The 144,179-nt window shown below is 34.4% G+C and overlaps 2 protein-coding genes and 3 long non-coding RNA genes across 7 annotated transcripts; 2 read left to right on the forward strand and 3 right to left on the reverse strand.

The window, feature by feature from the left end:
• Positions 1-32,611: 32,611 nt before the first annotated feature.
• On the reverse strand, positions 32,612-35,243 carry LOC145801547 (uncharacterized). Its single transcript, XR_014343157.1, has 3 exons — positions 33,775-35,243; positions 33,532-33,586; positions 32,612-33,415 (listed from the first exon to the last, which is right to left on the reverse strand). It is a non-coding gene; the product is annotated as an uncharacterized LOC145801547 (long non-coding RNA).
• A 1,799-nt stretch (positions 35,244-37,042) lies between these two features.
• LOC114258274 (uncharacterized) lies at positions 37,043-100,351 on the forward strand. Of its 3 annotated transcripts, XM_082890734.1 has the most exons (5): positions 37,086-37,753; positions 37,932-38,111; positions 38,296-38,460; positions 39,137-39,755; positions 99,775-100,351. In XM_082890734.1, the coding sequence occupies exons 1-5, from the start codon at positions 37,427-37,429 to the stop codon at positions 99,858-99,860; spliced, it is 1,377 nt and encodes a 458-aa protein (XP_082746860.1). In that variant the 5' UTR covers positions 37,086-37,426; the 3' UTR covers positions 99,861-100,351. The 3 variants fall into 3 exon arrangements, with proteins under 3 accessions (XP_028053989.2, XP_082746860.1, XP_028053990.2); XM_028198188.2 differs by lacking the exon at positions 99,775-100,351 and having other exon boundaries at positions 37,043-37,753; positions 39,137-40,005; XM_028198189.2 differs by lacking the exons at positions 38,296-38,460; positions 99,775-100,351 and having other exon boundaries at positions 39,137-40,005.
• Positions 62,979-64,825, reverse strand: LOC145800937 (uncharacterized). Its single transcript, XR_014341529.1, has 3 exons — positions 64,707-64,825; positions 64,296-64,372; positions 62,979-63,279 (listed from the first exon to the last, which is right to left on the reverse strand). It is a non-coding gene; the product is annotated as an uncharacterized LOC145800937 (long non-coding RNA).
• On the reverse strand, positions 77,430-81,609 carry LOC114258272 (uncharacterized). Its single transcript, XR_003627883.2, has 2 exons — positions 81,320-81,609; positions 77,430-77,928 (listed from the first exon to the last, which is right to left on the reverse strand). It is a non-coding gene; the product is annotated as an uncharacterized LOC114258272 (long non-coding RNA).
• Positions 96,830-100,351, forward strand: LOC114258271 (thioredoxin-like 1-2, chloroplastic). The gene is made up of 5 exons (XM_082890735.1): positions 96,830-97,544; positions 97,747-97,926; positions 98,687-98,851; positions 99,282-99,414; positions 99,537-100,351. Exons 1-4 carry the CDS (start codon positions 97,188-97,190, stop codon positions 99,303-99,305), a joined length of 726 nt encoding a protein of 241 aa, XP_082746861.1. The 5' UTR covers positions 96,830-97,187; the 3' UTR covers positions 99,306-99,414; positions 99,537-100,351.
• Positions 100,352-144,179: the final 43,828 nt, after the last annotated feature.

Here is a 144,179-nt window from a genome sequence, read left to right on the forward strand (position 1 = left end):
TTGTCTCACCAGGTCTTCCAAATGTGCTTTCAGGGCTCTGCAACCCTGAGTTGTATGCCCATCTTCATTATGGTAGGCACAATGCCTTCTTCCCATGAACTCTCCTGGAGTCCTCTCTGGCGTTCTGAAATAGGGCTGGTTTCGAATTTGATCCAGGACTTTGTAAATCGGGATTCGGAACACAGTTGTTACTGCCTGTGTGGCCCTCAGTTTTGCTTCTTGTTTGCTCGATCCATTGTTACCTCGGTCTCGCTTCGGCGAGCCGTTTCCTTTCTCTTGTTTTATCTCCTTAGCCCCCGACACGTCTTCTTCGGCTCTGGCATACTTCTCGATTCTTGCCATGAGCTCTTCCATACTTTTTGGCAATGTCTTTGCCAAAGACTTTCGTAGTGGACAGTTGCCTCATATCTTTTTGCATAGACCCTAAGGCCTTCATCCTTGCTGATCTTCAGAGCCATCAATGCGTCCACCCTTAATGGCTGCAGCTTGTTTGTCACGAACCTGGCCACAAATATCTCGCCCAGGCCTTCCCAAGTCTTCACGCTTCCCTTCGGTAGTTTGCGGAACCAATCTGATGCAATCTCCCCGAAGGATGAGGGGAACACTTTACAGAGCAACGGCTCGTTCCCACTATATAATGCCATTGAGTTCAAATACAGTCCAACGTGAAAGTTGGGATTTGACTTACCATCGTATATTTGAAACCTCGACATACTGAATCTCTTCGGCGCCTCAAACTTGTCTAATTCCACCAAGAATGGTGTCCTCGGCTTATCTAGGGAGGTTACCTCGGCGTCGGTATTCTGTTGCTTCCTCTTGAGGTAATATCTTAAGTCTTCTTTGCTCCGCCCAGGAGCTCGGCTATCTTTCGACTTTAGTCTTTTCGGTATACTACTCTTGGCCTCGTGGTGAGCTCTTTTCGACCCTTCTCCATGAGTTGTGTCGAAGCATAGTGCTTGCCCCTGAACATGCCAATGTCCTTTGGGGTCTACCTCCTTTGTGCGATGCGTCTTCCGTGATTCTTCTCTTTTTGATTCTCTTCGTCCGACCTCCCTAGATGGTCGGTGAGAGTATCTTTTGCTCCTGTTGTGCTAAGGGGCTATGGGGATTGTTTTCTGCCCTCCCTTCTAGGTATTGGCCGCTGGAATCGGCGTGTCCTGCAGCGGGAATGGTGGCTGCATGACGTTATTTTGCATCATGAAATTGACGACTGTAGACGTCCCCGAACGCCCCGGGAGGAACGAGCTCCCGTTCTGTTCGATATTGGGCTCACTACAGTTCAGGACTCTAAAATTGTCACGGTTCTAAATCTGAACCAAAGAGTCCAATTCCGGCAAATCGTTTTGAGAAAAACAGATTTTTAAAAAAAGTGCCAAACATGGACTGCTTTGCCAGATACAGAGTCGCCACTTAAATATTTTATTTTGTGGGAAATTTAGGAAACCCTGACTCAGTGCCAAAGGCCACGTGTCCGTCATCACCAAAGTTGCCTCGGCTCGGGAACTTGGGTACGATTGGGGAAGGTCACTTCGTGAGCACCCCCGCTCGCCCGATCAAAGATCGGCCTCTACTAACCATGATATCTATTTTTGAAAACTTTGTGTATCCTTATTCCGGTTATTAGCCTAGGTTACTATGTGATGCACACAGCATATAAGTATAGACTGGGTCGCCCGAATTGGAACAAAACATTTCATGCTTGTTTATTTGAAAGATGGTTTGCTACTCGCAAGTAGGCTTAAAATGCAGATTTTGCCACCCGCAGGTGGGCTTAGAAAAGATGGTTTTGCTACTATCTAGTGGGCCTAAAACATTTGATGATTTATTCCAATTTTAAGTAACCCAACCTTCCCTCATAGGCATTCAGGCAGTTATATCACATAAGCATATAGCCTCATGGTAAGCATGCTATTCATGGCAGTCACTCACACGCATACAAGGGTGCTAAAGCATAAAACTCACCGAGTACTCCAAGCCAAAATAAAAACTCGTTAGAAATTATGCATGAATCCTAAGTATACAGAAATGCCTAATGCAACACATGCAAGATGCAACTATAGCAGGCTCGGCTATTCTAAACATGGCAAATGGAATGCTACAGCTAACATGTATTCAACTTGGAAATTGAAATACAAATGCAGTTAGTATGATGCGCCGAGCCCGGTGCATGCAAAACAGATGAATTATGCAAAACATGCTGTCATACTGTATGCTAATTGAAATATGCCTTAATCTAACCATCATAAGCAGGTAAATAAAAGGGAAGAAAGACGTGGGGTTGGAAGACATACATCACACTCACCCACACTTATTACAACATTGCCCTCGCGCAGAGGGTCCGAATAAATGATACAGTCCCAAATAAAAGAATAGTACAGTCCAAATAATGCAGTCCAAATAATATACAAATTCCTAATTAATTAATCAAATTAACTAAGAAAGCTGTAAAACTGGCGTGCAAGCCAGGGACTGCCTTGCTTCTGATGAATGATGAATGTTTGGGCTGCCTTGCGCGGAAATCCACTGGGATGCCCCAATTAGCCTCTGTTTACATCTTTTCTTAAAATGCGCGCTAAACTCCAAAAAGTTGCTGATTCTTCATTTTGCTGCAACAGAGAGCAGGAAAGGGGCATGGCAATGTATTTTCACAGATATATGTATGCCTCGATCCTCGTGCCACCAATCACGCATATCGATGCATGATGGCAGAGGAGTCGAAATGTGCAACTCAATATAGAATGAATGCACGTATAAACACAACAAGAACCTAACTCCATCATGGATGATCCGGAGTGTCGGTGACTAGGGAATTGAGACACGTTCCGTCACTCAGAGTACGAAACGCACCTCGTTTCCCGTGCCCGGGCTAACTCCTATCCCGAACACGATGCAATATGCATGATATGCATGAAATGCAACTAAGATACAGTCCTAACATACACAATGTTATGGAATGGCATACACGCTACACGAGGTAATACACGACCGAGCATACACAATGCTATGGATGAAATGGCATACGCAATGCAATAATGGGCTTACACCAACATGAGAGAGCCTCAGCCACACTCACATAAGAGGCCAATGGATGAAAATGAAGTGCCTCGAAACGCGTGCACACGGGCACGCAAATCGAGACAATGGCATATGCAATGCAATATGGCTAAAATGGCATATAGAATGCAACATGGACTTATCCTAACATGAGAGAGCCTCAGCCACACTCACATAAGAGGCCGATGGATGAAAATGAAGTGCCTCGAAACGCGTGCACACAGGCACGCAAATCGAGGCAATGGCATATGCAATGCAATAGCATGGAAAATGATATGCAAACATGCTAATGGAATTTCAGCACTGAAATGTGGGGGAAAACAGCCCCGAAATGAGGCGAAAGTGCACCCGATGCATGGAATAGTCCCGAAACATAAATTTTGGCACCCGAAATGGCCTATAGCTATACCAAATATGCACAATATGGACATGCAATGAATAGACAGTAGCAAGGCAGCCCCAAAATTAGTATTTTACCAGTACAAATCATGGCCAAACAGCAAGCAAAGATAGGGCAACAATGGCATGCAAAAATAGGGGCCAAGAGAGAGCAATGAAACAAGTGGTATATGTAAAATCCAAACTGAAAAATTCCCTTCTACAACACTGAAGAGGGACCAAAAATATGCACATTTACAGTTTATGGCAGCCCCAAAATCAGTATACAAACATGCTAGAAATGCAATGCAAAATGAGGCTCAAAAGTGGTTATAACATGAGGTATACAAAGCATTCACCAAACAGCAAAATATTCTTAATTAGACATGTCAAGGGGGTCAAAATATGACCCTTTAAGTTCGGACGAAAGCCAAAACCAAAAACAAAATGGGCTAAAAACTCATGCAAAAAAAAGGGGACCAAAGAGGGATATAACATGAAGTGTATAAAATATGCCTCAAACCATGAAAGGTCCTTAATGAAACATGAATAATGGGCCAAAATAAGACTATTTTTAGTTCTGTAAAATGACCAAAAATGGAAGCACAAGGGGCTTCCAAGGCATGCAAAAATGGGGACCAAAGAGGGATATAACATGAAGTGGAAGATGGAGGTCCCAAACAGTGATGAGCCCTTCTTCAATGTTGAAGAGGGGCTCAAAATAAGCCTATTTACAGTTTACATCATGCTCCAAAACAGATCACACACAAGCTAAAAATACTACGCAAGATAACGGTATTTAAGAAGGATATTGAAGCAAGTGCAATATGGGGGGCTCAAACAGTGTTGAGCCCTTAAGAAAAAGTGAAAAAGAGCTCAAAATAAGGCCACTTTCAGTTAGGGCCGGAGCTCAAAACAACAAGCATATATGGCTTATAAATAACACAAGATATGGACCAAAAGGAGGGAAAAGCTACTCACCCTTGAAGACAAGTCTTGGATGCTTCTTGGCTTGAGTTTGCAGCACCCTTAGGCCTAGGAGAACACCCTCAAACTGCTGGAGTGGAGTAGTGGTGGTGATGCTAGGTGGTGATGAAGAAAAGGTGGTAGAACTTGGTTGTTTTGCTTGAAAGAGAGAGATAGAGGGAGATATGAATGCAAAGCTTCAAAGCAATTTTTTCTAACCCCTAATACAAGAGATGGCAGCTGGTTATATGGACCAAAGAGAGGGACCAAAGAGAGGGAAAGAGTGGGGGAAAAAAAGACCAAGTTCTCCCCCAACAGCTGTACCCGGATTGAGATATTTTCTAGGGGAAACAGCTATACAGCTGTAAAGTGCACTTTGTGAGGATCATGACCGGCCAGCTTTTGGAGTTGCAGGTGGCCGGCCGGCTACCCCCCATGGCCGGCCGGCTAGGGGTCAAAAAGGTCAAGTTAATTTTCTGGCCGGCCACCACAAAAGGGTGTCCTCTCAGGTGCCCTCAACACAACCCTGTAGTTCAAAATTGGAAACTGTAAAAAATGAGAGAGAATGGGCCATTTTTAGGGGGGGTCAAAAGGGTCAAATGGAATTACTGGCCGGCCACCAACTTTTGCTGTCCTACCATGTGTGTACAACACAAATATGTGGTTCAAAGTTCAAGAAAATGGCCCCAGGTTGTTCAACATTAGCTCGGAAATGAAGAAAAACGGGCGTCGGAGGGCGCCGAAGGAATAAAATTGGTTTCTGAAACAATTGCTGGCCTCCCACCCTTCTACGGCCTTCCTGGTGATAAAATAGAGGTACCTGCCAAAAATGAACGAAAACCGATGCAAAACGAATGTTCGGGGGCCAAAATGCGCAGTTCGGGGCCCCGAAAATTGCCTATTAAGCACCGAAAGTGGCATTTCGGCCACGAAGTGGGTCTTTCAGACCTCAGTGTCCCTCAAAAGGGAGAAAATAAGATGTATGCCAAAAAAATCAGAGCAAATGGAGATAGTTAAGCGGTCCCGAACCGAGGCACACGGCCTGACGGCTCCGAAAACTGAGAACCGGGCTCCGAAATGGGCAAAATGGCCTACGACCACAAAGCGTAGCCTACGGCCACTGAGAGATGATCTACGAGACCTCTCCCTCCCTTCACGAAGAGAAAATAGAGAAAACCGAGCCTGGTTCGCAAACCGAGGCAAAGCATGAAAGGGTCCGGAAGTCCGGAGGCAAGGCTCGCAGCCGAGACTCTGAAACTTCTGAACGAGCACAATATGCAACATCACTAAGCGCTCAATCGGTGACGTCTGAGTCTTAAGATCGGTCAAAAATGGGGTGTCTACAATGACCGACTGTAGGTCTGCCAATTTGTTTGCCATATCTCTTACCTCTTCGTCCCTCCGCAGGCACCTATCCTTCTATACCTGGAGGTCGTCCTTGTTGTAGTACCCACTTTGATCTGGTTTCTTTGGTGCGTCGCCAGTCTGGCCGACATCTTTTACTCCGTGATTCTGGTCACAAGTTTCTGCGTTGCATTCGTCTCCTGTGATATCAAGGTCAATTGGTCTCCTACTCCCAGTAGGAGTGTCGTCTCCAACCTTTTCTTTCTGTCCGTTACTGGCCATCTATTCTCCTTTCTTTCCACAGACGACGCCAAATTGTGTGAGTGATTTTTCAATCACACTGCCCAACTCAGTATTCAGCTGGAGAACACTAGCAGAATAGATGACACCTGGCTAACCTGTAACAGAAAGAGAAGATTCCGGCGGTGGTTCATCCACCGGGGGGCACTCCGACGATCAAGTCAGTATATCTCTCAGAGATAATCAATAGTGCTTAACTCACTAGACAGAATATAAATTGCGTACCTTAGACCCATGGGAGTGCCTCTCTTTTATAGTTACCTCAATCCTAATCCCAATAGAAGCTTGACTTCTATGGATTCCTGTTCACTACTTACTTTGGACTCCTCAAGAGATAAAGATAAACTCCCTAAGAACTTTATCCTTATCTTGGCTAAGTCTCCTCTTTATTCTAAGACTCTTGTCCCTTATCTCTTATCCGCTTATCTCGGATTCCGATATCTCCGGAGATAATCTCGGCTTAACCGAGATGACCTCGGCATAACGACCAGGACACGTGGCACCTCAGGTGATACGTCGGCGTCACCTTGCCATGTGTTGGTATTCAAAAATATATCCCCACAGAAGATTCTCTACCTTTGGATTACATATACAATAAAACACCACACACTAATCAAATGATGAAAAATCTTCATGATGCATTTCATGATATTTTTTTCATGATACCTAGTATTATTCACCTGTTTTACCTGTTTGGTTGGTGAGATAATAATGCATAATATTTACAACCAATAGTTTGTTTCAATTTTGAGTTAAGGCTTTTTTTTGAATTGGTATAATATTTATCAGTCTATAAATCAATAGTTTTTATCAAAAAAAATTATGTCATTTTTGGTTGGTGAGATAGTAGAGGAAATAGTAAAGAAAGTGAAATTGGGGTGACTGCCATAAATATTTATTAGCGTCAAATCTTTATTTATTTATTTATTGGGTTTCTTTTAGCTAATCATTAATTTAGGGTATCATCTTTTTGTAATTTTGGAATTCTATCATTTTTTATTGTTATTGGATTAAATGAAATTAGTTTTTAGGCATATGTTCTTTAAGGTTGTTAATTTTTTAAGGTTGTTAAAAAAAACATATTCCGAATTCTCAAGATTTGGAAAAGATTTTTTTATGGTTGTTAATTAGTATTGCTAAATTTTTGTTTCTTGGTGTCTAAAATTATATAGTCAAACACTTTTAGGTTAAAGTACAACATTTATAGATAATATCACTATTTTTAGTCAAGTAAGTTTAGTTTTTTTTTTTTTTTTTTTTTTCATCATCATATAAATTTAAGTATCTCTCTTGTAATGTAAGGCCTTACCTTTTTTTTTCTTTTTTTTTTTTAACTTATCATATCTAATTTTCTTATAGGTCGATGGAGACTTGTACCGAACTATAATATCAGCTCCCCTTGCTAATTTTCTTATTTATGTGTATAAAGTTTTATTTATCACTCTAAAACTTTTGTATATATAGGTTTGATTTCTTCAGGAAAGAAATGTTGATGTTATTGTTCACGATGAGTATGACTTTAATACTATTCACATTCATGAGGTAAGCTCAAAAGTCACTTTAAACACTGGATATGCATTTTCTTATCATTTTAAAAATAATTTATAAATATATTCTACTTATTTTTCATAGACAAAGACAAAGGAAAAAGACAAGGCAATATTGAAAGAAACAGAAAAGGCTACTCCTTCTGGCAAAGGAAAGAAAGATGAATATCCCGTGGTATGGTTTCTCAATATTTTTTTAATTTTTCTTTTTCAATATTTTTTGAATATTTTTTAAAAGTATCATATACTCTTTTTTATGTACAATAATGAAAAAATGCATAGTGCATAATGAGTTTGAAGTTTTATTCAATTTTTTTGACTAATTGTGAAATGTTTTTCTGAAACATGTTAAAGTAAGTATTTGTATGAACATTAATCTGAATTTTTAATCTATTTATGAACACGTGTTGCATTTACAACATAGTATAAGTATTCTACTCTCTAAAGAAAACTCGGATTTTACTACAAACATTGTTTATCCTAAAATTTTGTTATAATGTTTCATGTAGATTAAATCATGTTTCATCAAAAGATAACCATTTGTTAATAAATTTATTTCTATTGATTATATAACTTTTTATAAAATTTCAATTTTATAATAATTGAAAATATGCACTTTTCTATGATTGGATTGAAAAATCTATGAATCTTAAAAGAATAAATACGAATATCTTGCTACGATAGGGATGTAATAAGATAATTTCAATCTCAAAGTGTTTTGATATGTATATTTTCAACAAATGTATTAATATATATTTTTTTGTTTTCACAAATTACCAGACTGTTGTGCATGTTCCTCATTAGAGATACATACAAGTTAATACAAAGATTTTTTGAAAAGTAATGACGAAAAAGTTTGAGCAAACACTTTTTTTTTTTTTTTAACAGAGCAAACACATGTTTGAAAATATGTTATTGACACATTTTTTGTAAAGCATACATATTTTGTAAAGCTTTAATCCACTTTTTGTGAAGCATACACATCTTTTTGCTTATGTGGATATAATTTGATTGGTAGCAGTAGCACTAGCTGGAGTGCATTTTAATTTTAATTTTTTTTTTAAATTGCAGAGCACTGATTGGTGTGCATTGTTTGGTATTTAATTTTTCTTATATTTGATTTGTTTGAAATTATAGAGTACATGCTGGTATGCATTGTTTGATGTTTAATTTTCAATTTAATTTGATGAGATTGCAGAGCACTTGCTGGTGTACTTTCTTTGGTGTTTAATTATTATTATTATTATAGAGCGTTAGCAAGTATACAATAGCTTTGATTTTTGTATTTTGTTTAGTGTTTATAATTTTTTGTAACTTGCTCTTATATTTGATTTGCAATATTGGTGAACATTATAAATCTTATAGGTTTGTTTTGAAAAACAAGTTGTTATTTCAACACATGGTACAATAAAAGTTGTTATTTTATTTGAGTTCTGTAAAACATGTGGCATAAGAAAAATTGTAATTGTTAAAGGTTCTTTAAGAAGAATAATATTTCTTTATATTTTTTCAATATCTTTATCAAAAAATGTTACAGACTTCACAAATTTTAACATGATACGTATAAATTACAATTGCATTTGATCCCAACATTATTTACACTATGCCTTTACGCATGAGCATACACTAGTAATTAAATAAGACAAAATGTGTTTAGTTATGTACATTGTACGGATCAAATTAATTTTTTTTATACTTTTTATTTTTTGGCTATCTTATTGATATCTTAATATTAATTTATATTTAATTTTTTATTTAACACGAAATTATTTATTATAAAATATTTATATTTAATTTAAATTTTATATACATATATGCAATATGTATGAATAATTTAAAAAATATATTAAAGAAAAAAAAATCAATACTTTACGTATTTAATTTATGTATATATTTTCTTCTTACTTCAATCACAACGTATTTATATTTAATCTTTTAAATAAATTTTATATAGTTCTATTTTTACATATTTTTATTTTCTAAATAAATATAAAAACAAATAATTATAAATAATTAGAATCACTTTTAGTTTTATATTATTAATTCTCTTTCTAATTTAAATGTTATTTTTAATATTAAAATGAGTATTTATTTTACTATCTTATAATTTAATATATATCATATAAAATCAATATATGATAATTACACTTTTATAGCACAATAGAACTAAGATTATCAAAATAAACAAATAATTTAACTGAATTTATTATATATAAGTATTCAAATAATACTTTTGTAGAACGATAAGGTTACAATAATTCCAAACCAAACCAAGCCTAAAATTCCATCAGATGGGGTCGAGTATATGAATCATTCTTCTCCACTCAACTTTATCAACGGCCATTTGGTTAGTCAAATTAAGGAGATTTATATCTCTATTTACTACACTCGCCTACGTCAATTTAACTCTACCTATTCCCCTAACACTTCTATCTGCCGTTACAGTATCACATATCTTCACTACTGCCTCTGTTGGTCTCCGTTGTATGTGACTGAACCATCTCAATCTATTGTCTCTCAACTTATCTTCTATCACACTCTTACCCATTCACGAATATATTCATTCACAATTCTGTCTTTTCTAATCTTACCACACATCTACCTTAGCATTCTCATCTCAGCAATACTTATCTTATCTACATGTTGTTTCTTAATTGTCTAACATTCTATCCCATACAACATCATTGGTCTAATAGGCGTTCTGTAGAACCTTCGTTTTAGTCTAGTGAGTACTCATTTATCACACAACACCCCAGATGCACTCCTCTACTTAAACCATTATGCCTTAATTCTATGGACCACATCAACTCCAATCTCTCCAACCGTTGTGATAAATTAGAATTAGAATAAAATTATTCTTTTGAAACACATATCATAGTATAAAATATCATTACATTAATTAAAGGTAACTCCATTGTGATTTTATGTTAGACATCATGTTTCTAGAAATGATTTACATATACGTGTAGCATCTAAATTGATATTGATTGATTAAAATAATAGAACTCAATACTCTTTTTTGTTAAATTTTTAGAAGATAAATTGACAAATGTCAAATGATAAATAGTGTAGAGTATTATTAAAGAATAATAATTCATCGAAAATGATTATGTTTATTTAAGGCACCTATTGATGTTTCTTAAATAATTTTTAAATAAAAATTTTGAATTGATAGTATTACTGATAATCTACCTTCATAAGCTCTACCAGAAAAGATATGCAAAAATAATTTGGCTAGAATAAAAATTTTGTAATTATTATAATGTGTCACATAATGAATCATAACTCCTTTGAGAACTGAAATTAATAAGATTATAGAGATTTTGTACATAATCCCCTTTGAGGACACTTTTTATGATTTGAATTTGTAATTTTTTATTCATCAATGTGAATAACTCTTACGATCTTACAAATATAAGTATAAATACTACCTTTGAGTCAACTTACCTTAAGCACTTTTTTCACGTAATAAAATACTTAAATATTTCATATAAAAATATTATAATAGATTATAATCAAACACTACTTAAAGTATAATTAAAGACCCAATTTTCTACTTTATACATAACTAAAAACATAAGGAATTAATAAAGACATTTTTTATTAATAATCAAAATAATATACCATGAGTTATAACAAAGTTCTAATATATCTATACCTATCTATACTATTTTCTGTTAGTATATTGTTATCTATCTACACTATTATTAAAGCCTAAATTGGTTCAGCAAAATTTTCTTCTCCTCATCTCACGTGACAACTTTCTATATGCTAAAATAAAAAATAAAAAAAATTATTATACACAACGTAAGCAAGTTTTGAATCCAAGGTCTTGGGTTTCATTAAGAACATATTTATCACTTAAACAATATACATATTATGATATTAAATTCTTTATTATTTATTTTTATTATTAGTCATTTGAATTGCACACGCATCGCATGTGCCACCCGCTAGTATATTATAAAATTTTCGGCTCTTTTTTATTTATTTTACAAAAAAAGTATTTTCATACAAGTGGAATTCATAATTTTTGGTAAATTTGATTTAGACAAATGAGAATTTCATTTCAAGTAGAGAATACACATTTAAAAAAAAAAAAATTGAAAATAAATTATGATTATGAGCCTATTTTACATAGGATCACAAACAGTGACAATAATTTTCATCAACTCTTAACAAATCAGTTTTTGTTTAACTTTCAATTATTAAAATTTTTTACATATAAAGTATTAAGATTCAAAATTAATTTTTCATTTTAAAATAGATCACCTACTCCTACAACATAAAATTGAGACAAATCTCTCCAAAATCAGAACTTCAAGAATTATTTGAGATAATTTAAATAAATATATTTTTTAATTTTTTTATAAAAAATATATATATAAATACAAAGATAATATAACTCAAAAAAAAAAATCCAACCCCAAACACTCTAGTTGTTTTGAAAAGATAATTAAAAACTGATTTTTTAACTTTTTTTTGAATTTTTTTTAAAGAAATATAAAAATATAAAAAATAATATAACTTAGAATAAAATAAAAAATAAAAAATAACTTTTAACGACCTTTTCAAAATAACCTTCTCTTAATCTGCGTTTTAAAAATGTCTAAAGGTGCGAGAATCAATTACTGCAACTGGTGCAAGGGGTTTATCCAAAAAAAAAAAAAAAAAAAAAAAAAAGACAAATTATACTAACAGTCCATATAGTTTGAGACATGTGTCATTTTAATCCTTGACTTTTCAATTGTAACATATTTGACGCTGAATTTTGAATCTTATTCCAAATAAGGATAATTGAAGATATCATTATTTAATTTTAAGGGTAAAATCATCAATTTAATAAAATATAAATTAATTTGCCAAAAATAAATGTCAAAAAGATATTTTTAATTTTTTAAAAATTATTTTTATCTACTAAAGATAAAACTATGTAAAATTGATCAAAATTAATAAAAATTACATGATTAATTTTTAAAAATTAATTTTATATGATTATCATCCAAACATATAATAAAAATTAATTTAGTAAAAAAAATAAATAAATGTCTAAAAAATTTATCAATTTTATATAATTTTATCTTTAGTGTGTAGAAATAATTTTTAAAAATTCAAAAATATTTTTTTGACATTTATTTTTGTCAAATTAATTTATATCTTATCAAATTGACGATTTTACTTTTGAAAAATCTAATGATATCTTTAATTGTCCTTATTTGAAACAAGATTCAAAATTCAGGGTCAAATATGTTATAATTAAAAAATCAAGGATTAAAATGATACAAGACCCAAACTATAAGGACTATTAATTTAATTAAAAAAAAAAAAACAAACAAACAAACGGACAAAAAAATTATCAATCAAACATGTAGAGGAGTAACGGTACCACGTGGTGAAAAGCGCTTACGTTCACGTGCATCCCCCATTTACCATACAAGCATTCGATTTCTTTAGTTAAAAAATAAATAAATAAATAAAATACAAGCATCATCGGCTTCCAACCGACATCGTATCCACGTATGTGTGTGCGTCGGTAATTAGGGTTGAGCATGGTCTAAATTGAATTAGATTAGAGTAAAATTAGAATCAATTCGTTATTTACGGTTTTTAAAAAATTAAAATTAATTCAATCTGTTTAAATTGTGGAATCAATTCGAATCAATCTATTTAAACACGGATTAGATCGTTTAGGACCACGGATTTACATAATTAAATAACAAAAAAATATATATAACACTTTAATTTCATAAAAATATAATTATAGTACCCTATTAGTTTCACAATAACAACATGTCTTTTTATAATAGCGACATATTGTTCTAGAATTTAAACGACCATAAAAAAACTGGTTCCACCATAAGTATTTAGACCATTATAAATTAACATTAAAAACTAGCAAACAAAAATAATAAAAGAAGATACTATGTGAGTTTAGGTTTGGATTTAAGTTTTATATAAAATAAGAGAAGATACTATACAAGAAGGTATATAATAAAAAAAATAGACTATTTATATACGGTCCAGATCGGTTCCAATCCGGAACCGTGCGGTTCAATCTGAAACCAATCCGTGAATTACGGATTTTTAATTTTTCAATCCGGAACCGAACCACAGATTCAAAAAACTAATCCAAACCTACTAAATTAGACTAGACTGGATCGAATTACGAATTTCACGAATTGCTTGTCTAGTCACATCAGTGATTAAGAAGAAAATAAAAGAGTGCAAGGAAAAAAGGGAGAGAACTGTCTTCAAAATAAAGACCAATTATTGAATATATGTTTCAGGGTGTTGTTACGTGTATTTTTTTATTACTGATTTAAATAATAAAATTTTTATATTTTTATTAATATTTAAAGAAGTAAAATTAAAAATTAACTTTTTGTAATTGGTTACACTGTAATTCTATCTGCATTCAATAATTTTTTCAAACTAACAAATTAACAATTAAAATGAATAAAGTGAATCATTTATAATGTTCTATTCGTAAAAATATTTATATATCAAGACGATCAAAAAAAAAAATAAAAAAATTTGCAATTGCAATTGCATAGTTTAGAGAGTGATAAGTTTACCAGACTATTTTAGAAATTAACTTTTGGCAAGGGCCTATTATTTATTTTCATTGTGATTAAGGTAATTTTTTATTTTAAATATATATATAATATTTTAGAATTAATATAAAATATCCCACATTCTTTTTTTCATTTTTTATTTTTTATCCGTGAATTAACTTGATCTTTTAATTACAACTCTATTTTGACCAACTTATCCTCAAGCCAACCAATATTTTGTTTATTTTCAATAAGAATAGAAACAGCTTTTCTGGTTTAATATTCAGTGTGTTTGATTTTCTTTAGTTTTTTGAGTTCGGTTTTTTGAAAATTGAGTTTTTTCTTTTTCGTATTTTTTTATTTTAAGTAAATATTTTTAAAATTTTAAGCATTCTTTTTACTTTTTTAGATACACTAAAAAATTAAAATATTTCTAAAAAAATATTTCAAAAAATTAATAAATACACAAAAATACGAAAAACATACTGAATTTTAGTTTTTTTTTTTTTGTACTTTTGGTATTTAGTGAATTTTTTAAAGATTATTTCACAAAAATTATACTTTTAAGTGTATTTATGTTTGGTTTGTCTAAAAATTTAAAAAATTGCTTAAAATATTAAAAAAATTCAATAAAAACAAAAAAAAAATACGAAAAATAAGAAAGTAAAATTTTCTAGAAATATTACTTTCTTATTTTCCGTATTTTTGAAAAAAAACTTCTATGCCAGTCAACTACAACAAAGCCAAAGTAGTATTACATATCAAAGTGCAAGACGGAAGCAAGCAAGCAAGAAACAAGAAAGACATATAAATATACAACTAATTTAATTTAAATAGAAAAGATTAAAATTACAACTTATTTAATTTAAATAGAAATTCAATTAAAACTTACAATTGTTTTACTAGAAGCAACTGGAAAGTATGGCTTCAAAATACATAACTTAAAAATACAAATATAGAAAATTTATATTAAATTATAGAGACTGAGAGAAATTTGGGAGATTAAATCCGAAATTTCGAACTCTGAATTTTCTTTGACTCAGGAGACTCTTTTATAAGCAAAGTAAATGACTGTGATGCTTGTGAGCTGGGAATCGGACTGTAAAGTAGCACATGGGGGCACATGGGTGCTGTCTACTGCTTTTGGTGATTAACTGAAAGTTGATTTTTGCTTTTGACTGTTTTGGACTTGTCTTTGAATGAATAGTGAATACTAAATAGTGACTTTTTCCACTGTTCATTTACTTTTGGTGGAGAGGCGTAACTGCATAGTTAACTGATGGGGAATCAATATATATATATATATATCAGTAGCTTTTCTCAAAGTAAGAGTAGTGATTGAAGTTGATGTATTTATGGAATCCAATGACTGTTTCAAGGTCCTGAGCATCTTGAAATTGTGGACCATACAGATCATGACTTGTAGAGGCTTCGGATGAGGCGGATCCATCAGAAGCATCATCTTCATCTTGTGACTTGGCTCGGGCCAGTAGTAATTTTGCAATTTGAATTAATTCTTCATTACTGGTCTTAGACTTGGGCTTTGTTTTGGGTTTAGACTTGGATGACTTGGATTTTGAAGGTCTAGAACTGGCTGCTGGGCTTTCAAGTCTGATTATGGTGAGAGGAAGTGGGCTTCCTTGAGTGACTGAAGCAGTTGGGTTCTGCTGAAAGGACTTGACCATTGCCGGAGTAGAAGCATAAATGTTGACTAGAAATTCTTGCTAGACTTGATCAATAATACGATGGGTTTTGAATGCATCCCACCATTGAACAAAATATTGTCTAATGACCATGTTATTTAAAAGACTGTATTGCCATTTAAAAATCCAAGGGACTTTGTATTTGGACAACTGACTTTTGTGTTGACTCAATTTGTAGACCGGAGAAAAATAATTGACTTGTTCCAATAGTTTAGTAGGAATAATTTCTGTGATGGCACCATGTTGAGACCACCATCTCAAAAACCTTGAAGGAAATTCTGACTTGAACTTATGATCAAAAGAGAAAAATCAAGAGTGACTAAAAGACTCATTTTGATGTAGAAGGATTTTGAACCAAGCATCAATATAATCAAAATAATTATACGGTATCTTATGATTAGAAAGATCTCGAAGTAAGAAAGGGAGACCCCATTCATCAAGGGATACAATGTTGTGTATGTATAAGGAATGATATATAATTTTACTGGCATTGACTCGATCATAAATAGGTTTAATGACTATGGACTTGTGATGAAAGAGTATGTCCTTATAAAAGGTAATTGACTTGTCTGGATATGAGGAAATAAAATGTCATCCAGAAGGGAAATATGAGGTGACTAAATCAATAACATTGTGAATGTTTTTGTGGACTAGTTCTTTGTAAAACAAGTTAGATGACTGTTTAAGAACATGATAAGTTCATAGGGTAGATCTATTTGGATAATTGGGAGGCATGAGAGTAATTGACTAACATGCAAAGAGATTTGCGGCCAAGGCTGAAATGTAACTAGGTTTAGGAATATTACCAAGAATTTGATATCTGTTGATTAGATCAATTAGAGGTGCGACAATAGGTTGACTGGTTGGCACAATGGCAAGAGGTTTGGTGGAAGGTCTGTGACTTGACATCTGTAATAGAAGAGACAGAAATAGATTTGCGTCCACAGAGGATATCTAACCTTTCAATATGAGAGTTGAGTAGATTAGTGTAATGGGCAATTGAATTGCGATGACTTCTAATCTGATGAAATTGAAGGTAAGGATCTTGATCAATGGATTATAAGTAAGCTATTTTAAAGGGATAATGACGAATAAGTTTGCGATATCTAGTGACTTGTAACTTGTGTGTAGAACAATAAGGAGGGCATGAGGCACTAACCCCCTTGTAAAAATTCTCGGGTAAGGAAATCAGGGATAGAATTTTGACTACTAGGGATATATTTAATAGCAAAATAAAAAATACTTAAAATAGACTGCCAACGAGCAAAAATATGTTTACTATTAATATTTTGAACATCTTTTTCTAAAACATATTTAGCACTTCTACAATCAACACGTATAAAAAAATTTTGATTTAAAATATCGTCTTGAAATTTACTCATGCATAATACAATAGATAAAATTTCTTTTTTAATAGTACTATAATTTTTCTGTGTTTTGTTCCAAACACCAGAATGAAAACGAACAATCTGTTCAGATGACTTAGGAGTGACTTTTTGAAGGAGGATGCCACCATAACCAATGTCAGAGGCATCAGTTTGAATGATTTTAAATGAATTCTCAATAAGAATACCAAGGCAAGGCAAGGCAAAGTTTTGACATATTTTTTGACTTTTTGCACAATAGTAGTATGACTAGGAGACCATGAAGAAGGATTGTCCTTCAACCAATCAAAAAGGGGTTGACAGGTTTTCTTAAGGTCTTGATGGAATTCAGCAATGTAATTAAGAGAGCCTAAGAATCGTTGTAACTGGCTTTGTCTAAGATTTCATCAGAAAATTTAGAAGCAAATTCAATAGAACGACTAATTGGAAGAATAGTACTTTGGTATATGTCATAACCTAAAATCTGACTTTGGTTTGAAATAACTTAATTTTAGGTGTAAAGATGACTAAACCATTATGTTTAATAATTTGAAGAAATAAGTGGAAATGTTTCCAATGTTCATCTATTGACTTAGAGAAAATAAGAATATCATCAATGTAAACTATAGATAAATGACTAAAGGGATTAAATATTGCATTCATGATGTTTTGAAATTCATTGGGGGCATTTTTTAAACCAAAAGGCATTACATTTCATTCATAATGGCCAAAAGGTGTAGTACAAGCAATTTTGTAGCTACCATTAGGGTGAATTTGGATTTGTCAAAAACCACTTTTAAGAGCAAATTTACCAAAAATAACAATTTCACTGAGTCTTTTGATTAAATCTTTTTTTATTGGGATAGGATATCTAATCCATTCTAAAACTTTGTTTAATGGTTTATAATTGATGACTAATCGTGGAACACCACGTTCAAGTTCAGCATTTTTATTGACATAAAAAGCAAGACCAAGGTGACTTACTTTTGCCAATGATGTTATTTTTGAATAATTCATTTATTTCTTTTTTACATATTTCTACTAATTCATTATTCATTTGGATTGGCATAGATTTAGTAAGGATTTGTCTTTTATTAAAGTTTTTAATATAATGTAGTGTGACTACATGTTTTTTCCTATGCCAGAAAGCACTAGGTACAGTTGAACAGACGGTAGTTTCTAAATGATTTTTAAATTGTTCAATTTTTGAAACAAGAATAGGATTTGTTAGTTGAGATTCAACTCTTTTATACCTTACTTCTACTTTGAGAAATTTTAGATGTTTTGTTAATCGATTAATAAATTGAGATATGGAGCATTCTTTTAATTGATTTAACTCTTTTATTTCAGGAGGAGATAAGAATTTAAAAGTAACTATTTGACCAGAAGCTTGGGCTGTTATACCATAATTGGTAGTGGTAAATGGATATACTAAGAAAATAAATGGAGTTCCTAAATTGACTTTATCTGTCATGTTTCTGACTAAGACAAATGACGTTTTAAAACCAACATTGTTTTGACAAATATGAACTTTGGTTATTTATATTTAATATTTGACTTCCATTGGCAGAACTTAGTTGTTCACTAGTTTTATGATAGTATTTTGTAGGGATTACGCCTTCTTGAATATAATTTAAATCAGCTCTTGTGTCTTGATTAACACTATCAGTTTTAGTAGATCAATTATCAAAGATGACACGGTTGGGATTCTGACTAGAACTAGATTCATCAAAGGAAGTGTCATTATTGTTCTGAAAATCATTAAGATTTTTATTAATTTTTAATATGGAAATTTCTTTTTCTAATAATTTATCCATATGTTTTAGTTCTTTAATAGTTGTTTTAATCTAATTAATTTCAATTGTAAATCTTGTAAAGTTACGACTTTTTGTTTATCTTTTTTGAATCTTTCTAAGTAGTAGTGAGACTGATGATTGGTTTATCTTGATGAGGTTTCTTATCTTTATTTATTAGTAAAGATTTTAATTTATTAGTATATTTTCTTTTTAATTTAGGATTATCTAATTCACTAATTAATTCAATTAAAGAATCTTCTTCTTGTTATGATTTACTAAGAACATTAATTTGCTTACTCCAGGTATCATTACATCCTAATTCAATTTAGTCATTTTCACTATTAACACTAGGAGAATAGTAACTAGAAGTATCACTTGAGGGATTGGTGTCGCTAGATAACTGACTAGAGGGATCAAGAGATTGAATTGGGGTATGAGTTAGTTTAAATAGTTCAAATATTTGACTTTGATGTTCTTTGGTAATCTATAGATGATTAAGTTTATCTTTAAGTTTTGCTTTAACTTTACATTTATTAGAATAATGACCATTTTTTCCATAATTGTAGCATGTAACATCTTGGGTAGATTTTGACTTCTTAAAGTTTTTACTTTTCTTGTGATATTTTTTTTTAGGTTTAGCATAATATTTATCAGGTGAGTTAGAGTGTGAATGTTTCTTTCAATATTTAGGATGTAACTTGTTGGAAGATTTATTTTTATTATGTTTTCTTTGTGAAGGCGCTACAGGAGGTAGACCATGTTGTTCACAGAAGTTACCTAATTCATATTTAGCTTTGTGTTTATCTCTAACAGTTTTTTGACTAAATTTCATATCTATACACATTTTTAATCCTTCTTTTTGAATGGTACTAATAATATCACTATAGGTTAAATTATCATATTATCTATGATACAAGTAGGTTGACTAGGAACATTTCTGATTTTATGGGCAAAAAGGTTGGGTAAACCATTAATGATTTTTTCTTTCTAAAATGGTTTGGTACAATCATCTCTAAGCATCTTTATACCATCCAAAATTACTTAAAGTAGGACAAGTTAAATTACTAAGTTGATCATGGATTCGGGAATGAACATTAGTAGGTGTTCCAATAAAATGTTTGACTATAAAGTATTAATTCCATCAGATTTACTGGTGCCTATATCTTCATCAAAAATAGGGGAATCATTTTCATCTAGTTGTACAGCATATTGAATAGCTTCACACATATCAGGAGTAAAATATTTGTCCCACCAAGATTTAAGCATGCCAGTAAATCCAAAGATAAGTAAAGAGACCATTTTAGGTTGAGTGTAATCAAGGTAGTTACTTAGATAGCTATTTGCTACCATGGACATATGATTTAATTTTTGAAGAATTTGATTTTCACTAAGACCATCTATGTTCCATTCATATAATTTTTTGGCAGAAACATAAAATTGATTATTAATATTGGTTTCTTCAAATTGAAGATCAAGCGGTATAGGTCGAGTATACCAATTTTTGGTAAGAGTAGTAGGATTAACTTTTGGATGTGTGATTCGATTTAGATTAGGAGGTTGAAATTGTTGTTCTAATTGGCTAATTTCATCTTTAGTAGATATCTCAGAGTCACTATTAATAATTAATGGTGGTTGTTGTGTTAATACGATAATTCCTTTTTCTAGGGGAATGATTAGATAATTTAGTAAATGATTGTTCAATAGCTTCAACAGTATTCATATCTTGAGTAACTAGACTTAATCTATTCCTAGTGTTAGGTAGATTAATAAGAGGTTTTTCTAAAGTTTTACTTGCTGAAGTATGACTATTGGAATAATCATCAAATGTAGTTTCAATTTTATCTAATTGTTTACCAATAGTTTTTAAACACTAATTTGTATAATTATTTTGTTCGATTACTTTTTTAATTTCAGATTCATCACCGGGAAGCTTGAATGGAGAAGCATGGAGGAGTGATCCTTTATGTTCAATGAGGACAGTTTCTAGGGGAGGATGACTAGAAGAAACTGTATTATTAGGGAAAGTTTTCCATTTAGTCTTTGTAATAGTATTTACTTTTTGGTAATAATTTTCCAAATAATCAAAGAAATTAACTTTAGTACTGATTTCATTCATAAATTTATACGATTTCTTTGTTATTTTGGATTATTGTTGTTTATTATATTTAGTCCTATATATCTGGCGTTTTAATTTATTATCTTTAGATTTGAATTCTGTATAAAGTTTATTAAGATCAGGTTGAAAGGCTTACTAAGGGTTAATAATTGAGGATTAATAGAAGGAATGACTTCAAAATTAGTTTGAGTAAGGGAATCCTGACATGTGGTATCTTTTTCATGAAGATGTGTGTGTGTTGAATAAATAGGTTTACTAATTTGAGATGTAGAGGAATTATCAATGCCTTTTAACTTACTATTAGTAGTTTGTAAGGGTTGACAAATGTGAAGTTTTCTATCTTTTCTAGTAAATAGAGGTGTATTAAAAATTTCATCTTCGTCAGTGGGAATACTGGAGCTACTGTGATGAGAAGATTGACTATTACTATTTAGGCAATTAAAACGTAGGTGGACTGAACCATCATCATATTGTTGGATTTGTCGGACCTCATTACCGTCAGATTGGTGTGGGTGAACATAATTTTCATTGACGGTGACCTAATTATTGGGAAGAGTTATTTCGTTCCAACAAATAGTTGTAGGAACTTCGACATTTGATTCATTCGTACTACTTTGGATGAGTAAAGTTTTATCTTTTGGACTTTTGACTAAGGCATGAACATTAAGATTGGTTTTAATACATTTGTAATAAATACGATAAATTAAAGCAATAGAATGTGCACTTCCGAGCATTTTGGTAAATTCACCAGAGACTTGTATATTGAGTGTTAAAGCTTTTAATCTATGAGGATCATGTAAACTTAGAATAAAGTTAGAAAAAACAATTAAAATGGGCAGGTCCTTTATGAAGATCAAATTCCATCATTCCTATTAAACTAGCATGATAATTGATAAATCGAGCATCACGTAAACATAATAAAATTGAGGAATTACGTCCTGCAGGAGTTAATGGTTTGATTGCTACTTGTATTAAACATATATGGACAAAGTTATGACCAGTAGATAAATGTTTTTTAATTGATTCTTTAGTAAATAAGTGACAGGTTTCTTAGATTTTTGTTGATGCATAAACTTGTTCAACAGTTTTAAAATGTAAATCAATATTAAAAGATGACTTTAAAAAACTAGTTTCATGGATTTCTTTAATTGGTACTTTGGGGATATTCCAACTTAAACTCAAAAAAAAATGTAATTAATACTACTTTGGCTTCATTGTATTTGACTGGCATAGAAGTTTTTTTTTTTTTGGTGAATAGGCATAGAAGTTACAATCGTTAAAAAAATGATTCTATATAAAAAGAAGAACTTTACAATACGCCTCCTATATTATATACACTTTTAATTATATTATTTTCTTTTAATTTTTTTTTATTTAACTATGACATTATTTTGAGATGTCCCGTTAAGGATGATATACAAATATAATTTTTTTTTTATATATAATAATGTGTCTCAATGTTGAAATTTTATTTTAAAACAAAATATATAATAATGGAAAAATATTTTGGTACACACTTCTCAAAATGTGCGTATCATATGCACTTTATAATTAAAAATTTGTATAATTTTATATTTTCAGAGTCATAACTAAAAAAAATGTCATAGCTAAACACAACATGATTTATAACTAAAGAACTCATAAGTAATAACAAAAATAATGACATAACTAAATTTAAAAAAATGACATAACTAAGGATGATGTGATATATGTTAGAATTTCCCATAGTAATGCTTGTTGGAACAATCTTCTGTGTATAATAAATAACTTGAAACAAATCAAATAAGCAAAATAAATTATTTACAGAATTTTATTTACCGAAACAACTTAATAACAAGAATGATCAAGTCAAGTGTGTGATACTCTGTCCTTAAGACAGATTCGTCTCGCTCAGGTGCTTACGGAATAATGGCGTCTATCTCCCAGAATACAATGATTTTACACATATTGTATTAGTACTAAAAACAATCTGTTTCGGCGAACCAGAACTTGTGTTCTATACTCTAAAAAATTTGTCTAAAATTAATATGAAGAATACATATATATATATATATATATATATATATATATATATATATATATGCAAGAGAGCAAAATGGAGGCAACAAGAGAGTTTTTGATTCGATTAAATTGCTAGAAGAGGGTATGAATTTATAGGCAAAGTGGTGTCTTTTCGAAAGACCTGAACAGGTCTAACAAAGAACCGAACAGGTGTAATTCAAACTGAACAGGTGCAAAAATTCAAATCTATTTGAAACAGTTTGATCTGCTCTAGACCAGAAGAGGCACTATTTGGACAGGAAAATTGAATTCAAATTTGGCACAAAATTTGAATTAATGTTTTTTAGAAATTCAAATAATTTTCTCGCAAGAATTTGGAAAAAAAATTCAAATAAATTTTATCTAAAAAATTAATGTTAGGACCCAACCCACACCCAACCGAATGGTGGCGGCGTGCGTTTGTGGTGGTTTGAGCCAAAGCCCATTTTGTCCATAACTTCTCCCTTCTACAAACTTGAGGTGCCCCTTGGGGCCCAACCCAAGTATGTCCACTTACAGTTTATATACTTACATAAGCTCTCTGAAAGTTTCAATGTAGGACAACCAATTTAAAGAAACCCACATTGTCACGACCCAACCCCAGAGGCTTAGGGCTGGAATCACAACTTACTAATTAATTTTAATCGTAACAAATTAAATGACACAAACGGAGGCAGAATGGAAGTAAGAAAATAATTAAACAGAAAATTCCTTCGTTAATGATCGAAAATACACTCATGGGGCTTTTATTATTTTATTATGCATTGACAAAAATTTAGAAAAAAAGAAAAGAAAAGAAAAGAAAAACAAAATGTAACAGGACGACATCAAATTTCGTGTGGGTCTCACTATACGAGATTACAATTCTTCTTTACATCTCATCACCTGAAAGGGGTAACAGCTATAAGTGCACAACAGCGTAAGAAATATTATACCAAGAGTATAGGGGACACAAAATAACCGTGGATAGTTATTTAAGTTAAAACATTAACATAACTTAATTTGAATAAACAAATTATTTAAGTGGCATAAATTGAGATACAGAAATTATGTAAATAAATAACTATAGCCACAGTATAGAACAGAACATAACAGAGGTCACTGGACTCTAGTGACAGTTAGAACAGAGATCAATAGATCCATGACAAACAGAGGGCCACAAGGTGACCAATCAGAAGCCAATGGTTTATTTAAGTCCCCCAAGGCATGAGATTCCCGTGGTGGTATTTACAGAAAATAATTGTTTACCAAAATCATTGTCAAATAATTATTAAAATTGAAACAAACATCTCCATGGATTTCAAGTTAAGCAAATAGAGTTCAGAAAATAATTAATGTAATCGAAATATTAATATAATTTATAAAACACAAATTACGTAAAATAAATTATGGTAACTCAAATCATACGTAAAATATATTATATTGACTCAAGGTATAATATAACTCAGTTTACTATTGACCCTTAGCCTTTACTTCCCTATTATTGATTCCCTACTACTTGTATGTTGCACCTGTTCTTTATCTATGTATATTTTGTTCTTTTTCGAAGCTCAGCGATTGCACTATTTATAGGAGGTATATGCATAGTCTCTATTTGAGATGTGGTAAGTTTTGCCACCGCCACCCCTCAACAGGTGTCACTCAATTCATTTGCCATCTGCCCCTTAACTAGGTGACTCATCCTAGCTATATATGCATATTCACCACCCTATGTGCTAGGGTGGTGACAGGCTGTGTATCTCTTTTTTTCTCTTTTTTTTTTTTGGTTGATTTAATCCTACTTTGACTCAATTTTAAAAATATTTATATTTTCTAATTAAATTCATTTTATCACATACAACCATTCAATATTTTATTACACTCCAATTATATATATATATATATATATATAGGTGGTGTTTGGCAAGTTGGGTTGGGGCTAAAATAGCCACAAAAGACAAAACAGGCTATTTTAGCCACAACAAACAAAACATCACATCCAACCCATAATCATTACACTCTTCTCTCACAAAAAAAATCAAAAAAGCCAAAAAGCCAAAAAGCCCTTCCCAAACCAAACTTTTTAGCCCAGGCTAAAATAGCCAAAAAGCCAAAAAGCCAACCCACTTCCCAAACGGAGGCATACATACATATATATATATATATATTTTCGTGGTATTTAATTAAACATTTAGGGTGTCACATTTCTCCCCTTCTAAATAGAAGCTTGTCCCCAAACTTGACATACCTTGGTTTTCGAAAAGGTGCTAGTATTTGGCTCGCATTTGACTTTCAGTTTCCTATGTCGTTTATTCGACACAACGATTTCTCCACAAAAATTTTACAAGAAGTATAGTCTTGTTTTGGAGAACTTGATCACGATAATTGAGAATTTGCACTGGTTATTCTTCATGAGAGAGATCACTTTGAACTTACAAGTTCTCATAATCGATAATATGCTATGGATCTCGAACATACCGTCAAAGCATTGAAACGTGAAACACATTGTGGACATTGGATAGTTCAGGTAGCAGTGCAATGCAATATGCCATAGGACTAATCCTTTCTAGTATTTCGAATGGCCCGATGTAACGTGGGTTTAACTTGCCTCGCTTTCCAAATCGGATAACCCCTCTTGTTGGTGAGATTTTTAGGAACACATGATCTCCTATTTGAAATTCGAAGTCCTGTCTTTGTGTATCTACATAGCTTTTCTGATGGCTCTGGGCAGTGCGGATTCACTGTTGGATGAGTTGAATTTTATCACTTGTCATCTGTACAATTTCAAGGCCTAATAACCTCCTATCTCCGACTTCTATCCAACACAGAGGTGATCGACACCTCCTTCTATACAGCGTTTCATACGGTGCCATTCTAATGCTTGCTTGTTAGCTGTTGTTATAGGCGAATTCCACTAAAGGTAGATGTTCATCCCAATTACCTTTGAGGTCTAACCCGCACACCCATAACATATCTTCCAAGGCCTGGATTGTTCTTTCAAATTGCCTATCAATTTGCAGGTGATAAGCAGTGCTAAACTTCAATGTGGTTCCCAAGGTCTTTTGTAATTTGTTCCAGAAGTGAGACACAAAGTGGGGGTCTCGGTCAGACATGATTGAAACTAGGGTACCATGCAACCGAATGATTTCCTTGATGTATAAAGTGGAAAAATTATTAAGGGAGTACGTGATTTTGATTGGCAAAAAATGCGGCGACTTCGTTAATCAGTCTACTATATCCCATATTGCATCATTCTTTGAGACTGATTGAGGTAGCCCAACTACGAAGTCCATAGTGATGTGTTCCCATTTCCACTCAGGTATAGGGAGTGGTTGTAGCCTTCCTGTAGGTCTCTAATATTTTGCTTTAACACGCTGACAATTAGACATCTGGAGACATGGCTTGTTATGTCTCTTTTCATTCCTATCCACCAATAATGTTCCTTCAGATCATGATACATCTTTGTGTTGCCAGGGTGGACTGCAAACGTCGAGCTATGAGCTTCTACCAATATCTTCTTCTTGAGTTCTGGAAGGTCGGGTACGCAAATTCGATTTCGAAATTTTAGCATCCCCTTGTTTATAGTAAAGTCAAGATCGGGCATACTTCTTTGCTCCTCGTATTTCTTCTTTAAAAGTTTATCTTCATATTGGCGTGCTTTAATTTCTTCAATCAACGTGGGTTTCACGGTTATATTGGTGAGCAAACCATTGATCTGGCAAGAAACGAGAATGCACGCCAAACTTCTGGTCGTCTTTCGACTCAGTGCGTCTGCCACTACGTTAACTTTGCCTAAATGGTGATAGGTCCCTACATTGTAGTCTTTCATGAATTCTAACCACTGCCATTTCTTTATATTCAGTTCCTTCTAGGTAAATAGATATTTAAGACTCTTATGGTCAGTGTAAATTCGCACGTTGCACCGTAGAGACAATGGCGCCAGATCTTGAGGGCGAAAATCACTGCAGCCAACTCTAGATCATGAGTTGGGTAGTGCTTCTTGTGAGTCTTTAATTGGCATGAGACATGAGCATTGACTTTTCCATTTTGCATAAGAATGCAACCCAACCCATTATGTGAGGCATCACTATAAATTATGAATCCTTCCGTTCCCGTAGGGAGTGCTAGTATAGGAATTGTTACAAGTCTGTTTTTCAACTCTTGGAAGTAACATTCCTGTTTGTCAGTCCATTCAAAGGGTGTGTTCATTTGAGTTAGCTGAGTTAAGAGTGAAGCTATCTTCGAGAAATCTTGCACGAAACGTTGGTAATGACCAGCTAGACCCAAGAAGCTTTGAATTTCTGACACATTAGTAGGTCGTGGCCAGTCCACGATTCTTGTAACTTTTTAGGGGTCAACCAAGATACCATCTGTATTGATGATGTGACCGAGGAAGTGTACACTAGTGATCTAGAATTCATATTTCATCAACTTGGCGTACAGTTTGTGATCACGTGGTGTTTGCAAGACTGTTCGCAAGTGTTGCTTATGGTCCTCCTGTGACTTGGAGTATATGAGAATGTCGTCAATGAAGACAATGACGAACTCGTCAATATAGGGTTTGAACACTCGGTTCATGAGAAGGCCGCTAGAGCATTTGTGACGCCAAATGGCATGGCGAGAAACTCATAGTGCTCGTAACGGGTTCTAAAAGCAGTCTTTTCGATGCTTTTCATTTTGACTTTTAGATGATGATAGCCAGAACACAAGTCAATTTTCGAGAAGACTTGGGCGTCTTGCAGTTGATTGAACAAGTCATCGATTCGTGGTAGAAGGTACTAATTTTTTATGGTGACTTTGTTCAACTCCCGATAATCAATACATAACCTCATCGTGCCATCTTTTTTCTTTACGAATAGTACTGGAGTGTCCCAGGGCGAGGTACTTGGTCAAATGAAACCTTTGTCTAGTAGTTCCTGGAGTTGGGTCTTTAGTTCTTTTAATTCTGTTATTGACATACGGTAAGGAGCTTTTGAGATTGGTTGGGCACCAGGTTAGGTTTCAATAGTGAACTCGATTTTCCGGTTAATTGGGGTACCGGATAGGTCTTCGGGAAAGACATTTGTGAATTCTCTAACCTTGGGGATTGCATTGACGGTGACAGATATAACTACAACAACCCTTTCTTAGAAGTCGTTGGGCTATTATGGAGGATACAAGACAAAGAGTGTTGGAAACTCCAATCCCATTAAAGACAAGCTCGAGTTTGTTTGGTAACTAGAAGGATACCTTTTTGGCTTTGTAATCAATAGAGGCATGGTTGGCAACTAGCCAATCCATTCCTAGGATTATATCAAAGTTACAAATGTGGAGGGGAATCAAGTCCACGTATAAGATTTTGCCTTTTAAGGATATATTACATGATTTGTACACATTAGTAATAAGCGTAGAATGACCAGAAAGAAAAGACACAGACAATATATATCCTAAGGGTTCAGGTGTCGACGTCAACTTGGCAGTAAAGTGTGGCGTAACAAAAGAATGAGTTAAACCCAAGTCAATGAGAACATGAGCTAAATGACTACAGATAGAAAGTGTACCTGACACAACGTTTTCAATCACTTGTAGTTTTCCAGGTACCAAGGCAAAAGCCCTTCCTTGGCGTTTTTGGTCCTTCCTCCCTCCTTCAGGTCATGCGGGTTTTCTAACTGGTCTAGAGGGGCCTACTGTAGGATTAGTAAGCTTTGGACAATCCCTCAGCAAGTGGCTAACTTGACCGCATTTAAAATATGCTCTTGTGTCTTGACGACATTGTCCCCAATGAGCCTTCCCACACGTAGGACAAGTTGGAATAGGGCTACCTTGGGGGTTAGTAGGACCTTGATTGCCTGAATTGGTTGTGCTTGTATTTACCCTCTTGCAAGCACAACACCAAATCTTCTATTGTTTCTTTTCCAAAATCTCTTCTTTTGGCTTGGTCCCCCCCGAAGCGCAAGGCTTTAATTCCCTTTTTCGCAATGTACGCTTGGTCTACCATTTCCGCATAGGTTGGTAGTTTCAAAACCTCAAGCCTATCTTTGATTTCAGCATCCAATCCTGCTTCGAATTTCATTTCTTTTCAAGCTTCGGTGAGGATGACATATGTCGCAAATCAAACGAGTTGTGTGAACTTGCTCTCGTATTCAGCCACCGTCATTATTCCTTGCTTTAGGTGTATAAATTCCGACGCCTTTTGTTCCTACAGCGAATCTGGGAAGTATTTTTACTTCCAAGAATCTTGCCTAAGTCACGATTTCTTCTTTCTTTAGGGTGAGAAGCCACTATTCCTATGCATTATCTTTGAACGTGAAAGTGGTGAAAGTTACCTTCTGTCTTTCGGTACAGGGCAAGGTGCAAAAAATATTTTCCATGTCTTTAACCTAAGCGTCTAATGCCATTGAATCTGGACTGCCGGTAAATGTGGTGGGTTTCAGATCCTGGAATTGTTTTATGGTAATCGGCTTTTATTGCCGTTTCGGGATCCTATTGTTTATGTTGGTTTGCAGTGCTTGCAAAAAGCTGGTAACTACTCTTTCCATGATTCTTTCCATTGATTCAGTTCCGCTGACAGATGGCTCGCTTCCGTTACCATTAGTGGTCATTCTACAAAGTAACAAACGAAGCACTACATTCATAACACAGCTTATATAAAAAATACTTACTTTACTATTTTTGCAAATATAATATTACATCATTGTCCTCAAAATCAAAAATTATGTTAGTGTCTTATCCCTGTGGTACAAAAACAAAATAGGGATCAGAACTTATCATGGTTAGCTCACAAAATAATTTTCTTCTACAAATTCTAGAGTGGTGGATCAAACAACCACGGGAAATAGCATTGCATAAAAAACACAACCTCCTACCCTAATTGTACCACACCAAAACAAACTCACGCTGCCTGGACTGTGTAAATGGGGACGGACTATATATATTCCAAAAGGTTAGGGATGTTGGTGAACTTGTAATCTTCAGGGTAAAAATTTCCCCTCTTATTAGCAAAATCTAGGGGCAAAGGGCCAATTACATAATGAGGGTGGCCAAATTTTAGGGTAAGGCCGATTATGCGAGTAGGTACGAGATATCGTTCGCGCATATAGGCACGACTCTGCCTCCACGATAAGTATGCTACATCATCATGATCGGCCTGTACATATATTGGCCGACCCACCAATTGGGTAAAGCCTGGATGTAGTTGCCTGACTATGTCTTCAGAGTCACCCCATTCTTATGCCAAGGCGAAAGCGTGGTGTTTTGCCAAGATTTCCTCTAAATTTATAGCCTCAAGCTCATTCCATAATGCCTCATCAAGAATAAACTCGGACATCCTTACATCACCAAAATTAGTTATGGTACAAACGTAAGATTCTACATAGAAGGTTAAAACCATTGTTCTGATACCACCTTTGTCATGACCCAACCCCATAGGTTTAAGGTTGGAATCGCAACTTATTAATTAATTCTAATCTTAACAAATTAAATGGCACAAGCGCAGGCAGAATGGAAGTAAGAAAATAATTAAACAAAAAATTTCCTTCATTAATGGTCGAAAATACACCCATGGGGCTTTTATTATTTTATTATACGGTGACAAAATTTTAGAAAAAAAAGGAAAAGAAAATAAAAACAAAATGTAACAGGTAGGCATCAAATTTCGTGCGGGTCCCACTGTATGAGATTACAATTCTTCTTTACATCTCATCACCTAAAAGGGATAACAGCTATAAGCACACAGCAGAGTGAGAAATATTATGCCAAGAGTATAGGAGACACAAAATAACCATGGATAGTTATTTAAGTTAATACATTAACATAACTTAATTTGAATAAACAAATTATTTAAGTGGCAGAAACTAGGATATATAAATTTATGGAAATAAATAACCATAACCACAGAACAGAACAGAACAGAGGTCATTGGAGTGACAGTCAGAGCAGAAGTCAATGGATCCATAACAAACATAGGGCCATAAGGTGACTGATCAGAAGCCAATAGATTATTTAAGTCCCCTAAGGCATGGGACTCCTATGGTGGTATTTACAGAAAATAATTGTTTACCAAAATCATTGTCAAATAATTATTAAAATTGAAACAAACATATCCATGGATTTTAATTTAAGCAAATAGAATTCAAAAAATAATTAATGTAATTGAAATATTAATATAATTTATGAAACACAAATTACGTAAAATAAATTATAATAACTTAAAATATACATAAAATATATTATAATAACTCAAAATATAATATAACTCACCCTACTATTCACGCTTAACCTTTACTTTCCTATTATTGATTCTCTACTACTTGTACGCTGCACTTGTTCTTTATATATGTACTAGCGTATGCCCGTACCTAAAGGCACGGTGTAAATAATTTTAAGATTAAAATGTAATTATAATTTAAAATGCAGCTAAATTTACAACACCATATGTATCTCATTCTATGAAATCTTGATGTGCAAACTTAGATTTATTCTAAAAGTAGTAATTAAGGAACATGCCTTGACATGGGCCTTGTAGTAGGTTTTGAGAGTCGGATGAGTGAAGAAGTCATCATCTGAAGTCAAATTCAAGCCTGCAGCTTTACCCCATTTCACGTATTGTGCTTTGCCACCATATGCATCCCAGTTGTTGGTTAATGATAATATGAGTCTGAACTTGTACTTCCATGCTTCACTGACTACAAAATCCAAGGCTTGTAATTCATTGAGAAAAAATAAAAGAAAAGAAAATGAGGAGGAATTTATATACTCACTCCATAGTAAATGCTTACTTAATTGCCTACATTTATAGTCATTGAGAAAAAGAATGACCTTAAAAACATTTTCATCATAGACAGAGGGTGAAATTTGAAGAGCTCGCCATTGGCCATCGTTGAAAGCCCAAGTACAACAAACAGTTTTTTTCTTTTGTTATTTCTTTAACAGAGCAACAAAAGAGATAAAAAACAAAGCAGTTGGCTCAATATCAACTATTTTTTCTTTAACAAAGCAGCCATGATATAGTCTAAACCATAGCAACCATGGTATAGTCACTTTGTTAACAGAGCAGCAATATTTTCTTTAACAAAGCAACTATTTTCTTTAACAAAACAGAGCAGTTGGCTCAATAACAAAAGAACAAAATTCACCCGTATATATCAGTTGGCTCAATATCAAAGCAAAGCAATAACAAAAGAAATAACAAAAGCTGGGAGAGGAAAAAGAGTGATGTCGAGCAGCCAAACGTTACCAAAGCATTGAGCAGCCGAGCAGAAAAAAAACATTGAGCAGAAAAAAATAAGAACCAAAGTAATAAACTAACCGAGCAGCCGAGCAGGATGTCGAGCAGCCGAAGTGAATAGCCAAGCAGCCAAAGTGGTATCCAGAAAATGCACAACATAATTTGGCTAATAGGCAAGATAAACATCAATTTTGGAGTATGTCAATAGACTAAACGATAAAGATACCGATGACAATAGTTGTAGGCACACATCTTGTACAACTGACTGGCTATTTGCACTCTCACAAATAAAATTTCCTCCATATGCCATGCAACATCAAGTAATAACCTTGGTATATACTGTTATACAATATGTTTTAGACTGTGAAACTATCAACCTGATGAACAATACTTCACATCCACCTTGAAGATTGCAAGTCCAGCTGGGAATTGTCATTGAAGCCCCAAATTTTGTATGATCAAGACAGAAACTGATGACAGATCATATATTAATGGACCCAGGAAAAGGGCTACAAAAGTATATATAACGCATAGCTCCAAAAAAATAGTAATAATAATACAAAGCAAACTTTGTATATAGTAAACAGGCCTGGTGTAAGCTATCACTCGCTTGTAGCATAAAGAGCACAATTTAAAAATCAAATAAGCTTGAAATTGAATGAACAATATACAGAAAATCATGGAAAGCACAAAAACAATATACTAACACCAATTGTACAGAAAAGGACAATATAAAACACAAAAACTCTGACAAAAAATTGAATGAACAATTCGGCATTCTAACATGGGTGAAAATCCAAAAATCAAGATCTGAGTTCAAAGATCTTGATGACACATATGCTGAAAAAAAAGAAATAGAACTCGAAAATATAATAAACACAAAGTAGCTTGATCTGTTTGCCATAAGAATATAAACATTCTACTACATAACTGGATAAAAAAATATGAAGAGAAAATACCTCGTAGGGCCAACCATCAACAACAAAGACATCCAAGGAGTACTCGTCTACAGTAGAAAAAACATGTGCTTCCTGGATGTTCAGCCCAACCTCGCCTAGAAGGCAGTCAGCTGCAGAATTCTACTACTCAGTGATCGTGTGGTGGAGGCACTATATGATATTATCAAAAGCAGTTTACTTTTTTGTTCTTTAATATTGTACTAAAATAAGCAAACATGCAAACTACCTGACTGAGGAGCTTTGGCTTGTCATCTGTTGAAAATGTAATTTCATGCATGGGCCTACATGATTGTCAAAATCACATTAAAGTATAAGCTACATAATGCAAATTAATGAAATCAGTGTAGCAATTGTTCCATAAAAATCCATGTGAAATGCTTTGAACTCTTACAGAACCACCATAGATGTCCAGAAAATATCAAAAATTGGGGCCAAAATGAAGCATTTAGTGAATTTCAGCAATATTTACCGGGAGTACTGTACATGGGAAACAACACTATCCCCATCTTGAACTTGAGATTTGTTTGCTTCAAGTGCAAGGGCTTCAAGATTAGGACATGAACCGAAGGCATGTGGCAGCCTAGGAATGAACCTTTGGGCACCTTCGTCCCTGGGAGAGCTAAAATGATCAAAATCAACTGTATCTCCATCAGAGATGGGAGAAACCTGCATGTGACAGTGATAGACAAAATGCATTCCATCAAGCAACAAAATTTAGACCAACTATTCTAATAAAAACTCCTATAAAAAAAACAGTGGAAAATCATGGAAAGCAAGGGTCATGTTTCATTCTTGTTACAATGCAATGCTCTAGAACATGGATATTTAAAAAATATGGAGTAGTTGGACAAACACTGAATATATACAAACAAATTGGAGGGAATAACCTGAAAATCATAAAAGAGAATTCTTGATATATACATCACTCAGATTGAAACAGTTACCAAACAAAATTACACCAGAATCCAAGCAAATCAATCCAAACAAAATTATTAGGGTAACACCATAATAATTGAATCTCATTCTCCAGGCCAAGTCTGGCAATGGTAAGGAAGATCGAAGGTACTGTGATTGTGTGAAACCACATTTATAAATTGAAGGCACTTTATGGGTACTTTTTTCCGGGAAAAAATCCGTACACACAATAACATGAATATAAACAACAACAACAATAACATCCAATTGAATATAATCGAATTTCACAATGAACTCAAAAAAACCCCTAAAATTAACCAAACAATAACATGTTTTCCCTGCAGCAATGCCCCAAAATAAACAAAATTAAATCACCCAAATCCATTTGCTTTCCATAAACATAGAATTTTTCATCAACATGATTGAATTTTCTGTACTTACAAACAAACCCATTTGCAAACTAATTCATCACAGTAGTGTGAATTATTTCAAAACCCATTTTCTGAATCCACAAAAACCCTCAACTAAACACACCCAGAGTGAGAAACACAAATCAATACACCACTTCACACACACACACACACACATATACATCAAGAATTCATGAATATGAGCTAAGAAAATAACATGTTTTCCTTGCAGCAATGCCCCAAAATAAACAAAATTAAATCACCCAAATCCATTTGCTTTACATAAACATAGAAATTTTCATCAACATGATTTAATTTTCTGTACTTACAAACTAACCCGTTTTCTGTAATTTTATGTACTTAATCGTACGTTGCAAAGAGGCAAAGAGGGTTTCGGCGAGATCTGTTGTGAGGAGGAGATGACTGAAGTGATAAAGGGGGATGAGGAAGAGGCTGTCGTGATGGCGGTGGTCGAGGGATCTGTTGAAGAAGGAGAAACAGAGAGGGTCCTGCGAGGGAGAAGAGAGGTGGTCGTGATGGCGGTCGTCGAGAGGGTTCTGTTGAAGAATAAACAGAGAGGGAGAGAGGGAGAGAGAGATAAAGAAGGAAGGAAGAGACGTGGGTGAGAGCAGAGAGGGACAGAGGTAGAGACGTGGGTAGGTGAGAAGGTTAAGAAGAGAAGTGTTTAGGCGGGAAATAAATAATTCAGAGCCGTTGATATATACTGAAGATTGATCTCAGCCGTCCAGATTAAATGTATCTCTGAGACATTTTTATACATTTTTCAAAAAACCTCTTGCTTTATTATATAGATATTTTGTTCTTTTCCGAAGCGCAACGAATGTACTATTTATAGGGGGCATATGCATAGTCTCTGTTTGACATGTGACAAGTTTTGCCACTGCCACCCCTCAACCAGTGTCACTCTCAGGCTCCGTTGGACAAGAGTTAAACGAAATTTTTTTAATTATTTTAGTTATAAAAGATAAAATAGATTATTTTAGTTAAAAAAATAAAACATCACATCTAATCTATAATCATTACATTCTTCTCTTACAAAAAAAAGTTAAAAAAGTCAAAAAGTCAAAAAATCCTTCCCAAACCAAACTTTTTAGCCCAAGCTAAAATAGCCAAAAAAATTAAAAAGTTAAAAAGCCAACCCACTTCCCAAACGGAGGCTCAATTCATTTGCTATCTGCTTCTTAACTAGGTGTCTCATCCGAACTATATATGCATATTCACCGCCCCGTGTTAGAGTGGTGACAAGCCATGTATATCTATTTATTTTTTTTGGATTTAATTCTACTTTGACTTAATTTTTAAAATAATTATATTTTCTAATTAAATTCACTTTATCACATACAATCATTCAATATTTTATTACACTCTAATTATATATATATATATATTTCGTGGTATTTAATTAAACATTTAGGGTGCCACACACATTTAACTCTTTAACCTTCCATTTCAAGAATCTAAAAACGACATCAAGTTCATATTTACTCATAAATGGTTTTGACAAACCGTTTACTGACTTACCATGCGACAAGGAACACAACACCTCTTTAGACCCATCTCAAAAGCCGTGTGGATCCTACTCAAATTTGGGCTTAAAGTTGACCTAAAATAAACTTATAAAAACCATAATTTGCAACAACGCTATTGCCTTATTATTTTACTTTTCCTATGAATTTTATGTATTAATAGACTTTTTTACATAATAATACTAGATTTTATTTTTATTTTTTAGGTAAATTATAAATACATCTCTTGATGTTTGTTTAAAATACGATTTGTCTATTGTGATTTTGAAAATTATATTTCACCCATTAAAGTTTCTAATTTCATAACAAATAATCATTTTTATTTACAAATTATCAAATCAAGTAATAGTTTTTAATAATTTAAAATATTATTTTAATTAATAATTTAAGTAATTTTATTATTTTATAGAAGAACACTTAAAAAATTTTATTAATTAGAAATATTTATAATTTCTTAAATTATATGAAATAATCTATATTTTAAATAAATGACGGAAAATATATTTATAATTTTTTTTTTTGTTGGACGTTACTTTTTTGGAAATTTTTTATTATTATTATTATTTTGGGTAAATTATATTGACACTCCTTAAAATTTATATTTATTACAGTTTTTTTCTTACCTTTTGAAAATTACATTCCCTCCTTGAGATTTAAAGTTTTATTATAGATTGCCTTCTAAAGTTTAAAGTTTTATAACAGTTCCTCCCTCACCGTAATAATCATCATACATAAAATTAAATTAACAAAGAATCAATGTAATTTTTCAAATATAATGGAATGAACCGTAATAAATATAAATTTTAAGGGTGTTAATATAATTTATCCTATTTTAAAAAAAATCTTTTTGGACCAAGCGCTCTCTCTCCCACGCCTACATGATGATAAAGAGAAAGCAACGAACACTCGCAGTATTGGAGCAATTTGGGAACAAGTTAAAAAAAAGTTAAAAAAAAAAAAAAAGCTAAAAATCTTTTTGGACCATGCGCTCTCTTTCCTACTTGTGCATGATGAGAAAGAGAAAGCGACCAACCTTCGCAATATTCTCGAGTAAAAGAAAATCAAAATTCCCCAGCAGATTATAGAAGAAGAAGAAGAACCAAACTGATCTGCAATATTTGTTTTTCCTTTTTGTTGGGTGGGTTCACTGTGAGTGCTGAAGTAGAAAAAAGAGGAGGGAGGAGGATTGGATTTTGTGTGTGGTTTTGATAGCGGTGGGTTTGGATTGGTGGAATCGATAGCAGAGGTTATGATGATGAACAAGACAAATATGTTGTCGCTAAATTCTTCGATGATTCATCAGCAGCATCACAATCAGCATCACCACCATCATCGTCGTCGTCCTCTTTCTCATTATCATGGGGTTTCTGTATTTCCGACTAAATCATCATCCATTTTTTCTTCTGGAATGAGGTTCCCGTCTCTACAGCATAAATCTCTTTCCCTCAAATCATCATCATCTACGTCATCATCACTCAACAGCGATTTTCATGGCCATAGATTTCTTGTTCAAGAGCTTGAGGGCATCCCCAAGAAAGGGAATATCCAATATTGTTCCTTTTCTCTTAATGCACAGGTCTGTACTTCCTCCAATCTCTACTCTAACCTTATTGTTCCAAAGTTTTTCTTTTCTTTTCTTTTAAATCCATGGATCTGGAATAAAGTTCCCTTGTTAGTTATGGGGGTAATAGGATTAGCAATTTAAATTCCCTTTGGCAATTTAATTTAGATTGGTATTATTTGTACTTGCACAGATGAAGACAGGAATTATTGGGGAAACTCAAAAATGGTGGGAGAAAGGGCTTCAACCCAACATGAAAGAGGTGAAAGGTGCCCAAGACCTTGTGGAGTCGCTCTTCAACGCTGGGGACACACTGGTTGTTGTTGATTTCTTTTCCCCTGGCTGTGGTGGCTGCAAAGCCCTTCATCCCAAGGTCCCATAATCCCCCTCCTCTCACCTATTATTGTTCCTCTTACAATTTTCTAATCTCTGAGAAAAAGTCGAGTATATTAGAGAGTTCAGGAAGAATGTAAGAAAAGAAAATTCATCATTCTCTAGAACCATACCAAGTAGTAGCATTAGAATGTAAATTTTTGTGGTTGGACTCTGCACTGCAGATATGTCAATTAGCAGAGATGAACCCAGAGGTGCAGTTTCTGCAGGTGAACTACGAGGAACACAAATCCATGTGCTACTCCCTTAATGTCCGTGTTCTTCCCTTTTTCCGTTTCTACAGAGGTGCTCACGGTCGTCTTTGCAGCTTTAGCTGCACCAATGCCACAGTTAGTTCTCGTCTTCCTCTCTTCTTTAGCTGCTATACATTTTCCACCCATATTTGAATATAAATTTTGTACTGTTGAGCTGCTTATCATCCCTGGTATTGCAAATTCAAGTCACGCAAACATTCTCTTTAGAAATGGGGATACAACTGTGTTTTTCTTACCCTCTTGGACATTGTTTTAGCAGGAGCCCCATGCACTAGGTTGCCCATTGTCTTTGCATATGAATTTTGTATCAGAAACTATGTTGAATGGGGACTTTTTCTGTTGGAAACTAATTAGTATCTGGAACGAACCTTGTTTCCTACTCCCTTGTTCCTAACGTAAGATTTTTCTTTCCTCACAACCCTGTTTCATTGCGCTAGTTATAACTGGATTTAACTGTGAGTATGCATTGCCCCCTTCTTCTTCTTCTCTTTTTTATAAAGGTTTTCTTATTTAAGGAGCTTTAAGTTGGTACAAATTCGAGGTTTCTTTTTTCTCCAAAAAGACCAGTTGTTATTAGCCAGTCGATGTCTTGCCTTGTCCTTGATTCACAATCATCTACCTGCAAACAATAAGGTCCAAGCGGTGGGTTTTTTTTTTTTTTTTTTTTTTTTGGGGGGGGGGGGGATTTGTGTTTCCTTCAATTTTATTAGTGCATTCTAAAGCATTGCAATGATGATGGATGGTATCACAGATCAAGAAGTTCAAAGATGCATTGGCAAAGCACAGCCAAAATTATTGCAGCCTGGGACCACCAAAAGGGCTAGAGAAGAAAGAGCTGATTGCTCTTGTTGCCAACAAAGATCTCTCCTTCAACTACACACCAAAGCCAGAGCAACCGACATCTGTTCCTCCTACACTAGAAGAGATCATAGCAGAAACAGCACAAACCCCGCCTTCTCATTCAGAGGCAGAACCTTCAGTATCTCCACCTCTTCCTCTTCCTCTTCCTCTTCCTCTTCCTCTTCCGTTGGCAACTGGTTCAAATGCAGCTAAAGGCACTGAGGATAAAACCTTGGTCGCATCAGGAAGTCGATTGAGAAGGATGAGGATGGCATCACAGATCAAGAAGTTCAAAGATGCATTGGCAAAGCACAGCCAGAATTGTTGCAGCCTGGGACCACCAAAAGGGCTAGAGAAGAAAGAGCTGATTGCTCTTGCTGCCAACAAAGATCTCTCCTTCAACTACAAACCAAAGCCAGAGCAACTGACACCTGTTCCTCCTACACTGGAAGAGATCCTAGCAGAAACAGCACCAACCCTGCCTTCTCATTCAGAGGCAGAACCTTCAGTATCTCCACCTCTTCCTCTTCCTATTCCATTGGCAACTAGTTCAAATGCAGCTAAAGGCATTGAGGATAAGACCTTGGTCGCATCAGGAAGACGATTGAGAAGGATGAGGACTTTTTTCAGTAGAGCTATGCATTGTCTTGCCATTTCCTCTTGTACAGATTAGATTTGCTTTGCTTTGCTTTGTGTTGGTGTATAATACGTTTAACAAGATAGCAAACAAATTACTAATTAAGGATATATGTGAAATGCATGTGTGTTGTCCCTCCTCCATTTAAGTTGAATGGCTTTTGGATTTATTTTTATTGGATCCAAGCCTGCCCAAGTACTGGGAGTGGGGAGGATACTTGTGAAAGAGCTAATGGCTTGTATTGTTTCCTTGGCTGCATCTTTTTTTTTTTTTTTTCATTTTTTTCATTTGTATGACAGGTTTATATATAGCCTTTGGGGGTAGAATGCTTGCTTGTTCTTGAGTCTGATGGTTGAGGCTTGTGTGAAATATATCTCTCTCACGCACACAGCTGTTGCAAATTTTAGTCAAGTGGTATTGATGTTTCTCTTCCATACGCTTTTTTTTTTTCTTCCAGTAATAATAGTAATATAATTGTTTGGGCAAACATTTGAGGACGAAATTGAACTACTTGGTGGGGGGAGGGGCGAGAAAAAAGTTGGAAAGAAAAAAAATTATAAAAACTTGGCGGGTGCAAGTAAAAAGTTGTGGGGCTGTCATTTTTGTGTATTTTTTTTTCCCTAACCAATTATTAAGTAATTCTCCTTATGAATAATCAGTGGCACAATTTCTGGAGTGGCTTGTATGATACCAACTCATGCCTTTCACATAAAATTCATTATTATTTTTTGAATATCAGTCTATATAATTGTAAAAATTGTAATACATAGTAAATAATTGTAATTTTTCTTTTAAATATTTTTGTCTCTTTGTATTTATTTTTATGAAGACATTTCATAAAGCCTATGACTAGGCTTGACTAGGATGTTAGATTTTTTGGCAACTCTTTGCCATAAAGTCTTACTAAGTTAGGTATGCAATAAGTTTGATTTTGTTTGTATCCATCATCTTGTATTCTATATATTAGTCTTCACGCCAACATAATGAACAATGTAAATTATCTCCATCTTTGTGCTTCCAACTTCTTTTCTAACTTTTCCATCATAATTCCATACTCTATAACTCTATCATAATTTCATAATAAAAATAGTAAAAAGTTTCTTTCCTTTTTCGTTTTTGTAAGTGGTATCAGAGCTTGGTGAAGAGCTTTTGAAAGCAAAATCAAGCTGTGTAAGTATTTCTATTTATGTATAAATTTTGATATATATAAATGTGTATGGCGTGCTTTATGTTATAAATAAAATAAAATAAAAAATTCGTCTAAGTTTTTAGTTGTATATCCTTTGTATTTTGTATCTTCATAATTATTTGTTTCATTTATAATTGTTGTAAAACCTATATGCTTAGTGTATGTCAAAACCCATATACTCATTGAAATCGTTTGACTATTGGCCATAATTAAGTCTTTAAGATCATAAAGAGAGGTTTTAGGCACCAGATAATATACTAGGAGGGTCTTAGGTACCAACAACAATCGATAATGGCAATTAACCCTGAAGATATAATATGCTTTGGAAATACAAAAAATAATATTAATAATAAATATAATCATAGTTTGCATATTACTAAAGAGTCTGCAAATATAAATAGTGTGTGTTCTAGTTTAAATAATATTACTAATATTATGTGTTCTTGGTTTTCTAAATTAGATAAAATCAAAAAATAAATCAAAATTATCTAGAAATCAAAGTTGAGTCTATAGAATCTAAAATCGACAATTTGGATTCTATAATAAATATTGACTTAAATAAAGAAGCAAAAAACTAAATAAACAATTTAGTGACAACATTAGAAATTATATCATTCATAAACAATGATGGAATGAATAGTCCAGGAGATAGTTATAGCCCTAGGCTATTTTATGATACAGAAGATATTATGATACTTCAAACCAATACCTATAATAGGATTGAATATGAAAATATTGTTGAAATATTGGATTATTGGAAAAAATTATATAAAGATCCAGATTTAGGTATTGATGAAAGAAATAGGCTATTAGATTAAATAAGAAAAACTTATCTAGAACATGAAGCCCTTTTACAGCACTTTAATTATGATATTAATATGTCAACTAATAATGATGACAGTTAATTATCCTCATCTGAAAAAACATTAGATCAAGATATTTTACCAGAAATAAATAAAGGAAAAAGAAAGGCAGAAGAGCCAATTGATCCCGAATTATTTGGCACATGGAGAGATGGAGAAAATTTTGACTTTATTCAGACAAATGAAATTAAAAATGATTCTAACATTGGAAGTACCTCCAATCATACACCTAAGCCAGTAACATCTAGAAAAGATAATAATCATAACTATCCAATAGCTCAAAATGATGCTTATTTAGATTTGCCTCATGTTCCATTTAAGGATCAGGAATAAGCAATTGATTATTGGGCACAATCCTTGTCCATCATTATTACCAATTATAAAAATAGTTGGTCAAAGAAAAAATTCCTTGATTATATTACAGCAACTCTCCAGGAAAATGTGTTGCAATGGTTAAGTTAGTGGGAAAAATTTGAAATTGAAAAAATTCAAAAAAAGGCTTTGTTAACAAATTTTCTCACACTTGACACAATTTTAGCTGAATTTGCAAAAATTATAAAAAAAAATTTATGTGGTTTTGCAGGAGATACTAATTTGCAAGCAAATGCAAATTATATTTTGACTAAATTAGAATTATGTAATATTTGTCTTTTTGAAGACTATCTTCAAACTTTTTAAAAATATTATTATCTTATTAATCCACCACCAAATCAATTCTGGCTAGATCAATTTTTCCATAAACTCCCTAATCCATGGGAAGGGTTATGTATTAAAACATATCCTGATTTTCTCAAAAAAAATGGGGAAGGAAAAATATGATAATCTTGATTTTCGCATTAATTATGTTCTAAAACTGATAGCAAATCAGTGTCTAGAAGCAAAGGCGAAAAAATAAATAAAAAGTCAAATTTCTAACTCACAATACGGTTAAAAATGTTGTGATAAAATTTTAAAAGAAAATTGAAAAATTGATTGTAATACATTTCCTAAACGAAAAGGATTTTCCAAAAAATGTAGAAAATATAAATGGAAATCTTGGAAAAAGAACAAAACATTTTCAAAAAAGAAAAAGTATATTCGAAAAAAAAACCAAGTATTTCACAAAAGAAAACTTGTAAATGTTACATTTGTAACGAAGAAGGTCACTATGCACCTGAATGCCCCAAAAGGGAAAAAAGTGCAAAGAAAATGATCAAAATTCTTGAAGAACAAGATTTTGAAATAATATATGGCAAAGAAATTTCTGATGAAGAAAAAATCTTATACGAAATTTCTAGTGATAAAGAAAGTTCAGATGAAGAACTAATCTTCATGATGACGAACTAATCTTCATGATGACGAATAATAGTCAAGAAATATCTTAAGAAGCAGATAGTATATCTCAGAAAGAATTACAGTCAATTTGACTTGGAGATGTAATCGGAGAAGAAAAAACTTTTACTTGAAAAAATGCAAGAAGTTGCTGTTCTAGAAATTTATGAACTTTCAAAATTCAACTTTTTTTTAGCAAGAGTGTTTGAACAATACAGTGGTAACACTCAAGCAAAACAGTCAGAAGAAGGAAATGTTGACATTCTTTTTTTTGATAACAAAAAAGGTTGCAAGATGGAAAAAGAAATATCCTGAAATTCAATATATCCATATTGGATTAATTCAAGTAACCATAACAACCTTATTCGCCAAGGGATAGATACTCCTATTTTGGCAGTAATTTTTGACAAAAGATTTTCCGACCCAATGAAAGCAATTATTGGGGGAAATCAGTCTAATTTGGCTAATGGAGTAGTTTGGTTTAATGTTAGACCAAATTTTTTTATTTCCATAAATAATTCTAATCTGGAAGATACAATCAGAATAAGAATTAAAACACAAGGATTAGGAATGAAATCAAATTCTCATGATTTGGCTATTCGTTAGAAAACAATTCACGAATTAACCAAATTTCCTAAAACAAAAACAAGAACAAGATCAAACGATAATAAAATCGTTGAAATCTTTGAACCAAGACCATTGGACAAGGTAATACAACATCGTCTAATGAATTGGAGCGATTTAGAGGTCCCTCGACAATGGTTAATCTAAGACCTAGTGGGACAAGGAGAATCTTCTAAAACAAAAAATCCTGCACAATTACAAATGCAAGCATCAGGAAAAAATTTATATATTGAAAATACAGTTCCAAAAATTAAAAGATCAACTTCTGTATTTGAAAAAGATTTTCCTAACAAATCATTTTCAAAATTAAGCACTGGAGAATCAAGTAATAATTCTAATCAAGAATCTATTATTTCAAACAATGTTCAGATTCCAATTTTCCCAAGAACAAAAAAAAAAAAAAAAAATTGAACATATTAAGTCTGCATATATGTATCATATTCAAATAAAAAATGATGATATTATTTTTTTCCTAGCCAAGGAAAAAGAAGATACACATATGTATTGGGAACATTTAATTTTGCAAGTTATAAACCCTATAGCCTCAGTGTTCTCATAGATACAGGAGCTACGGTCAGCTCATGTAAATGGAATGCCATACCAAAAGAAAAATGGACACTAATGAAATATCCAATTTTGGTTACTGGAATTGATGGCAACCACACTTCCATACAATTCAAGGCAACAAATATAGCTATTTTGTTAAATGATAGCAAGTTTATTATACCAAAAATTTTACGTTTTCTGTATATGCATGGAGATTTCCTTCTTGGAAACTGTAATGCCCCCATTTCCGTGCCCAAATGGTAATACAATAGTCATGGCTCTTTAAAGTAAAACTGATAACCAATCCTCATACTTGCATTACATGATGTACATAGTCTTCATGCGATATTACAATTAATCCAACAACCATTAATTAAATAACAAATACCCCCAAGGGTTTACAAGTTCCAAGGCCTGAGCCTGGTTACACAAAACAGTTATTCAAACGCATACATACAAGCCCTTGGCTTACAATCAGAGTCACAGCTTATGAGCACATTATGCTCTCAGCACACACTTTCACGCCTTCAGTTAGGCGGAATCACCATATCATTTCCTGCACAAAAATCCCGTAGGGTGAGCATAAAGCCCAGTAGAGAATTCTTAACAAAGTATATACATTTTATACAAGTCTAAAGAAATGGAACGCTTATGCCATGCCATGCCTTTTTGAAAATAAAACACACTTTCATCTTTTGAAAACCAACATGTTCAATGATGTCATGCCATTTCAACTGCTCAACATTTATTACATTTTATTCGAGGGGCGGTAAATACAACTCTGGTAATCTGTAGGTTAGTGTCTGCAAGTAGACTATGCAAGTACTACCAGATTGTCATTTTTACCAGTATCATCTGGAGGGCTCGACACCCATACTCTGTCATTTTTACCAGTAACAACTGGAAGGCTCGACACCTATCATCTACACCACCTATCAAGACTTACCACCGTATTTACCCCAAAACCATTTCATGAAAACTCATTTCTCAATAGTTTTTTCTCAATGCAAGTTTTCAAAATCAACTTTCAAAGTTCAATGTAATCAAATGAATTGATATGCCAATGCAACAATAATCAATACATTACAACAACTCTTCCATTTCTAATTCTTCCACACAATACTACAATTTTGATCAAAATTCTCATTTCTCCTTTCAATGTAATTTCACAAGATGAATAAGTACTTTTATTTCAATTCATCCAAGGGATAACATAATTCATACATTTCAAATATTTCCAACAACATAGTCATTTCAAGACTATATCAACATTTTGAATAACAATTTTCAAAATGAACAACAACTCTCTTACTTCTCAAACTTTATCATTTATACAATATAAACAAGAAATTTTCCAAACATCAATTATTTTGGCATTCAAAATAACTATAACAATATCAACCATAGATTTTCAACTTCTTGTTTAAAAATCCCCCATTTCTAGGTTTTCTGACCAAAACCATCTATCTTCAAACATTTGAGAAAATCTCACCAAAATCCTCTTTCTTCAATCAACATAGTTTAAAACCCCTAATTTGTATCTCAAAGAATCAAATAGTAAACCCACTTTGAAAATCACTCATTTTCTTGAATCAACAACTAATTTTCAAAACAAATCAAAGGATGATTTCGAAAATCATCTTGATCTTGCAAAAACATATATATAACTCAAAGAAAATCCCTACCTCAAGTTTGACGAAGAAACGAGTTGAAAACCCCAAATTCAAGAACGATGAAATTCGATCTCCACCGCACACAACGTAGCCCTCACCTAGATAACCGACTTTGGTGAAGAACTTAGGTCTAAATCCCAATGGATTTGGAGAAATCAAATAGAGAAGATGACTTCTAGAAAGAGAAACTCCCGATCTGGAATTTTGGAGAGTTTTAGAGAGAGAGAGAGGACTGAAAAAGTGATCTGAAATATCAAATTCACGAATTGATATAACGTGGTCCACTCGAGCGTGAAAAGCCCTGCTCGAGCATCAAATACACTAGCCCAGTACTTTTGCAGACAGGTCAAACTTCTGAAACCAAACATTCTCCGCTTGAACGCATAAACGGCCGCTCGAGCGGACAAGCAACTTTGAATGCATTTTGCATTTTTGTTTTGAGGGGTGCTGCCCTTCAACCCTGCCAAGGGGCGTTGTACCCTGGACCCTCGCGAGCTGACCGGGCAGCTCGACCCCCACCAGGGCGCTGCCATTGGACCCGCCAAGGGGCGCTGCCCCCTGGACCCCCGCGAGCTGACCGGGCAGCTCGACCCCCAACCGGCCCAATCGAAGTGGATGAAAGAAGGATCGAAACCAGGGTCGCTACAGAAATAATTTTATCTATAAATACCTTCCAATGTAAATACAAGAAAATGCCATTTCATTAAGCATAAAACAATGTCTTAATTCATATTCCCTTGTTAGAACAACATAAATATGTTTGTGATAAAGAGTTTGCGCCCGTGCCGTGTGGTGATTTAACTCCCATCATCAAAACCATTGATGAATCACACTGGATATATAAAATTTTGGAAGAAAATTTTAGTGAACATCCATTAGAGTAAGACCAATGATCTATACTAGACAAGATATAGATGAATTTGATATTCAACTCCAAGAACTTTTAGACAAAAAGTTAATTGAAGAAATTAGAAGCCCTCACTCTAGCCCAACTTTTATGGTAAGAAACCATGCTGAAATTAAAAGAGGAAAAGCCCGAATAGAAGTTAACTATAAACGGCTAAATGAAAATTTAGAATTTGATGGATATTTTATTCTACGAAAAGATGTTTTGATTAACTTAACCAAAGGATCAAAAAGCTTTAGCAAATTTGATTATAAAAGTGGATTTTGGCAAATTCAATTGACTGAAGAGTCAAAAAAATTAACAGCTTTCAGTACACCTAGAGGACATTACTACTGAAATGTTATGTCTTTTGGGTTAAATATTGCACCACAGGTATTTCAACGATGGATGGATACAATTTTTAAAGATCTTAAAGATTGTTGTGTAGTTTATATTGATGATATACTTATCTTCTCTAAAACCAAGGAGGAGCATAAGAAACATTTAAAATTACTTTGTGAAAAATTCCAAAAACATGGAATTATTTTGTCTCCAAAAAAGATTGAACTAGAAAAAGAATCAATTGAATTTTTGGGAATAGTTTTAGACCAGAAAGGTTTAAAATTACAGGAACATATTTTGTCCAAAGTATGAGATTTTCCTGATACTCTTGAAAATATAACACAATTACAGAGTTTATTAGGTATTCTAAATTATGGATGAAATTTTATTTAAAATCTTTCAAAAATAGAAATTCCTTGGTTAACCAAATTAAGGAAAAATGTTATTTTTGAATAGACAGCAGAAGATGTTGCTTTAATTAAACAAATAAAAGAAAATGTTAAAACTTTACCAGATGTTTATCTTCCTAAAATAGGTGATAAATTAATTCTAGAAACAAATGCCTCAGAAGCATACTGGGGATGTGTTCTTAAAGCAATACTAAGTAATTTATGGCATGATAAAGAGATACCTTTATCAGAAAATGGGATTAGACCAAGAAAAAATCCAATACCCATAAAGTTACAAAAAGAAGAATTAATTTGTGGATATAATTCTGGAATATTTATACCAAATGAAAAGAAATATATTATCAAAAATGCTAGAGGCCCCAAAAATTCTACCAAAAGTTTTACCAAATGTCTCACATGGGTGTGGGACCCACATGGGACCCACATTGTGTGGGTCCCATACCCATGTGAGATATTTGGTAAAACTTTTGGTAGAATATTTGGGGTCTCTAGCATTACTCATATATTATTTTTGAAAAAGAATTACTTGCAATAAAATTGACAATAAAAAGTTTTCATATTTACTTAGCCCCAGAAAATTTTATTGTGCGCACTGATAATAAGGCAGTAAGAGATTTCTTTATCAATAAAAAACCTATTGAGCAAGGAAGATTATTAGCCTGCTATAATAAAATTTATGAATATACTTTTGAGGTAGAACATCTTAAAAGTACTAACAATTTTCTTGCAGATTTTCTTAGTAGAAATTGTTTCAGAAAATTAAATTACTAAACATGTAATTTTAATTTTTGCAGAAGACCTCTAGACCAAGAGGAAAGCAATGGATAAGGGTAAACAACCCGCTCAAGGAGATTGGGTGACAATTGTTGAAAAAGCAATCCCCGGAGAAGAAAAGGTTTATGTTGTGTTTGCAGGAAGACAACCTGAAACTTACACAGAATGGAATGATTGCAAAACACAAGTTTGAGGATATTTAGAAGCAAGCTATAAAGCATATGATAGCATGACCAAAGCTAAAAAAGCTTTTTACAGTGCACCAGCTATGCCTGTTTATCAAAAGAATCAAATGAGAACTAACCCAGTTCCAATTAATATTCAGACATCTAAACCAGATGAATCTGAGATAAAAGATTTTTTCAACCCTGGTATATCCAGAGAAATTTATACAGAACTCAATGGAGTTTGGAAAACTCATATTGTAGACAACAAAATGAAATTTCGAAAACATATGGGAGTTCTGGCCAACAAATTAGCTGAGCAAACAGCTAAATTAAAAGATTTGCAAAATCTTTGTTTCAATATCCTTAAACAAATGAATTGGAATGAAAATTTTAATTTTGAAAAAATAAACAATTTTCTTCGGCTATCAGACCTTATATCAGATGAGTTTTCTGATCCAGTTTTTGAACAAATAAAAAGAATTTGTCTCTTTGAAAAAGCAAGAACTTTGCTTCTAAAAGAAATTTTTATGTTAATTAAAAATCTAGTTGAAGATCATCGTGATAAGATTAGACAAATCTTAGAATGATCTTATGATAAATTAAATTTGAAAGACGAAATTCCCAAAATAACCATCATAGCAAACCATGACATGTGGTTTTTTGAAAATATAGATTGGGGAATAACTAATCAAGTTATTTTCCAAATTTTAGATCCAATCCAATGGATAGATTATCCAATGATCATCAAAGCAATGCTCTCATGGATAGTAAAAGGCTTCTGATGGAGCAAATATTTTACTTTCTGGATCTCCAGCACTGTTGGTTGGCGAGAACGAGAACATTTTTCCAACCATACCAGATTTGGTATCTTAAAGAAGCTGAAGATTTTGAATTTGAAGATGATTATTTAGATGAAGATCGCCGGAGAAAGAGATTGAAAAATATCCAAAAACTTTCTTTGACAAAATATTGGATAGAGAGTCTAATATCTGTTTCACAGGCAACGTCTAACATCCATGGCTCAGCAAAATTTCCATTTATGGTCACAAATGGAAGTATACTATTTGTAACCCATTTTCCCATTATATATCAAAGGTCTCCTACACAAATTAATGAGACTCTTGACATGTTATTAAATCTCAAAAAGATAAATAATTTGGATCTTCCGTTGGAACTAACCATGATCGCGGATGATGTAGAACATTTTTAGAATGAGCAATACTACCAGGATCCGGATTCCCCTCCATCAGAGACTGATGAAGAATATCACAATCTCATCAACAGGATGGAAGTATAGTGGACCCCACTATCAAATGCAACTGTCTCCTGATCGACTCTAACCTTATCCAGGACACGTAGAGCAACCTGCATTATTAGGCGGAAAGTGATCAGCCAAATCCTTTCAGCCGACACTACACGACAAATCAGCACAGCCAAAGCTTATCTCTAACAGTCGACCTCTTTGGAAACCAGGGTGGGTAGACAGGGTGTATCAGTGTATATAATTATAAAAACTGTAGCACATAACAAATAATTGTAGCTTTTCCTTTAGACATTTTTGTCTCTTTGTATTTATTTTTATGAAGACATTTCATAAAGCCTATGACTAGGCTTGACTAGGGTGTTAGAGTTTTTGGCAACTCTTTGCCGTAAAGTCTTACTAAGTTAGGTATGCATTAAGTTTGATTTTGTTTGTATCCATCATCTTGTATTCTATATATTGGCCTTTACGCCAACATAATGGATAATGTAAATTCTCTCCATCTTTGTGCTTTCAACTTCTTCTCTAACTTCTCCATCATAATTCCATACTTCATAACTCCATCATAATTCCATAATAAAAATAGTAAACAAAAAACTTTTGAAAACGAGGGAGAGTTAAGATTGGATCTTGGAAAGTGAATGATGGTGACTCTATTTAGTTTGAAGATATATATATATATACTAGGGTATGTCCGTGTTTAAAGGCACGGTAAAAATATTATTGGAATGAAAATGTATAAGTTCATCTTTTGGATTTGGAAATTTTGCACAAACCAATTTGTCTACTTGAGTACGTGTCCGAATTTTGTTTGAACCCTTAAGAAATAGAAGTGCATGCATATGAGGAAGGCCTCATTTTTGAAATTCAATTGTAAAAACATGCACAATTTAATTACCAAACACTCTGTCTGTTTCTATCTCCTTCATCAAGCACTTTCTCTTTAACTCAAAAACATGGGCAATTAAATCCGGACGATCAATAGGTTTTTGGTGCGGTAATAATGCCGAAGTAATCTCTAGCCAATTAAGATTTGCAATCATGGTGAGAAAAATGTCTGGTTATTGGTTGTATCGTGTGATAGCCATTGAATCTTGAAAGATTTTAAACATGTGTCTAGGACCTCCAGGAAATGAAGATGGCAAAACAAACCTTTGACCAATTTGATTAGGTTGCAGGTCATTTGAATTAATAATTTTGTTATGTTAGTTATATTTTACTTTTTCTTCCTGCCTTGTGATAATTTTAAAAATATTGGAAACATTTTCTTTGCCCTGCTTCCTTTTCCATTTTGATAAATTTTCCCTCTCCATTGTATATTTTTATAAAAAATATAAAATGTTCCCTCTCATGTTAATTGTAAGAAAATTAGAAATATTTTCTAAGCCTATGTTCCTCTATTCCTTTGCTCAGGTGTTATAGAGTTTTCTAGTTTGATCAAAGGTACAATTATTTTTTAGGAAATGTTAAAGAGCTAAAAATACTCTATTTTCTATGTATAGAATACAAAGAGCATTGAAAAATAAATTTCAACTATACCTTTTTTCCTCCTCTTAATTTTTTACGAAAATGTAAAAAATCCACACAAAAAAATAAATAAATAATAATTTGACAACACAAATTTGACAATTTAAAAAATATACATGATCGATGTTCACTTTAACAATATGTTTGACTTTGTTTTACTTGATAAATATTTTTTTAAAAAAATGTTTTCCTATGTCAAAAGAAGTTTTTTTTCTTTTAGACATTGCCTTGGCCTTTTCCTTTTCCTTTTCCTTTACCTACCAGAAATAAATAAAATTTATTCAGAATACAAAAAAAATGTAAATAAAATATACAATATTCAACTTGATTTTCGACTTACCTTAGAAATGCGGAGAATATTAAGATTGCACTCATCTCGAATAAAAACACCAATATTCCTAGGGTATGCCCGTGCCTTATTGGAATGAAAATGTATAGGTTCATCTTTTGGATTTGAAATTCTGCACAAACTAATTTGTCTAAAACATACCAAAAATTTATCCAAAAACAAATGTAATTTATCAAAAAACATACCAAACACTTAAGATATTGAGAAATATAAAGAAATATTGTTTTTAAAACACACTTTGTAATTTTGTTGGTACCACACACTCTACAAAACTCAATTAAAGATAACAACCCCTAGGCACATGTATATATATTTGTTGTGTAATCATAAATATTTCGTGTTCATTATTCATTCGTTACCAAATAATACCAGCCAAAGCTGTTGTACATCTATCAATCTTCTATCAATACTTTACAATAAATAAATAAATAAAATTTATAAACACCAAATGAAGCACACCAATCAGTGTTATGCAATCTCGAAAAATATAATTCAAAATTAAACAACAAACATTGCATAGCAAACAGTGCTCTGCAATTCCAAAAAATTAAAATTAATAAATACCAAATAATACACACTAGCCAGTGCTTTGTAACTTTTAAAAATTAAAATTAAAAATAAACAGTAAACAATGCACACCAACCAGTGCTTTGCAATACCAAAAAATTATTAAACACCAAATGAAGCACACTAACCAGTGCTCTGCAATCCAGAAAAATGTAATTCAAAATATATATAACAAACAATGCACACTAGCTAGTGCTCTACAATACCAAAAAACTAAATTTAAAACAAATAGTAAACAATGCACACCAGCTAATGCTAAGCAATCTAAAAAAATAAGAATATAAATTAAAGTGACTTCAAGCAAGTGACTCCATCTTATTGTGAAGAAATAACAACGAACAAAATAGAGATAACAAATATCACATGAAATAGAATGAACAGAGTAGAGATTAAAATCTCTCAACAATGGTGTATTAGTAGAAGTTACCATAGAACTTATTCTAGCTTAGCATCCTTGATTGATCTCACTCCATTTGTCTGCAAAATTGAACCGTTGTAATGGTGTATTAATAGTAGACAACACACACTATCACACAAGGGTTTCTCTTTTTAATAGACAATGGCATTGTCAAATGAGAAAAAAAATAACAACAAAAATGAGTAAGCTTAACAATGGGTCTTCTCAATTATAGCAACTAATGCTTTCCCTACAAGAAAACCAACTAAAATCTGACTGTGAGAGTTTCAAATTCAATTTTGAAGATCTTAACTTCTTAACATTCTCTGAGATTAAGAAATAGGAAAAAAAAGAAGAAGCCAGCCCTTCACATAAAAACAAGACGGGAATATATATATATATATATATATATATCTTGTAATCACAGGAATAAAAGAATAACTTGTAATCCCATACATACTAAAAAGGGAAATGAGCTGAATTCTCAAGTATAAACTAAATATTTAAAGGAAAAATTTTTATTGAAGGGAAGGGCCAAAAAACACTCTTAGATTTCATTCATATTTGCTTTTCCCTCCACAAATCACTCTACAAATCCAAGATTCAAGCGTGAGCGCGCGCGCGCACACACACACACACAAAAAAAAAAAAAAATTTCCTTTCACCCTTGTTTTGGAATCAAAAGTGTTTTTAGTCATTTGCAATTGATAAAATCAATAGTCTAGTTGTCCAAACACCTAAAAATCCAAACACGACTTTTATTAAATATGTTCTAATTTAATATGATTTTCCCTAGTGTCTGTACTCAGTCCATGACCTGATGACCAATTTGCACAAATCAGGTGCCTTGTTTTAGGATTTAGAGTTGTCCTATATTGCATCCAAACAATAACCAATCAAAGCGCTAATCAAAAAAGAGTTGACACTCGATAAAATCCAAACAAACTATTGGCGACAAAAGCTAAGAGGCAACGCAAACTATTTACACATGGGAATGCTGAAATCTTGAATGGTAAGGATAACAAACTATGTATAATACAAATCTATTATGTTTTTCTTGTGCATAAAAACATTCACACATGTAATTTTTTTTACTATGCAATTTGATTTTGCTATAGCTTGTGAGGTAAGAGGTTTCATCTTATGTCCAACCATTGATTTTCATTTCAATGACACATTAAGATAGTCAAAACAATTTAAGGATATTTTAAAACAGTTGTCCCGTGTCTCAACGGCACAGCCACGTGTTATTGCATGGCTTAGTAGAGAAGATAGAACTCATGATTTTTTTGTTAGGTGATAAGGGACAACAGAAGGCATAATGATTTGTGATTGGTTTATGATATGTATCATATGGTGTCCCAAATAGAAAGAACCATTTTTGATATTTTATGGAACTCCGCTTATAATTAAAAAAAAAAAAAGACGATTGATATAAAACATTATAACAAATTTTGCTAAAAGTTTAATTGTAGTACACTTACAATCTTATGTTAATCAATATTAGATAAATGTAAAAAAAAATTAATAATGTCATCAAAGTTTAAATAAAAATAAAAATAAAAATTTATCCTTCAAAGTTTATTTTAGTACTTTTAAACAATAAATAAAAAATTAATTGACCAAATTGCACCTTCTAGAACTAATTAAAACCCACAACCCCAACAGCCACCATTACCAATTTCTATCTCTCACATACATTTTTTCAAACACCTTATATGCATTGCTAATCACCCAAAACAAAAAATGATCTTTCCTTAAAATAAAATAAAATAAAAAATAACAACTGATCAAAAGAACATATTATATAGTGTAACTCTCAATCATTTCATCAAACACAGTTTCTCTCAAAATCAATCATAAAACAACAAAGGAAAAAAGGTAAAAGGATAATTGTCAAGTGAGGTATGTGTAATTTGCGCATACAATTTTATTTTCTTTCTTTCGAGATTGTTTTCTTTGACTTGGTTTGTGTCATTGGAGTTAAAGAAGGAAAGGAGGATTGGTAGATGATCATTGTCAACAATCATGGTTGATAAGGTTGGTCCAATTTCTTTATTTCTCAAAATTATTTGGCTATTTGTAATATTTGTATTATACACAGGAAAAACATAATAGATTCCTAAACATGTATCAATCTCAAAGTGTAATTCTTCAATTCCCTGTCCAAACACCTAAAAATCCAAACGTTGATAAGGGACAGCATGGTTTTTTTACACTTACAATGTTATGTTAATCAATATTAGATAAATGTAAAAAAAATTAATAATGTCGTCAAAGTTAAAAAATCTAGAAATCCCCTAGAAATTGATTTGTGATTATGTATCAATTTAAAGCAATAAAACAATCCCAATCAAACAATCAAGACAAATCAACACAACGATTTTACGTGGAAAAACCATAATTGGACACCTCCAATTATGATAAAAAAATCACAGGCAACAGCCACAAAACAATCCACTAAGAAGATATAAAGGAATTACACAGGTATACTCTCAATTACCTAGCGAATCCACGCCCGAATTGAACCAACCACTATGTGTCTCTTCCAACCTCGTCTTCACCTCAGAATTGTCTTGACGATGAGCCACTCTAGAATCCACCAAAGCTTCAGGCTCGAATTCTTCAGAATCCACTGAAGAACAATTCTCTCTTTTATGTAGAACAAACAAATAATCCTTTGATGTATACTTTTTAAACCATGAGTTGAATACTCAATCAGAACATCAAAGAAAACTAGCAAAATATCCCCAGATATAAACCCTAGAACCCAAGAAGAAGATCTGGAGCAGTAATCCTAGATTTGGACTGAAACACATATTTATAGAAAACTGTCCCGCGATCTCCGTTCGAGCGTCGGATTGGCCACTCGAGCGGATCTACGCTCTAGCGCGGAAAGTTCCGCTCGAGCGGGAAAAAACAACATCCAGTATTTTTGCAGGCAAATAAACTTCTGGAACTCAGCATTCTCCTCTCGAGCGGGGGAATATTCGCTCGAGCGGACAGGCAACTTGGAATGCATTTTTGCATTTTGCTTCGGGAGCGCTGCCCCTCGACCTCGCCGTGGCGCTGCCCCGGACCCGCCAAGGGGCGTTGCCCCCTCGACCCCCCCCGAGCTGACTGGGCAGCTCGATCCCCGTCATAATCAGCGAAGTGGTAATCTTGAAAGTATTAACATCACAAACTTCTCTGCAAGGCACAATTCGGGTTGGATTCGCATCTAAAAACTCATAGCCTCACTGAAATAAAAATGTGAAACAAATACAACTGAAAGGAGTTTTGTCAAATGGGATTGCCAAAAAAAAAACCTAACAATCTCCCCCTTTGGCAATGCCATGACAAAACACACCTAACAAATAAAATCCTAATCACCCCAACCCATTACAGCCAACAAAAACAAACTTCTTTATAAACTTCTTTCTCAAGGTCATGATCTACAAAACAACTATTAGTGCCACAATCTCCAAAACAACTATTAGTCCCACAAGAGTATATGAAAAAGCAATAAACATATGGCTAGATTATCTTGAAGCATTTGAAGCATGGAATGGAAAACATGAATAGATGCGACTTTGAGATTTTAAGAACATGTAGCATGGATAGATGGATAGATGAAAACTAAGACATATGCACCCAACTCATGACATGAATACATGAAATCCTAAGACACATGAAAAACAATCTTCTCCCCCTTTTTGTCACGAATTGACAAATGAAGCTCAAACAACAAAAGCAAGATCATAAACCACACAAGCAATGATATGATGATGTAAATATCAGGGGCATGCAAAAAGGAAATAACAAGCAAACAGTGCATAGCAACATGCAAAACAACTATAGCCAATCTCCCTTACCAAACAAATCAAAGTGTTCATGCTAACAAACTCTTATAATGAAAAACCAAACTCTCCTTCACTAAAAACAATGAAAAAAAAATATGGTGGAGCAAGCCAGAAATCTCAGATTTGTACCTTAGAACACACAAGATTATCCAAGAAACACAATTACTTGAAAACACAATGTGCACATTCTATAGAAGATTCCTCTTCAAAGAAAGTGATGCATTATGTGAAAAGCATAGATCCCATGATAAAATTGTGTGTGTGACTCTTGGAGTTCGACAAACACTAGATTCAAACCTAGTAGTGATCTGAAAGTTGGACCTCCGACAAGAGAATCTAAGCACAACAAAGGAAAGTCAAACCACTATGAATCAAGGGAGATTTGGTGAGTAAAGGCGGAGGCTCCCCCTTAATCAATGAATCCTTTATTTGTTCCTTTTTTTTCACATCTTTTTCTTTTCTTTCTTTTGCACACTTTTTTTTTTTTTCTTTCTTTTGCACATTTTTTTTCTTTCTTTTGCACATTTTTTTTCTTTCTTTTGCACACTCATTGGTGGCTGACACGCTCAAGAGTATGGAAACCAAACCAGAGAAGCATGAATATATAAGGATGGCCTGGTTGGTGACTCTAAGGTAGCCTTTTCCTCATGGCTGGACTACAAAGAATAGAGGGGAAAGCCGTGGAGATGCAAAAAGATGGAAGATGGTTAAGAGACTCAACATCACCCATGATATGCTGGTATAGGTCAATTCCTCTAGAAACACAAAAGATCAATGACAGAAGTCCATAGAAAAAAAATAATCACTAAGGCGGAAGACTCCAAAATTTGCTAATCCAAGAGTATGTACAAAATGAGACATACTAATCAAAAACCTCACACTCCAAAATGAGTAATGACCACAGAAAGCATACACATATTAACATGTAATGGATATTCTTATCAATTCCAATATGCACCAAGGACCACTCAAAAATTTTAAGCTTACTAAACCAAACTAAGAAAATCTTTTTGGGATTTTTTTTTTTTTTAAAAAAAAAAAGCAAAGCAAGTCAGAAAACGAACATGCACACATTAAATGACTAAAAAAGAAAAAAAAACACACAGAAACCTAAAAACTAAAAAGAATTAACACAAGTCAAGTTTTCGCACCCAAACCACTTTAATATGAACAAAGTTGTAAGAATTGCAGTTCTTGGGTGATTGCCATAGCACACTTGAGCTCTTCCTCTTTTTTGATCATTAGTTCTTCCAAAGCAACTTGAGACATCTCGAGAGTTTCAATTTTTTCTTCATATGTTGCATAGATTTGTTGAAGCTCATTTCTCTCTGTCTCACAAGTCAAGAGTTTTGCACAAATAGCTTGTCAATCATTAGAAATCTTGATGGCATCAATCCTAGCCTCGGAAATCTCCTCCTTTAGTTTGATATTCTCACTTTCACATGCTGTGAGTTTCATAGTGCGTTTGTAATTCAATTTGGATAACTTAAGAGATTCCTTATACAACTTTTCATAAGCTTGCTCAAGCTCTTCATCATCACTTCCTGAGGATTCATCATCAGTGGCATTCTCAACCGGGCTCTTCAGATACCCTGTTCGTCCTTCAGTTTTAGAAGCCGCCATGAAAGCAAGGAATTGTTTATGGCCCTCTTCGCCTTGATCTTCGTTGTCACTTTCATCTTCATCAGATTCTAATTCATCATCCCAAGTGATAGCGAGGGCTTTCTTCTTCTTCAAACGAGTGGGGCATTATGAAACAAAGTGGCCAAATCCTTGGCATTCATAGCATTGGACTCTTTCAGAGTTCTCTTGTATCTTTCCTTTCTCCTCCTTGGCTATAGAATTAATTTTGAGTTTATCTTTGCCTTTAGATTTATGGGTACGAGTAGATTCCAAAAGATTATGATTCTTTTTCAAAAAAGATTTTTTAAATTGTTTAACAAAAGCAACCGTAATCTTGGAATCTATCTCACAATCCTCATCAGAGTCCTCTCCAACTCTATGAGCACTACTAAAAGCAATATCTTTTTGTTTCTTTTTGCAATTCCTATGTGCCTTATAAGTTTGGAGATTTCCAACCAAGTGATCCAGCTTAAGGTTGTCAACATCTTGAGCCTCCTCAATAGCCGTAACTTTTGGTTGGAACCGATCGGGCAAGGATCTCAAAATTTTTTCCACAACTTTAGATTCTGGTATTTTTTCACCTAAATTGAAGCTGAAATTTACAATGTCACTCAACTTCGCATAAAATTCATCAAAGGTCTCACTATCTTTCATTGAAAGGTTTTCGAAACTAGACGTGAGCCTTTGAAGTTTTGAGCGTTTAACAGAATGAGTGCCCTCATGAATAGTTTGTAAGATATCCTAAGCCTCTTTTGCGACCTCACACTTGCAAATTCGACTAAACTCTTCAAATGTGACAGCGCAAAAGAGAGAATTGATAGCTTTACTATTCCAGCTACTATTTTGGTAATCAATTGTGTCCCACTTTTCAATTGGTTTGGGGAAAGTTACTCCATCAACGGTAATTATCGGTTCAGTCCACCCATACATGACAGATTACCAAACTTTTTCATCAATAGATTTTAAAAACGATCTCATCCGAGCTTTCCAAAACGAATAATTGGATCCGTCAAGTAGGGGTGGTCGAACCATAGAATTTTCCTCACGAATTGAATCCATTATCACAAATCAAACAAGATCTCGGTCAAAAGTTTTAAAAAACAAATGAGCAACCCGCTCTGATACCAATTGAAAAATCTAGAAATCCGCTAGAAATTGATTTGTGATTATGTATCAATTTAAAGCAATAAAATAATCCCAATCAAACAATCAAGACAAATCAACACAACGATTTTACTTGGAAAAATCACAATTAACAGTCACAAAACAATCTACTAAGAAGATATAAAGGAATTACACAGGTATACTCTCAATTACCTAGCGAATCCACGCCCGAATTGAACCAACCACTATGTGTCTTTTCCAACCCCGTCTTCACCTCGGGATTGTCTTGAAGATGAGCCACTCCAGAATCCACCAAAGCTTCAGGCTCGAATTCTTCAGAATCCACTGAAGAACAACTCTCTCTTTTATGTAGAACAAACAAATAATCCTTTGATGTATACTCTTTAAACCATGAGTTGAATACTCAATCAAAACATCAAAGAAAACTAGCAAAATATCCCCAGATATAAACCCTAAAACCCAAGAAGAAGATCTGGTGCAGTAATCCTAGATTTGGACTGAAACACGTATTTATAGAAAACTGTCTCGCGATCTCCGCTCGAGGGTCGGATTGGCCGCTCGAGCAGACCTACGCTCGAGCACGGAAAGTTCCGCTCGAGCGGGAAAAAACAACATCCAGTATTTTTGCAGGCAAATAAACTTCTGGAACTTAGCATTCTCCTCTCGAGCGGGGGAATGTCCGCTCGAGTGGACAGACAACTTGGAATGCATTTTTGCATTTTTGCATTTTGCTTCGGGGGCGCTGCCCCTCGACCCCGCCGTGGCGCTGCCCTCTCGACCCTTACGAGCTAACCGGGCAGCTCGATCCCCATCATAATCAGCGAAGTGGTAATCTTAAAAGTATTAACATCACAAACTCCTCTGCAAGGCACAATTCGAGTTGGATTCACATCTAAAAACTCATAGCCTCACTGAAATAAAAATGCGAAAACAAATACAACTGAAAGGAGTTTTGTCAAACGGGATTGCCAAAAAAAAAACCTAACAAAAGTTTAAATAAAAATAAAAATTTTATCCTTCAAAGTTTATTTTAGTACTTTTAAACAATAAATAAAAAATTAATTGACCAAATTGCACCTTCTAGAACCAGTTAAAACCCACCACCCCAATAGCCACCACTACCAATTTCTATCTCTCACATGCATTTTTTCAAACACCTTATATGTATTGTTAAATATACAAACAATAACTGATCTTTCCTCAAAATAAAATAAAAGAACATATTACACAATGTCACTCTCAACCATTTCATCAAACACAGTTTATCTCAAAATCAATCATAAAACAACAAAGGGAAAAAGGTAAAAGGTATGTGTAATTTGCCCATACAATTTTATTTTCTTTCTTTTGAGATTGTTTTCTTTGACTTGGCTTTTGTTGTTAGAGTTAAAGAAGGAAAGGAGGATTGGTAGGTGATCACTATCAACTATCATGGTTGATAAGGTTGGTCCAATTTATTTGGCTATTTGTAATATTTGTATTATACACAAGAAAAACATAATAGATTCCTAAACATGGACTGTGGGAAAAAGGCTAAAGGTGTTTGAATATGGACTATGGGAGTTTCTTTAAGACAAAAATAATTTCGAGATTGTGCCTTCATCAATAAAATTGATTGTATAATTAATCAAACACAATGCCTAATGGAAACAAACTCGTTGGAAAAAGAATTAAAGTAACAAACTTGTTGGAAATATACTTGTTTCACCCAAAAAAATTAATACTCAAGAAAAAGAATTAGACACCTCAAAAAAATACTACCAAATTCAGAAGATACTCAAAAAAATATACTTACTGGAAATATAGAAGAAGATTCTTCACCTGAACAGTATACCAGATTCTTTTGGTTTGCTCTCTTGCCGGAAATATACCATGATGGGTTAAATACCAGATTCTTCCTTTAGATTCTTCATTTTACAGTAGCTCCATTCGGTCGTCACTGCCACTGTTGATGAAGATTGGGATGGCGAAGAGAAAGAGGGAGAAAGAGAGAAGATGAAGAAAGTAATAGGGTTCGGGGTTGGGTCTCTAGCAAGGGTTGGGCTCTGACAAGAATTGAAAAACAGTATGAGAATGGGCTCCCATGGAGAGAGAGAGAGACAGACAGAGTTTGTGTTCAAATTTTGAAATTTAGAAGAGAGAGATAGAGATTTTGAGATGAGAGGAGTCAGCGTGAGAGAGATTTTGGAACTTACATTTTGAACCATTAGATCTTGATTGTAATTGATCTTAACCATTGAAATGTCCAAATAGGACAAATGAAAGTAAGCCATTTTCAACCATTGAATTAAATCAATGTAAAAGTCCATATGTTGACACATATACATTTTGAGTCCTTGAATTCAAAACAAGCCTTCCACATGAAAATAAATTAAAAATTAAAAATGAAAGAGGGAAGTGGTGTTGAATTCTATCATATATATATATATATAGAAAGAGAGAATAATATTATAAAGAGAGTAATATTTTACTAAGGAAGGTTCAAAGTCAAATGTTACCTATACCCATTCAAAATATTTCTAATTGAATTATCTTTGAGTCTACATTGAGTCTTGCATACTTTTCTATCATTTTATTCATGTGGAGGATTGTTGAAAAAATGATTTGAAACCCATTAATAAGTGAATGAGAAATTGACTCCAAAGTGAACCATTTGAGTATGGTTTTAAGATTAAATTTATTTAATTTAAAATTAAATTTATTTATTATTTATTTGGGTGAAAATTGAATTAGATTTGATTCAAAATTTGAATATGTTTGAAAGAATGGTCATATTTGTTCATTGCACCTATTCCATGGAAGAGTTGTGTCTCTTCATAGGAAATAGATGTGTCTTTTCATTGAAGAGCCACCATTTCACCTATATAATTAGACCCCCATTGCATTCATTAAATATGAAATTCATCTTTTGTCTCTCTTTTCTGCACTATGTCTTTTCTGTAAGAAAATTCTGCATAGTAAGGTTCTACTACAACAAAAAAGGCCTTTGGTGACAGACTGATTTTGTCTCCAAATATCAAATTTTCGTCACCAAAAGTGATCTGTGACGAAAAACATTTGTCACCACGTTCGTCGTCTATTTGTCATCGCAGAAAGTACCTAGTGACGAAAAATCATTTCGTCGCCTATTCTTCATTTTTGGCAACAAAAATTTTCATCTCTAAATGTTGAATTTTTCGTCCTCTATAACATCCATTTCGTCACTATAATTAAATAATATTTTATTTTTAATTGTTTTGGCAATAAAATATTTCGTCACAAAATATTAAGATAGAAGTTTTAGTGATGAAACTTATCCTCACCAATGATATAGATTAAGGTGGCAACAATTCGTCACTAAAATGAGCACAAAACAAAATTCTTCAATGACAAAACAATTTGTCACCAAATATTTCAAGTTAGTGACAAAATATTCAGCAAATGTGACAAAATTATTTGTTGGAACTATATCATTAGTGACAAAATTATTCGTCAAGAAAAGTTGTTTGAAAACTAATAAAGACAGTTTTTTATTTCATCGCTAATAATAATTAACATTTTTTTAAAAAATTGAGGTAATATTTTAAATTTAAATTTTTTTTTACTAAAATTCTCTGCACATTTTAATAACATATTTAATAAAATATCTATTACATATTAATACAAAAACTTGTTCATTTTCATAAACACTACAGTTGAAATATGTCTCACAATATCCACAAAAATACAATATCAACTGCGGATTACAAAACATGTCTCCTAATATGCACAGAAAACGCGTCTCCTAATATCCACAAAAATATAATATCAAGTACAGATTACCAAACATGTCTGCTAATATATACAAAAATATAAACTTTACAACGCAACCAAAATACATATAAGGTAATATTAACAAAAACACAAAATGAGCAAACTTCTGCTCTCCAAATTACCAAACACATCCATCTCTAATCTCCAATCTGCAACAAAACAAAACCAAAAAAAAAAAAAAAAGAGGAAGACAATTACTATCTTATCGATAAAATATACAATTTAACATTTTTCGAAAAGTGTATTTTTTGACTTAGTTTTCAAACGAGAAGTCCCGTGCTAGTTCAATAAATTTTCACAACTTATATTGGTCCCTCCCGAGGTGTTTGAGGTGTTACCCTTGCCTACTCGTGGCTGTTTTACGATTTTGGCTTCCCGATAGCCTATTTTCAAGCTTAACTGTTAGAAAAATGCATTTTTCTACTTAGTTTTCAAACTGGGAATCCAGTGCTAGTTCCGTAAATTTTCACAAGTTACATCGGTTCCTCTCGAGGTGTTCGGGGTGTTCCCGTGGCTTTCTTGTGGGTGGATCACGATTTTGACCCCCGATGGCCTATTTTCAAGCCTAAGTGTTGGAAAAGTGCATTTTTCTAATTAGTTTTCAAATTGGGAGTCCCGTGCTAGTTCCACAAGTTTTCACAACTTACATTGATCCCTCCTGAGGTGTTCGGGGTGTTCCCATGGCCTTCTCATGGGTATTTCACGATTTTGGCACCCGATGACCTATTTTTAAGCCTAAGTATTAGAAAAGTGCATTTTTCTACTTGGTTTTCAAACCACAATACTTTTTCTACAACCTAACTTCATGCATAAACACCACATTCAGAAGGTCAGTGATCCCATGTTTTCAACAAAATCTTCAATCCAATGGGACTTAAAAGAATCTAAAAACAGAAATGCGTCTAAATGTTGAAGAGAACACCTTAACTACACAAATAATTTTGGAGCATGAAATTCACCTAAAGATGAAACTACACATTATAAACTCTATTTTTAACAGAACCCAGTGAATTCAAATTCAAACATTTCTTGCTTTATCTATGTTATTATTATTATTCAAGTCATAAGAAGAGAACTCATACAATCGTTTATAAAAACAACTAGTATCAACACAAAACATCATTTGTTAGGAAATTCTTCAAAGTTGGTAGCACTCATTTATTACCTTCATGAAGATTTCAATATCAACATCAAGTTTAATATTTGCTTCTTTCTATCTCCTTTGTAACTCTGCTAATATGTCTGCAAATGTTTGAAAAGAATAATTAACATACTTAACTTGTAACAAGTCATCGGTGCCCATGGTTTGAGCATATGTAAACAAAAGAAAATAAAACTAAACTAATCTATTTATCAACCATAATGGGATTTGAACCCTTGGCATCTCGTTGAAAATGCCAAGGTTTCTCTCACAGTCATTTCCCCAATATGAAGATCATGCTGACTATTATATCCAGCAATTCTTTACAGTACAAACTTATGCATTTCATGGCCATTCATTAACACATAACCCCATAAAAAGTTCTAAAAAAAATAAATCGAAATGAGAAAGACATAGTGTAGGAAATGTTAATACCATTCCAGCTTTCCCAAAATTTCCTTCTCCATGAGAAGAATCTGTTACCTAACATAAGCGTTGTCTGATATGAAAATGAAGTCATTAATTAACCCACAAAAATCCTAAAATCAAAAAAAAAAAAGATTGCACTTGCAATTATAGTGAAGCCAATGGACTTTTAGTTCAAACATGAATTACAGAAGATGAGAAACAACAAAACACTACTTACCTCTAGTGTTCAAATTTGATTTTCAAATTTCATGTTTGGTTTGATTTTCAAATTATACTGAAACATGAAAGCACAATATAAAAGTAGAGGAGGGTAAATTCAAAATATATACCTTATATATGAACTTATAAATCAATGAATTGTAAACCTACTTATTATAATAATATTTGGAGGATTCAACCTAAGGCATCATACCAAACATAAGGAGCTTTGGGCATAATTAGAAGCATAACAATAGCAACTTCACACAGTTTATGAAGCACAAAGTGCTTTCTAGTCCTGTCATAAGATGTATACATCAATCATACTAATATTTTAATTTCTAAAAGATTAAAAAATAAAATAAAATGATTCAAGAACCATATTTTCTCATGAATTTTCTTCACGAACCATCGTGGAACTAATAAAATTATGATGTCAACACTTTGAATAATAAAATATATAATCATACTTATTTGGAAGGTATGATTAAAAATAAATATTATCTCACTCAATTAAATTATAAGTTTTCATAATTTACATTGGTTCCTCTCGAGGTGTTCATGATGTTTTCTGGGCCTTGTTGTTCATATTTCACTATTTTGTCCTTCAATGGCCTATTTTCAAGCTTAAGTGTTGGAAAAATTCATAATTCAAAGTAGTTTTCAAACTAAGAGTCACGTGTTTGTTCCAATGGGAAGCCACGTCTATTGTATAGCGATCCCGGTTTACCCCGACCTTTATTGTGTTCCAGACTCAGGTTCCATGATTGTATATTATTGTCTATATCTTGTTTCTTCCCTTTAATTTTTTGAATTTGAGTTTTGGGACTTGTTGGGCGAGTTTGGAACAGGTTGCTTGTCTTTCGGTACAAATGGTTGTTGCCCAGATTTGGCTTCTTCGCTCGAGCGAGTTTTGTGAAAATGTTCTTTCGCTCGAGCGAGGCTTCTTGCGCTCGAGCGTGCGTCTGCGTTAGGTGACAGACCTGAAGCTTCACATTCTACGCTCAAGCGAGGCGACCTTTATGTGTCTGGTCGCTCGAGCGAGAACTCCTTCGCTCGAGCGAATCTGTTCATATCAGATCGTGAATGAGTCATTTTAGATCATTTTTGCAGCTCACTTTCTCTTAAAAACTCTCCATGAATGCAGGTCTTCATACTCTCTCTCTAGAATACACCTTCTCTCTAAGATTTCATCTAGATCCGTTGTGTTCTTAACCCTAGTGTCTTTGAGAATAAGGTAGAGGGCTTCAAGAGCTTCATTTTGATCCAAGAAGTAATTCGTTTCGTCATCTTTGGAGTTCCACCTTGTTACTTGGGTTTTCTACACTTAAGGTAGGGAATTTCTACACTCTAATATGGTTTTTAACTTAGTTATTTGCTATTGTATATAAATGATGAGATTTGATTGTGGTTTGGACAAATCTAGGATTTGGGTGTGAAATGAAAAGAAGGGTTTTTGATGAAATTGGCATAAGTGGGTTTGAGGTTTGGATACAAGGTTGTATTGGGCCAAAATAGTTGATTTTGTTGTTTGGGTTGATATATGATTAAAAGGGGATTTTACCCTAATTTGATTAAATCATTATTTTGCATAAATAATTGGGATTAACATTGAAAATGTGAAATTGGAAGGTTGTGGTTATAAATGGTGATATTGGATATGTAATATCTCACCTATGGAAGTTTTGAATAAACTATTTATTTTGAGATTGAACATCTCTTTAGAAATAATTGTATTGGGCTATCGGTGGAGGATAGTTATGATTGTTGTAGAAATTGCATGAGGATTAGGCGATTTAATGTTAATCCATTGTTGGTGTCATTGAATATTGTTAGGTTTTTATTCTTGGCAATCTCGGTTGACAAAACTCCTTTCAGTTGTACTTGCTTTCGCACTTTTTATTTCAGTGAGGCTATGAGTTTTTAGATGCGAATCCAACCCGAATTATGCCTTGCAGAGAAGTTTGTGATGTTAATACTTTCAAGATTGCCACTTCGCTGATTATGACGGGGATCGAGCTGCCCGGTCAACTCGCAGGGGTCCAGGGGCAACGCCCCTTGGCGGGTCTGGGGCACCGCCCAGGCGGGGTCGAGGGGCAGCGCCCCCGAAGCAAAATGTAAAATTGCATTCAAAGTTGCATGTCCGCCCTTACTCGCTCGAGCGAACGCTGCGTTTGGCCAAAAACCTGAGAAGGATGAATGTACGCTCGAGCAAAGGTTGTTTGGCTCGAGCGAAGCCACTTATGGAAAACACGCGTTTTTGGTTCCTCACTCGAGCGAGAGAGTCTTCGCTCGAGCGAGCTTCGCAGTCCCAGATTTCCATAAGTACGTGTTCCTGTCATATTTTAGGATTACTCCTCCAGATCTTATTTTTGGATATTAAGGTTTATATCTGGGGATATTTTACTAGTTTTCTTTGATGTTTCATTGAGTATTCAACTCATGGTTTAACGAGGATACATCAAAGGATTGTTTGTTCATTTTATACAAAAGAGAGAGTTGTTCTTCGGTGGATTCTGAAGAATTCGAGCCTAAAGCTTTGGTGGATTCTGGAGTGGCTCATCGTCAAGACAATTCCGAGGTAAAGACGAGACTGGAAGAGGCACATAGGGGTTGGTTCAATTCGGGCGTGGATTCGCTAGGTAATTGAGAGTATACCTGTGTAATTCCTTCATATCTTCTTAGTGGATTGTTTTGTGGCTGTTGCCCGTGATTTTTTTATCACAATTGGCGGTGCTCCAATTGTGGTGTTTCCAAGTTAAAATCGTTGTGTCGATTTGTCTTAATTGTTTGATTGGGATTATTTTATTGCTTTAAATTGATACATAATCATAAATCAATATCTAGCGGATTTTTAGATTTTTCAATTGGTATCAAAGCGGGTCGCTCTTTTGTTTTTTAAAACTTTGAGCGAGATCTTGTTTGATTTGTGATAATGGATTCAATTCATGAGGGAAATTCTATGGTTCGACCACCCCTACTTGACGAATCCAATTATTCTTTTTGGAAAGTTCGGATTAGATTGTTTTCAAAATCTATTGATGAAAAAGTTTGGCAATCTATCATGTATAGGTGGACTGAACCGACAATTACCGTTAATGGAGTAACCTTCCCCAAACCAATTGATAAGTGGGACACAATTGATTACCAAAATAGTAGCTGGAATAGTAAAGCTATCAATTCTCTCTTTTGCACTGTCACACCTGAAGGGTGTAGTTGTATTTGTAATTGTGAAGTCGCAAAAGAGGCTTGGGATATCTTACAAACTATTCATGAGGGCACTCCTTCTGTGAAACGCTCAAAACTTCAAAGGCTCACATCTAGTTTCGAAAACCTTTCAATGAAAGATAGTGAGACCTTTGATGAATTTTATGCGAAGTTGAGTGACATTGTAAATTCCAGCTTCAATTTAGGTGAAAAAATGCCAAAATCCAAAGTTGTGAGAAAAATTTTGAGATCCTTGCCCGATTGGTTCCAACCAAAAGTTACGGCTATTGAGGAGGCTCAAGATGTTGACAACCTCAAGCTGGATCACTTGGTTGGAAATCTCCAAACTTATGAGGCACATAGGAGTTTTAAAAAGAAACAAAAAGATGTTATTACTTTTAGTAGTGCTCGTAGAGTTGGGGAGAATTCTGATGAGGATTATAAGATAGATTCCAAGATTACGGCTGCTTTTGTTAAACAATTTAAAAAATCTTTTTTGAAAAAGAATCCTAATCTTTTGGAATCTACTCATACTCATAAATCAAAAGGCAAAGATAAACTCAAAATTAATTCTATAGCCAAGAAGGAGAAAGGAAAGATACAAGGGAACTCTGAAAGATTCCAATGCTATGAATGCCAAGGATTTGGCCACTTTACTTCATAATGCCCCACTCGTTTGAAGAAGAAGAAAGCCCTCACTATCACTTGGGATGATGAATTAGAATCTGATGAAGATGAAAGTGACAACGAAGATCAAGGCAAAGAGGGACATAAACAATTCCTTACTTTCATGGCGGCTTCTGAAACTGAAGGACGAATAGAGTATCTGAAGAGGCTGGTTGAGAATGCCACTGATGATGAATTCTCGAGAAGTGATGATGAAGAGCTTGAGCAAGCTTATGAAAAGTTGTATAAGGAATCTCTTAACTTATCCAAATTGAATGACAAACTCACTATGAAACTCAAAGCATATGAAAGTGAGAATGTCAAACTAAAGGAGGAGATTTCCGAGGCTAGGATTGATGCCATCAAGATAGCTAATGATCGACAAGCTCTTTGTACAAAACTCTTGACCTGTGAGACAGAGAGGAATGAGTTACAGCAAATCTATGCAATGTAAGAAGAAAAGATTGAATCTCTCGAGATGTCTCAAGTTTCCTTGGAAGAACTAATGATCAAGAAAGAGGAAGAGCTCAAGTGTGCTATGGCTACCATTGGTCTTTGGAACAAAGGATCAAAGACTTTGGAGGATATCATTGGGTCTCAACAAATGTGTTGTGACAAAAGTGGCATTGGCTTTGGTGATAACAAAGAGTAAAAATAGAGTGCATCTACATCTCATGATACAAGAACTCAAGGAAAGGGAGAATAAAAAATTCAACATAAAGATGGACTTCTCAAACTTCCTAGAGTTGGTAAGGTAAAAGAAAAGAAGGTACACCATGTGCACCCTGTTTTTATTCGTCATTATTGTGGTATGCATGGTCATATTCACCTTATTGTTATAAGTTGCATGGGAGAGTATCTTATAGAGATAGAAGAAATTCCAACATCTCGTGGGATAGGAGACAATTCATTGGTGGTAATGAGGTTAAGGATCATATTAGACCTCATTATTTTGATTTGCTTGAGAACAAACATGAACAGAGGCTATGTTTTCCTAGAGCTAGCAATAGGAAATTGGAAACCAAGTTGAGGCGAGTTCCCATTGAAGGGGAAGGGAACCACAATGTCAAGACACCATCCAAGAACCGCAATTCTCACAACTTTCTTCATACTAAAGTGGTTTGGGTGTGAAAGCTTGACTTGTGTTAATTTGTTTATTTGTTTTAATTTTTGGGTTTATGTGTGTTTTTTTTTTTTTAATGAGAAAAAAATGTGTGCTTGTTCGATTTCTGACATGTTTTGTTTAAAAATAAAAAAATAAAAAATGTGTGCATATTCGTTTTTTTGTCTTGCTTTGGTTACGAAAAAAAATTTAAAAAAAATTCAAAAAGATTTTCTTAGTCTGGTTTTGCAAACTTGAAATATTTGAGTGGTTCTTGGTGCATATTGGAATTGATGAGAATATCCATTACATGTTAATATGTGTGTGCTTTCTGTGGTCATTACTCATTTCGGAGTGTGTGTTCTTTGATTAGTATGTCTCATTCTGTACACACTCTTGGATTAGCAAATATCGGAGTATTCCGCCTTAGTGATCAATTTTTTTTATGGACTTCTGGTATTGTATCTTCTGTTTTTCTAGAGGAATTGACCTATACTAGCATATTATGAGTGATGTTGAGTCTCTTAACCACCTTCCATCTTTTTGCATCTCCACGGCTTTCCCCTCTATTCTTTGTAGTCCAGCCATGAGGAAAAGGCTACCTCAGAGTCACCAACCAGGCTATCCTTATTATATACATGCTTCTCTGGTTCGGTTTCCATACTCTTGAGCGTGTCAGCCGCCAATGAGTGTGCAAAAGAATAAGAAAAAGAAAAAGAAAAAGGAAAAAAAAATGTGCAAAAAAAAGAAAAAGAAAAAAAATGTGCAAAAGAAAGAAAAAAAAAAAGGATTCATTGATTGAGGAGAAGCCTCCGCTTTTACTCACCAAATTACCCCTTGATTCCTAGTGGTTTGACTTTCCTTTGTTGTGCTTAGATTCTCTTGTTGGAGGTCCAGTTATCAGATCACTACTAGGATTTGAATCTTGTGTTTGTCAAACTCCAAAAGTCACACAGACACTTTTATCATGGGATCTATGCTTTTCACGTATTGCATCACTTTCTTTCATGAAGAATCTTCTACAGACTGCGCACATTGTGTTTTCAAGTAATTGTGCTTCTTGGATAATCTTGTGTGTTTCAAGGTCCAAATTTGAAATTCTTTGCTTGCTCCACCATTTTATTTTTTTTCGTTTTTCTTCTTGTTCATTGTTTTTAGTGAGGGGGAGTTTGGTTTATCATTACAAAAGTTTGTTAGCATGAACACTTTGATTTGTTTGGTAAGGGAGATTGGCTATAGTTGTTTTGAATGTTGCTATTCACTGTTTGTTCTTTATTTCCTTCTTGCATGCTCCTGATATTTACATCATCATATTGTGGACACGCCCCTCGGGCCCCCGTGCCCTTCCACAGTTCGGACTCCTTTTGTGTCGATTCTTAATCTGATCTTGCAATGTGCAATGCAAGACTGATAAATCACCAAAGAGTCCAAATCTGACAAATCGTTTTTGGAAGACAGATTTTAAGAAAAAAGTGCCAAACATGGACTGCTTTGCCAGATACAGAGTCGCCACCTAAATATTTTATTTTTTTTGGGAAATTTAGGAAATCCTGACTCGTTGCCTGAGGCCACATGTCCATCATCACCAAAGTTGCCTCGGCTTGGGAACTTGGGTACGATTGGGGAAGGTCAGCTATGAGCACCCCCGCTCGCCCAATCAAAGATCGGCCTCTACTAACCATGATATCTAGTTTTGAAAACGTTATGCGTTCTTATTCTGATTAATTAGCTAATCTTACTATGTGATGCGCACAACACAAAAGTATAGACTAGATCGCCTAATTTGGAACAAAGCATCGCATATCCGTTGTTTGGAAATGATTTGAGGTTTGCTACTCGCAAGTAGGCTAAAATACGGATTTCAATGAATTATTATAATTCAAACAATCCAACCTTCACCCACAAGCATTCAGGTAGTAAATCAACTAAGCATTTAGCCTTATGGCAAGCATGCTGTCATGTTAACACTCACATACATGCAAGATGCCAAAGCATAAAAACACTTACAGTGTACTCCAAGCCAAAACAAGAAACTAGTTAGCAATCATACATGATCCTAGTTCATGTAAAAATGGCTAATGCATCACATACAGAATGTCACTAGAATAGGCTCGGCTAATCTATGGATGGCATGTGAAATACACAGATAACATGTATTCAAGTTAGATTTGAAATACCATGCAATTAGTATGATGCGCCGAGCCCAGTGCATGCAATACAAATGAATGGATGCACGCATGCATAGCATAAGGATGCTAAATTAAATATGCCCTAATACTAAACATCAAAAGCAGGTAAGTAAAAGGGAGAAAGAAGTGGGGATTGGAAGACATGCATCACACACACGCACACTTATTACAAATTCGCCCTGGTTCGGAGGGACCGAAAGAATAATACAATTTAATCAACTAACAAGCTAATTAAATAGTTACAAACCAATTAACTAGTTAAGCAAATTAACTAAGCTAATAAAGCGATAAAACAGCCTCGGGAAGAGGGTCCAATGCATGCGTGCTCGACTCCGATCGAAAATCCACCACCATGCACAAGCTGCCTCTGTTTTCACTGTTTTATGCCTCTGAAAATTGCACAGGTCCCAAGGAGCACTCTCTGAACACTGTGGGATGCCACTGGCCATGAGGAATGGTCACCGGCCATGGAAAAGTGGTCATCGACCATTGGTATGGCTCTCGGCCAGAGATTTGTAGTCGGTCGGCACTCAATGTGGTCGGTCGGCCATCTATGCCTGCAGAATCCTGTTTTGACAGCAGCAGAGGACAAGACAAGGCATGGCAATGCATTTCAAAGCATTGTTTGCACCACCACACCCCTTATCATGTTTGTGACTCAAAGGGGTATGGTGTTCGACCCTTGGACCACCAATCACGCATTTCAATGCGTGATGGTCCAAGGTGTCGAGTTGTGCATTTTGATGTCAAATGTAATGCACATAAACACACAATAAACCCAACCTCAATCATGGTGATTCAAGAGGCAAGGCATGCATGCCAAATGCAACCTAAGCATGCAGGCATGAAGCAATGTAACAATATTTGAGCAACATACAAAAGGTGGACTTAGACTAATTTGGGCTGCTCTTAAATAAGCCCAAAACAATGGCCAAAGTACTCAAGAATGAGGGACAAATGCACATGCAAACATGCATGCAAATAAACCAACACTTAAGCATAAAGAGGGGACTTTTAAGCACACTTAAAAGAGGATGAAAAGCAAGCAAATGTGACAATGTTGCAAGCTCTGAAATGGCACTAAGAGTGATGCCAAATCACATAAACAAACCAAACATGGCATGCAATAAAGCTTAAAGCCCAAAAATAGCAAGAGGACTTTAACCAAAACCATGCAAAACAGAGGGCATATGGCAAATATGAATCGAGACAGTCCTAAAGCATGGCAAAGTAAGCTTAACGCATGCGATGACCTAAGCCAACAAGCTAAAACAAAATGAGCAAATGCATGAGGCATACAAGGCCACTAAAGAGGCATTACACCACACTTAATGCAACCAAACATGGTATGAATTAAGCGACCAAAAACAGAGATATGACATGCTAAAATGAGCCCCAAAACCCACCTAGATGGCATCTAAATGACCTAAGTCTAAAGGCATGCACAAAGGTCCAAACATGGAGCATAAGACATCAACCTTCGAAGCATCAAAGGAGCCACAAATGCAAGTATACAAGCATGCTATATGGACTGAAATGACATACTAAGTGGTTCCAAACCACTGAAATGATGCAAGGAGAGCATGCTAGAGGGGCCAACACTCAAGGCTTACAAGGGAGATTACATGGTAGCTATACAAAACAAGTCATGAACGACCCAAATAACCAAAATTAGACCTCAAGCACATCAAAACATGCATAAAAGCTTCACAAAGCTAAGCCAAAATCATGCTAGAAACAAGGCTCAAAGCACAAAGCATGTTAAGGCAATTTCATGGCATTACAAGACAAGTATGCAAAGCATGCATGGTGTGTCTAAACCAACTTGAAACAGTGTTATATCATGGAAAAATAAGCACAAATACTACTTAAGACATGGCCAACATGAACTCAAGAAAGGTGCTCACACATGAGGCTAAAATGGCAAGTATTGAAGACAACAAGGAGAGGGGATGGCCCTCTCCTTCCTAAGACCTTAAAGCACCATCCTCACCACTGAAATCCCTCTAGATTTCAGTGGTGAGGAGGCCAAAACAAGGTGGTCCCGAAGCTCACCAAAAATGCACAAAAATGAGGCCAAACAAGGCCTAAGGGGGGTCAAACAACCCCAAACACCAAAACAGCCTTAAACAACTATTTTAAACACTCAAAATTAGAACTTTTATTAGTTATACACAAAGCTTAAAAACAGATGCAAGGATGGCTAAAAGCCTAAGCAAAAATGGGGAATAAAGGGGTAAAGTTCTTACCCTTGAAGAACACTTGAAGAACAGCAACCTCAGGCCCCTTTTCTGATCAAAACCAGCTTAAAAGCTCTAAGAACAACCTCCCAACACCTCAATAACCCAAGTATGGTGTAATACTAGGTGCCTTAGTGCAAAACTAAGAACAAAACACCCTTTTAGGCCCTCTAACACACCCGAATGAAGAGAGAGAGGGAGATGTAGAGAGAGAAAGTTGTATATATCATATATCTCTGGTTTTTTGCTCAACCTCTTCAAAGGAGAGGGAGGGCCCTCTTATATAGACAAGGCAAAGGCCTAAGCTTCCAAGAGAAGCTAAACAAAAGGGGTCAAGGCTTCCTAAGGAAGCTGAGACAAGTGTCCAAGCTTCCTCAAGAAGCTAGACCAAAAGGGTGCAAAGGGTGCAAATTCCTCCATACACGTGTATGGAGGACAGGTCCGTGCACTCCAGCTGGCACAGCTGGCATGCACAATGCCTGAAAAAGGAAAAAAGGAGGTATCGGCCAAAGAAAGAGACTATCGGCCAAATAAATGGCCGATCGACCACACAAAGAGCCGATACACCTAACAGAAGTGCCGACCGACCAAAATATTTGGTCGGTAGAAGAAAAAGCAAGGCCGGTGGCTTCATGCCACGGCCGATGGGTTTTAGGGGATGGCTAACAAGCCACCTCCTACCCTCAGGTGCAAAAACAAACAAGTTCTTGATGCAAAACTAAGCACAGAACAGGCAAGTTAAGAGATCCTGAGGCAAGGCGCGCGGCCGAAACCTCCGGGAACTCAAAACGAACACGAACACGGATGATCGCCGAGCGTTCAAACGGTGACATCCAAGTCTTGAGGACGGTAAAAAATGGGGTACCTACACATATCATTGCTTGTGTGGTTTATGATCTTACTTTAGTTGATTGAGCTTCCATTGTCAATTTGTGACAAAAAGGGAGAGAAAGCTGTTGTTCATGTTTTCATGCCCATGTGTTGTAGTGTGATTTCATCCATTCATGTGTCGGGTGCATGTGTCTTAGTTTTCATCTATTCATGCTATATGTTCTTTAAATCTCCAATTGTCATGCTACATGTTCTTAAAATCTCCAAGTCACATCTATTCATGTTTTTCATTTAATGCTTCAAGATAATCTAGTCATATGTTTATTATTTTTTCATATACTCTTGTGGGACTAATAGTTGTTTTGGAGATTGTGGCACAAATAACTGTTTTGCAGGTCATGACCTTGAGAAAGAAATTTATTTTTGTTGGCTGTAATGGGTTGGGGTGATTAGGATTTTTTTTGTTAGGTGTATTTTGTCACAGCATTGCCAAAGGGAGAGATTGTTAGGTTTTTATTTTTGGCAATCCCGGTTGACAAAACTCCTTTCAGTTGTACTTGTTTTCGCACTTTTTATTTCAGTGAGGCTATTAGTTTTCAGATGCGAATCCAACCCGAATTATGCCTTGCAGAGAAGTTTGTGATGTTAATACTTTTAAGATTGCCACTTCACTGATTATGACGGGGATCGAACTGCCCGGTCAACTGGCAGGGGTCCAGAGGGCAGCGCCCCTTGGCGGGTTCGGAGCAACGCCCAGGCGAGGTCGAGGGGCAATGCCCCCGAAGCAAAATACAAAATTGCATTCAAAGTTACATGTCCGCCCTTGCTCGCTCAAGCGAAGGAGTTCTCGCTCGAGCGAACGCTGCGTTTGGCCAAAAACCTGAGAAGGATGAATGTACACTCGAGCAAAGGTTGTTTGGCTCGAGCGAAGCCACTTATGGAAAACATGCTTTTTTGGTTCCTCGCTCGAGCGAGCTTTGTAGTCCCAGATTTCTATAAGTACGTGTTTCTGCCATATTTTAGGATTACTCCTCCAGATCTTCTTTTTGGATATTAAGGTTTATATCTGGGGATATTTTGCTAATTTTCTTTGATGTTTCATTGAGTATTCAACTCATGGTTTAAGGAGGATACATCAAAGGATTGTTTGTTCATTCTATACAAAAGAAAGAGTTGTTCTTCGATGAATTTTGAAGAATTCGAGCCTGAAACTTTGGTGGATTATGGAGTGGCTCATCGTCAAGACAATTCCGAGGTAAAGACGGGGCTGGAAGAGGCACATAGGGGTTGGTTCAATTCGGGCGTGGATTCACTAGGTAATTGAGAGTATACCTGTATAATTCCTTCATATTTTCTTAGTGGATTGTTTTGTGACTGTTGCCCGTAGTTTTTTTTTAACACAATTAGAGATGCTCCAATTGTGATTTTTCCACATTAAAATCGTTGTGTCGATTTATCGTGATTATTTGATTGGGATATTTTATTGCTTTAAATTGATACATAATCACAAATCAATATCTAGCAGATTTCTAGATTTTTTAATATGACCATGTTATAAATACATTGTATATGTATGTTTATTGGGAGGAGAAAGGGGATGTACTCCATATATGATTATGTTTATAAATACATTGCATATATACATTTGTTTGGGAGGAGAAATGGGATGGACTCCATTTTAAACAAGTTGGCCAGAGTGTCCTGGGTGAAAGACCCAAAATTGCATATATAAATGGGTGCCGATTCCTTCAAACGAAATATCCGTAAAATGACAGATTTGAAGTGTTTATGTACTTTTTGCATAGTTGAAAAACCATTAAGTTGTAGTCTCATTTTGGTTGTTGAAAGATAATAGATTTAACTCATGAATTGAGTAGCATATAAATAAACTTGAAATGAAGTGAAGGAGAATGGAAATGAAGTTTGGTCTTAGTGACATATGAATATGCAGACCTTGTGAATATTTTAATATCGGTATTTTTTATGCACGTAGTACTTATAACTTTGCTAAATCTCATATATTGTGTTAGATTATCTCTACTGGACTGTTGGCTCACCCTATACAGAAATATCATTTTCAAGTGCAGGTGAAATGTTTCCTCCAAGGCAATAGCATGGATGGACTTTCGGGAAGCAAGAGCTTCTTAATTATGTCTTATGTGTGTATGTTTGTTATTTGTAAAGCCAAGGGCTTAAGATGTAATGAGCGAGACTCAATTTGTGTAACCAAGCAATGACTTGAAAAGATATAAGCCTACATAGCATTTAACTGGTTGTTAAACAGTGAACTCCGATATATGAAAGTATGTTGTTTCTCATATTTATTCTGTATATGAGTTATCTTTATTGTATTATTTTGGGGGCGCTACATATTGTCACTCAACCCTCAACAAAAACCAAAGCAATACATAAGGTAAAACCCATCAACCCACAACATATACACAGATTGCAGCAGCATATACACAGCTACAACATGTACTCACTTCACTCAACAAAGCAGTAAACCAGACCTGCCCAAGGTTCTAAAAGAAATCGTTGAAAATGCCAAGGTTTCTCTCACAGTCATTTCCTTCTCAATATCATATGTTCCAAATCCATAATGAGGTGAACTGGATTCAATCTATAAGCTTGAGGAAGTGGGAATTTTTAAAAGAAGAAGAAGAAGAAGAATCATGGTAGAAATTTTGTAAACCTATGCTTTGTTTTGGTCGCACTTTTAACTGAAAGTTTTCCTTGATAGAAGAAAATCAGTTTTGTTTGCTCCATCTATGTATCATTCCCCAATTTATGTTGTTCTGCAAACCAAACAATACAAAGAAATGTATAAGCATAAGTAATCTATCTATGACTAACACATGCAGAATACATGCGTGCTTATGCAGAAATCTACACTATGAATAAATATGTAAAACACATTTCAAATGATATGACTTTATGTAAAACACATTTCAAGTTCTTTGTTTACCCATGATTTTCTCAACGATGAAATAGAAATAAAAAATCAGCAATGCAGCTTTTATAGAGTCGAACAAAAAGTCCACATAATCTAGTTGGTCAAGTAGGAGTGAGATTTGATGATTTTTCTTCTTCAACATTCTTAAAATTGAAAATAGTTGCATCATTGTGAAAAAAAGAGAGCATTAAACATATGAATTAAAATTGAAGAATTAACATTGACTGTTACTTTGATCCTTATATAAAATAACATCTAATTGTAAACTATATTAATTTAAAAAGTGTTACCAGATTGTGCATTTGTGCATAACTGCTTCAAAATTGACATAACCACTACGTATTAAAATGAACAGTAAGCAAATTAACATGTTAGATGGATTCCTACAATGTCAAAGTTAAAAAAATAAAAAAATAAAAAATAAAAAAAGAATAAAATCAACACATGAAATAATTAAAGGAATGAGATACAATCCTAATAGAACTACATAGGAGTGAAGAATTGATGAGGAGAGGGAATTTAGCTAATCTATGCAAGTCCATTTTGCTTTGTGAGAAAGAAGATGGAGTGGTGTTTGTCTTTGTTGATAGAAAAGAGAGATCCCTTGTCTTAGTTGAGTGGATGCTCCCATTTGGTGTTTTTCAAAAATTTGATGGTATGCAATTACCAAGCTCTCGTAAATTCAAATTTCTCCCAAAATGAAAGAAAAGATAGGCAATCTATCTTTTCTGAGTTATCGACCAAATAAACCATAATGACAAGAACATAAGAGTTTGTCGCCATTTCCCTTTCAATATTTTTCAATTGGAGCTTCCCTCATTCCTTTTATCGAGCATAATGATGTGAATCGGGCTTTGAATTACCCAATCAAAAGGGCATAAGATAGTGACTAACCCTTACCAACTTTAGTACGTGTGAAGCTTCCAAAATATTACAACACATACAAACAATATTTGTTGATTCACTTAGGAATGGAGCGGCATGTATAGTGAGATCAAAAGCCAAAGAATCAAAAACCAAAGAATTAAGTAATTACTAATGATAAAGGGTTTTTAGCAGACACAATGTGGTCATCAATAAAAGGCCATAACAATATTGCCAATTTTATTTTAATCAATAATAACCACAGTGATATTGATGGATTTCACTGGAACAAAATGACAACCAACACCAATTAAAACTACTCAGCTAGCACATATACATAGAACCACACATCTTTAAATATGCAAAATATGGATTAACTAAGAATTGAAATAAAAAAAATAGCTTAAAGTTTAATATAAAATTTTAATTAAAATAGTCTACATGTTGTCTTGAGTCTGACTGAACCTAAAAAACAAAAAATATAATTCAATAAATAATGGACTAAAACAACTAAAATTTTTATTAAAAAGGTAGTTTAAAAATCTACATGTTTCTTTAGAGCAATTGTAGTAGAATTAGAAGAAAAAGGATGCTCTTTGTAAGACATGATGGTTCATTATTCATCACAGCTTTAGGCTAAATGCAAATATGTCCAATCTATAATTCAAACAAAGGCCAAAAATGCAAAACCCATTTCAATATTGATACAAGTAGGATGCACAAAAAAATCAACCTCAAGGAGGAGATGGTGGGGGGAGACTGAAAAGGTTTAATCCATTTGGTTTTGAGTAGAATAGAGAATCTACCAACAAATATAGCTAAATCTGCAACAAATTTCAACAGCACATCTATAGAGTATAGACACCTAATCTCCAAATCAAATTAGATTTTTTAACATTAATTTCCAAGTAACTCGAATGAGGTTTTTAACTTCCAAATAATTTCTTATGCAAGTCTAGTGTGAACCATACTCAACTTCATACTAATTTTGCTTAATCATATTTTTTTAAACACTAGCTTACGAGCTAAACCAAATGAGCCATCCCTAGATCAACCAAAAGAATCTTGCTTACCTATATCAACCTCACAAATCAATAGCAAAGCTGAGAAAGTCAAAAATATTGACTTGAAGTTATTTGAGGATTAGGAAGAATAGCATTAAGATGTCCATACTCGATCATTAACTTCGATATTCCAAATGCAAACAAATCCTCAACACTTTTTTTGGACTTGCATAGAAGTAACAAACCAGAGTGAAAATACAGTTTATATGTGCAATTAGTATTGATGTCTAATAAATAACATACCCTTTGAAGCCTGTTGATAGAATAATTGGATTCATTTAGACAATACAACAAACAATTCACTTACATATTGAAGACAAGGCCATTTTCAAGCAAAGAAAGTTCTCATCGAAGTAGAGGAGGATTTGGCCAAAGTATAAGTAAATATACTACTGACCCTGGCACATTGCCTTTGTGTTGAACCTCTCATCCTAAAATCGACATAATGCAATTTGAAAAGCTACAATATGAAATACTTGAAAGAAAACATTGAAAAGTTGAAGAAATAAAAAAAAAAAAAAAAACACACACACACACACACACACATTAAAAGGCTACATATTTGATCTGTAGTTTTGTACGCATCACTGATTCCTTCAATTAGAATAGCTACTATTATAACTTGGTTTATGGTGTCAAAATCAATCCCAAAGGAAAATACCAAAAAGCACAAATCCTAAAAAAACACCATATAAAATTAACAAAAGCAGAAGTGAATAGAAATGGAAAAAACATCTGAATTGGAAAGATAATAGTTAAAACCATAGGAGTTCACAAACTTCAAAAGAAAACAAAATAAAAATGTGGTTAAAAAATAAAAATAGGATTCACAAAAATAAAAGAAAATAGCTTTTAGCTCAAATATGACATGCTTTGAACTTGACCCCTGCAAATAAATCAAAAAAAAAAAAAAAAAACCTAATATCGAGAGTTTCACCTCTTGCAAATAATTTTTAAAAAAATGAAAACCAACGAAAATCCAAAACAAATTCTGCTATTTGAAGAACTAGGAGTCTAATTACTTTAGCAAAATCATCAAAAGATGGCAAGAGAAGAGAAGAGCACACCTTACAAAAAATAATGGAGCAATCTTGAAGCCAAGAAAACAGAAGCCAGTAAAAGAAAAATCTAAAAGACCGATGTATATTCATAGTTCTTCTACGTTGAGCTAAAAGAGAAACATCAACTACTTCAATATCAGATTCTCTCAAATTAAAAAGGCACAGAGTTACAAAGAATCAAATTATTAAATTAAAAAAAGAACACCGATCTCAGCCTAGAATTGGCGAATTATAGCGAAAGTACCTCGTGCGATTCTGTTGGTGAAGTTGTCGGAACAGTTCATCTTCAAGGGAGATCTTCCTTGTACCCCATCTTCAGTCAGGATCCTAGAGCCATGATGATGTAGATCTTCGGCCGAGATCTTTCTTGGACCTCATCTTCCGTGGGTTATGATTCAAAATAGAAGTGGTAATGGATCTCACTGTTAATAAAGCTGGCGATCTCACCATCGTCTAGGTCATCATCCCCGCCAAAGGGAGGAAGAGTGTAAAATGACGGAAACATGCTTTGCTCTTTCTGTTCCAAACGAAGGTAGTGGCCATGTGATGAACACTTTAATATGACAGGAAAAGTTGGGCCATGAAATTACAAAATAGTCCAAAATAATAAGTACTAAGAAAATCAATACATGAGATGGCTTGGAAAATTCAACAAATGAAAGGGGTAAAAGGGGAAATTGAAAAACAAAGCCACAAATACTGTAGCACAATGAACTCCCTCTTATATAATAGTGTATAGATATATATATTCTTCACGTGCATAATTGTAAAAAAAAAAAAAAAGCATTTGAAAGCCACACTGTCACGACCCAAATCTGCCCCTAAAACTTCGGACATGACCGGCCTGACCTGAGGCCTCAACTTTGTTATCTTAAATTCTATTCAATATTGGAGCCTGAACAGAAGCAAAATAATAGAATAAAACAATCATTGAGCTATGACTACATGCCAGGATCTTAATGCATCACCATACATAAGTACATAACATTTCATACACCATTCACATTTACTGACTGTGGAAAAGGGTAACAACCCAAAAGTTAGGTATTGACAATATATACACATGTTTATTCTTCCAAATTCCAACAAAACATGCCAACATACAGGTTTCCCAAAAATAAAACAAAAGAGTCACTTCGGGGGACTCAGCAAAACGGGTCCAACAAAAGGCTCCTAGGCTGACCTAAGGTTGTCTCGCGGCCTGATTACCTACAAAACATCCATAAAAATGGAGTGAGCAAGGCTCAGTGAATGATAGCAATACAAACAGATTAGGAGTACGAGTATAATTTAACAGTGCATATTCTTAAATCATAAGTTGGTCTTAATCATATTTCTTTTTCTGAACGGCCTCGGGCCCACATAAGACAAAATGACCTTAGGCCCAATGTAGTACAAAACGGCCTTAGGCCCATCGTAATACAGAACGGCCTTAGGCCTATTATAATAGCAAAACGGCCTCTAGCCTAACGAAATACAAAACGGCCTTAGGCCCATCATAATAGCAAACAGAACGACCTCGGGTCCATATCACATGTGCCAAAGTTCAAACATATATCAAACATATCTCATATAACATAAGTTGCTTACTAAAAGAGTGAATAAGATATCGAACAACATATATAAACACAATATGTGAATGAAACATGACATTACACTACTATCACTCACTGTGATGCGGGTGAACGATGGTCCACTCCTGTATGTGCCCTACACATAGCATACAACTCGTAAGTACATCACATTTCTTTAGTTTCCTCTTATTTCTCAAATATTTGATTCGTTAAGTTCCATGTAATTAAATGTATTATAAGAACATCGAACGGACATAATAACACATTCAGAGGGTCAAAAAGAGCGAAAGAAACCAACAGAATTTTCCAGCTTAAGCCGCACGTGCTTTTATTGCGGTGTAGTTCAGTTCTTCTCCCCTATTTTCTGCACGTGCGTCTGTGTCTCCTGCATGTGTGGCTGTGAGCCTCCCACATGCAGTTCTGGCCCTGTTTTTCCTGTCCAAAACTTCAACAGTTCAAAGCTTGCAAGGGATAGTCACATAGCCAAAATCAAGTGAAATTTACCTTAAAAACATGTCATATAAACTCATGAACATGAAATTGTAGCCCATTAAGATCAAGACTTGTTTTATTTGGGCCTTTACACCCACAATTTCCATGACTCCCTTAATCTCATTATGTAGATATATATACATATACATATGTATCTATTTTTACATGAGTTCAAGCATAACAAAATGGTGAGATTAGGCACAATTTCTCTCAATTCCAAGCAATTAAACATGACATAGAGAGATCAAGGTTTCCATCACACACATTCTAGAGATACATGATTATGTATGAGGCTTGGTTATTCACAATAGTAACCCTAGTTTTCATGGATGATGCTTCTTTTCAAAGCTCAATTCAAACCAATTGAAGAGAAATTGGGAGTTTATTAGTGACCTATACTCACCTTAAGTTGTATTTTACAAATTCCTCTAGCAAATTCTTTAATCTCCAAAACTTGTTTGACATCTTTTCCCTCTTTTTCTCTCTCTCTCTCTCTCTCTCTCTCTCTCTCTCTCTCTTCAAAATTCTCTATCAGGAAGTATGTAGAGTTACTTCCACTAAGTCACCTAAAGTCACACATATATATCTCATATCTACTAAGGCTCTTTAGTTCAATTAATGGGCCTAAGTTACATCAATTAATTCATTACGAATCAGATTTTTGCAAAAATTAATATTATGTTCTAAAAATTATGCTAACCATAAATGTAAAGTCAATTTCAAGTTATCGCGCCTCTAAGGCTTTCAATTTCCAATCCAAATGTCTCAATTTCAACAGATTTTTTTCCTCCAATAATCAACAGATATAATATCATAATTAAATAATTCACATATGTAAGCACAACTCCACATGGAAAATTTCACATTAACATGTAATTACTCATATAACTAAAGATTTAAAGCATGTAAGAGGGTCGGGTTGTTACACACACTCATCTTTGTCATAACAAATACACCACATACACATGTTACATAACGTTGGAGTAACAACCCAACATTGTAAGGCCCACTTGAAATTCTTACACAAAATGGAAAAAAGAAAATAAACAAGACATATCTGCACTTATGGAAATGAACGATTGCGATTCACCTTGAATGGAAAAAGAAAGAACGAAAGCAGTACAGACAACAATTCCAATATGAAATCTAAACAATGATAAAAATGTCAAGATAAAAAAGCTGGTAAGACTAACTTTAATGTGTATCACGAAAATCATATAAACTAATTTCATAAGCAAAAACACTAAATTAACACAAAAGACACATACATAAACAATAACAACAACAAGACAAGACCCAAAAAAAAAAAAAGAACAATAATTAAATATGTTAGTTGCCTCATATACATCACATAACCAGACAACTACAATTGGGGTTTTCCTTTTATCAAAGTCAAATTTAAAAATCAAACTATTATTATAGTTTATGTAATAATTAAGGGGGAGGGGGGAAAAAAGAAAAAAATAAAAAAATAAACACCAACAACAACAACACAACAAAGCTCCCAATTTTCATTTTTAATTTTAGGCACTGTTCATACAATCGGCTCATTTTATTTTAATCTTATATTTCATTCATTTTTCCAATCACTTTCCTTTTCCCTCTACAAATCACTCCCCCAAATCCAAGATTCAATCACAAACAAACAAAAAAAACCCCAATTTTAATTTTTCTAATTATTCCACTGTCTTACATTTCTGAAACTCCTAAACTTTTGCATAAATATACATATCTAAAGAAAGAAAAAAAATCCCAATTTTGAGTAGGGTTATACAGCTCCACCAATGATTACTCGCATATACAGAAATATATGCATGCATATTTCCCACAATACATACATACATACATATATATCTATATATCAGGTTACTCATACATAAATACCTACCTTTTTGTTCTATGGAATTGAACAAACAATCAAAATACACAGGCAAACATTCAAATAGCCTATCTTCTACAGAGAGATTGATCTGATTCAGGGGAAAAAAACGAAGAAATTAAGAAATTAAGGGGTGAAGAAGAAGATTGAATTACTTGAAACATATCGACGAAGAGATCGGAGAGATTTTGGTTGGATTGGAAAGAGAGAGTTGTGGTGTTGATTCAGTCGAAGTTAGTGGGGGTGGGGGAGGAAAGGCCAGAGGGTGCCGATGGTGCCGCATCAGTGAAGCAAAATGAATGGAGAAGAGGGCTTCCGATGGTACGATTCGAACGGAGAGAGAGGGTTTCTGGCAGTGCTCGTGTGCGTGTGAAAAGGCAAGGAAGAGATTGGTAAAAGGGTTTCACAAGCTCAGACCAGAGAGAGAGAGAGATGAGATTGGGTAAGAGAGTGAGAGAAAGAGCGCGAGAGAGAAAAGTGATTTGGGTAGAGGGATTTGGGAAGACAAAACGGCGTCATTTTGCCCCCTTAAATTATAGGTGACAAAATTATATTTGTCTCTGAAAATTTTTACAATGGTGACGAAACTTTTCGTCTCTAATATAACGCCCAAATTTTCCACCAAAATTTCTAAGGGCGGGAATTTGTTTTATAACGAAAAATAAAATTTAGAGATGAAAAAAAAAATTTTGTTACCTATTATTTTATTTATTTTAAGCATTTGGTGACAAAATTTTGTTTTTGTCTCTAAAAATAGTACAATTGGAGACGAAATTTTATTTTCATCACTAAAACATGTATATTTGGGACGAGACATTTTTTCATCATGCGTTTTTGTCACCATAGACCTTTTTTGTTGTAGTGTTCGCCAGACTTGTTATGGTAGTGTTGCTTTTGCAAGGTTCGATCGTTGTATCTTGGGAGACGAACGTCCAATAAAAACTTGTGAGCACCATAGCGAGGGACGAATTTGTCTTAAGAAAATTGTGTCCAACACAAGCCTCAATCAAGTTGTTTTTCGTTTCTAGATTTTTATAATCTGTTTGTAAGTTTTTTAATTCTCTGTAAGTATTTTTGGTTCTCATTATATGGTTTGATTTGGTTTAATCCGAACAATTTACGTTATATCCAACTTTTTTTTTATAAATATAATTTGGTAATATATGTAATGCAATTATTGCATGTTACAATTGTACGCATAAGAATTATTCTAACCATTACATTTCATTCCATTTAATATTGATAAACCAAATCATATATATATATATATACACACACATATATACAAGTAGTGTTTTTCTTTTATTTAGATGGCAATTCTAAAGCTTTTTTTTTTTTCTTCTAAAAAAGCCACGTCAGCATGCACTTTTCATTTACATATAAAGTTCTACACAAACTAAATTTCAATTATAATAATCAATTTCATATAGATTTTATTTGAGAAATACTTATTTTCCATATATTTTTCATCACTTATTTAGTTTTGTCGTTGTCAAATTTCTTTTATATAGTTGATATTTTAATTTAATTATTATGATATTTGAAAAAGAAATTATCTCGATATACAAATAAGTAATAAATAAATAAGACAGAATGTGTTTAGTTATGTACGTTGCACGGATCAAATTAATTTTTTTTATACTTTTTATTTTTTGTCTATCTTATTGATATCTTAATATTCATTTATATTTAATTTTTTATTTAACATGAAATTATTTATTACAAAGCATTTATATTTAATTTAAATGTTATATACCTATATACAATATGTATGAATAATTCAAAAAAATATACATTAAAGAAAAAAAAATCAATACTCTACATATTTTTATTTTCTAAACAAATATAAAAATAAATAATTAGAATCACTTTTAGTTTTATATTATTAATCTCTTTCTAATTTAACTATTATTTTTAATATTAAAATGAATATTTATTTTACTATCTTATAATTTAATATATATCATATAAAATCATTATATGATAATTACACTTTTATAGCACAATAGAATTAAGATTTTCAAAATAAACAAATAATTTAACTGAATTGATTTTATGTAAGTATTCAAGTAACAAATTTGTAGAACGATAAGGCTACGATAATCCCAAACCAAACCAAGCCTAAAGTTTCTTCAGATGGGGTTGGATACATGAATTATTCTTCTCCACTCGACTCTATCAACGGCTATTTGATTAGTCAAATTAAGGAGATTTATGATTTGAATTTATAATTTTTTTATGTATCAATGTGAATAACTCTTACTATTACTAATATAAATATAAATCTTACCTTTGAGTCAACCTACCTTAAGCACTTTTTCGTGTAATAAAATACTTAAATGTTTCATATAAAAATATTATAATAGATCATAATCAAACACTACTTGAAGTATAATTAAAAATCCAATTTTCTACTTTATAAATAACTAAAAACAAAAGAAATTAATAAAGACATTTTCGATTAATAAACAAAATAATATACCATGAGTTATAATCAAGTTCTAATATATCTATATCTATCTATACTATTATCTATGTATACTATTATTAAGTAGAGGCTTAAATTGGTTTAGTAAAATATTCTTCTCCTCATGACATGTGACAACTTTATATATGCTAAAATAAAAAATATATATATTATACACTGCGTAAGCAAGTTTTGAACCAATACCTTAAATTTCATTAAGAACATATTTATTACTTAAGCAACATACATATTATGATATTAAATTATTTATTATTTAGTTTTGTTATTAGTTATTTGAAGTGTACATGTCACGACCCGCTCCCCGTACTCAAGGGTTAAGTATCGTGATGACCAGTAACTGAGGTTACCTCCGGCCAATTCTTGAACAAATTAGTAAACGCGAGCAGAAATAATATTTAAGTGAGGGTACCAAAATAATCATCGAAGTTTTTATTTTTATTACAAAATTTATTGACTAAAAAGGTGGATATTTACAAATAAAAAATATCATAAAAATGTTGTGTGTGTGTATTCCGCAGCCCCGTATCTAAGACTTTCCAAAAACTATTTCTGAATTGCATTGTTTCCTAAAAATTGGTAAACAACTATAAACACATGGCTGAGTGAGAAGTATTATGCCAAGAGTATAAGAGACACAAAATAACCATGGATAGTTATGTAACTAAAATATTTAAGATAACTTAGTCTGAACAAATAATCATTTAAGTAGCAAAACTGAGATTATGTAAATAAATAACCATAACCACGGTACCGAACAGAACAGAACAGAGGTCACAAGAATGATAGTCAGAACAGAGATACGGGTTCAAAATGTGGCTCCCACAATACTGTAGCATTTATCTTCGCACAACACTTTACTCCACACAGAACAAAGGTCAATGAATCCATACCAATAGAGGGTTATAAAGTGACCAAACAGAGGCCAATGGTTATTTAAGTCCCCCAAGGCGTAGGACTCCCGTGGCGGTAATTACAAAACATAATTGTTTATAAAGTCATTGTCAAATATTTTTTAAAATATAAACAAACATATCCATGAGTTTCATTTTAACAAATAGAGTTCATAAATTAATCCACTGAAATATTTATAAAATATAACTTATATTAATATAACTAATAAAATATAACTTGTACAAAATAAATATGGTAATACGTAAAATATATTATGGTGACTCAAGGTATAATATAACTCACATTAATCTTAATACCCCACTCTTTCTTTTCACTACTAAAGATATTCTCGACTTCCATTATTTTTCATTCATTTTCTTCCTTTCTTTCCCTTCTCCTTCCTCTCTTTTTCCCCTTTTTCCTTCATTTCTTTCTTTCTTTCTTTTCCTTTCTTTCCCCTGAGTTAATCGACTCCTCCCTATAAATAATCGACTCCTCCCTATAAATAGGGAGGTAAAAGCTTCATTCAGCCAACACGCCGCCAGGCGCGAATCTTCTCACATTTTCAATTACATTTATACTTATCTTTAATATAACTATATAAATAAACTAATCTCTAATTAAATTACACTCTATCGTATACCAACAAAAAATTAATTATTTATTTTATTACCACACCCATTATTATTATTATTATTATTATTATTATTATTATTATTATAATAGTATAAAATTTAAAGGACAACTTAAATTTTCAAGTTGTTACAATCTTCCTTCCTTCTAAAAATTTCGTCCTGGAAATTTGTCACATGTGTAAACTATCCGCTGCGCACTCTAATAAATATATATTAGATGATTAAAAAAAATATTACCTAAAAAAAAAAACTTTACCAAAAACAACTCAATGCCTAGTTGTCAAAAATGTTTTGAGCTAAAATGAGAAACAATTGCTGACTTTAAAAACTTTTCATTAGTTTTGCAATAAAATAAAAAAAAGAACGCAATTAAATAAGCGATTGGAAATGAAATGATAGAATTACATGCAAGAGTTGAAGGAATTTGAGATGAGCTTCCATTTCTTTCATCCATGAACTTTCCATTGATGAAAAATAGTTTTAAAATTAGTATCTTTACAATTTGAATCCACTTTTAAAAAAAAATCGAAATGAATTTGTTTTTTTTTAATACTGAACTGGAAATTCCATATATTTAATTATATTATAATTTTGGTAGGTACTTGAGCCCGACACCCTCTGTTTCTTTTCCTTCTTTTACTATAACAAATATAAATTATATATATATTATTCTTCACAAATTATGCACAAAAAAAAGGATTAATATATATATATATAAAATCATATAAAATTATAATATAATTAAATCGACTAACAAAATATAATATTTAGGTACTACTTACCCACTATCCTTAAATATGCGTGCGTCCTATGCTCCATTGATGATTTTTTTTTTCTTTTCTTAAAACAACCATTGCTCTGATACCACTTGTCACCACTCGCTCCCCGTACCCAAGGGTTAAGTATCGTAATGGCCAGTAACTGAGGTTACCTCCAGCCAATTCTTGAACAAATTAATAAACGTGAGCATAAATAATATTCAAGTAAGGGTACCAAAATAATTATCGGAGTTTCTATTTTTATTACAAAATTTATTAACAAAAAAGACCGATATTTACATATAAAAAATATCATAAAAATGTTGTATATGTCTATTTCACAACCCCACATCTAAGACTTTCTAAAAACTATTTCTGAATTACATTGTTTCTTGAAAATTGGTAAACAACTATAAGCACATGGCAGAGTGAGAAGTATTATGCCAAGTGTATAAGAGACACAAAATAACCATGAATAGGTATGTAACTAAAATATTTAAGATAACTTAGTCTGAACAAATAATCATGTAAGTAGCAAAACTGAGATTATGTAAATAAATAATCATAACCACGGTACCGAACAGAACAGAACAAAGGTCACATGAATGATAGTCAGAATAAATATACGGATTCAAGAGGTGGTTCGTACGGATTATAGAGGTGGCTCCCACAATAGTGTAGCACTTATCTCCGCACAGCACTTTGCTCCGCACAGAACAGAAGTCCATGGATCCATGACAGTAGAGGGCCATAAAGTGACCAAATAGAAGCCAATAGTTATTTAAGTCTCCCAAGGCGTGGGACTCCCGTGATGGTACTTACAAAACATAATTGTTTATAAGGTCATTGTCAAATATTCTTTAAAATATAAACAAATATATCCGTGAGTTTCATTTTAACAAATAGAGTTCAGAAATTAATCCATGTAACTAAATATTTATAAAACATAACTTATATTAACATAACTAATAAAATATAACTTATATAAAATAAATATGATAAGTCAAAACATACGTAAAACATATTATGGTAACTCAAGGTATAACACAACTCACCTTAACTTTAATACCTTACTCTTTCTTTTCACTACTAAAAATCCTCTCAACTTCTATTATTTTTTCCTTCCTTTTCTTCCTTTCTTTCCCATCACCTTCCTCTCTTTTTCCCCTTTTCCTTCCTTTCTTTCTTTCCTTTCCTTTCTTTTCCCGGAGTTGATCGACTCCTCCCTATTTTAGGAAGGTAAAAGCTTCATTCGGCCAACACGTCGCCTCACAGATTCGATTAAATTTATAATTATTTTTAATAAATATTTAAAATAATTATATTTTGATATAATTTTTTAATATAATTATATAAATAAATTAATCTTTAATTAAATTACACTCTATCGTATACCAATAGAGAATTAATTATTTATTTTATTACCACACCTATTATTATTATTATTTATTTTTTAATGATATATATAACTATACTACTAGTATAAAATTTAAGGGATAATTTAAATTTTCGGATTGTTACAGTACACATATTGTGTGTGCCACCTGCTAATATATTACAAAATTTTCCACTCTTTTTATTTATTTTCCAGAAAAAAATATTTTGATACAAGTAGAATTCATAATTTTTGATAAATTTGATTAATACAAATGATAATTTGATTTCAAATTGATAATACATTTTTTTTTAAAAAAAAAATTGTAAAGAAATTATGTTTATGAGCCTATTTTACATAAGATCACACATAGTAACAATGATTTTCATCAATTATTAACAAATCTGTTTGTTTTTAACTTTTAATTATTAAAATTTTTTACACATAAAGTATTAATATTCAAAATTAATTTTTTATTTTAAAAATAAATCACCTACTACTACAACATAAAATTGAGACAGATCTCCCCAAAATCCGAACTTTAAGAATTGTTTAAGATGATCTAAATAAATATATATTTTTTAATTTTTTATAAAAAATATATATATAAATAAAAATAAAAAGATAATATAGTTCAAAAAAATATAAAAAAACACAACTCCAAACACTCTAAATTGTTAAAAGGTGACTTTTTAATTTTTTTACAAAAACATATAAAAATATAAAAAATAATATATCTCAAAATAAATTAAAAATTAAAAAATAATTTTTAACCATCTCCTCTCGTAATAACACTTCCTTATCCCGCGTTTTATAAATGTCTGAAGGTGCGAGAATCAACTATTACAGCTGGCGTTAGGGGTGAGTAGCGAATATATCGATCCGCCAAAACCGACCAAACCGAACCGATCCGCCATATTTTGGGCGGATGCGTGTTAACGAGCAGACGGTTGTGGATTGATTTTCTCCAATCCACCAATTTTGCGGACGGATTGCGGATTTGAGATTCCTTTGGCAGCAACCGAACCGCCAAAACCGCGAGCACCCTTAGTTATTTATAAGACTTTGTGTTTTCAATTTGTTTAAATATTTTGTTTGTGTTTTCAATTGAAAAAGAGTTCAAATATTCTGTTGAAAAAAAGTTTTCAACTTGAATATATTTTTTGAATTGAAAAAAATAAATGTATTATTTATTTGTATTTTTTGATTTTTAAATCTAACTCTAAAAGTAATAAATAGAAAATATGATATATGCTGATTGGTTTTTATTTTCAAAAACATATATAAATGTAGCAATACAGAAACATACAATCTCTACTATTGTTATGTTCATGGTTTTGGTGGTTTGAATTATTTTCATATTTTAAGAATCACAGATTATAATATTTTATGTGGATGAGGCATGCTATGATTGTGATATTCTAAAATTTCAAACTTTCTTTCTTTAGATGAAGCATTGCAGTAATTGTAATACTTTTTTAAGTCATTGACTATAATACTTTCTCTTTTTTTTTCTTTTTTTGTTTGAATAAGTGCACAAGTTGAACTATGTTGAAAATTTATAAAATTTCAAACCGCCAAATCAATTCGCATCCATCCGCCAGACGAATGTGGATTGATTTTCTGCAATCTGCCAATCTAGCGAATGGATGACAGATTAGAAATTTTGTGGGCGCAACCGACCCACATCTATCCCTAGCTGAGGTATATCCAAGGGTTTTATCCAAAAAAATAAAATAAAAAGTTAAATAAAAAAAATTAAAAAAATTATCAACCAAACATATAGAGGAGTAAAGGTGCCACGTGTTGATAAGTGCTTACGTTCACGTGCATACCCCATCTACCATACAAGCATTCGGTTTCTTTAGTTAAAAAATAAATAAATAAATAAACAAAATACAAGCATCATCGGCTTCCAACCGACATCGAATCCACGTATGTGTGTGCGTCGGTGATCAAGAGGAAAATAAAAGAGTGCGAGGAAAAAAGTGAGGGAGCTGGCTTCAAAATAAAGACCAATTATTGAATATATGTTTCAGGGTGTTGTTACGTGTATTTTTTTATGATTGATTTAAATAATAAAATTTTTATTTTTTATTAATATTTAAAGAAGTAAAATTAAAAATTAACTTTTTGTAATTGGCTACACTGTAATTCTATCTGCATTCAATAATGAATAAAGTGAATCATTATATTGTTCTATTCCTAAAAATATTTATTAGAAAATGCATGAGACCCTCAGTGGGGGTGCTGGGGTCTCTTCCTATTGGTTAAAAAAATTATTATTATTATTATTATTTTCAGCCAATGGCAGCGTGCCACATCACTGAAGGTGCCACTGGGGTCGGAAGCATCACCGATATTTATTTATCAAGACGATCAAAAAAAAAAATTACAATTGCAATTGCATATTTTAGACAGTGATGAGTTTACAAGACTATTTTAGAAATTAACTTTTGGCAAGGGCCTATTATTGATTTTCATTGTGATTAAGGTAATTTTTTATTTTAAATATATATATATATATATATATAATATTTTAGAATTAATATAAAATATCTCACATTCTTTTTTCATTTTTTATTTTTTATTTTTTGTCCGTGAATTAGCATAATCTGTTAAGGATTTTAATACAGACTCCCACAAAACCCAATCCCCCCGACCTCCACGCACTTATGTGAGAGAGAAAAAAAAAATGCATACATACCTTATCCATATCAATTGAGAGTAATGAAAGTCATCCATTTTAAAAGTCCAAGCATTAATCGTCTAATTACAATTCTATTTTGACCAACTTATCCTCAAGCCAACCAGTATTTTGTTTATTTTCAATAAGAATAGAAACAACTTTTCTGATTTAATTAATATATATATATATATATATATATATATATATATATTAGCTTAAGTTTAATACTACTTTAACTTCGTTGTATTTGACTGGCATTTGGTGAATAGGCATAGAAGTTACCACCATTAAAAAAATGATTCTATACAAAAAGGACACTTTACAATACATCTCCTATATCATATATACTTTTAATTATATCAATTTTTTAATTATAATTAATTTTTTTATTTAACTATGGCATTATTTTGAGGTGTCCCATTAAGGATGCTATATAAATACAGATTTATATATATATATATATATATATATATATATAATAAGGGTAAATTACACTTTAACCCCTTGTGGTTTGTCCCAAAAATACGGAGCCTCTTTGTAGTTTCATTTGTAACATTTAAACCCCTAAACTAAATACCAAATTGTAATTTTTGACAGATCCGTTTATTTAACCAGAGCGTGAGATTCACAAGCATAAAAGTGTAAGCAGCACTCTCTCTTGTCAAAAACAATACACTTTTGGACCAAAACACCATTTCTCTCCCCCCTCATTATATAAATATGCAACAAACACATTGAGGCCTCTGAAATTGCCCAGATTATCTCAGGAATTCTTCCTCACCACACAGCAAAACTAACCTGTAATTCCACACCACCATCCACCCTCCATCTCCTTCTCATTTCCTTGAAATAGTTTTTACCTCACAATTTCATATTTTTTTGGTTTGAGGTGTTGTATGTAGGTGGCTGCTTAAACTAGGACAGCCATGGCTACTTTCATAAAAAGGGAAAAAAAAAAAAAAAAGTGAGGAAGAGGGTTAAAAAAAACTTAATGGTGAGTGCTGAAAGTTCATGTTACAAAAACTTGCCGTTGGTGTTGGTGGTCTCAACGCGCATGGTGGTGGTTGTGTTTGAGCTTAGTCCAGTCTGGTTTCTTGGCTAGTTAAGCTTACGATGTGTAGCTCATGTTGCAAAGAGTCTCTCTCTCTAGATTTTCTCTCCACGTGAACTTGCCAGAGAAGCACCAAATAACTATCCCACATGTACAGCAGGTGAATGCCTCACAGTGGTGTGTCATTAGTGTATTCTGTGCTGTTAGACATACAGTTGTGTGTGTGTGTATGTGTGTTATAGTTCACCACTTTCACCCTCATTTTCATAGTGAACACATCAGAAAACCCTCCCTCCCCTCATTTTCTCAATTCCCAATCACACCCAAATCCAAATCCAAATCAAAATTAAAATCAAAATCGGCAAAAAATGGAAGGTCATCCTAGGAGAGCCGAAGCAGAATGATTACTCGGAATCGCCGAGAAACTCTTGCAAGGCCAAGATTTCAACGGCTCTCGAGACTTCGCAATCTTAGCTCAAGAAACCGAGCCCTTATTAGAAGGTCTTGATCAGATCCTGGCCGTAACCGAAGTCCTCATCGCCGCCTAGAAACGGATCAACAACCACCACGACTGGTACTCCATCCTCCAAGTCGATTTTAGAAGCTTCAATTTGTTGTGTTTGACCAGCCGTCACTGGTGATGAGGTTGTGAGATGGGGATGAGTGTGGTAGTGAAGCTGTAAGCATGGTATCTGGCGTTGAGCAAGAGAGGAAGATGGTCATTTATAGAGAGAGAGATATGGAAATAGAGATACGAAGTGATACAAAAAAAATGACTGAGTGGAAAATATCTAATGGCATTTATGACTTTTTATTACTTCTGTTACGTCCGTCGAAAATTACAATTTAGTAATAAGTTTAGGGGTTTAAGTGTTACAAATGAAACTACAAGGAGGCTCTGTGTTTTTGGGGTAAACTACAGGGGTTTAAAGTGTAATTTACCCATATAATAATGTGTCTCAATGTTGAACTTTTATTTTAAAACAAAATATATAACAGATCTGCTGCAGAGCTCTAATTAGAGCTGCTACAGTGCAGCTCTAATGAGCTGGCCACATATTAAAAAAAAAAAATAGTGAGGTAAAAGACAAAATATGGGGAAGAAAAAAACAAATTAATGCTCCATTAGAGCTCTCTTTTTAGAGGTCTAAATCATTTTTCAATATATAATAATGAAAAAATATTTTGGTACATACTTCTCAAAAGACGTGTATCATATGCACCTTATAATTAGAAAATTATATAATTTTATATTTTCTGAGTCATAACTAAAAAAATATCATAACTAAATACAATATGAGCTATAACTAAAAAATCCATAAATCATAACAAAAATAATGGCATAATTAAAAGAAAAAATAACATAACTAAAAATGATATGATATATGTTAGAATTTCTCATAATAATGCTATTGCCATATCATTTTACTTTTTGGATAAATTTTATGTATTAATAGACTTTTTAAAAAAAATAATAGTAGATTTTTATTTTTTAGATAAATTACAAATATATCTTTTGAAATTTGGTTAAAATATGATTTGCCGTTTGTAATTTTGAAAATTATATTTCACTCATTAAAATTTTTAATTTTATAATAAATAATCTTTTTTATTAATCAATTATCAATAATTTTTAATAATTTTAAAAAAATTATGTTAATTAATAATTTAAGTAATTTTATCATTTTATAAAAGAATAGTTAATTTTTTTATTTTTTTAATTAATTCTGTTACATAATTTTTTTTAACAAGAAATATTTATAATTTTTTAAATAACATGAAATAATTTATGTTTTAAACGAATGATGGAAAATATATTTATAATATATTTATTTATTTTTTTGTTGGACGTTACCTTTTTGGCCTTTTCCTTTTTTTAGTTTTTATATATCTTTTTGGACCAAGCGCTCTCTTCTACTCCTACATGATGATAAAGCGGTGTTTGGGAAGCAATTTTTTTAGCTTTTTTTTTTGTTGAAATAGTACTTAAAAAAAATTAAAATAATTAATAAAATAAAATATCACATTAAATTTATAATTATTTTATTTTTTTATCTTAAAAACATCACATTCAATTACAAAAAATTTAATCATCTTTCTAAACACAAAAATATAAACCTTTTAAAATAACTAAAACCTAAGATAAGCTACTAAAATAATAACTTTCCAAACGCCCCCACAAAGAGAAAGCAGCCAACCTTCGCAATATTCTCGAGTAAAAGAAAATAAAAATTCCCCAGCAGATTATAGAAGAAGAGGAAGAGAATCAAACTGATCTCGATGATAGCAGAGGTTATGATGATGAACGAGACAAATATGTTATCGCTAAATTCTTCGATGATTCATCAGCAGCATCACAATCAGCATCACCACCACCATCGTCGTCGTCATCATCTTTCTCATTATCATGGGTTTTCTGTATGTCCGACTAAATCATCATCCATTTTTTCTTCTGGAATGAGGTTCCCGTCTCTACAGCATAGGTCTCTTTCCCTCAAATCATCATCATCTTCATCTTCATCTTCGTCATCATCATTCAACAGCGATTTTCATGGCCGTAGATTTCTTGTTCAAGAGCTTGAGGGCATCCCTAAGAAAGGGAATATCAAATCTTGTTCCTTTTCTCTTAATGCACAGGTCTGTACTTCCTCCAATCTCTCCTCTGACCTTATTGTTCCAAAGTTTTTCTTTTCTTTTCTTTTCTTTTAAATCCATGGATCTGGAATAAAGTTCCATTGTTAGTTATGGGGGTAATAGGATTAGCAATTTAAATTCCCTTGCATCGAGATAGGAGTGATTGGAGTAGCAATTTAAATTGGTATAATTTGTATTTGCACAGATGAAGACAGGAATTATTGGGAAAACTCAAAAATGGTGGGAGAAAGGGCTTCAACCCAACATGAAAGAGGTAAAAGGTGCCCAAGACCTTGTGGAGTCGCTCTTCAACGCTGGGGACAAACTGGTCGTTGTTGATTTCTTTTCCCCTGGCTGCGGTGGCTGCAGAGCCCTTCATCCCAAGGTCCCATAATTCCCTTCCTCTCACCTATTATTTACAATTTTCTAATCTCTGACACTATGTTTGTAACCTAGGAGTGAAAAAAGGAAAGAACTAATTGTTTAAGTTATAAAAGAAAAGAAAATAAAAGAAAAAAATGATTATGATTTTCTTCTTGCTTAGATTTTATAAGAGAAAAAAAGAAAATGTTTTATGTTATGTTACCAAAATAATATTAAAGTCTTGAGGACATAGATGTCAATTATTTTATTTTTACAGTGATAAAATTGGTATCACGAAAATATTAGAATCTGTCAGTTTCTTTTTCTGTCCTAATCTCTCCACTTTTAGAAATATTGAAAATAAGAATTATAAGAGAAATATAATGTGTTTAGTTGGGGGATTTGGGGAAGGATTTGAAAAGAAAAAGGGAAAAAGTGTGTGAAATTATGTGAAATACATGTATGTTTTATTCACATTTTACTTACTTTTTTCATTTTCCTTTCCAAATTCCTACTCAAATCCTCTAGCCAAATACAACAATAGAATTCTCTTCATTTCTCCTCATTTTTCTCCACTTTATCCAACAAGTAAGAGAAATCCATCTCTCTCAATTTCTTTTTTTTACTCTCCAAATCACTCAATCCAAACATAGTGTGAGAAAAGGTCCAGTATATTACAGAGTTCCAGGAAGAATGTAAGAAAAAAAATTCATCATTCTCTAAAACCATACCAAGTAGTAGCATTAGAATGTAAATTTATGTGGTTGGACTCTGCACTGCAGATATGTCAATTGGCAGAGCTGAACCCAGAGGTGCAGTTTCTGCAGGTGAACTATGAGGAACACAAATCCATGTGCTACTCCCTTAATGTCCATGTTCTTCCCTTCTTCCGTTTCTACAGAGGTGCTCACGGTCGTCTCTGCAGCTTTAGCTGCACCAATGCCACAGTTAGTTCTCGTCTTCCTCTCTTCTTTAGCTGCTACACATTTTCCACCCATATTTGAATATAAATTTTGTATTGTTGGGCTGCTTATCATCCCTGGTATTGCAAATTCAAGTCACGCAAACATTCTCTTTAGAAATGGGGATACAACTGTGTTTATCCTACCCTCTCGGACCTTATTTTAGCAGGAGCACCATGCACTAGGTTGCCCTTTGTCTTTGCATATGAATTTTGTATCAGAAAATATGTTGAATGGGGACTTTTTGTGTTGGTAACTAATTGGTAACTGGAACAACCCTTGTTTCCTACTCCCTCGTTCCTCTAACTTAAGATTTTTCTTTCCTCACAACCCTGTTTCACTGCGCTATTTATAACTGGATTTAACTGAGTATGCTATGCATTGCCCCCTTCTTCTTCTTCTCTTTTTTATGAAGGTTTTCGTATTTAAGGAGCTTTAAGTTGGTACAAATTCGAGGTTTCTTTTTTCTCCAAAAAGACCAGTTGTTATTAGCCAGTCGATGTCCTGCCTTGTCCTTGATTCACAATCATCTACCTGCAAACAATAAGGTCCGAGCAGTAGGGTTTTTGTTTTGTTTTTTTTTTTTTTGGGGGGGGGGGGGGGGGGGGGGTTTCCTGAAATTTTATTAGTGCATTCTAAAGCATTGCAATGATGATGGATGGTATCACAGATCAAGAAGTTCAAAGATGCATTGGCAAAGCACAGCCAGAATTATTGCAGCCTGGGACCACCAAAAGGGCTAGAGAAGAAAGAGCTGATTGCTCTTGCTGCCAACAAAGATATCTCCTTCAACTACACACCAAAGCCAGAGCAACCAACACCTGTTCCTCCTACACTGGAAGAGATTCTAGCAGAAACAGCACCAACCCCGCCTTCTCATTCAGAGGCAGAACCTTCAGTATCTCCACCTCTTCCTCTTCCTCTTCCATTGGCAACTGGTTCAAATGCAGCTAAAGGCACTGAGGATAAAACCTTGGTCGCATCAGGAAGGTGATTGAGAAGGATGAGGACTTTTTTCAGCGGAGCTAGGCATTGTCTTGCCATTTCCTCTTGTACAGATTAGATTTGCTTCGCTTTGTGATGGTGTATAATATGTTTAAGAAGATAGCAAACAAATTACTAATTAAGGATATATGTGAAATGCATGTGTGTTGGCCCTCCCCCATTTAAGTTGAATGGCTTTTGGATTTATTTTTATTGGATCCAAGCCTGCCAAGTACTGGGAGTGGGGAGGATACTTGTGAAAGAGCTAATGGCTTGTATTGTTTCCTTGGCTGCATCTTTTTTTTTTTTTTTTTTTTTTTCATTTTTATGAAATGTATATATATGTATAGAGAGAGAGTGAGTTTGTATGAAAGGTTTATATAGCCTTTGGGGGTAGAATGCTTGCTTGTTCTTGAGTCTGATGGTTGAGGCTTGTGTAAAATATATCTCACACATACAGCTGTTGCAAATTTTAGTCAAGTGGTATTGATGTTTCTCTTCCATACACTTTTTTTTTTTTTTTTTCAGTAATAATAGTAATATAATATTTTGTTCCAACATTTGAGGACGAAACTGAACTACTTGGTGGGGGGAGAGAAAAACCGTTGGAGAGGAGAAAAAAAATTATAAAAACTTGCAGGGTGCAAGTAAAATGCTGTGGGGATGTCATGTTTGTGAATTTTTTTTTTTTTTCTCTTTTAAAACCAACCATTAAGTAATTCTCCCTATGAATAATCAGGGCACAATTTCTGGACTGGCTTGTATGATACCAACTCATGCCTCTCACAGAAAACTCATTATGATTTTGAAGAGTAATGGGAAACCTTTGAGAGAGAGAGAGAGTTAAGGTTGGATCTTGGAAAGTGAATGATGGTGACTCTATTTCGTTTGAAGATATATATATATATATAGTTAATTGGACCACATGAAATTAAATTAAAAATGAAAGAAGGAAGTGGTGTTGAATTCTATCACATATATATATATATATATATATATATATATATATATATATATATATTGAGAGAGTAATATTATAAATTCATCTTTATTTATTCTGAATTTATTTAGAAATATTATTTTGTAATTCAAATTTATTTTATATATGTATCTCAACTATATAAATTCAATCATAATCACATAAACTCATTTGAAATAAATTAAGGTAAATAAAGGTGGGTATTTAGTCAGAAATGATACAGATCTCCACAAACATCCCACCCACGAGACCCCATCCTCACGACGTCACGCACACCTATCAGGAGATAGGGAAAAGATAAATAAATAAAAAAACAAAAACATACATAATCAATCACAATGCTCATGAGAGTTTTTCAAAATGGAAGTCTCAAGTATTTTCTATAGAATTATTCTTATATATATCGCCATATCCAATCGTCACGAAACAGAGTACAGGTGGCGCGTCCGGGGACATGGATGATTGGATTGGATTGGATGGAAGGAAAGTAACGCAAAGGGGCCGGAAGAGATAGCGTGTGAGAGGAAAAGGAGGCCTCAACGTGGACGTGGCCATTACATGAGCACATTCTGTTTATTTTTTTAATGGTGAGCTCATTCTATTTATTTTTTTTAATTGCGAGTGAGGAAAAGGGGTTCTAAACAGACCGAATGAGTTGAATAGTTAATTATTTAAGTTTAATTTAATAATTTTAACGAGTTTTAAAATTTATTTAAATTTAATTTGTTAAACTTTTGAGTTGATCTCAAACGAATTTTTATCGAGCCGAATTCGAATAATTTGATATTTTATATAATTTTAAGTTTATTGAACCGAGCCAAACGAATAATTAACTGTTCAAATTTAGTTTGAAAACCTTAACAAGTTCTAAAATGTGTTTAAGTTTAATTTGTTTATTTAACGAATCAAGTTTAAACAAGTTTTTAACAGACCATATATGAGTTGAGCTTGAACTGTTTGGTTCGTTTATTACCCTAGTGATGAGAAAATTATATTGAAATAACGTTCAAGTGTGAAACATGGTTATTATAATTAGAAGATAAATAATCAAAATAAAATTTAAATAAAAGTTGGAGGGTGAAAAATATACTATTTTTAAAAATTTAAGAGATAAAATTTCCTTAAAGCAGTTCAAATCATTGCATTTATGACATAAAATTTAAAAATATAAAAGATTTTAGAGCTTTACATCCTCGCTACATAGGAGAGAGAACATTTTTGTTGCATCCGTAAAGATCCAACAATTATATAATCCCACACAAAAAAAAAAAGAAGAAGAATATTTACACATATAGAGAGAATTATAGCCCAATAATAACTATAGAACCTAACAAAACTAAATCTACTGCATTAATAATTTTCAGGTTAGTCTAACAACTCCGATAATAGAGGAAAAATAAACAACACAACAAAATTCAACTAAGAATTTCATAATAAAGGAGAGATTATAAATTTTAAGCTTTAACAAATATTAACCCATCATCACATCCTAAACAGAAAAGTATATAGTCAGCCAACTAGATTCCCCACTAGTAGGAAATCAAATTGCCCAGGTCGACTTAATTCTACAAGGCCCCATGTTTTCAGCTATCAAATATGAGGCCTGTTTAATTCCTGGACAAGCCCAAGTACGACTCCGACTTTTTCTTTTTTGGGTACAAATATAGAACAAAAGGACTTCTTTTGGTAATTCGACAATTACTCTCTCTCTCTCTCTCTCTCTCTCTCTCTCTCTCTCTCTCTCTCTCTCTCTCACTGTGTGCAGCAGCAGCTGCTAGAGGAGGAAGTACGACTCCAACTTTTTCTTTTTTGGGTACAAATTGAGTTACCATCTTTGCTCCAACAAACCAAAAAAACAAAAAAACCAAAAGAGTTACCATCACAATATCATATTGGACCATCCCAGGCCCGTGCATGCCACTGAGCTATGTCCAAACAAGGCAACCAAAAAACGTAAAAGTTATTGGGCTATCTCACCACCACCACCATGGTCTTTTATTTCCACACGAGTCCCCTACTCTGTCCATTCATATGTCCAGTGAGATTACAGGATTTTCCACTACTATTCTCCTCTTCTTCTTTTTTTTTTTTCTTTTTTTCTTTTTTTCCAAGTCAAAAAAATGGGACAAGCAAGCTATGAGATAAAATATACTTTCACAAAATAGAATCAAGTAGCTGCAAGATAATATGTTTTGAATTTATTTACTTTATATATATATATATATATATATACATAGGATTTCATATATAATTAACACACTAAGTAACGAGCATATATGTCTAAAATTTTAGAAATATCATACCGTCTTCTAGATGATAGTGCATCCATTATTTTCTTTTGGGTATGTGAGCTTATAATAATGTTATGATAATCATATTTATATACTAAAATTCGAAATATATATATCATCTTTTGATATGTAACATGTATAGTTAAAGAGATAACACAAAAGCAGTTAATGGGTCTTGTATAATAGTGATGGCAGGAAGTAACTGCAGAGCTGCTTTAGCTATCACACTAGAAACACTCACACGGATACACGCACACATGCAAAACAATTAGAAAGAGAGCAATGCTACTACAGAATCACAGCTCTATATCTACTGCATTAATAACTTTCGGATTAATTTTGTTCTTCACTCATTATGTGGGAAACTAGAGTTGATACTGAAGAAGGTTAGTCAAGAACAATGAACAATAATGTAAATCGTATGAAGCTTCTTATTCCAGCCAAAAGGACGGAAGAACAGTGATCATATATAATTTTTTGATCAGCAAAGAAAATTTCATTACAAACATGAAATTAAAGGTACAAAAAGATAACAAGCATGGAGAGAGATTCGAAAAAGTACAAACTATCCCTACTATTGCTACTCGCAACCATCTAACCAACCTCTCGACCTCACAATTTTTATAAAATAAAAGATAAATAAATAAACAAAAATAAAAAGAGTTAAGAAGAACTTAACTCCAACACATCAAACCCTAGATCCCCTTTCACACCAAACCACACCCCACAAACAATGATAATTCAACAACTATTTCCCAATCAGGACAAACACCATCCACTGCTTACCAGCACAACCCATCAACCCTCTAATAAATTATTCCCCCTTTCAAACCAAAACACACCACTAATTCACACCCAGGGCAAAACACCATCCCCCACTTTCCATCACATCCCATAACCCTTCTAAAACTTAATTACTTGCAAGTTGCACCCCACTAACTCCCTCCCTCTCTAACTCTATCAAGTTTTCATTCTGATTTTGGCTTTGTTGCTCATCTCCAACTCGATAAAATCCTTCAGGAAGATGTCCTCTCTACCACCAAAATCAATCTGCAATTTCTGGCCCATTTGCAAGGTTTCTTTTGCTTCAGCCAAAAGGAGTCTATACTCCTCTTCCTCATCTTCATCTTGCTGTTTCATCTCCCCATCAGATTCCACCAACTTGTTCAAGAAGCGCTTGTTGCATACCCGAATTGTACTAGAAGAGATTGATGATTGCGAAGGTTGCGAAGAGCGGACAAGTTTGGCATCCTTTGATTTTTTGTTGGAACCTTTGGCATATCTCCCTTTATTCAAGAATTTGTGGGGAAGCCCCAACTCAAGAAGTGAGAGTTTCTTTCTTCTATTGGTGGATTTGTGTATCCTCATAGGACTATACACACACATTAAAGAGTAATGCTACGTATCATGAAATAAATATCATGAAAAACTTCATGAAACTAATCTAAGGGTGAATGCATAACATACAATAAAGCACTACAAACACTATAATCTAATCCATGGGTAGAGAATCTTCATGAAAACTTTTCATGACATTGTTTTCATGATAGCTAGCATTATTGCACATTAAAATGTGAGTATTTTGAATAATATCTCTGTCCAGTAGAAGTTGAGGATCGCTCCAAAGCTGAAATAAGAAATTAGAAAGACTGTTTGTGAGAGAGAGAGAAACAGAGATTCCGGTACACCAATACATATCGCAATTTCAGATAATGCAAAGAGATAAAAAAGCGAGATATGCCGTTTTATTATAATAATGTTATAAGAAGAAGTGCAACACAGGCTAATAAAGAGAGATTTTATGCTCTCGAAGGAACTTGTTGGGAGTCTTGTGACTTGTTGCTCGTATACATGTAATACTGATTTAGTAATCACCGAAAGCCTAGCATGTGGAGCAGAAAGAAGCATGTAGCCAAAGACAACTTGCCAACTTCATCTCCATACCAGACCAGAGGGACCACAACCATAATCCTAAACCCCATTCGAAGGAATAAGCTATAAACATGGAGTCGGCAAGTCATCCTTGGCTGCACTCCACTTTCTAAACCTACATGCAAGGCCATGGGTGAGATGAGATGATAAAAGCAAGGCTAACTAGGAAACAAGAGAACCAGTTTGCCTCCTAATCAATCATCCATTAGCTATAGGGATAGCAACATCAGAGATGAGGAGAGGCTGAAAAATGAAACAGTCGATGCTAACTATATAGGCTATAGCAAGCAAGAGTCAATTAATAGCGGATGAAAAAGAAGAGGCTGATCAGCTTTATATAGAACTCAAAATTCAATTTATAGAAGAGGGAGAAACAAATACACGTGGTGTCCACTGACTAATAAAATATTCCAAATGGGGATAATCTATCTCCCACTAATCCAATCATATAATCTTAATTATTACCACAATAATACATGTTCGTTGATTCTCAATTATACCTCATATGTACTGGAGGGGAGAGAGAGAGAGAGTAACCAAATGGTGCTTTTGCTGATGACATATTGCAAATTGATACATTATCTTGAATTGAGGTGAGGTGAGGTGAGGTGAGGTGAGGTGCAGGGATCTCATTTTTGGCCCAGTAGAACATCGTGAGTGATAAGGTGCTTTTTATCTCTCTGCTCTGATCTCTATGACAATTCCTGCAAATATAAAGCCAGATTAGGTTAATTATTATTGCCCAGTTTTCAAGTGTGTTAGGAAACATATCCTAATTAAGTGATCAATCTGTAATGAGAAGTTTAACAAGTTCAATACAATGAGAGTTAGAGAGAGAGAGACTTAACAAGATTGTATGTATAATATTAACAGCCCCGCTGCATACCCCCAGTGGGGGTCGCGCCCCCAATGATGTGGCGCGCCCCCACTGGCCGAAGACTCAAAAAAAAAAAAAAAAAAAAAAAAAACAGTTTGTTTTTTTGGCCAATCCCCCAATGACACCTTACTGGGGGTCGACCCTCAGTGGGGTAAGAAGCATTAATCATAATATTAATATATGTACGCACCAGTAGTAGAGTCAGAAAACTAAATCAAAAGGAACACTTATTAATTATAATTATAATTTTTTTTTCCTCATAACCAACATAATAATTTTTGAATTAATATTAAATACAAAAATTTAAATAAATTATTACAAAAGTATTTCACATAAAAGTTTATAATTAACTTCGAGTAAAATAAAAAAAAAAGTATTCCGTATAACTAGTGTATCATGGATAATATAAAAAAGTTATATATTTAAGTCATAAAATAAATTATATAATGGTAAGATAAACAAATTTTTACAAAATTTAAGAAAAAATTTCATATAATAATGATATTACGTCATTATTGACGTATGATATCATCAACCAATAGTAAAGTAATATATGAAAGGTGAACTCTACATGCAAATATAAGTAACACTCTAGTAATTTATATATATATATATATATATATAATAAAATTAATTATATTTGCATATCAATAATGATGGATGTTACATTTATATTGAAATTTTTTCACAAAATTTTCATACATAAAAACATAATTTGTATACACAAAAATATAATTATTTTCATAAATTTAAAAATATCCTTAATATTTTATTTTAAATATTATTTTTATTTAAAATTTTGTTTATATAGATGTAAAAATAAAAAATAAAAATAAATAAATAAATAATCCAGAGGGCACGTCACCTCCTGATCACCATGTACCTCCGCCACTGGTATGTACAATGACCTCACTACTTATACATAGTCAAAAGGGCACTGACTAACATATATATGAAGCAAAAGCTAGCTATGATCTTAATTTGCACTTGGATGTTAGGAAGTTCAACAGAATGAATATTAAATCCCAAAGAGGATCTACTAAAATGCGCCTTGGAATAATAAGATTTCAGTATGTTGTTTCTTTTAAGCTAATTTTTTTTTTTTAGCAGCACTTACTTAGTGCAAAACATTAGATTAGTGTACAGATAAAGAGATCGTAGATACGGTGCAGTGAATAATTATGTGCAGCCAGCTATATGTTCCCCACAGCTTCTTCTTCAGAAATTATACAGCATATTAATTAGCATCAGAAACATAATATATTACTTGAAGGAAGATAATATTCTACATTTCTACTAATATTTAGTACTTTTAACCTAATTAAAGTATGTTCACGTGGGTGTTTGTGTGATTGATACATAAGTATGTAGGCATATATATATATATATATATATATCTCAAGTAATGGGAGGGTTATTTTGAAAATGTTTTTGAAATTAATGGTCTAGATCTGTCTAATTTAAAAAGAATGACTCAGATTAACTTTTAAAAATATCTCTCACACAAACTATCTTCACTAATTCAGATTTGTTTAATTTAAAAATAATGACTAAGATTCAATAATCTAAATTTATTTAAGAAATAACATTTAGTGGTCCTAATTTACTTAACTGTCAACTCTTATCTACTCACTGCACTTTACATCATCATTGTGAGCTCTCTTAATAAAGAAGCTCTAAAGAATAATTGAAAGCTTTATATTCAATAGGGGAACAAAGCTCTCTCAATAAGGAAGAACAAACCTCTTTGTATTTCTTTTCATTTTTTCTCTACTATAACTAGGTAAGGCATTCTTATCTTCTTACTTTTTTTTTTTTTTTTTTTTTCCATCCATTTTTTTACCTCTAATTTTTTTTTCTTTTTTCCTTCAGTTCGTAGCTCTGTTTTTTTATCTTCATCATGTCATCCCCGTCTTTTTTTCTTTTTTTTTTCTTTTTTTTTTTTCAGCTCATAGCCCTTTGTTAACACCCATTGTTTTGTTCTTAGTTCTTTTTTTGGTTCTATTTTCTTTTCCCTCTATCCTCTATTTTTTTTATTTCAATTAAATGAGTTAATGTTAACATTAATTGGGTTGAGGTTTTTTTTAATAATCAATGGTGTTTTAACACTCACTCCTCTCTCTATCAAATAAGGGTTAAGGAAAAGTAGGTTTCATGTTAACCATCATTTTTATTTCATTTTAATGGGTCGAGGTTCCAAAAAAACTCTAACTTAATGTTAACATTAATTGGGTTGAGGTTCTCTTTAATAATCAATGAGGTTTTAACACCCGCTTCTTTCTTTCTCTCTCTCTCTCTCTCTCTCAAATGAGGGTTAAGGAAAAATTGGTTTCATCTTAACAATTATTTTTATTTCATCTTAATCAAATGGGTTGAGACTCTCTTTAATTATCAATTGTCATATTTTTACTCACTAAACATGAAAACAGATTTGTATATATTTTTAGTGTAGAGGAGTGCTCTTAATTAAAGTTAACATTAATTGGGTTGAGATTCTCTTTAATAATCAATGGGGTTTTAACACCCACTTCTCTCTCTCTATCAAATGGGGGTTAAGAAAAAATGAGTTTCATGTTAACAATCATTTTTATTTCATCTTAGTCAAATCGGTTGAGGCTCTCTTGTCACAACCCAAACCTACCCCTATAGGTTTAGTATCGTAACTGGCCAATAATCCTAGGATTACCGAAGGCCTCTGAAACAGATTAGCAAATTAAGGGGCTAGCAAAAGCAAATAGCAAAAATTCAATGTCCATAGAGCTATGCAGACATATATAGGACAAAAAAAATTTAAACTTCTATTCATATATATTATGACGTCATACTTGCGTCATTACCAGTACAGATAAACAAAAGGAAATCATACAAAAAGTTGTCCAGACCAAAACAAAAGAAAACAACAAGACTGGTTCACAAACTTGACCACAAACCTCCTCGTGAGGCATAGTGGTTGGCTAACAAAACTGATCCAAACTGAAAGTTTCAAGCCTGGTCACCTACATACATAACATAAATAATGAGCTGAAGTCCAGTGAATAACAACAGAGTAAAGGTTTTATGAATGATGTCCATAACAGATTTAAAAATCAGAATTCAGATAAAAAACATATTCATATACGTATTCAAACTTGCACTTGTAAACAATCATATGTAGTACACCCATTAGCGCTAGCAGATCAAATTGGTCATAAAGACCCTTATACAGAGCAGGTGGTCATTAAGACCCTTATTCACATGAGATGGTCATAAAGACCCACTTGTAGATCATATAGTGGATTATGCATAATCAGTTCCATGAATGAAACCCACTTGAAACCTTGATACCAGGTCACATATAACATATCATATGATGCTAAGGATGCCACAATACATTTCGAAAATAGGACAATCATTCATCTATACAAAACATATCATTTCAGAAAACAGAGCTTATCATATCATTTAATTCAGAAAATACTTATAATCAAACATAACTTTACAGAGTTGTTACTCACAAATAGCTCCAGAAGCTGAACAGATAACTTAGACAGATCGGTCGGATAATGGCGCGTGACCTACACACAAACACGTGACAAACACATATCGAAACACACACTTCAAAAACACCTAACTTATTACATTTCTTTTTTAGTGTGTTTCTAATTCATACCTTCATTAATATGGCCTAAACCATGGCGTAAGAATGCCTAAAATGGAATGAGGACGCAAAAATTCACTTCGAAACACTTTGCAAAGTTACTGAAAATAGGGTCTTAGCTCGGGTGGTCCATCAATTTACAAAGGGTTGCTCGAGTACGCACTTAGTCGCTTGAGCCATCTATAAAGACTGCAAAAGTACTGGATACTTGATTTTCATGCTCGATGGTCGCTCGACAGTCGCTCGAGCCAAGTACTGAGAAAAATGATGTTCGCTCGAGCGCACAATCGATCGCTCAAGCCATCGTACAATTGTTTGCATAACTACTAGGAGCTTGAAATGTACGCTCGAGTGACACTTCCATCACTCGAGCAAACTGCTTGAATTCTAGAATTTCCAAATTGCTCTCCAAGGTTCAAAACTCAATTTTCAAAGCTTCAATCTTGTTCATTTGGGCCAAAAACTTGAAGAAATACTTGAAAACTTGTAATAAAACATGAAATGACGACCAATTCACAAAATCAAGGCCCAAAAGCTAGACAATTCTTCAAAACCAAATCAAAACTATGCTCTTCTATACATGGTATGCACATGCATATAATCATCCAAGCTCTTCACTTTGAAAGCATGATCAAGTAAGGCAAAATGACATAGAACATGATGAATTTCCAAAATCAAGTTAAAATAAGGACATGCAAGAGAGAATTCTTGGAAATCAACTTCAAAACATGGTGACTTATGCATGCATGCATGATGTGTTCTTCTTTTCTTCTTCCTTAGCTCAATTCTCTTGTTTAATCACTTAAACTTCTTGAATTCCTACATTAATTAACTCAAATTCATAAATGATTCCTACCTTAAGCCTTGAATTAGCAAGTGTTGAAGCTAAATTCCTCAATTCCTTCAAGTTTCCTCTCAATTCTCTAGATTTCCTCTTTTCTCTCCTTCTCAAGCTTGAATTCACTCTCCTTTCACTCAAACTTTCTCTCTTACATGTTTTGTCTTCAAAATGAAGAGAATGAAAAGTCTTCATATTAGCCTTATATAGGCTCAATTAGCTTAAGCTAATTAATTATGATTAGAACTAATTGACTTCAACTTAATAATTAATTGGGCAAACTTCACTTTATCCCCTTGTGATTTGGGTCGGGTGCGGATTACCCCATGACATTTGGAAATTACCATATAACTCCCACGTGATTTATGGACCAAAATGCACCACTAGTTTTTCTGTCTAAGATAACGGACTGTGGGAGTCACACACCTATATAGAGAGTATGTCTACTTTTAAGACGAAAGTGCCCTTTATACATCTTCAAATTTACCAGAAAATGCCATTGTTTTTATAATGTTTCCCAATCAAAGATATATATGTGTGTGTATGTATATACACAATGAACTCTCTTTTCCTTCACCCTCATCATCATCTTCTTCTTCTTCTTCTTCTTCTTCTTCTTCTTCTTCTTCTCTCTCTCTCTCTCTCTCTCTTTATTATGTTTCCCAATCAAATATATATATATATATGTATGTATATACACAGTGAACTCTTTCTTCTTTTACCCTCATCTTCATCGTCTTCTTCTTCTTCTTCTTCTTCTTCTTCTTCTTCTCTCTCTCTCTCTCTCTCTCTCTTTCTCTCTTTTATAATGTTTATATGCATGTATATATGTATGTATGTATATACATAGTGAATCAAAGAATATAATTTTCAATTTCTGATTCAAAATTGGGTTTGAATAAACCGGCCAAGTGAATTAGGTTTGGATTTGTATATGTGAATCGGGTTCGTATATGATGAAGAAAAAGAATGTCACCTTGTATATAGAACAACATGAAAAAATCAAGCTAGTACTTATAGCTTGGCCTAGATAATATCATTGATAGGGCTGCCCTCAAAAAATGCAAATGGGTAAGGGTTGGATACTATGATTTCAAAGTTGAGGCCTTGAGAGACGATTTTGGAGAGAATGATCATCTGATTACATCTTTGGTTTGTTGAAATAAATTTAGCATTTGTGGAGGAAGCTCTGATTGACTCATGGTAAGTTGTGGAAGCCTTAGTCAATTAACAAGGGTTTAGTGAATCAACAAGCAAGAAGTAGGAAGAGAAGAGAATGAGAATAAAGAGGAATGGAGGTAGTGATTGGCAGCGATGATTGATGCCATGGTTGCTGCCATAAGAGAGAGAAGATGCAAGAAGAACATAAGTTAGATGAAAGAATGAAGAAGACAAGGGTATAAAGGTCAATTTACCATTGTTGTTAACAGAAGTTAGACGTGCACTTTGGTTCATAAACCACGTGGGGGTTATGTGGTGATTTTCGAATGTCAGAGGGGCAATCTGCAGCCGGCCCAAACCACAATAGGGTAAAGTGAAGTTTGCCCTAATTAATTTATTCTAATTATTTGGTTCCAAATCAAAATCCAATTAAACTTACCATAAAATTCTAAAAAACTAGATTAACACATTGATGTAATCAATTTCATGTTCAGATGCTGATAAGGCCTTCAACTAACAGAATAAAGTAGAATTCTAAATAGATATTCCTAAGGCTAATAGATAGGAATGCAAAACACATATAAAATGCACAATTAATACATAATGTCATCCTTAAAACTTAATTAGCATTCTTAATTATGGATTATGAGCTAATTACAGATCGGGGTTATTTTATCTCTTTAATCATCAATGGTCATATGTTTACTCACCAAACATGAAAATAGATTCGTATACATGCAAAATGGGTTTCATGTTAACAATCATTTTTATTTCACCTTAATGGGTTAAGGTTTTAAAAAAAAAAAACTTTGAGTTAATGTTAACATTAATTGAGTTGAGGTTCTCTTTAATAATTAATGAAGTTTTAACATCCACTTCTCTTTTTATCAAATGGGGGTCAAGGAAAAATGGGTTTCATGTTAACAATCATTTTTATTTCATCTTAATGGGTTGAGATTCCAAAAAAAAAAAACTTTGAGTTAATGTTAACATTAATGGGGTTGATGTTATATAGATTTGTATTTCATCTTAGTCAAATGGGTTGAGGTTTTCTTTAATCATCAATGGTCATATTTTTACTTACCAAACATGAAAATAGATTCATATACATTTTTAGTGTTGAGGAGTGCTCTTAATTAATGTTAATATTAATTGGGTTAAGATTCTCTTTAATAATTGATGGGGTTTTAACACCCGCCCCTCTCTCTCTCTCTCTTTATGAAATGGGGGTTAAGGAAAACTAAGTTTCATGTCAACAATTTTTTTTATTTCATCTCAGTCAAATGGATTAAGGTTCTCATTAATCATCAATGGTCATATTCTTACTCATCAAACATGAAAATATATTCGTATTCATTTTTAGAGTTGAGGGGTGCTCTTACTAATTGTGTTTTTCTTTTTATCTTTTTGTCTCAGATTTCTTTAATTTTGCTTCTCAAGCAGATACTCAGATTAGGAAGTCTCTCCCTTGCAATTCTTTATTGGTTCCTCACTTTCTTTCTTGAATTACAGTGGGTTAATGAATGTTTTGGGTTAATGAATTTTCAGTAATTGGGTTAATGAATAAACTCTTTCAGATTTCTTTAATGCTTTAGAATTTTCATGTTTGGTCTTGAAATTTTCAATAATTAGATTAAATATTAAGCTTTTAATGTTTGGTTTAAAAAGAAGTCTAATATAATGTATATTGGTATATAGTTGTTAAATTTCTAGGGATTATGTGGCATGTTTGTTATGAATAATAGGAATGTATGATAAATTATGTCAGCACTTATGCTTTCTTGTTTTTTGGAATATAATATACAAGTCCATTTTTTATACCTACTTTATAGATCCAGTAATGTGTCAAGAAGATAATTGGTTGATAATTTATCAACCAATCATCTTCTTAACATATCACTGAACTTATAACTTTTGGGCCTGAATAGTAATTGTGGACACCCCATTTTTGACTGTCCTCAAGACTTGGACGTCACCGTTTGAACACTCGGTGATTATCCATGTTTGTGTTCGTTTGGAGTTCCCGGAGGTCTCGGCTACGCGCCTTGCCTCAGGATCTCTGAACTCGACCGTTTAGTATCTGGTTTTGCACCAAACACTTGCATTTTGCCTTGGAGGGGCAGGGAACGCCTTGTGAGGCATCCCCATACACCACCGGCAGTGGCTAGAGGCCACCGGCTGGTTTTTGCTGCCACCGGCAATGTATATTGCCGACCGACACTATTTGTTGCCGATCAGCACTATTTAGTGCCGGTCGGCACTATTTTTTGCCAAGATGGCATTTTTGGCCGGCCGACTACTGTGCATCTGCTTTTGCAGATATTTTAAGACAGCTGTCTTGCTTTTGCTCCCCTCCATACACGTGTATGGAGGGATCTCCCTCTTATGAAACTTGTCTTGTAAGCTTTACAAGACAAAAAGCTTCTATATAGAGAGGGGGCTCTCTCTTGTTGCTAAAGCTAGACACTTGAGACACTTGAGAGAGCTTAGACAGCCATTGTTAGGGTTTGAGTTCTAGGGTTAGGGTTTGATACACCTTATCTCTCTTTTTTTTCCCCTCTTATGTGTGTTTTAGTGTGTTTAGTCCATATTATTGCACACAAACACCTAGTGTTTCACCTTCACTTAGCTACTGAGGTTCTAAGGGACTAATTTTGAAGTTTTGGTGTTGGATTCAAGCCAAGGGAGGCCATTGGAGCACCATTGTTGAAGGGGTCTTCAAGGGTGAGAATCTAGTCTCATTATTCCCCATTTTTGCATTGATTTTCTACCTATCTTAGAGCTATTTTCGTGCTTATTGTATAACACAAAAAAGTTCTGTTTTTTAGTCCTCTTGATTGTTTATTAAGGGTGTTTTGTGGTTTGAGGGTGTTTGACCCCTCTTAGGCCTTGAAAGGCCTCATTTTGTGTTAGTTTCGGGACTTTGGTGTTTGGGCCTCTTCACCACTGAAATCTTGAGGGATTTCAATGGTGGAGATGGTGCCTTGAAGTCTCTAAAGGGAGAGGGCCACCCCCTCTCCTTGTTGTCCTTGAAAGGGGCATGTTTTGGCCTCTAAAGGGAGCCTATGTTTGAGTGTGTGTTGAACATGTATAGACTGTTTTTCATGCTCATCTTTCCATAATATAACATGATTTTAAATTGGTTTTGGTACTTCATGCATGCTTAGCATAGTTGCCATGTAATGCCTTGTGATTCCTTAACATGTCTTAGGTTGTGTGCCTTTGTTTCTAGCATGTTTTAGGCTTACATTTGTGAAGATTTTGTGCTTATCTTGACATGTTTTAGGTCTGTCCATAAGTGTTTGGGTTGATTTTGGCATGCATCATATAGCCTCTTTGCATTTTGGCTTGTTGGCCTTAAGTATGTGAATGTGTAGTATGCCATTTTTGCATTAATTTGGTGATTTGGGACCATCCACCATGTTATTTCAGTCCTTTTAGCATGCCTAAATGTTTGCACTTTGTGGCCCTTTTGTTGCTCCAAGAGTTGATGCTCCATGCTTCATGTTTGTGCCATGATGTATACCTCTAGGATTAGGTTGCTTAGATGCCATCTAAGTGATTCTTGAGGCTTGTTTTGCATGATTTAGGACTGTTTTGATTCATCTTGATCAATTGCTTCATGCGCCATGTAGTCACGGTTCGAGTCCTTGGATTAATTCCAAGCTTTTATGCATGCTTTGCTTGTTTTGTTTACTTGGTGTGGCACCATTTACAACATGATTTTCAGAGCTTGCGTTGCATGCTAATTAGCCCACGCTATCCTTTTTCAAGTGTGCTTGAGAGTCCCTCTTTCGTGCCTAAGTGTTGGCCCTTAATAATGTGCATGTGTGCATGTGTTTTGGTCCTTTATTTTAGTCATTTTGGCCACTGTTTTGGGCCTTATTAGAGCTGCCCAAATCATGTTTAAGTCCATCTTTTCATCCATTTGCATTGCCTCATGTTTTCTTGTATGCTTGCATAAGTCCCTTGCCATGCCATGTTGCATCCTTAGCTTGTATGCCTAGGTTGCATTGCATCTTACATGCATGCCTTGTTCCTTGACTTGGTGATGGGAATTGGGCCTTGGTTTGTTTGATTGGTTTGCATTTCATTTGACATGAAAGTTGCATACTCGATTCTTTGGGCCATCATGCATGGAAATGCGTGATTGGTGGTCCGAGAATCGAGACACATGCCCCTTTGAGTCATTACCATGATAAGGGACATGGTTGGTGCATATATGCCTTGAATTGTGCTGCCATGCTTTGCCTTGCCCTCTGTTGCTGTCATTTGCAGATTCTGCAGGAACACTCTGCCGACCGGCGGTGTAAAGTGCCGACCGGCAATCATTTCTCTGCCGACAGCTTCACTTTGTGCCGGTGGCCACATCCCACTACCGGTGGCAATTCCATGCAGCCGATGATGTCTCCTAGCATCCAAGGAAGCAGTCCTGAGGTTTTGGCAGCCTCCAGAGGAGTGAAGGAAGGAAAACAGAGGCAGCTCATGCATGGCGGCGCATTTCCCGAGGCGATTTACTGTTTTCTTAGCTTAATTTAATTTGCTTAATTAATTAGGCAATTTGTAATATTTAATTAGCTTGCGTAGTTAATTAATTTGTAATATTTATTTGGTCCCTTTGAGTGAGGGCAAATCTGTAATAAGTGTGTGTGAGTGGAGTGTATGTCTTCCAATCCCCACTTCTTTCTTCCCTTTTATTTACCTGCTTATGATGGTAGATTAGGGCATCTTTAAAATTAGCATACCTTATGCTATGCATGCGTGCATCCATACATTTGTATTACATACATTAGGCTCGGTACATCACGCTAACTGCATCTGTACTTCAATTCACAAATTGAATATGTGGTAGTTGATCGCATTTCACATGCCATGTTTAGGGTTAGCCGAGCCTGCCTAGATTGCATTTTTGCATGTGATGCATTAGCCATTTTTAACATGAACTAGGACATGCATGTTTGCTAACTAGTTTACTGTTTTGGCACGGAGTACGATGTAAGTATTTATGCTTTAGCACCCCGCATGCGTGTGAGTGTTGCCATGACAGTATGCCTGCCATGCGGCTAAGTGCTTATGTGTTAAAATGTTTTAATGCCTGTGGGTGAAGGTTGGATTGTTTGGGTTGGAAAAACTCGTTGAAATCCGTGTTTTAGCCTACTTACGAGTAGCAAATTTCAAAACATTTTTCGAAACAAAACGGATATGCAATGCTTGTTTCCAAATTAGGCAATCTAGTCTATACTTGTGTGCTGTGCGCATAACATAGTAATTCTAGACTAATAACTGGAATAAGAACACATAACGTTTTCAAAAACGGATATCATGGTTAGTAGAGGCCGGTCTTCGGACCGGGCAAAAGGGGGTGCTCATAGCTGACCTTCCCCGATCGTACCCAAGCTCCCGAGCCGAGACAACTCCGGTGATGACGGACATGTGGCCTTCGGCACCGAGTCAGGGTTTCCTAAATTTCTCCATTAAAAAATATTTAGGTGGCGACTCTGTATCTGGCAAAGCAGTCCATGTTTGGCACTACTTTTTCAAAAATCTGTTTCTTAAAATGATTTGCCAGATTTGGACTCTTTGGTTCAGATTAAGAACCGCGACGACAAAATCGCGAGTCCGAACTGTAGTAGCATAAGGCCCCCATTCGGGGCGCGTCTACAGTAATGTTCTTTTCTTTTCTTTTCTTTTTTTAACAAAGATTTTGTTGCAATTTAATTTTGTAATATGATAAGCCTTCTTTTTTTCTTTTCTTTTTTTTTTTCTTTTTTTATCTTAGGCTGCATTTAGATTTAGGATTTGAAGGAAATTTGTTAACTAAAAAGAAAAGGGAACATTAAAAAGTTAACCCTTTTTATTTGATGACCTTTTTTTTTTTTGACTTTTTTTTGCTTTTAGTGAATTGTTTTTAAAATTTGGTTTTTTCTTGAACTACTATTTAAAAAAGTTTAGGCTTCTATCTCTAAAAAAAGTCCAGTTTATTTTGCCCTTTTAATTTTGTTTTTGGAATTTTTCAAAAAAAAAATTACTTTTTAAATGTTTATCAAGACTTTTGAAAAAACTAAAACTTATTTTAAAAATTTGTTTTAATAATTTTTTTATAATTTTTATGAGAGTATTACTCCTTGGCCAAAATAAGCTACAGTAGTATGATTTTTTATGATGTGTATAGATAAGACAAAAGGTATGTGTAATTATCTATTCTCAGTGCAGTGAGACCTTTTATAAATTTTTATTGTAGTTTTTTACTTATTTTTTTTTCACATTTTAAAATGAAAAATTAGTAATTAAATTTTGCTAAAATTTTATTCATAAGTAGTATAATTTATATTTTTAATAATTTACTCCTTTTCTTTCTTTTTCTTTTTTTTTTTTTTCCTTTTTGTGGTATACATTAGTTGTTAATAGGAAAAGTGGGCAATACAATCCATAAGAATTAACCGTTGTCAATGCAAAATTACTATATAGAATCAACCACAAAATAATGTATCGCAATAGTTCTACATTTGGCCAAGAGAGAAAAAATGATGAAGATTTCTATGAGAGTATCTAATTCTTCTTCTATCATTTTTAATGTATATTGAAGATATAAAAAAATGTTACTCTTTCTTCTATCTTATAGTAGTTCAATTTCTCCATCTGTGATATTCATGCACAGACGAATTTCTTAAAGTACGTTGTTAACTAAAATATGTTAGGAGGTTATTAATTTTCTATCGATTAATTTTTCTTTATGGCAATTATTAAACCTCATTTTGCCTTCTTACAGTTATCTTTGTCAAATTTACATAATCAGACACTTTCAGGTTGAGACACGATTGACTTTCAACCTCTAATTATGGACAATATTACTATTTTTGGTCATGTAAGTTGTTTTCTTTTTCATTTATTTGGGGAAAAAAAATACACCTTTCTTATAAGTTGAAGTCAGTTTTCTTTTCTTTTCATTATTTCTTATCTAATTTCCTTATAACAAAATGCTTTTTTCTTATAATCTATAGATGGATGGAGACCTACGTTGAATTGTAATCTAGATTCCTTTTACTCATTTTCTTACATGTATAATTTTTTTTATTTATTTTTTCACCTCTAATTCTTTTGTATTTATAGGTTCAATTTCTTCAAGAAAGAAATGCTAATGATGTCATCCATGATGAGCATGACCTTAATGTCATCTGGGTTCAAGAGGTAGGCCCAATTTAATTATATAGATTTTTTTTTTTCAAAACACCATATATTTAATTTTTTTTAACTTTCTAAATATATATATTTTTATTTTTTGTAGGCAAAGAAAAAGGAAATTGCCAAGGCATTATTGAAGAAAAACGAAAATATCACCATTTCGGGCAAGGGAAAAGAAAATGCATTCAACATTTTCATTTTAAGTTCTTTTTTTCAAATATTTATTTTGGAGCATGAACCTCGATCATCTTTGTTTTTTTAATATAAAATTGACACACTATTGGCACAGTGCCATATATTGTTTTTAGAGTAAATAGTTTCATGTAAATTTGTGAATTTTTTTTTTTTTTTTGAAACATGTTAAAATAGCATTTTTACAAAAACATTATATGTGCTTTAAATTATTATTGTTCTTTTTTGGCATTTTGCTATTGGCATGCACATTTACAAGAGAACAATAAAGGAAGAGAACAAACAAGGAATGAGGGGGGAGGGATACAAAATGAAAAGATTTTCAATTTTTTTACAAAATACCACAAGGAAAGGGAATTAAGATAAAGTAAATTAATAGAAATGAAAAAAGAAGAGAAAAGTATAAAACAACAGATGATAGTATTCATATTTTAGGCATCTTATGAAATTAATCTTCATGTTTTAGGTACATAACAATAATGCTATATTGAAAGATGCGTTAGCTCAACATGCACGACGAGAACGTGAAAGAAATGAAAAGGCAAGCTCTGCGTATCAATTGGGACAACATTTGCGACGTAAACGAGAGAGATCAAGAGAATTGACTCTACTAAGTACAACTAATACTCCACTGGCTCAAAAAGGAGCAATGCTTACACATCTTACTTCGCCAAACACATCTTTAGCTTCACAAGGAATTAGTAAAACATTGTATTTAATTCTATAAATACATATTCTTATTGTTAAGATTTTATTTTATAAATTTTATTTTGTACATAACAAATATTTGTAGGCCTACTCATGCAAGCCCATACCTCCATGTGACTAGGAATATCGATGCTGTTATTCACGATGAGTGCAATCTTAATATTATCCGCATTTCTAAGGTAAGTCGAAAAATAAAGTTGAACATTGTATATTTTATTTACATTTTTTTTTCATATTCTAAATAAATTTTATTTATTTTTGGTAAGCAAAGGAAAAAGAAAAGGCCTAGGCAATGTCTAAAAGAAAATAAAAGGAAATTCTTTTGACAAAGGAAAGGAAAACGCATGTCCCATGGTATATTCTTCAACAGTTTTTTAAAAAATATTTATCAAGTAAAACAAAGCCAATCATATTGTTAAAGTGAACATCGATCATGTATATTTTTAAAAATATAAAATTTGTGTTGTCAAATTTTTATTATTATTATTATTAGTAGTATTTTTATTTTTTGTGTGGATTTTTTACATTTTACTAAAAAATCAAGAGGACAAAAAAAGGTATAGTTGAGATTTATTTTTCAATGCTTTTTGTTTTCTGTACACTCAAACAGAGTATTTTTAGCTCTCTTTAACATTTCCTAAAAAATAATTATAACCTTGATCAACTCCAAGAAAAACTTTATAGCATTTGAGCAAAGGAATAGAGAAACATAGGCATAGAAAATATTTCTAATTTTCTTACAAATATCATGAGGCGAGAAGAAAGAGAAAAAAATAATTGAAAAAACTGTATTAAAAAATAAAAGGGAGAGGGAAAATGAAGCAAAATGGAAAAGGAAGCAACGCAAAGAAAATGTTTTCAATATTCTTAAAATTATCACAAGCAGGAAGAAAAAGTAAAATATAACTAAAATAAAAAAATTATTGAATCAAAAAATAAAATAGTAGATGATAATACTTGTCTTTTAGGCACCAACGATATAATGTTCACATTTTAGGCACACAATAATAATGTTATATCAAAAGCTACATTGGCCCAATGTGCAAGGCGAGAACGGGAGAAATCAAGAGAACGTATTCAACCAAGACAAACTTCTTTAATACCATGTTGTCGTTGTCGTGCTTGCTTGGAACTGGAAACAAAGGCAACTGAGGATACTTAGTCGACGCAAAAACGAACAATGGTTGCACATCCTTCTACATGTTCGTTCTCAATGTCAAGCACATATTTAGCTCCACAAAAGAATTGGTAAAAGACCATGTTTAATTCTTCAAATACGTACTCCCACTATTACCATTCTATTTTAGTTTACATAGAACCAATATTTGTAGGCATACTCTTATAACTTCTTCCATTCAAGAGAATCTATGTACTAATGAAGAATTGGATGATATGCCTATAAGTCCAACGGTTGGTACTCAAGCACATATAAATTCATGTCGTCATTCTCTTGGCAAGATGGATGTATTATGTCCTTTCTGTTCAGCATTACATTGGATGGATGAAAAATTAGTAAAATCATCTCCAAACCATCCTCTATTCACAACATGTTGTTCAAAAAGAAATGTTAAGCTTTCTCTACTTAATACACCCCCTTCACTTCTTCAAGCATTATATGATGAGAATTTAAAATCATTTCGACGTTATACTTAAGTGTACAATGCAACCAATGCTTTTACAAGTCTTGGTGCTACATTAGATCCAAGAGTACTTACTGAAAAAGGTTTTTTAATCCTAGTGAATCATTAGAAGCAATTGTTTTTAAAGCTGGGCAATAAATGTCAACTCTTATTGGTTTTTTTGCATGTTGTGTTTCTATGGAAGATGAACGTCCATTCACTTACTATCACGACCCAAACCCGTCCCTATGGGTTTAGCACCGTAACCAGCCAGTAATCCGAGATTACCAAAGGCCTCCTTAACAGTAATACAGTAATACAGAGTACAGGGGCGGGCGGAAGCCAATACAGTAAATAAATAATGCCCAATGAGCTGTGACAGTCTGTATGCAAAAAGACTTTTCATTCAAATATATATACAGTCAGGCAAAACAGTATGTACAAATATACAATCATTTAGGGACCTAATCCCTATTAAACAGTACAGTACAGTAACAGTACATTCTATTCAGATCTCAAAACAGTACAGAATGGGAGAATAAAAAGACCCCTAAGCCAAAGCATGGCAGGTTCGGAACCTCGCATTGAGGCACATAGGTTGGCTCGACAAAACTGGAGCTTACCCCGACGCTTCTAGCTGCGGTCTGGTGCCTGTACACCTAAATATATATATGAGCAGTGAGCTAAAGCCCAGTGAATAACATAATGCGTAAAGGGGTTAGGAATGAATGTCCTTACAGTAATGAAAACAGTTCATTGATTCAGTATTTCAGTCGTTCAGTCAGTACAGTCATATGTGGTACATCCATTAGCATAACAGTACAGTAAACAGTAGGTCTTAAAAGACCGAACAGTAGTGATGGCCATCAGTCAGTAAACAGTAGTAGTTCCAACAAGGGAACCGACAGAGATCTCTGTAACAGTAACAGTAAACAGTAGGTGCCAAGGATGCCACAATACAGTTCAATATACAGGACATACATTCATTCAATTAACAGTATTCAATTCAGAAACAGTACAGTTTAGTTGTTCAGAAAATAATCATTTTTTAACATATCTTTACACAATCGTTACTCACAGAGTTCTGGGCTACAGTAAACTAGAGCGCGTCTCCCCAGTCGCCAACCCTACACAGTTAACAGATTGAACACACACTAAGCTACACAGTTGGGAAAGATATCAGCTTAATCCCTAATGCCTCGGTGTGTTTCTACATCTACATCCTCAAAAAGATGTCTTAAACTAGGTCTAATCATGCCTAGGATGAGATGAGGATGCAAAGATGCACTTTAAAAGTATTTCCAGAATTTTCAGAAAACAAGGGTCACGCTCGAGCGTAGGTTACTCCGCTTGAGCGGATATGCAGACAAAGGTTTCCGCTCGAGCGTAGACTTACCCGCTCGAGCGTTCTGCAAAACAGTCAAAAGTGATGGAAAGGCGAAAATCACGCTCGATTGGGCGCTCGACACCCGCTCGAGCATGAGACACAATGTCCCGATCGAGCGTCAATTAATCATGCTCGAGCGGACTTCAAAACAGAACAAAAATACTGGGAGCATGATTTCCACGCTCGAGCGCCAGTCACCCCGCTCGAGCGTGAGTCCAGATTCTGGAAATTCCAAATTCGAACCTCAAGCTCAAAACCAAGTTTTCAAACCATAAATTCGATCCTCTTGGACCAATTTTCCAGAAAACACATCAAAACTCATACTTTAACGTGATTCAAAGCTCAATTTGCAAAATCAAAGCCCAAGGGTGTTTCAAATAAACTCGATTTGAAACCAATTTTCATGAACAATATTTCAAACATGACATGCATGAGTGTAACTCAATTCAAAGCTTCAATTTCATGCTCTAGTGAGCCAATTCTTCCAAGGACAAGATGAAATCATGGACTTAAACACAATATGAACATGCATGTAACATTTTACCATGAAATCAACTCACAACTCAACAATTCAAACATGCATGCATGGAATGAGCTTCAATTTGACATGCTAGGACTAGAACATAACTCAATTCATCAATTTAGACATGAACAATGCAAGAATCCACTTAAACACAACAATGAGAGGTTGAATTCCTCACCTAGAGCTTCAATTACAAGTATAGAAGTCCAATTAGGCAATTCTCCTATGATCCCTTCAAGTCTTCCAAGCCAATTCTCTAGAACAATTCAACTCTCCCTCACTCTCTTCCTTGGTCGGTTGAAGGCAACAAAAAGGCTGATGAGGTGTGTTTGATACAAAGGAATGAGTCTCAAGAGTGCTAAGCTAGTGGTCCACTAGTGGTGGCAAAATGGTGAATAAGGCCAACTATGCAATTAAGCTCATTTTAATCTAATTTAATCATACCTAATCAGTTTTCAGGTAAATATACCATAAAATCCTATAAATTATGAGGATCATGAAACATTAATCGATTTCCGGTTCGGCCGCCGATAAGGCCTTCAATTAGCAGTTCAAACATAAAAACACAAACAGATAATCAAACAATCAAACAGATAGACATACAATTGAACAGATATACTCAGTCAATTCAGTTTCAATTTCAGTCAGTCAGTTCAGTAGTTTATTCAGTTCACTTATCAGTCACAATTAGTTCAGTTTAACGGTAATCAGTAGTTTATTGGTAAACAGTAGCGAGGGTTGTTACAGTCTCCCCTCTTTAAAAAGAGTTTAGTTCTCTAAACTCGAGTTACCTTCATGCTGGAAGAAAACAGGGTTCAGTGGAAACAGTTCAGGATATCTTTTAGCCATGTCATCTTCCCTTTCCCAAGTGGCATACATGCCACCATGATTTTTCCAGTCGACTTTCACTAACGGGATCTCTTTGTTTCTCAACTTTTTGATCCGTCGGTTTACAATCTGAATGGGCCGTTTCTCAAAAGTGTAGTCGTCACTTAGCACTACACGAGTTGGCTCTATTACATGGAAAGGATCCCAGAGGTAGTCCCTCAACATAGAAATGTGGAAGACGTTGTGCATATGCTCCATTTCAGGAGGAAGCGCAACTTGATACGCCACCGGATTGATTTTCTCGATAATCTCGTACGGTCCGACATATCTCGGCGTTAACTTGCCTGTGACTCCAAAACGAGTCTGGCCTTTCATCGGTGTCACTTTTACAAAAATGTGATCACCCACTTCATACTCTCTGTCTCGTCTTCTAACATCAGCATAACTTTGCTGTCTGCTCTGAGCGGTTTTCAGTCTCTGTTGTATCAGTTTCACTTTCTCAGTTGTTTCATAAACAATCTCGGGCCCAAGCAAAGGCCCATCTCTAACTTCTGCCCAGCAAATCGGAGATCTACATTTTCTGCCATACAATGCCTCGAAAGGCGCCATACCAATACTCGAATGGTAGCTGTTATTGTAGGCAAATTCAGCCAATGGCAAATGGCTTTTCCAGTTTCCCTGAAAATCAAGGACACACATTCTCAGTAAATCCTCCAGAGTCTAGATGGTTCTTTCTGACCGACCATCGGTCTGAGGATGATAAGCACTACTCAATTTCAATTCAGTACCCAATGCAGTCTGTAAGCTTTGCCAAAATCTCGACATAAACTTCGAATCCCTGTCAGAAACAATGGACACAGGCACTCCGTGCAGTCTAACAATTTCATCAATATAGAGTATAGCCAACTTGTCCGCATTATAAATTGTCTTAACAGGTAAGAAGTGAGCAGATTTAGTCAGTCTATCAACAATAACCCAAATTGAGTCCATACCTTTACCAGAGCGAGGTAATCCAACGATAAAATTCATGGTAATATGTTCCCATTTCCACTCCGGTATCGGTAAGGGCTGCAATAAGCCTGCGGGTCGTTGATGTTCGGCTTTGACTTGTTGACAATGAAGACATTTTGACACAAAATCGGCAATTTCTTTCTTCATTCTCGGCCACCAGAAATTCAGTTTCAGATCTTGATACATTTTCGTATTCCCTGGATGGATAGAAAATTTTGAATTGTGGCCCTCTCGCAGAACTCTTCTTTTCAGTTCAGTATCATTCGGTACGCACAGTCTTTTTTGAAATTTCAGTACATTATTTTCAAATTTGAAACCCGGTCTTGGTTTGGATTCCCTTTCTTCGATGATCCTCTTCAAGAAGTCATCCAATTGCTGTTTCTCTTTAATCTCTTCAATCAGTGCCGGTTGAGCAGAAATAGCAGCTAAGGTTCCACCTTGTTCTCGTACAACAATTTCAATTTCAGATTTTTAAGGTCACAAAGCAATCCTTTCTGCCCGGTAAGCAAACAGGCTAAATTTGCAGTCGATTTCCGACTCAATGCATCAGCAACGGTGTTGGCTTTTCCCGGATGGTACAAAATCTGTAGGTCATAGTCTTTAATCAGTTCTAGCCATCTCCGCTGTCTCATGTTCAGTTCTTTCTGTGTGAAGAAATATTTCAAACTCTTATGGTCGGTATATACTTCACATGTTGCCTCATAAAGGTAGTGACGCCAGATTTTTAGTGCAAATACTACTGCAGCAAGTTCCAGATCATGGGTCGGGTAGTTCTTTTCATGCGGTCTCAGTTGTCGAGAAGTATAGGTAATTACTCTCCCGTTCTGCATTAAAACACAACCCAAACCCTTATGAGAAGCATCACTACCTGAAGGTAAGGTAAGAACTGGTGCAGTCACGAGTCGAGTCTTCAACTCTTGGAAAGCTGATTCCCTTTGGTCAGTCCAGTCGAATGATATTCCCTTCTGTGTCAGTTAAGTTAATGGTAAGGCAATTTTAGAGAAGTCTTTGACAAATCTTCTGTAATACCCGGCTAGTCCCAAAAAGCTTCGGACTTCTGTCACATTTGTCGGTCTAGGCCAGTTCACTATAGCTTCAATTTTCTGTGGATCAACAGAAATTCCATCTTTGCTAACAACATGCCCCAAAAACATAACATGATCAAGCCAGAATTCGCATTTAGACAGTTTAGAATAAAGTTTCTATTCTCTTGGGGTCTGTAGGGCAAGTCTCAGATGATGTTCATGTTCTTCTATACTTTTGGAGTAAATCAGTATGTCATCAATGAATACAACAATAAAGTCATCAAGGTACGGTTTAAAGATTCTGTTCATTAGGTCCATAAATGCAGTAGGTGCATTGGTAACTCCAAAAGGCATAACTAAAAATTCGTAATGTCCATACCTCGTTCAAAAAGCAGTTTTATCAATGTCTTCTGGTTTAACTTTCAACTGATGGTATCCGGATCTGAGATCGATCTTAGAAAACACTTGAGCACCCTGTAACTGATCAAATAAGTCATCAATACGTGACAATGAGTATTTATTTTTCACAGTTACCTTATTCAGTTCACGGTAGTCAATGCACAGTCTCAGTGAGCCGTCTTTCTTCTTCACAAATAAAACAGGAGCACCCCAAGGCGAAGTGCTAGGTCTAATGAACTTCTTATCTAACAGTTCCTGCAATTGCACTTTCAATTCCTTCAGTTCAGTTGGAGCCATTCGGTAAGGAGCTTTTGATACTGGCTGCGTTCCCGGAATCACATCAACGGTGAATTCGATCTCTCTGTCAGTCAAATCCCCTGGCAGATTATCTAGGAAAACATCTGGAAACTCTCTGACTACAGGAATACTGTTCACGTTAGCATTATCATCAGTAGATACAGTCAATACAGAACACAGATATCCCTTACACCCCTTTCTAATCAATTTTACAGCTTTCACAGATGAAATCAAATACAGAGGAGGTACTACTCCAACCCCATTAAACACAAATTCGGGTAAACCCGGTGGACGGAAAACTACTTGTTTCGTTACACAGTCTATGGTGGCATGGTATTTCGTTAACCAGTCCATTCCCAGTATTACATCAAAATGATCAATGTTCAGAGGTAGTAAGTCAATAAACAAATGTGCATCACCAACAATAATTTCACAAGCAGGGTACATATATGCACAGGTCATAGATTCCCCAATGGGTGATAATACAGCTAACAGATAATTCATGGGTTCTGATGGTCTATTCAGTTTTCGCGAAAAAGCATGCGACACATATAAATGCGTAGACCCCGAATCAATCAGTACATAAGCATTTTGGGTGCAAATAGAGAGAATACCTGACACGACGGTCTCAGTATTCTGTACGTCTCCCGGTACTAGGGCAAACACTCATCCTTGCCTCATGGGCTCCTTTCCAGTAGCTCTGGGGTTCGGTTTTGGTGCAACAGTTGATGCCGCCACGCTTGGTGTAGCTTTACTACTGGCCTGTGGAGCAGAGGGGCAGTCTTTAACCATGTGGCCTATCTTGCCACACCCATAGCAAGCTCCAGATATTTTGTAACAAACTCCCTTGTGATTTTTACCACATTCAGAATAGGGCGGTATTGAACGGTTTCCTTGACTGGAAGTAGTCGTTGACCCCGTATTCTGTTTCTTATTCACTGGGTTATGCTTGCCTCTCTTAAACTTGAAACCCTGTCTCTTACCACGCCATTCAGACGCTGGTGTTTCAGTTTTCAGTGCTTCGATGTTCGACTCAGCCATCAAAGCTCGGTCCAGGACATTCACATAATTCGGTAATTTCAAAACATTTATTCTGTCAAGAATTACAACATTAAGGCCGCCTTCGAACTTTCTGGCCTTCTTGTAATCAGTGTCCACCATATGCGGTGCATATCTCGCAAGCTCGGTGAACTTTGTTTCATATTCAGCAACGGACATTGTGCCCTGCTTCAGCTGTTCAAACTCAGTCACCTTTCTATCCCTAACACACTGAGGGAAATACTTCTCGAGGAAGGCTCCCTTGAATTGAGCCCAAGTCATAACCGTATTTTCATTACGGATGAGCATCCACCACCTTCTAGCTTCTTCTTGTAGAGTAAAGGTGGCCAATAGCACTTTATGTGCTTCAGAGCACGGAAAAACCTCAAATAATTTTTCAGTCTCAAGAACCCATGCTTCAGCCTTTAACGGTTCAAGGCCTCCCTGAAAGGATGGCGGTTTCATTTTGCTGAACTTGTGGGTGAGAGCTATTATGTCCCCATCATTAACATTAGTATTCTGTTCCGGAGGAGGTGGGGGCTGTTGATTCTGTTGCTGGTCTAATCTTTCAGTTATCAATTCCATCATCCGTTCCAGTCTGGCCATTCTGGCCTCAGAGGATGAGGATTCGGTTGCAGTGTTTGCATTACCCATTTCACTATAAGCAGTTGTAACAATTATCAATATAGGCAGTCATTGTTTACACAGGTTCATACTTTAGCATATATTCAGTCAGTCATATCACACACTTATCATGCTCATGTAATGCCCTAATCACTTTTCTAGGACATCCTATAGCTCATTTGGACACATGTGTGCGGTATAACTCGTGGTAAGTATCGCTCTGATACCACTCTGTCACGACCCAAACCCGCCTCTATGGGTTTAGCACCGTAACCAGCCAGTAATCCGAGATTACCGAAGGCCTGCTTAACAGTAATACAGTAATACAGAGTACAGGGACTGGCGGAAGCCAATACAGTAAATAAAAAATGCCCAATGAGCTGTGACAGTCTGTATGCAAAAAGACTTTTCATTCAAATATATATACAGTCAGGCAAAACAGTATGTGCAAATATACAATCATTCAGGGACCTAATCCTATTAAACAGTACAGTACAGTAACAGTACATTCTATTCAGTTCTCAAAACAGTACAGAAGGGGAGAATAAAAAGACCCCTAAGCCAAAGCATGGCAGGTTCGGAACCTCGCATTGAGGCACATAGGCTGGCTCGACAAAACTGGAGTTTACCCCGACGCTTCTAGCTGCGGTCTGGTGTCTGTACACCTACATATATATATGAGCAGTGAGCTAAAGCCCAGTGAATAACATAATGCGTAAAGGGGTTAGGAATAAATGTCCTTACAGTAATGAAAACAGTTCATTGATTCAGTATTTCAGTCGTTCAGTCAGTACAGTCATATATGGTACATCCATTAGCATAATAATACAGTAAACAGTAGGTCTTAAAAGACCGAACAGTAGTGATGGCCATCAGTCAGTAAACAGTAGTGGTTCCAACAAGGGAACCGACAGAGATCTCTATAACAGTAACAGTAAGTAGTAGGTGCCAAGGATGCCACAATACAATTCAATATACAGGACATACATTCATTCAATTAACAATATTCAATTCAGAAACAGTACAGTTCATTTGTTCAGAAAATAATCATTTTTGAACATATCTTTACACAATCGTTACTCACAGAGTTCTGGGCTACAGTAAACTAGAGCGCGTCTCCCCAGTCGCTAACCTTACACAGTTAACAAATTGAACACACGCTAAGCTACACAGTTGGGAAAGATAACAGCTTAATCCCTAATGCCTCGGTGTGTTTCTACATCTACATCCTCAAAAAGATGTCTTAAACTAGGTCTAATCATGCCTAGGATGAGATGAGGATGCAAAGATGCACTTTAAAAATATTTCCAGAATTTTCAGAAAATAGGGGTCATGCTCGAGCGTAGGTTACTCCGCTCGAGCAGATATGCAGACAAAGGTTTCCGCTCGAGCGTAGACTTACCCGCTCGAGCGTAGACTTACCCGCTCGAGCGTTCTGCAAAACAGTCAAAAGTGCTGGAAAGGTGAAAATCATGCTCGATTGGGCGCTCGACACCCGCTCGAGCATGAGACACAATGTCCCACTCGAGCGTCAATTAATCATGCTCGAGCGGACTTCAAAACAGAACAAAAATACTGGGAGCATGATTTCCACGCTCGAGCGCCAGTCACCCCGCTCGAGCGTGAGTCCAGATTCTGGAAATTCCAGATTCGAACCTCAAGCTCAAAACCAAGTTTTCAAACCATAAATTCGATCCTCTTGGGCCAATTTTCCAGAAAACACATCAAAACTCATACTTTAACGTGATTCAAAGCTCAATTTGCAAAATCAAAGCCCAAGGGTGTTTCAAATAAACTCGATTTGAAACCAATTTTCATGAACAATATTTCAAACATGACATGCATGAGTGTAACTCAATTCAAAGCTTCAATTTCATGCTCTAGTGAGCCAATTCTTCCAAGGACAAGATGAAATCATGAACTTAAACACAATATGAACATGCATGTAACATTTTACCATGAAATCAACTCACAACTCAACAATTCAAACATGCATGCATGGAATGAGCTTCAATTTGACATGCTAGGACTAGAACATAACTCAATTCATCAATTTAGACATGAACAATGCAAGAATCCACTTAAACACAACAATGAGAGGTTGAATTCCTCACCTAGAGCTTCAATTACAAGTATAGAAGTCCAATTAGGCAATTCTCCTATGATCCCTTCAAGTCTTCCAAGTCAATTCTCTAGAACAATTCAACTCTCCCTCACTCTCTTCCTTGGTCGGTTGAAGGCAACAAAAAGGCTGATGAGGTGTGTTTGATACAAAGGAATGAGTCTCAAGAGTGCTAAGCTAGTGGTCCACTAGTGGTGGCAAAATGGTGAATAAGGCCAACTATGCAATTAAGCTCATTTTAATCTAATTTAATCATACCTAATCAGTTTTCAGGTAAATATACCATAAAATCCTATAAATTATGAGGATCATGAAACATTAATCGATTTCCGATTCGGCCGTCGATAAGGCCTTCAATTAGCAGTTCAAACATAAAAACACAAACAAATAATCAAACAATCAAACAGATAAACATACAATTGAACAGATATACTCAGTCAATTCAGTTTCAATTTCAGTCAGTCAGTTCAGTAGTTTATTCAGTTCACTTATCAGTCACAATCAGTTCAGTTTAACGGTAATCAGTAGTTTATCGATAAACAGTAGCGAGGGTTGTTACACTTACCAAGAATTTCCACAACATTTTGTTTGGTTTAATTCAAAAAAAGAGATGGAAACCAAGACAACAGGGATATGCAATCGATAGAATGTACTTTGCTAGCCCTAATTGTGATGAGAGATTTTATTTGCATTTGCTATTAACTGTTGTCAAAAGACCAAAATCGTTTCAATGCTTATGCACAGCCAACAATGTTTTGCATGATACGTTTAAATCAGCATGGGTTGCAAGAAGACTTTTAGAAGACGATGAAGAATTGATACAATGCCTTAAAGAGGCTGCAGTTATGAAAACTGGTTATCAGAGGAGATTGTTCACTATTATTCTTACTCAGTGCTCTCCACTACAACCATATGCGATATGGAATCAATTTTCAATGTATATATGTGATGATCTTGTACATAAGATTCGAACATTGTTTGCCATTTCTAAACCAACTGAGGCTTTAATTGAAGACTATGGTCTATATCTTTTGAATCAAATGCTCCAAGAATCAGAAAAAAGTTTAATTGAATTCCCACAAATGCCACAACTTTCTACAAATTGGAGTGCAGTAGTTGGTAATAGGTTGATATTCGAACATCAACAATTACAGAATGAGGCACAATAGGCAGATGCAAAAATTATTATTGATCGCCTCAATGATGATCAATGAACAGTTTATGATGCAAACACTTCCTCAGTTTTTGAAAATAAAGGAACTATTTTCTTTTTGAATGGCGGTGCCAGAACAGGGAAACGCTTTTGTACAATACGATTGCATTAAAGTGTCGCAGCCTTGGCCATATTGTTATTACCACGGCTTCATCTAGAATTGCATCATTGTTATTAGTAGAAGGTCACACTGCTCATTCAACATTTTCCATTCAGTTGGATGTATTAAAAAATTCAATTTGTTGATTTAGCAAGCAATCATTATAAGCAGAATTGTTTAGAGAAACAAAACTTATGATTTGGGATGAAGTTCCTATACAACATAGACATTGTGTTGATGCAGTTGATCGCACACTTTGGGACATTTGTGATAGTGAAAAGCCATTTGGGGGTATCATTGTTGTTCTTGGTGGAGATTTTCAACAATCTTACCAGTTGTAACCAAAGGAGTCTGTAAGCAAATTGTGAATGCATCATTATGACACTTTTTTCTATGGAATGATATACATGTTCTGTCTTTAAATTTGAACATACGCTTGAATTATACTAATTTTGCAAAATTCTTGATGGAGGTAATATTTCTTCAAACTTTTTCTGTATTATACGGTGCTTTTAAATTAATGAAATACATTTACGTTTATGTACTTTAAATGATTTTATTTACTACAATTCTTTAACTGAACATATAATTCTTTCTGCACGGAATGATGATGTTAGTGCTATCAATACTGCTACATTGAATATTTTTCCCAGTAAAACATATACTTATCTGGCAGCAGACAAGATGTCTGAAGATGATGAAATTGATCGTACTATAATAAATAGATATCTTAATGAGTATTTAAATTCATTAGATCCTCCTGGATTACCAAATTTAAAGTAGAGTTGAAAGTAGGTTGTCCTATAATATTGTTAAGAAATATTGCACCAAAAGATGGACTGTGCAATGGCACACGATTGATGGTTTTCAGATGCAATACTCGCATAATTAAAGCTCAAATTTTAACTGGATAAAAAATTGGCAATTTAGTATTCATACCAAGGATATCGTTGACACCGTCTTCTTCAGAAATGCCTTTTCGAATGACAAGATGTCAATTTCCAGTTTGATTAGCATATGCCCTGACCATTAATAAATCTCAAGGCCAATCTGTGAAATTTGTTAAAGTTGATTTGCGCACACCAGTTAGTAATGGGCAATTGTACATGGCCCTATCTAGATGCAGATCTTTTGATCATATAAGTGTCCATCTTTCCAACGATGAGCTAGATTCTACTACAAACATTGTTACCCTAAAATTTTGTTATAGTGTTACTTATGGATCAAATCATTTTTATCGAAAGATATAATTTATTTATTGATAAATTTGCTTCTATTGATTACAAATTATTATTTTTATAATTTTTTACTATATATGTCAACTTTTTTGAGATTGGGTTAAAAAATATATGGAGCTCAAAAAGATAAATACAACTAGATTGCTTCGATGAGGATATAACAAGGTAATTTCAATTTGAAAGTGTTTTGATATATATATATATATATTTTCTTTTACTAATATACTAACTTTTTTATTTTCATAAATTATTAAATTGTCGTGTATGCTCCTCACTGCGAATACATATAAGTTGATATAAAGACTTTTTGAAAAGTAATGAGGCGCTCCTAGGAATTTTGAGAAACAACAAGTTTGAAAATCATATTTATTTTTGTGAAAAGCATACATATGCTAGCTACGATCCAAATTTTGCAAAGTTTCCTATCGATGTGAATTTTATTACTTACAATAGTTTTGTAAAGCCTTTTATCTATGTGAAATTTATAACTAAGTTTAGATGTATGTTAGATAATATTCATTTGAATTATTGGCTTATTGTAACAACCCCGGCCTGTGATTAACTGTTAAACCATGATTAAGAATGCCTAATAAGTAATTAAGATGAAATCTCGAATTAATTGCATATGTTATATGATATTTGGGTTTCTATCTGTTTTGTGTAGAAATATATGTCTCTATGTTTGTTATGTTTTGTGAATTAAAGGCCTTATCGGTACTTGATCATGAAATTGACTTGATTTTTTAAAATTTTTAGAATTTTATGGTAGGTTTAATTAAAATTCGATTCGGAACGAATTAATTAGGATAATTAGTGTCAATTTGATTAGCTTAAGCCAAGCTTAATTGAGTCTTCTTAATTAAGCCTATATAAGGCATATGAGACCTCTAGAATACACTTTACACTCTCATTTTCATTCTTCTTGAGCTTCAAACGTGTAAGAGAGAGAGACCAAAGATATTTGAAATCAACAAGGGCAATTGAGGAAGATTTGGAAGAATTAGCTTGGAACCACGACCAATTAGCCACCTAGAGCATAATTGAACATCTAAAGTAAGAATCCAACCCTTTAGCTATGTAATTGAGCCAATAAATGCATAGATTCAAGAGGTCTAATTGTTTTTGAGCTAGAAATGAAGGAATTTAAGTCATACCATACATGCATGCATAATTCATGGATTTTGAGTTTTGATTTCAACAAATTTTTACATGCAAGGACCTATTTTTGTTCAATTATGGGAGCTCATTGTGGTTTTGCACCTTAACACTTCATTTGTACATGTTTTGGAAGATTTGAGTTCATGATAACACATGCATGATGTGTATTCATATAATTCAAGTTTGTTTTTGAAGAATTCACTTACTTTTGGGCCTTGATTTTGTGTAATGATCTATAATTCATGATGTTTTCTAAGTTTACAAGTGTTTTCTCAAGTTTTGGGGCCTAAAGGTTATGTTCTAAGGCTTTAAGTTTGAGTTTTGAAGCTTGGGAGCAAATTTGAAAATTTCAGAATTATACTTCTTCGCTTGAGCGATAGAACCTGCGCTCGAGCGACCACTATTTGATTTGCACTTCCGCTCGAGCGACCAAAAGTTGGCTTGAGCGTAAAATGTATGCTCCCAGAAGTTTACACATTTTGCAGACCACTCGAGCTATCAGAGTTGCGCTCGAGCAAAGATTTTAGTCTCACGCTCGAGCGACCGTCGAGTAACCGTCGAGCGAAAAATTCACACAACCAGTACTTTTGCAAAAGTTTACAGACCGCTCGAGCGACCAAAGTTGTACTCGAGTGACCACCCTTATGTTTGAACCTCCACTCGAGCGAAGGAAACTGCGCTCGAGTGAGTACCCTGTTTTCAGCAAATTTGCCCAAGTGTTTTGAATCACATTTTGGCATCCTCATTGCATCCTAGACATTCCTAAGCCATGATTAAGACATAATAATGAGGATAAGGATTAGAAACACACTAAGAATGAAATGAAATAAGTTAAGTACTATCCGAGTGTGTGTTTCAATATGTGTATCTGTTATGTTTGTGTAGGTCATGCGTTGTAAGCCATCTAAGTTGTCTACTCTGTCTGTCTGCTTTCAGAGTCATCTATGAGTAATAACTTTGTAAAGCTATGTTCACATTTAAGTATTTTCCTATATGATATGAAAAGAAATGATCTGTTTTATGAAATGCTATGTTCTGTATCAATGAATGATTGTCTATATATTAACAAGTATTCATGGCATCTTTAGCACATGGCCCTTACCTAGGGGTAACAATACCGTGGTCTATGAGCACAAGGCTCTTGCCCGGGGGTGACAGTACCGTGGTCTCATGGCCCTTACCTGGAGATAACAATACCGTGGCTTAAGTATGTTATATGTTCCCGGTACCAGAGATTCCTTCATGGAACTAGTCAAGTATGACCCTTCATGCTCTGTATCTAATCTGTTATCGCTGATGGGTGTACCACGTATGATCCTCTGTGAAATTAAATAAGTACATGCTTTTGAGAATAAGAATATAAATCTATATCTACTTTTGAATCTGATATGGGACATCATTCATTTAACCCTTTACTCTGTTATTATTCACTGGGCTCATGCTCCCTCTATTATTTATGTATGTAGGTAACTAGGCGCATGACCAGGCTCCCAGTTGATGACCTGGAGTTTTGGTTTGGTCAGCCAGCCTTTGTGCCTCCCAAGAAGGTTCCCTTTTGAGACCTGATCAAGTTTATGTGCAACAAGTGTTTGAGACGTTTGTCTTTTCTTATGTTTTGTCTGAACATGTTTTGTAACTTTCTGTATATGTGGATATTGGTGACGTATGACTAATGTAATTGTGTTGTCACACGTATGCATATAAGTTTTGAAATTTTCTATCTCATGTATGTCTACACAGCTCAATAGACTATGTATGTTTCATATATCTACTTCCGCTAGCCCTTTAATTATATGTTATTCTATACAGAGGCCTTTGGTAATTCAAGAATTATTAGCCAGTTACGACGCTAAACCTATAGGGGCGGGTTTGGGTTGTGGCGCTTATGCTATGAGTTTGTTTTTTGTAAATTTAACACACTAGGTGATATAGTCTTTTTTTCTTTTTTCTTTTTTCTTTTTTGTTGCTAATATGCTCGTGAATTAGGTTAAAGAAAACTAATCATATTTTCATTTGGTTAAATTTAAATTTTTGCTTCCATATATATTTTTATCAGGAATTGTGCTGCTTTTATATTAAGTTGATAATTTATTTTCATATAAGATTGGATTGTCTGCGTATTAATCTATTTAAATAATTGTTCATTGCACAATTTTTGTCATTTTTTTTTATATTGCAAAGCACAGCTAGTGTGCTTTATTTATTTGTCATTTTTTTTTTTTTTTGATATTGTAGAATATTGATTGATGTGGTTAATTTGTTGTTTTACATTTTCTTTGTATTATAGAGTATTCGCTGGTGTGCTTACTTTGTTATTTGGCATTTTCTTTATATTGCATATGTCACGACCCAAACCCGGCCCTATGGGTTTAGCACCGTAACCGGCCAGTAATCCAAGATTACCGAAGGCCTGCTTAACAGTAATACAGTAAAACAGAGTACAGGGCTTGGCGGAAGCCAATACAGTAATTAAACAATGTCCAATGAGCTGTGACAGTCTGTATGCCAAAAAGATTTTTTTTTTTTTTTTTTTTTTGCATTCATACATACACAAACAGTACAGTCTATACAGAATTTACAATCACACAGTACAGGGACCTAATCCCTTGATAACAGTACGGTAAACAGTCAGTCTATACAGAACAGTTAGACAGTATGAAGACAGGCGGGGGAAAACAAACAAAACACCCCCAAGCCATAGCATGGCAACTCGGAACCTCGCAGTGAGGCACAAAGGCTGGCTTGACAAAACTGGAGTTACCCTGACACTCCTAGCTCCGATCTGGTGCTTGTACACCTACATATATATATGAGCAGTGAGCTAAAGCCCAGTGAATAACATAAAGCGTAAAGGGGTTTAGAATGAATGTCCTTACAGTAATGAAAACAGTTCAATTCAATCAGTATTTCAGTTGTTCGGTACAGTAAACAGTCATATGTGGTACATCCATTAGCATAACGGTAACAGTAGGTCTTAACAGACCGAACAGTAATGATGGCCATCAGTCAGTAAACAGTAGTGGTTCCACGAGGGAACCGACAGAGATCTCTGTAACAGTAACAGTAAACAGTAGGTACTAAGGATGCCACAGTACAGTTCAGAAATAAAGGACATACATTCATTCAGTAATACCAGTTCAGTAAACAGTTCAGTTCAGTATTCAAAAGATATCAGTTGAACATATCTTTACACAATTGTTACTCACAGAGTTCTGGGCTACAGTATGCTAGAGCGTGTCTCCCCAGTTGCTAACCCTACACAGTTCACAGGTTGAACACACACTAAGCTACACAGTTGGGAAATATCATAACTTAATCCCTAATTTGCCTTGGTGTGTTCTACAACGATATCCTCATCTAAATGTCTTAAACTAGGCCTAAGAATGCCTAGGATGGGATGACCATGCAAAAATACACTTAGAAAACATTTTGCAAAGTTTGCTGAAAATAGGAGCTTCGCTCGAGCGAGACTTTCTCCGCTCGAGCGTGAGTCCAAAATCAAAGGCTTCGCTCGAGCGAGGAATCCTTCGCTCGAGCGGTCTGCAAAACAGTAAAAATACTGGATGCTGTGATTTTACGCGCGATGGTCGCTCGATGGTCGCTCGAGCGGAGCCCTGGACAAAGGTGCTCGCTCGAGCGGGGAATCCTTCGCTCGAGCGAGGAAGCCAAATCTGGAATTTCCAGATCTGCCTCCCAAGCTCAAACCAAGCATTCAACCACTCCAAACTCGACCTCTTGGGCCCAAATTCTGGAAAACATCACTAAATTCAATGTATAACAAGTTTCAAAGCTCAATTTATGAATTCAAGCCCCAAAGGTGAGTCAATTAAACCACATTCAAACCCATTTTCAAGAACAACATTCAACCATGCATGGATGAGTTTTTAAACCAAATTAAAGCTCCAAAGCTTGCTCAAATGAGCTCATTTCTTTTCAAAACCAGATGAAAACATGGTCTATAACAACAATATGAGCATGCATGTACTAATGTCCATGTAATCAACCTCAAAATGCAACAATACTAACATGCATGCAAGAGATGAGCTTCAATCCACCATTAATGAACCAAATCATGACTTAGCTCTACAAATTAACATGAACCATGCAAGAATCAACTCAGAACATGAACAAGAAGACAATGGAGCTACCTTTAGTCTTGTAGTTCAAGAAGGGAGCTCAAAAATGCAATCACTTCAACAATTTCTTCAATTACCAAGCAATTTACAAGGTAGAACTCAATTCCTCTCCCTTTCCCTCTCTTGGTCGGTTAAGCTCAAGAAATGAGCTGATGAAATGCCCTGATTGAAGTGTATACAAGGCTCAAGTGTGTGTATTTGAGTGGACCACTAAGGGTGGCAATTCGGTAATTAAGTCCAACTCTTTAATTAGCTTATTTAATCTAATTTAATCATACCTAATCAATTTTCAGATAATTATACCATAAAATCACATTAATTCTGAGGATCATGGAACATCAATTGGTTTCTAACTCGGCCGCCGATATGGCCTTCAATTAGCAATTTAAACATATAAGCATGAACAGATAATCATACAATCAAACAGATAGAATGCAATTTAACTAACATATACTCAATCAATTCGGTTTCCAATTTTAGTCAGTCAGTTCAGTACTTTTACCAGTCCAATTATCAGTCAGTTATCAGTCATTATCAGTTCCGTTTAGCAGTAATCGGTGATTATCGGTAATCAATCAGTAAACAGTATGAGGGTTGTTACAGTCTCCCCTCCTTATAAAGAGTTTAGTCCTCTAAACTCGAGTTACCTTCATCCTGGAAGAAAACAGGATTCAGTGGAAACAGTTCAGGATATCGTTTGGCCATGTCATCTTCCCTTTCCCAAGTGGCATACACACCACCATGGTTCTGCCAGTCAACTTTCACTAGCGGGATCTCTTTGTTCCTCAGTTTCTTGATCCGTCTGTTAACAATCTGTATAGGCCGTTCCTCGTAAGTGTAGTCATCACTCAACACTACACGAGTAGGCTCTATTACATGGAAAGGATCCCGAAGATAATCTCTTAACATAGAAATGTGGAAGACGTTATGCATGTGCTCCATTTCAGGAGGAAGCGCAACTTGATACGCCACCGGATTGATTTTCTCAATAATCTCATACGGTCCGACATATCTCGGCGCTAACTTGCCTTTGACTCCAAAACGAGTCTGGCCTTTCATTGGTGTCACTTTCACAAACACGTGATCACCCACTTCATACTCTCTATCCCGTCTTCTGACATCTGCATAACTTTTCTGTCTACTCTGTGTAGTTTTCAGTCTCTGTTGTATCAGTTTCACTTTTTCAGTTGTTTCATATACAATCTCGGGCCCAAGCAAAGGCCTATCTCCAACTTCTGCCCAGCAGATCGGAGATCTACATTTTCTGCCATATAATGCCTCGAAAGGCGCCATACCAATACTCGAATAGTAGCTGTTGTTGTAGGCGAATTCAGCCAAAGGTAAATGGCTTTCCCAATCTCCCTGAAAATCAAGGACACACATTCTCAGTAAATCCTCCAGAGTTTGGATGGTCCTTTCTGACTGTCCATCTGTCTGAGGATGATAGGCACTACTCAGCCTCAGTTCAGTACCCAGTGCCGTCTGTAGGCTTTGCCAAAACCTCGATGTACACTTCGAATCCCTGTCAGAAACAATAGACACAGGCACTCCATGCAGTCTTACAATCTCATCAATATAGATAACGGCCAATTTGTCCGCATTATAGATTGTCTTGACAGGTAAGAAGTGAGCAGATTTAGTCAGTCTATCAACAATAACCCAAATTGAATCCATACCTTTCCTGGAGCGAGGTAATCCGACGATAAAATCCATCGTGATATGCTCCCATTTCCACTCTGGTATGGGTAGGGGTTGCAATAGTCCGGCAGGTCGTTGATGTTCAGCTTTGACCTGTTGGCAATGAAGACATTTGGATACAAAATCAGCAATTTCTTTCTTCATTCCCGGCCACCAGAAATTCTGTTTCAGATCTTGGTACATTTTCGTATTCCCCGGGTGGATAGAAAATCTTGAGTTGTGGCCCTCTTGCAGAACTCTTCTTTTCAGTTCAGTATCATTTGGTACACACAGTCTTTCATGAAATTTCAGTACATTGTTCTCAAATTTGAACCCCGGTCTCGGTTTAGATTCTCTTTCTTCGATGATCTTCTTCAAGAAGTCATCCAGTTGCTGTTTCTCTTTAATCTCCTCAATCAGCGCCGGTTGAGCAGAAATAGCAGCTAAGGTTCCACCTTGTTCTCTCAAAACAATTTCAATTTCAGATTTTTCAAGGTCACAAAGCAACTCTTTCTGTCCTGTAAGCAAACATGCTAAGTTTCCAATCGATTTCCGGCTCAATGCATCGGCAACGGTATTGGCTTTTCCCGGATGGTACAAAATCTGTAGGTCATAATCTTTAATCAGTTCTAGCCATCTCCGCTGTCTCATATTCAGTTCTTTCTGTGTGAAGAAATATTTTAAGCTCTTGTGGTCGGTATATACTTCACATGTCACCCCGTACAGATAGTGTCGCCAGATTTTCAGTGCAAATACTACTGCAGCAAGTTCCAGATCATGGGTCGGGTAATTCTTTTCATGTGGTCTCAGTTGTCAGGAAGCATAAGCAATAACTCTCCCATTCTGCATTAAAACACATCCCAAACCCTTATGAGAAGCATCACTAAATACAGTATAACCATCCGTACCTGAAGGTAAGGTAAGAACCGGTGCAGTCACTAATCGAGTTTTCAACTCCTGGAAGGCAGATTCCCTTTGGTCAGTCCAGTCAAATGATGTCCCCTTTTGTGTTAACTGTGTCAGTGGTAGGGCAATTTTGGAGAAATCTTTGACAAATCTTCTGTAATATCCAGCCAATCCCAAAAAGCTTCGGACTTCAGTCACATTTGTTGGTCTAGGCCAGTTCACTACAACTTCAATTTTCTGCGGATCAACAGAAATTCCATTTTTGCTAACAACATGCCCCAAAAACATAACATGGTCAAGCCAAAATTCACATTTAGACAGTTTAGCATACAGTTTCTGTTCTCTTAAGGTTTGCAGGGCAAGTCTCAGATGATGTTCATGCTGTTCTATACTTTTGGAGTAAATCAATATGTCATCGATAAATACGACAATAAAGTCATCAAGGTACGGTTTAAAAATTCTGTTCATGAGGTCCATAAAAGCAGCAGGGGCATTCGTGACTCCGAATGGCATAACTAAGAATTCATAATGGCCATACCTTGTTCTAAAAGCAGTTTTATCAATGTCTTCTGGTTTAACCTTCAGTTGATGGTATCCGGATCTGAGATCAATCTTGGAAAATACTTTAGCACCCTGTAACTGATCAAACAGGTCATCAATACGCGGTAATGGGTATTTGTTCTTTACAGTTACCTTATTCAGTTCACGGTAGTCAATGCACAGTCTCAGTGAGCCATCTTTCTTCTTTACAAACAAAACCGGTGCACCCCATGGTGAGGTACTGGGTCTGATGAACTTTTTGTCTAACAGTTCTTGCAATTGCACTTTCAGTTCCTTCAGTTCAGTTGGAGCCATTCGGTAAGGAGCTTTAGAAACTGGTTGTGTTCCGGGAATCACATCAATGGTAAATTCAATCTCCCTGTCAGTCAAATCTCCTGGAAGATTATCTGGAAAAACATCTGGAAATTCTCTGACTATAGGAATACAATTCACATCAGTTTTAATACTATCATCAGTAGACACAGTCAGTACAGAACACAGATATCCTTTACACCCCTTTCTAATCAGTTTAACAGCCTTCACAGATGAAATCAGATACGGGGGAGGTACTACTCCACTCCCATTAAACACAAATTCAGGCAAACCAGGTGGACGGAAAACAACTTGCTTGGTCGCACAGTCAATAGTGGCATAATATTTTTGTAACCAATCCATCCCCAATATTACATCAAAATGATCAATGTTCAATGGCAGTAAATCAATAAACAGATGCATATCCCCAACAATGATTTCACATGCGGGGTACATATAAGCACATGTCATGGATCCCCCTACGGGTGATGATACAGCTAGCAGATAGTTCATAGGTTCTAAGGGTCTATTCAATTTCCGTGAAAAAGCATGCGATACATAAGAATGCGTAGACCCCGAATCAATCAATACATATGCATTTTGTGTACAAATAGAGAGAATACCTGACACAACGGTCTCGGTATTCTGCACATCTCCCGGTACTAGTGCGAACACTCGGCCTTGCCTCATAGGCTCTTTTCCGGTAGCTCTAGGGTTAGGCTTTGGTGCTACAGTTGATGCTGCTGCGCTTGGTGCAGCTTTACTACTGGCTTGTGGAGCAGAGGGGCAGTCTTTAACCATGTGGCCCACCTTGCCACACCTGTAACAGGCTCCAGATATTCTGTAACAGACTCCCTTGTGCTTCTTGCCACACTCAGGACAGGGTGGTATGAAACCACTCCCTTGGCTGGGGCTAGTTGTCGACCCCGTATTCTGTTTCTTGTTGGCTGGGTTGTGCTTGCCTTTCCTGAATTTGAAACCCTGCCTTTTTCCATGCCATTCAGTTGTTGGTGTTTCAGATTGTTTCACCGCTGCAATGTTCGACTCGGCCATCAATGCCCGGTCGAGAACACCCACAAAAGTCGGTAATTTCAAAACATTTATCCGGTCAAGTATTGCCACATTAAGGCCACCTTCAAATTTTCTGGCCTTCTTATATTCGGTATCCACCATGTGTGGTGCATATCTGGCAAGTTCAGTAAATTTTGTTTCATATTCCGCAACGGACATTGTGCCCTGCTTCAGCTGTTCAAATTCAGTCACTTTTCTATCCCTGACACACTGAGGGAAATACTTTTCAAAGAAGGACTCCTTGAACTGAGCCCAAGTCATAACAGTATTTGTGTCGCGGATCAACATCCACCACCTTCTAGCTTCTTCTTGTAAGGTGAAGGTAGCTAGCAATACTTTGTTCGCTTCTGAGCACGGAAACACTTCAAATAGTTTTTCTGTTTCCAGAACCCAAGCTTCAGCTTTTAGCGGTTCAAGGCCTCCCTGAAAGGATGGCGGTTTCATTTTACTGAACTTCTGGGTCAGAGCAATAATATCCCCATCATTCACATTAACATTAGGTTCCGGCTGAACCGGAGGAGGAGGAGGTGGGGGCGGTTGGTTCTGTTGTTGTTCAAGTCTAGCAGTTATCAGTTCTATCATTCTTTCCATTCTTGCCTCGGTAGACGAGGATTCAGGTTCATTTGTATTGTCCATTTCACTATAAGCAGTTATAACAGTTTTAAACATAAGCAGTCATTTGTTTACCAGTTTAACACATTAGCAGATATTCAGTCATAACATAACCACACACTTATCATGCTCATGAAATGCCCTAATAACTTTTCTAGGACACCCTATAGCTCATTTGGACACGTGTGTGCGGTATAACTCGTGGTAAGTATCGCTCTGATACCACTCTGTCACGACCCAAACCCGGCCCTATGGGTTTAGCACCGTAACCGGCCAGTAATCCAAGATTACCGAAGGCCTGCTTAACAGTAATACAGTAAAACAGAGTACAGGGCCTGGCGGAAGCCAATACAGTAATTAAACAATGTCCAATGAGCTGTGACAGTCTGTATGCCAAAAAGATTTTTTTTTTTTTTTTGCATTCATACATACACAAACAGTACAGTCTATACAGAATTTACAATCACACAGTACAGGGACCTAATCCCTTGATAACAGTACGGTAAACAGTCAGTCTATACAGAACAGTTAGACAGTATGAAGACAGGCGGGGGAAAACAAACAAAACACCCCCAAGTCATAGCATGGCAACTCGGAACCTCGCAGTGAGGCACAAAGGCTGGCTTGACAAAACTGGAGTTACCCTGACGCTCCTAGCTCCGATCTGGTGCTTGTACACCTACATATATATATGAG

The sequence above is a fragment of the Camellia sinensis genome, chromosome 10, assembly GCF_055761805.1.
Source record: "Camellia sinensis isolate YWXY chromosome 10, ASM5576180v1, whole genome shotgun sequence".
Taxonomy (NCBI): Eukaryota; Viridiplantae; Streptophyta; class Magnoliopsida; order Ericales; family Theaceae; genus Camellia; species Camellia sinensis.

Bases quoted from the DNA above. Each gene is read 5' to 3' on its own strand.
- LOC114258274 (XM_028198188.2), top strand. From the start codon at position 37,427: ATGATGATGAACAAGACAAATATGTTGTCGCTAAATTCTTCGATGATT. The intron at 38,112-38,295 runs GTCCCATAATCC...TCTGCACTGCAG, and splicing joins GCAAAGCCCTTCATCCCAAG to ATATGTCAATTAGCAGAGAT. The intron at 38,461-39,136 runs GTTAGTTCTCGT...ATGGTATCACAG, and splicing joins TTAGCTGCACCAATGCCACA to ATCAAGAAGTTCAAAGATGC.
- LOC114258271 (XM_082890735.1), top strand. From the start codon at position 97,188: ATGATAGCAGAGGTTATGATGATGAACGAGACAAATATGTTATCGCTA. The intron at 97,545-97,746 runs GTCTGTACTTCC...GTATTTGCACAG, and splicing joins CCTTTTCTCTTAATGCACAG to ATGAAGACAGGAATTATTGG. The intron at 97,927-98,686 runs GTCCCATAATTC...TCTGCACTGCAG, and splicing joins GCAGAGCCCTTCATCCCAAG to ATATGTCAATTGGCAGAGCT.